At 37.6% G+C, this 144179-nt stretch overlaps 2 protein-coding genes across 14 annotated transcripts; one reads left to right on the top strand and one right to left on the bottom strand.

Annotated features, from left to right (window-relative positions):
* Nucleotides 1-25395: 25395 nt before the first annotated feature.
* FBXO8 (F-box protein 8) lies at nt 25396-82414 on the bottom strand. Of its 2 annotated transcripts, XM_049863994.1 has the most exons (6): nt 82325-82414; nt 58124-58460; nt 54824-54950; nt 34755-34873; nt 30316-30512; nt 25398-28845 (listed from the first exon to the last, which is right to left on the bottom strand). In XM_049863994.1, the coding sequence occupies exons 2-6, from the start codon at nt 58450-58452 to the stop codon at nt 28658-28660; spliced, it is 960 nt and encodes a 319-aa protein (XP_049719951.1). In that variant the 5' UTR covers nt 58453-58460; nt 82325-82414; the 3' UTR covers nt 25398-28657. The 2 variants fall into 2 exon arrangements, with proteins under 2 accessions (XP_049719952.1, XP_049719951.1); XM_049863995.1 differs by lacking the exon at nt 82325-82414 and having other exon boundaries at nt 25396-28845; nt 58124-58459.
* A 131-nt stretch (nt 82415-82545) lies between these two features.
* On the top strand, nt 82546-115553 carry CEP44 (centrosomal protein 44). 12 transcript variants are annotated; one of them, XM_049863982.1, is made up of 14 exons: nt 82546-82601; nt 82681-83191; nt 85669-85700; nt 87128-87285; nt 88780-88918; nt 96446-96593; nt 97969-98115; nt 98467-98586; nt 100428-100598; nt 101691-101897; nt 102636-102711; nt 113574-113698; nt 113955-113992; nt 114759-115551. In XM_049863982.1, exons 5-14 carry the CDS (start codon nt 88830-88832, stop codon nt 114799-114801), a joined length of 1164 nt encoding a protein of 387 aa, XP_049719939.1. In that variant the 5' UTR covers nt 82546-82601; nt 82681-83191; nt 85669-85700; nt 87128-87285; nt 88780-88829; the 3' UTR covers nt 114802-115551. The 12 variants fall into 12 exon arrangements, with proteins under 12 accessions (XP_049719939.1, XP_049719937.1, XP_049719949.1 ...); XM_049863980.1 differs by adding an exon at nt 84625-84733 and having other exon boundaries at nt 82574-83191; XM_049863989.1 differs by lacking the exons at nt 82546-82601; nt 82681-83191 and adding exons at nt 83194-83218; nt 84625-84733.
* The last annotated feature ends 28626 nt before the right edge of the window (nt 115554-144179 follow it).

Genomic DNA, 144179 nt, shown 5'->3' on the forward strand with positions numbered 1-144179 from the left:
TGTTTATTATCCATAAACATTCTAACCACAGCAACCAATCATAAAACCGCGGAAGGGCCTATAAAGTAAAGCAGCAAGGAAGCCTCCTTGGGAAGGGAGGTCTTAGCAATTGTTCCCGGGTGATAAAGGCTCCAGCAGAGCAGAGGCAGAGAAGCGGGGAGCAGTAATAAAGAGATACGTCGGGAAATCATTTCCTAGGTGGGGATCACGATGTCTCTAACTTGGACTGGGAAGAGAAAGTTGGGGGTGATTTGGAAGGGGGCGAGGAGAGAAAGGAGGAAATAAGGACTAAGGGGTGGAGGGTAACAGTGGGGTCACTAGCTAGGTTGATGCCAGCAATAAAAGCTCTTGATTAAATGAGGAAAACAATTTTGCCCTTGGATTTTTGGCAGAATACTTAGTAACTTACCATGAAAGCAGCCTAATATTTTATTGAGGAGAAGAAAAGTCCAAAACTGGCATCATTCGAGTAGCAAAAAAAAAAAAAAGACTTTACCTTATGGCTAAGGTGCTTTTTAAAATTCTCATTTGAAAGAAACCATTGGGAGTTAGTCTCAAACAATTTTTTTTAAGGTACAAAATCTGGGGTTTTTGGGGGGATGTTTCTTAAAACAAGCTTTAAATGGTCATTGCTTATTTGATATTTTAATATATTAAAAATGATTCAGTATTTATGCTCACTTCTGAAAAACTAATTCAAGTATATTGTTTTCAATTCGCTTCAGAATCTATCACCCAGAAATCAAGTTATTGGTAAATCTCTTAAATGGAATTTAATAAATACATTGGTTTGGAAATTTATTAGGAATAGTACATTTATAAGATAGTGGTATGTATATTAATGTCTATCTCAGAGGTTTCCTATTTCTCAGATTTTTAAAACCTTTTTATTGAAGTTTAACAATTTAAAAAGGGACACAACTCATAAGTGAAAAATCTTGATAAATTATCAAAAGTAAAACTATGCATAACTACCTGCAAGAAAGAGAGCATTACTAGCACCTCAGAAGTCTGCCTTCACGAGACAGATGTTTTTAAAATCCATTTATTGGATTTTTGTTTTTTGGAGGAGTTACTTAAATTTTTTTTTTTTTTTGAGTACTGAGATTTCTTTCCAGTATTGGTATTGTGTGTGTTTCCCCCCCTTTGGGATTATCTTCTCAAAAATAAAAATAAAATGTTTTGAGCTTTCCTGTGCTAAGAAAGGAACAAAAACAGCCTGGAAACCAATTTTTTTCTTCCTCTGACAACCCAGCACCCCTTCCCCCAGCTTTCCTTATGCCATTCCGGGAGACATAACAAACAAACGATTACATGTTGGAAAACACATCTGAAAACAGAAAGGGTCACGTTACCACCGAGTCCTGGGGAACATTAATCTGGTGTTTGGAAAACAGTTGACAGTTGAAGGTTGGAGTTTCTCTCTTTTCTACTCTTGGACTAAGACACACACACACACAGAATGAGAGAGAGAGATCATTCCAGTAAGAATACAAGGATGAGACCACTTGGTGGCCTTTTTGCTTCAGAAATACACTTCGGAGGCTACCAATTTTCTAATCCTGATTTTAAAACAAACAAAGAAAACTACAAGGACTACCAGAGACCCTTCAATGGCTTGAGTTCGCTTTGACCTAAGTATGGAGAGGTGTGTGTGGTGTTCGAAAATAATTAATATGAATAGTGTGAAATGACCACCATAACGCCATGCTCCTACCGCCTGAGGGGAGAGTTTGCTGGACGAAAACCAGTCCCTTTTTTAAAAGCTAGGAGAAGGTGAAAGTTGATCGCCTGACCATTTGCTTCACTACAACATTATCCTAACAGCCCCCCCCATCTCTCCCAGTACCCCGGGTTTGCGCGATACTCCTTTCCCTGACTAGGTTAGGTGCCAGGAACCCACGGAAGTAGCTGTGAGGTGAGCTGGGTGTCTAGCACCCCGATATTTGCCAGGTAGGATGAACGCGAAACGAGACCTGAAGCGCATACCTAGGACCGCCAGCTGGAAATGCCACACTGAAAACGATGATGATAAATTACAATGGTAAACTGCAATAGCGAACATTTCTAAAGAAACTCCCAGATCCTGGTGTCTCTAAAACAGAATGAAGTTGTGAGGCTGGAGGGTGGAGGAGGGAGAAGGCTGGGAGGCGGGGGGGGGGGGGGGGTGCGGCTAAAGACGTTTAGAATCAAGCAACAGTTTTCCAGAGTTGTAAAAGGCCTGGCTAGCTACTTCCGAAAATCAGACAACAAACCCTCCGACTCACAATGGGCCTGGGCCTGCGGGCAGCCGATTATGGGGATGTCGTAGCCCCGGGCAGCGTTTAGTTGTGCGTCGCCTCGCCGTGAGCCTGGGGCAGACTCGATGGCAGCTAACAAGGACACCTGACCTTGAGCGTGCCACTGTAACCTGGGTGGGATTCAGTTTCCCCAACCACAGAATGAGACCGGATGCGCTGCTCCGGCTTTCTCTGATCCGTGTGCCACAATTAAATCATCGCTGGATGACGCGATCGTTCTTCTCCCCCGGCGCCCCTTGCTTGTCTGTTAAAAGTGCAAGCGTGGATTTGCATCTCGCGAGGGGACTCGGGTGGCAAGTACTCCTGGCTGGGAGATTTCGCGCCAGGCGCCCGCAGTTAGCCTGCCTGGGGCCTGCGTGGCAAGGGCGAGCGGGCGAGCTCTGCGCCCCGCTGTCTGGGCTGACGGTGATTGACGCGCTGGTGTAGGAGTCGGCTGCAAATCCCGGTTGTTAAATTATGCCGGGAGCTGCGGCAGGGTTAACGCGGGACTGCCCAGTCCAGAGGATCGGTCTTGCCCCAGCCGTTCTACTCGGTGCTCTACAGCTCCAGGGCACTGGGATTGCCTCGTTGGATTCAATTTCAAACCCCTTGGTTAACTGAAAAGCGTATCCTCTCTGTTCAGGCTGCAGGCCCCTAGGGGCTCTAGACCGCCTTCTGCTGCGGGTCCTGGCGCCCCCGTACCCAGCAGAGCTCAGGCCTTCCCGGGCGCACGGGGTGCCAATTCTCGGCCTCGCCCGGTCCCGCGCAAGGACAGTGGCGACCACCTGCCTTAGAGTTCAACAGCAATTGCTTTGATTGTAGGGGGTGGGGGAAAGGGTGTTTGCCTCGGGGAATTATCCCTGATCACGTATATTAAAACGTGAACTTCTCCAGGACCCGGCAACGGCTGCGGTCAAAGCCCCCAGCGCCAGGCAAGCGGCCAAACTGGGCTTCCTATGAAGGAGTGGGACTGGCTTCATCCGGTTACAATATGCTTTTTTCTTTTAAGCAATGAGATCCTTGAAGCGCTTCTCTTGCCATTCACTGTTTTCACCAGGCTGCTGCACCAAAACCTGCGAAGGCCTCACTGAGCCGAGCCGACGCCTCCACCAGGCAGGCCTCCGAGCGAGTTCCTGCCGTGGGACCTCTAATGTGCTGGGTGGATGCAGAGTGGTCCTTGTAGGTACCTTCCCGGTTCATTTCTCAACCCAGCAGTTCGAAAGTTCCTTTTATAACTCTCTCCAAAGAAAAACACACGACTAAGAAAGATTGCAAAGCATTAAACTTGAAATCAGGCACCAAAGTTTGGAAAAAATTTCCCTTGAGACTAGGGGAGGGTGAAACACCCCCCTATAATTTCTTACAACTTTGTCATTGAGTCATCGTGTATGCTTCCCCTAGCCGGAATTCCTGGCTGACTTGGATCTGTAAAGGGACTTGAACATGGCCTTGAAACTGAATGGGACAAAATGGGCCGTCCTTCCCCTCCCTCCAGCGTTAAATCCTCCCCTCCCCCACGCCATTCAGCACAGACGCTGGAAAAGCTGCCAAGCTCTAGGCACCAGGCAGGCAGTAGGAACGGCGAGATAAAGGATGTGGTGGTAAGGTCTTAAGTGTTAGGCAGAGATAAAGTCCCGGAATCTTGGGGGGATTTAGCTCGGCTCCACTGCTACACCAAGTTGCTTCTTGTTTCTATCATCCCCGCTTCCCACCCACACACGTACCTGCAGGGAGAGGAAGTGGGCGGGAGGGGGAGTTGGAGAAAAAAGTGAACCCCACCCCTTGCGGTTAAAACCTCCTGAGGCCCGGCGATTTGCTCGGTTCTTTTTTTTTTTCCCTGAAGAAAGAGTGGTGAAAGCCACCAAAAATCAAAAAACCAAACCCAGTGCCGTCGAGTCAATTCCAACTCATAGCTACCCTATAGGACAGAGTAGAACTGCCCCCATAGAGTCCCCAAAGAGCGCCTGGCGGATTTGAACTGCCAACCCTTTGGTTAGCAGCCGTAGCATTTAACCACTGCGCCACCAGGGTTTCCTGAAAGCAACAGAAGATGCTAATGAGAAGGTCCGGGGCTACAAAGCTGCCTTTTTCAATCCTCCCTTACTGGTATATTTTTACTCCCAAAGTGGTAACGACTTCAAATGATTTTTCTGTAGTTTGCTCTCTTCAGAACTACATATAAGATCATTAAAGGAATCAGGTATGGTTTGTGCTAACCACTTCCCAGAACACTGTTAAAGGAAAAAAACCCAGAAAACCCAGTAAAGGAAAAAGGGAACTAAAAATTTTCTTAGCGGACACATAAAATTTGAGATAACCATCTACAAAACTCTCAGGTTCTTTTTATTAGAGCAATTACAGTGAAGATTAAATTGCCAGTTAAAAAAAGATTTATCTTTGTGTTTTGCAACAGTTTTTCTAAACTGATGGTGCTTGATCATGAATTTTGCAGAAAAATATTGCTCTATCAAATAATAGCTGATATGATCTGGCTTTTACCCAAACACAATGTTGTTTTGAAACAAAGCGTTTTTAACGACTTAGTAGCATATGCAAAGCAGCAAATAACACAGCTATATTTTGAAATAATCTGAACACATTCCCTTCTGTGAAATGAGAATTCACCCCCATTTAAGCCAAGAAAGAACAGTCAACTCTTTGGGTTAAACAACTTTTTCTTCCGAATTCCCAGATGTGAATTGAAAAGTAATAAATGTACATTTGCAAGACATCATTAAAAATTGAGATTAAAAAATGGTGTATAATCTTCCTGGTAAAACACAATTTATGTACATTTCATATCTGACCATATGAAACTGTCATTTATAAATTACACACTTTTATAAAAGAACATCACTTACAGGATACGTATTTTGTAGCAAATTGGAAGCATTATGCTTAGTTTAAGCACATATTGTAATATCACTTACCTTGATTATTTTTTTCTTTTAAAACCTTCTAAAAAAAATTAGGGATCTTTTTGTTTAAACAACAGATTGGATCAAAATATAAAATCTGAAGGAGTGAGCTATTTGAAAATCTCTTGGAAACTTTGGAGGTTATATTCGTTGGCATTTTTTTCTCGCTCTTATTTTGGTATTTAAAAAAAAATTACGTGTGAATATTTGGGTGACCCTCACTATGGATTTTTCATGCAAGCAATATACATTAAAATAAAAAAGAAAACCCAACCCGCTGCTGTCGAGTCAATTCTGACTTACAGCGACCTTTTATACATTAACCGCCCCCCCCCAAAAAGAAACCCCAGTGCCCTAGAGTTCCGACTCATAGTGACCCTACAGGACAGAGTAGCGCATGGAGGATTTGAACTTCCGACCCTTTGGTTAGCAGCTATAGCACTTAACCACTACGCCACCAGGGTTCCCCAATCTATGCATTATTTATACATTAAAACATTAGGCAGAGAAAAATTAATTTCAAAACTTAATTATTTTAAAAATGTTATAAATTGGTACTGTGAGGTGATTAAGCTAAATGTAGATTTATTTTTGTCAGAAGGATAGAACAAGTGTGATTAGTACTATATTGTTGATGCTAAAAGGCAAAAGCCTCTTACCTGTGAAAATCACCTATTTATCTTCTCTCAATTTTGTTAAAAAATATTTTGAACATAAGACTGTGTGGTAAATATTAATATTGAGATCTTCTGAACAAGACAATCTTACAAGGGAAGAGACACCCCCCTACATATTCACACCCCAAACATCCAATTCCCAGGACACTAGGAATAATCTTTTTATTCCATTAAAATGGCCACTAACCTTATTAAAAAAAAAAAAAAAAAAGTTTTAATCTCTTACCTGAAGGAGGCTTGACAAGGTATCAGGAATGGAAATTGTGACTGTTCCCTGTTGTCTATTACAGTACAAGGTTCTGTGCTGTGTCGCCTTGGTGAAGGCTGAGGTAACCATGTATGACTATTGCCTCGGGGGACCTTTACGAAAATGAGACATATAGCTGGTTCAAGGAAATGCTGTAGACCTTAACTCGGGAGATATAGTTGAGAAAAAAAAATTCTTTTACAAATGCTAAAAATAATTACAATGGCACTCTATAGTTTTTGTGTGTTTGTTGTATGTCCATATTAATGTTACACTCAGTCATACACATACGGAAGAAATTATTGTATTTGTACAAATGTTACCTAACCTTCTTTTTTGAAAAGGGACAAAAATCACCTTAGGAAACAATTACATTGCAACTTCCACTTTCAAAATCTGTGAAACTTGAATATTTTAATTCATAACTTAGACCTTTCTCAGCCTGAGAAATTTTAGGCTTCTTCAAAGCTGGCATTTTAATGTTTTCTGTTGTTCTGTGGGCCGTGTATATAAGGCTGCATTTCCATTGATTCTGTCAAAGTCAAGTCATTATTTGTTTGGATTTAATTTTTATTTGGGTGTGTGTGTGTTTTGTTTAAAAGTATGAGCTCTGGAGAAGTTTCGATTCTATGCAACAGAAATGAGTTTTATGCAGTGGATATATATAGTTTCAACTAATAAAAAACAAGATCTGTGTCTCAGCAATATATTGTTAAAACATGTTAGGTATTGTCACCCTAAGATCAGCTTGATTTGAAAACTAAGTTCTTTCATCAAAATGCTGGCCTACTGTTTATATGTGTATTTATTTTGCTGATTTTAGAATGGAAAATAACCATCCTGAGAGAGAAATTTGAAGCAGATTACCTAGTGATTTTTTTTTTCCAGCCTAACCTTTGAGGTGCTAAAACATAGTAATGTGTTTGGCTTTTTAAAATGTAATTTTCAAAAGAAAGTCTCAAGAATCAAAAAGACATTGGAATACTCTCCTTTAAAAATGTGATATAATCATTTTTTCATCACCACCCTTAACATCCAGAGAAATGTTTGAGTCATCAACATTCGAGGCTCCCTGAAGCAGAAACATGAAATATAATTTTGGAAAAGCAAGCAAGAAAAAAAAAAATGTATTCATGCCAACGCATACGCATATTCTTTTTAAAAAGAGGGTTAATACAGATTCATAATTTGGGCTGCAGAGAAAGAGAATAGCAAGCATCACAGCCCAAAGCAAGAGGAAAGCTAGTAATGAGTTTTTAGACAAAGTGGAGAAGGTATTTTCCAGGGTAGATTTAGTTTTGTGTGGGGTAGTTGGGCTGAAGGAGGCAGGCTCTCAATTATCTAAATTAAATCACCTGGATTATCTGTCTACAAAGAGCAATAATGACGTTTCCTCTTAATTAGCTACGTAGATACGTCTCTAAATGAGAAAATACACCCACCACGTACTTTTGAAATAATTCACAACCTTCATTTTAGTTAAGAAAAATGTTTTGTTAACACTGTATTATGACTGCATTTTCCATTACATTCTCTCTAATAACAGCCTTTAAAAGGAATGTATCCAGGCTCAGTTCATTGTTCACTTAACAACTATCTATTGACCACTCACTAAGTGCCAGCCACTGTTCTAGGTGCATCAATGAACAAAACAAAGTACCAGCAGTCGCTGGGTGGCTGGGTGGGACAAACAGTTAAGCGCTTAATTACTAGCCAAAGGCTTGGCATCTTGGAAGACAGGCCTGGCAATTGGCTTCTGAAAGCTCACAGCCTTGAAAACCCTACGGAGCAGTTCTACTCTGCTCACATGAGGTTGCCATGAGTTGGAGGCAACTAACAGCAAGGTGGAGTTAGGGCAATTCTTTCAGAAGAGTATGGAAATTAATCATTAAAAAAAAAAAAAAATCATTAGGGGGGAAAAAAATCTTGTACTTTTCAAGTTGTCCACAAGGTGGCAAAGTGTGCAAAAGTGGCAGCTTAGTGTGGAGCAAAATTTGGTGCGAAAAAGACTATTTCTATGAACTTTTCTGCCATATTTTGTTGTAAGTGTCTCTTTCTGGGTGCTACAGCTAATAGCTAATAGTCAGAAGGCACCCTGGCCCCAGTTTTACAAACCGTTCTCCCTTGCCAGAGGCCCAGCTCTTCAAGGAAAAGAGAGAGCCAGCTGCATTTCACAGGGGCCTGTCTACCAGATCCCAAGTTTATCTCATGAAAATTCCCTCTTTTCCTCCCCATACTTCTCTGGGACCCCAGTTGTGTGAACTATAGAGATCTCTCTAAGGGCCTGAACATCTGGGTCTGCACAGGCCCCCACAAAGCCTTGGGTGGATTTTATTCAATTTGCCTACTTAAGTGTAGGTGTCACACTACAATTTGCTTTATCGTTACTGTTTTTTGTTGTTCAAAACACTAACATCTTAGAATAACATCCATGTACCAACATACGCATACATGCAATCATGCATATGTTTTGTTTTCAGGGACCCCTGAAGTGAGGCCTAACACATTCAAAAATAAAATTACTTAATTTAACCAGATCTCTTCTTTGGAATAGAATTGCTCTATTATTCCCACTTGAAACTGGAATATTATTCAATTGTTTTATATACCAAAGAGATACAAAAAGTCTTTCCTTCTTCGAAAAGTGGTTTGTACAGGAGGTAGTATTTTTTGCTGGACAATTTAGAGTTTAAGAATTTGGTGTGTGCTTTTTGAGGTTCGAACCTACCCAGTGAATCCATGTGAGAAAGACCTGGCGACCTGTTCCCGTAAAGGGTACAGCCAAGAAAACCCTATAGGGCAGTTCTATTTGGTCACATGTGGGCACCACGAGTCAAAATCAACTTGATGGCATCCAAAAACAACATCTACCATATGGAGTCAGGATCTTTGTTTCCAGATGGGTGTTCTTTAATGTAAAAGTGAATGTTAGAGGTAAATATTTCTCTATGTGAAAATGCTCTCTCCAACAGGACTGTGTGTTCTTTTCCAATGTTAATAGGACATTAACATTTTAATATGTGTAAGATATAGTGGAAAATTGTCCCCTTACAAGTTCCTTTTGGTCATTGTAAAAAAAAAAAAATAGTTCCCAGTATATTTGAAATGAATGGATCACAGAAGAGTTGCTCTTTTTGGCCTCCGAGCTGGGTATCAGTTATGAATAAACAAAGAAAAGATTACTTTATACATAACTTGGAAATCTCGGTATGTCTTCTGGTAGGCGCAGTTCTTTTAGTTATCAGAATTCTAGGGTAACTGTTGTTTGCTGGAAAGAGAAGATTTAAGTGGAGCTCCTCAAAATAGAATCGGGAACCTGTTCATATCTGCTGTGCTTAGCTCAGGGCCCCCTACACGTAGTTGAATTGTAGTAACTGTAATGATGAGTAACAGTGATTTATTTCATGGAGAAATCATTTATACAAAAATTAATTTTAGATCTTATGTAATTGAGTCAAGGTTGTGGTATGGTTTTACTCATGAAATATCCATTGTTAATATGCTTTTAATTGTAAACAATTCTCCCTGTAGTTAATTCGAACAGAAAGGGACAACTTAAAGACGTCCAAGAATATAAAGAGCTCTTCAAGTGAAGACGGCAGTTGGCTGGTATTCATCCGCAGTGAGGGCAAAACAAGAAGAAGCCTCAGAATGAAGCACAGGGAGACTTGGGGACTTTGTGTTAGAGAAAGAGAAAAGAATTTTAAAGGAATAAAATGTGTGAACTGATGGAATAGATTATAATGGGAGCTCATGGAATCTCCTACTCTTGTCTTTAATAATAGAATGGAAAATCAACAGTCTGGGTTTGAGATCTTTACTCTTCCTTTCTTTCCTTCCTCTTCTTTCCTCCCCCTCCCTCCGCTCCCAATTAACTGTGCTCTGGATTTCATAACCTAGGAATGTAGCTTTGTTGTTGTTAGGTGCCCTTGAGCTGGTTCGGACTCATAGTGACCCTGTGCACAACAGAACGAAATACTGCCTGGTTCTGTGCCATCCTCACAATTGTTACTATGCTTGAGCCCGTTGTTGCAGCCACCGTATCAATCCATCTTGTTGAGGGTCTTCCTCTCTTTCGCTGACCCTGTGCTCTACCAAGCATGATGTCCTTCTCCAGGGACTGGTCCCTCCTGATAACATGTCCAAAGTATGTGAGATGTAGCCTCGCCATCCTTGCTTCTAAGGAGCATTCTGGTTGTACTTTTTCCAAGACGGATTTGTTTGTTCTTCTGGCAGTCCATGGTATATTAAATATTCTTTTCCAGCACCACAATTCAAAGGTGTCAATTCTTCAATTTTCCTCATTCATTGCCCAGCTCTCGCATGCATATGAGGCGATTGAGAACACAATGGCTTGGGTCAGGAGCACCTTAGCCTCAAGGTAACATCTTTGCTTTTCAGTACATTAAAGAGGTCTTTTGCAGCAGATTTGCCCAGTGCAACGCATCTTTTGATTTCTTGACTGCTGCTTCCACGCGTATTGATTGCGGGTTCAAAAAACGTGAAATCCTTGACGACCTCAATCTTTTCTCCATTTATGATGATGTGGCTTATTGGTCCGGTTGTAAGGATTTTTGTTTTCTTTACGTTGAGGTGTTATCCACACTGAAGGCTGTGGTCTTTGTTTGCTGAAAGTGAAGAGGACTTGCAGGAATATAGCTTTAGTGGTTTTAAGGTAATTCCATGACAAAATAATGTCAATTCTCTAATGAATGTATTATAATGAAATTCTATTCTAGACTGCAATCATTTTTTGTCACTAACTTATTTCCTTTTATTAAAATTTTACTTTTTATCTCACAAACATTATAACCACAAGAGCAGAACTCATTAAATTTTTTTAAGACTCACAAAATCTCAAATTCTCAGTGAACCCAGGTTTTCATCGTATTTTCTACTCATCCTACTCAATATACAAACATACTTTCTTCGTAATTATAATTATTCTATACATCCTATTTAGGTTTTTTTCCCTCAATATTTTATGATAAATAGCTCCCTCTATTCTTGAATAGTTTTTGTATTTATCTATTTTAATGGCTAAACTCCCTTAGATTCTGTCCTTAAACATATTCCTGCCCAGTGTTTCTCATCTCAGTAAGCAGGACCACCGTCTGCCTAGTTCTTAAAGAAAAAATCTAGGAGCATTCAATTTTCTGTATCTCTACTGCCACCACCCTTTTCTAAGCCTTCATGATCTTTTACTTGAATAACCCCCTAAATCTTGCTAACTGGTCTCCCTACTTTTCACTCTCACCCCAGCTTACCAACCTGTTCTTCACACAGCAGTCAGAATGATTGCTTTTAAAACACAAACCACATCACATCATTCCTCTTTTAAAAACCCTGCTATGACGTCTCATCTCACTAGAACTAACATCCAAACACCTTATTACCACCTTCTAGGTCCTACAAGATATGGCCTATGCCTTCTTCTCTAAAGCCTTTCCCATCTATGGTTTCTCTCATTCATTCATTCATCAAATATTTACTGAAATTTTCTTATGTTTTAGTGAGTCTTCCTTCATGGAGCTGGCATTCTATTGTATATGGGCCAACCTTGTTTAGGCCTCACAGTCTTTGCATTTGATGTTCCCTCTGGGTTAAAATGGAGTCCCTGGGGGGTGCAAACCATTAACACACTTGGCTGCTAATTGAAAGGTTCAAGTCCACCCAGAGGCACCTCGGAAAAAAGGCCTGGCAATCTACTTTAAAAAAAAATCAACCATCGAATATCTTATGGAGCACAGTTCTACTCTGACACACACGGAGTCACCAGGGAGTTGGAACTGACTGACAGCAACAGGCCTGGTTTTCTTGTTTCTTCATTAAAACACTCTTGTCCAGATCCTCCCATTGACTGAAGCTCCGTCTTGTCCTTCAAACCTCAGTACAAATGTCACCTCCAGTTTATCCTCTGAGGGAAATTGTTAGGTCACTCTAAAAAAGTTAACCTGAGAACTTTATTTGATTCTTACATTTTCTTTACATAAGACAAGGAATTTGAATGCCTGTCAAAGAAATATAATTTCATAATTTCAGAGAAATTAGTCATATATTGACAGTATCCTTAATAATATTCTTGTCATCAGCAGCATGCCTAAACTGAGTCCTAAGCCAGGAAAGATACTGAGTGGAGAACCTTTGGATTGTTTATATTTTTCATTGCTCTTTATGCTCTAAAATCATACAAAGGTCCTTTTTTTTTTTTAATAAGAGGTGTTAAGAAGCAAAGCATTTCTGATGTCACCATATTTTTCCTGAACTGCAAATCCCTATTTCCAAACCCCTTGCCTGCAGCTCATGACTGGGCTGTTTGTCCCTCAGATTCAACGTGTCCAAAGCAGAGCTCTGTGCCCCAGCCTCCTCAGCATGTTCTTCCTTCCGCAGCCTGCCGGGCGTCCACCTCCCTCTTCATTTCCTCTCTCCTCTTCATTCCACTTACCAGCTGAGAACTTCTGAAGCTTATATCCACGGCATTTACTAAGTCTTTTGGCTTTTGGATAGACCTGGGTCCAGTGCTTTTTTTTTTTTTTTTCCAAAAACTAACATTCCTATAAAATAAGGTACAATCGAAATGATTGTGCTATCCATACTGACATTTTTTTAAAAAGGAGATTAGTCTGGGATTTACTCATTTTTAAATGTAAGATTAATATCCTTTACCTCTTCTTTGCTTGAAGCAAGATTCAGCCAGACCACCAGCACTGAAATAATAGTAGACTATATTTTTGGTTTTGTTTTTTGTATGTCAACAGAGCTGTTCTAGTCTGAGGGCTTTTAAGATAACAAGTAACTTGACAGCACCTAACAACAAAAAGCTATTATTTAAATGAATATTCTTATTCCCACTGTTCCCCCTCTCCACACGTACTTACCCACACCCACACTTATGTATCTATCTGTATCTGGAGACCTGGCGGCCTAGTGGTTAAGAGCTTGGCTGTTAGCGAAAAAGGTCTGCAGTTGAAATCTACCAGTTGCTCCTTGGAAACCGTATGGGGCAGTTCTACTCTGTTCTATTAGGGTTGCTATGAGTCGAAACTGACTTGACGGCCCCTAACAACAACAACATCCATATCTATCTGTAAACAGGTATACATATACATATGCATACATTACTGACAGAATATCCAGGTGTCTCTAGCCTGTGACCCTTGAAGAAATCACGTCTGCTTCCTCACAGGATAATTGTGAAGATTAAGTGAATGAAGGAAGATAAAGCTCTTAGCAGAGTAAAGGCAATAGACGAGTAAGAGAAATGGTAATTTTGATTTTATTATCTTTACTGTCCATCGGGAAACCCTGGGGGTGCAGTGGCTAAGTGCTATGGCTGCTAACCAAAAAGATCAGCAGTTCAAATCTACCAGGAGCTACTTGGAAACTCTATGGGGCAGTTCTACTCTGCCCTATAGGGTCGCTATGAATAGGAATCAACTGGATGGCAGTGGGCTTGGTTTTTTGGTTTTATTGTCCATCAAATATCACCCAAATCTTCCATTGATTTCTGAGACTCAGTTCCCTATGGTGTTGACCAAACTGCAATACGAGTTCTCCTACAAGCATCCTGAGTCACCAAATACACTTTTAAGCTGCAGAAAGATTGTTTCCTCCTGGAGCCAGGGCTCTGCTGTGCAGCAGGGTGCAAATATCCTCAGTCTCGCAGAATGGTTTTCATCACAGATACCAACTGGAAAATAATTTAGAGATGTTTTTGATTGGAAACAAATTTTGACCCTTGGTGCATTACATGCAAAATGTTTCCACTGCAAAGTGTTTAAACTTTTACTACAGCGTTTATCACGTTGTATTACAGTCACCAATAGGGTGACCACACATTCTGGTTTACGCCTGTTGTCCTGAAGTACCATCTGGTTTAACATTTTAGCACTCTCTGAAGTGTCCTGGTTTAAACAATAAACTCTATAGTCACCCAAGTTATGAGGCAGGTGCTTGGCTGCAGAGACTGAGGAGCACTGGGTGGTCCTCAGCTGACTGTGGGCCTGTTTGAGCAGTCGTGAGGTGGTCGTGAGGTGGTTGACCCAGTGGCCTCTGGCTTATCTGCATGCAGATATGGGGCCCTGGTGGCACAGTGGTTAAGAGCCACAGCTGCTCACCAAAAGGTTGGCAGTTCGAATCCACCAGCCGCTCCTTGGAAACCTTATGGAGCAGGTCTACTCTGTCCTTTAGGGTCACTAAAAGTTGGCATTGACTCGACAGCAACAGGTTTGGGTTGGTTTGTGGTTTAAGGGCTGTGAGGGGAAACTTAGGTGCTGAGGGCCGAGGGCGGAATCAGTAGAGGAAAGTAAGGAGGACCTCGGAGACTATGGCTCAGCCCTGTGAGGAGAGATTTCCTCTTCTCAACTCTGTGAAGAGTACAAAATATTCTAAGACAGTGAGGACTGAGGAGAATTAGCACCATTTTTGCTCTTTCAGGGCTTGTGGTTATAAGCATATTAAGAGACGGTGCCCTGGGGAAGGAAGCGAGGGCAACGAGACACAACTGAAAAGAGGCTTTGCAAACCTAAACCTCAGAGAAGTGAGGAAGCAGCTAAACCTGAGTTTCTGAGAACTCCAAGAAATATTCAGCTGGGGAATTCGCCTGGGTCTTAATCAGCAATGCAAAATGTAATTTGGTTTAGCAAAATTCTAGTTTTGAGTATTCCATTTACAGGGCCAATTACAAGCCATCCATTAAATTGGAATTTTTGGTAAGCAGAACACCTCCTGTCCTGGCAACAACAGGAACTGGCAAGAGGAAAGTTTTCTGAACAGACAGTACCTTGATTTTTAGCTGAAAATTTTTATTGTGAAAGATTCTTTCAATTTAAATGGGATGGTATCTTCTTACAGCCAAGGTGTGTTACTTTGACATTTTTTGAATATTTGGTTTGAGAACACTTGCCAATGTCAGTTTATTCATTCCACAAATGTTTATTTGACCTTACTATTTTCCATGCAAGGGGCCCTGGAGGCGCAGTGTTAAGAGCTGGGCAGCCATCCGAAAGGTCAGTGGTTTGAACCCACCAGCAGCTTAGTGGGAGAAAGATGTGGCAGCCTGCTTCTATAAAGATTTACAGCCTTGGAAACCCTATGGGGAAGTTCTACTCTGACCTATATGGGGTTGCTATGAGTCGGAATCTAGTGGCAGACAATGGGCAACAGGGCTATTTGTCATGCGTTGTGCTGAGTGTTCACTGCAATGTCAATACACACATCTGCTCCCGTGGTTTCTTCTATCATTTCTACGCTGAGGACTTTCCCACAATATTATCTCTAACCCTTGTCTCCCATCTCAGTATTGTATTACATTTCTAAAGTGACTGCAGAATGCCTTCCCATATTTATCCTATCTGTACATTAAATTTAACCGGACTGAAAGGAAATCCGTTATCTTCTGCCCATAACTTCCCTTTCACCACCGCGTTCCTACCAACCTAACCAAACTTGTCCTTCGCCTGGATGCCCTTTATCTATAGCGGCAACACCTTTTTCAGACTCTTCGGAGTAATTTTTAACTACCCCTCACTGCCCCACAGGCAGTGGTGTATCAAGATGATTTACTTCCAAAATGTCTGTCAAACATTTCTTCTGTAACTTCCATTACGAATGACAATGCAGAGTTCAGATTTCTGTCATGTTTTACTTACAGAATCACAGTAGCCTCCTCACTAATTCCCTTCAAGTACTTTCAGGTGCATCTCTATATTTTAGTTTGGCATTAGAAAGATATTACCAAAACACAGATCAGAAACTACAGTTTTCTCCTCAAAGATCTCCAATTGCCTATAAAATGAAGTACGAACTCTCTCTTTTAGTGTGCTCTGTCTCCAACCTACATTTCTCAGTCTTTCGTTCCACTACATCCTTGCTCCCACTTTACCCTCCAACTCTACCCAGACCCACCCAGCGCTGTCGAGTTGATTCCGACTCTAGTAGGTTTTTTCCTATCCCATGGCCCCATGCACTTTATTTCCATGGCTTTGATCATGCATTTTCCTTACCCAGTAATGCATCTATTGACAAAAAATTCATCTTTCCACACTCAGTTAGTCTTAATAGCTTGCTCTTTCCTACAAGGAAAACCTGGTGGGGTAGTGGTTTAGAGTTCAGCTGCTAACAAAATGTTTGGCAGTTTGAATCCACCAACTGCTCTTTGGGAACCGTATGGGGCAGTTCTACTCTGTCGTATAGGGTCACTATGAGTCGAAACTGACTTCATGGCAATGGGTTTTTGTTTTTTCCTACTAGGCTTTTTTTTTTTTTTTAAAGTTCTTTCAACACATTTTCTTCTGTTATTCATTAAGGTTAGTAATTGTTATGGATTGACTTGTGTCTCCCAAAAAGATACACTTAAGTTCTAGCCCCTGTGTTTGTGACTGTGACCTTGTTTGGGGGCATAGGGTTGTCCTTTGGAGATCTTAGGCTCCTTCTTGTAGTGTCTTATAAAAGGGGAGGACACGGAAACAAAGTCACGCACAGGGGAAAGACATCATATCTACGAGCCAGGGGAGCTAAGAAATGCCTGGGACCACAAGGAAGGACCTTCCACTACAGAAGATAGAGAGTACAGCCCTGCTGAGGTCCTAAATTTGGGATTCCAGCCTCCAGAACTGTGAGAAGATAAATTTCTGTTCTTTAAAGTCACCCATGTTGTGGTTTCTGTTACTGTGGTCCTAGGAAACTAAGACAGTAATATACAAAAATACTTGGTAATCGTTGTCTCTTTTGGTTCCCACTAATGGTCTTGTGATCCTCCAAAAGCCACGTACCTTCTCTAGGCCTCTGTAAAATTGTGGTGATATATAAAAAGCATACTTTGTCTCACACACTTTGAACATGTTATCGGGAAGGACCAGTCTCTGGAGAAGGATGTCATGCTTGGTAGAGTAGAGGGTCAGTGAAAAAGAAGGCCCTCAACCAGATGGATTGATACAGTGCCTGCAACAATGGGCTCCAGCATAACGATTGTGAGGATGGTACAGGTCTGGGCAGTGTTTTGTGCCGTTGAATGTTGGGTTGCGATGAGTTGGAACCGCCTTGACGCAATCTAACATCAACAACAATATAAAGCATTATAGAGTTGTATGTGACTACGGCTGAATTTCTCCCACCAAACCCTTGAGGACAGGAGGCAGTTTTCATCATTTTTGTCTCTTTCACTGTACCTAGTAAATTTCTTCCTTGTACAAACTGGGCCCTCTTTAAGTGCTTGCTGATGTGAATACTTCAGGAATTAAAACTTCACTGTGATGCAAAATCATGCCCTAATTTCAGGTCATGTTTTAGGTACTTGGGGGCTATACTAAAGCCTGTTGCCACTGAGCGACCCTATAGGACAGAGTAGAGCTGCCCCACAGGGTTTCCAAGGAGCAGCTGGTAGATTCAAATTGCTGACCTTTTGGTGTGCAGCTGAGCTCTCAAGCATTGTGCCACTAGGGCTCCTTGGGGGCTATAGTGAACTCGAATATGTATAGGAAAATATGCATGGCAGAACTTGAATGTGTGAGGAATGAGATTTCCCTTAAAGTTCAATGGTGCGGAAGCACAAAATGGATCAGAATGGCTTTAGGAGAGCAGATCTCCACTGTGATGTGATTGTCTATATTAAGGCTTTAATAAGTTGATATAATTACAATAGAAAGTATTACAGACATTCTGAGTCAACGAAAAAGGAAAACAGTAAGGAGGGGTAAAAGTTTTTCCATTTAACAGTACAGGATAGCAAATGTTGGCAATATGTAGGGGAGAGTGATCTTAGCTATCAGAACTTAAATGTGCAAAGGCGCCTCTAGCGTGAGATGGATGCATTTGGCTATTTCAGTCTGATACAAAACATCAAGCATTTGATTCAGGCAACTTCCCTTGCTCTGATTCCATAATCATCAAACAACTTTCTGTAGGCTGGTGAAGAGGAAAATGTAATGATCACATCCATAAAGTTATCACTGAAACATTTCCTTTGGCTCTGGATTTAAAAATCAATCTCATGGAAAGTGCATTTCCTTGAGGTGTGTTGACAAAACCAGATTTCTGAGTCTTCATGGCTGTGAACCAGACCCAAGACCAACAGAAATCTGTCATGGTAATAAACGTCACCCTGTGAGTGCTGTTACAAGGCTTTTTCACCTGATCCAATATGACCTTGGCCTCATTTCTCCGCGTTATTATTGAAATGACCATAATCTTTTTTGGATGGCGTTTTGGAAAATACTACGAATTATTTTCTTTGTTCCAACATTAATTAAGGAACTTAATTATGCGGTAGGAACGGGAAACTCTAAAATGAGATAAAATGAATAACCAAATTCCTTCCTAAACATGATGGCCCCGAATGCATTTTGCAATATAAAAATATTTTAAAATTATATATATATATATATTTTTTGGAAAAATGGTGTAATGAAGCAACTAAATTGCGGTAATACTAAAATTTGCACACATTGAAAATAGAGACAACGACATGGAAATTATTTAACATGAAAGCACTCGCACATTTTTTTGTTTTGATAAACATAGGCAAATCTATTGTTCGATTTTTACAAATGTCATCTTTGGTTGTTTATTATACCTTCAAGAACATTTCTGTGATGCTTTTGTTGGAAGAAATTCCTTTTTTCCTGAACTCTTCTGGACAGGTTTTTTAATAAGATGATAAGCATTGGTACTGCTGTCTGAGGTGGTTAATTAAACACAGAAGCAAAATACGTACTGTATTCACCACCTAGTAGCTAGTGATATTCAGTAATTTGGTTTTAGCTAAACATGCCATTGATTATTTTAAAATATAAGTACACGATTAAGTTTTAAAAAGGTATATTAAGTTGGACTGCAAACTTGTAGTTTAATTTAAAAACTCAATTGCAAATTAGGTCATGCTAAAGATTTAAGAAGTGTTTTTTCAAAATCAAAAAATGGTTTTACTTTTTAAAAGAGCTTCATCTTAATTTTTTAAGTTAAAAACAGAAAAACAAAAAGTAACCTGAGATCCCAGAATTCTTTTTTTCATTATTGCAATTTTTGAAATACATTAGGGAGAGGAGACATTAGTAAAACAATTTCTTCCAATAGCTTCCTTTGGAAAATGTCAACAATTTAAATATTTAAAAAGTGATTAACTACTTGCAAAGAGACTGAAAACAATATCTTAGGTAAGTGTGTCCGCAAAACATACATATTTCTGATTCAGACTTTTAAGCTGTCAATACCCGAGAGACAATGCCATTGACGTGTACCTGGCCCTAGTCCTGCCGGTTAATTTTGTCCCTGGAGAGTGGTCTTAGGCGACAGAGTGGCGTCCGGGCTTCCCAGGTTGTTGTACTGACAAACTGCAGTGGTGGTAAAGTCAAGGATCCTGACAAAATCTCATTAATCATTTTAAATTAAACCCAACCTTCCTGTCCAACCATGCCAAGAAGAAAGCCATTTTTTAAAAAAAACAAATGGAAATTTTCCCAGTAAGGATTTGGTATCTCTCTCTCATTGGTCTTTAATTCAATTAAAAACAAAAAAAATTAGACAGAGATAAAATAAAACAACCCACTTCTGTAAGCTTGAAAACAAAACATTTGTCCAGTTTTGAGTTAACTGACTGACCAAGTATCTTTTAAAAAAACAAAACAATTTCGAAATAACATACATGGAAACATTCTGGGAGGAAATTTTACTAGTTAAAGTAGGGACACAATTCTTCTGAATAGGTTCTTGAATTCATTTTGTTATATCTAAAATATACAGCCCTTAATAATATTTTAAAGAAGAAAAAAAATTCATTATCCATAATATTTAGTATATTTTGTTCCAGCCTTTTCCTTCCATGCATAGGCTTTTCCTTTGTTTTATATAGTGATGATTGTAATCTACTCACACACACACGCACACGCACGTATGTGTATGTATATATATGTACAAAATACATATATATATATATATATATATATACACCTAAATATGCACACTTGGATATCCTTTTTAATATTTATTACTAGTATGAGTGTTTTCCCATTTTATTCACAAACATCATGGCTTCATAGTAGCATATCTTGAGGACGTAGCCTTGTCTACTTGAGCAATGCCTAGCTTAGTGTCTGGTGCGTGGTGTGCAGTCAAATATTTATTGATTATTTCTTAGAACAGTTGTAAGATTGGGGCATTTCAGTTGTTTCCACGTTTTCTTTTTAACTAAAAACAATGACCTGATTAAGGATGTAATATGATCTATTCCTTATTTTGGGCAATTTTTTTAGGATGGGTTCTCAGAAGTGGACACATTCACTTAAGAACGCTTAAAAAGAGACTGTAGGCAGTTGTGTTGTTAATAGTGGCATTTAAGAAAAAGTTCACTGGAAACATAGGGTAACAAACTTTGATTAGAATAAATATGTTGCTACTTTCAATATTAAAACTTCTGAATAGGGGTGCTTTCATTGAGCACCATAAAAATAACATTGTAACAAATTTAAAAGGCTAATTCAGAGAATAACAAAATCAATGACAAACTCTTGAAGAAAAACAAACTTAGACAATCTTAAAGTAGCAGTGATTCATCCAGCTATGTAAAATTGGAAATGCTGGAGAGATGAATTTATATCTAGAATACTGCATAAGTTGAATCTGTCTTAATGTATACTTTGGTCTGGACACATTTTCTTAAAGATGGAAATAGTAAAGGTGTCTTTCTATATGCTTGTACAGAAAATGAACCAGAACTTAAATAACTCCATCAGATTTATTGAGAAAAGTTGTGGGCCAAGATCTCAGAGGAACTGAGAAGGGTTAAAAAAAAAGGGATAATATTTCCACCTGCAAGAACTGAGAAAGTGGCCCTGAAGGAAAAAGAACCTGAGAGGACTTTGAAGGATGAATACACATATTTCAACAGGTAAATACAGGGGAGGGGTTAAGAACATTCCAGAAGAAAAAAAAAGAGCAAACGAATGGAAAGGCGAAAATACAGGGTGCGTCTAGTAAATATCGAGATTAACCTGTTGCCATCGATCAACCTGTTGCCATCCAGTCAAATCCGGCTCATTTTGAAAGTGTTAATTTTCACAGCATGTACTCAAGAAAAACCCTGTAGTGATAAATTTAGAGGGCTCTAAAAGTTTTAAGCAATTTTCTCCTTTCCTTCCTTCATTTTTAAATACAACCTATAAAATTTTTTTTTTTTTTTTTTTTATACCTTAGAAAACTAACTGGTGACTGTGTATAGGAAGGACTTACTAGCAGTACCCAGCTGGTACGTTTTTTTCTGGGCTTGAAACAGCACAGCCCTTAGTGGGGAAAGAAGGTGCAAGCAGGTCTGAGTTGCAAGGAACCATAAGTACTCTCGTGAGTTGCAGTAGAGCTCAGATTTCACATTGGGCATGAAAGTATTTAGCTAGAGACAATGTCAAAACCATTAGCATTACTGTAATTTTATAGCCTCCAAGGAACTCAGTCCTAAGTAGAAAAGTTAGACTCAGAAAGGCTTGAATATAGATAAGAAAAAGTGTTTACATAAAAAAAAAAATGGGCTGCAGTAAATACAAGCTCAGCATTCTCTTGAAACTCTCCTTTAGCTCTTGGGATTCCTTTCTTCTCTGATCTTAGAATTTTGATGAATCCTCTTTTTAAGTCTTATCTTTCTCTACCAAAACCTAAAATGTTATGCTTCCCAGCTATTTCTTTTATTTTACTTACTCCCTAGGGGAGTTTACTTTTCCCATGCTTCAAAAAAAAAAAAATCTTTTTTTTTTCACTCTGCATAATAAACTCCAGCTACTAATATGATCCCTGTTACCTGATTAGGGTCCGTGCCCTGGAGCAGTTGAGCCAATGAAACATACTCCAAGTCAGAAAGAGTGAGCAAGTTTATTAAGGGGATGGATACATCACCAGGGACTCAGCAGCAACACAGGCTGTCTCTGTGGAGTCCCAAAGAGCAGTTCTACATTAGAGCTTATATAGACTCTTACAAGGGTTACAAGTGTCTTTGTAGTCCCCTGCCAGACATTTCTTTGTTATGCTAAAGATATACATATCTGATACCTGGGCTCCAACTTTCCTGTGGGAGGGCGTATGCCACAGGTAGTCCCGCCAGAACAAAAGGTTATTCACATCAGTTTAAAACAAAGAACAAAGTCATTAACATTTTGTCAAAACAAAGTCATTAACAGAGGTATGTGAGGAGGCAGGCAGAGCAAGAACAATTTATAGGTTTATCATGGCCTTAGTTAAGCTCTCAGTTGCCCATTTTGAAAAAGGAGAAAACATGCTGGGTGGTATTGGGGTCACATCCCCAAACGTACATATCCAGGCTTCACCTTTTTTTTTTTTTTTTGAACTCTATACTTACTCTCCAGCTGCTCTCAATGAATGTTCTATTGCCACTTTAAAATTGAAAATGTGCAAAATTGGGATTATTATCATTCCCATTTCATTCCACTGGTTGCTTCTCCTACTAGGTATCTTTGATAACAAGATCACCATCCTCTCAGGTCCTTGTATTATTCATTAAACCCTGCCAATTTCCAGTGTTTTTTTTTAAAAATTCATTCCTCTTCTAAAACTTCAGCCTCTTCCCTAGTGTAGGCTTTCCAATAGACCTAGCAGGCTGGGAGCAGTCCTTGGCCTTAATAAGATCACATTCTGATGAAAGTGATGGGCATGTAGAAAATTATAGTAGAGTTATTATAATAAAGATACAAAAAAGTGCTGTGGTTCACAGAAGCAACAGCAATTAACACTCATGGTATGTATGATAGAAATTACATTTGAGGCAGATCTTAGATGATGAGTAGGAGAACTTTAGATACAGAAGTGAGAGAAGGATATTCCAGAAAGAAAGAACAGCTGTGCAAAGACAAAGACAGACTGGATCGCACTGAGAAATGTTGTTACGGATGAGGCTTTAAAGATAAGACGAGGCCAGGCTGTGAAGATTCTTGTACACCATGCTAAGGAGGCTATATCTCATTTTGTAGGCAGAAAAGAGACATCAAAAGACTTTAAAGAGATAAGTGTCAACAGAAGATGTGTGTTTTAAAAGAGAAATCTGATGTACCTGAAAGAAGATCCAGTAGTTCCCAACCTCAGGTGTGTCTTAGGCTGGGTTTTTAGAGAAGCAAAACCAGTGAAGCATATACATATATATGTATGCATGTGTGTGTGTGTGTTGAGAGAGAGAGATTTTTATCAAGGAAATGGCTCATGCGGTTGTAGAGGTGGGAAAATCTCAAGTCTGTAGGTCAGGCTGGAGGTTTCTCCTGACTCACATAGCTGCAGAGGATGACAAATTGCAAGATTGGAAGGTAAGACAACAGGCCACTGGCTCACAGGCTGCTAAGGGTGATGAATCTGAAGATTGGCAGGTAAGCTGCTAGCTCAATTCCCAAAAACCAGAGGTCAGATGGTGAGCCAGATACAGCCAGTGAGCTTTGCCAGAAAGCCCACATATATTGGATGCAGGCCACACCCTCAAGGAAACGCCCTTTGAATTGATTGGCTACTTATAGCAGATCACATCATTGCATAGCTGCCAAACTACATTGTAACTGCCAAACCACTGAGAATCAGGGCCCAGCCAAGTTAATATACAACCTTGACCATCATAAGGTGATAACTGCCTCCCCAGCAGGCACTTGGAAATATGTGGGAACATCATTTGTACATCATGATGACTTGGGAGTGGTACTGGCATCTAGTAGGCAGAATCCAGGCGTGCTTATGTCCTACCTTGCATGGGCAGTCTCCTGTAATGAAGAACATACTTCCCAAAATGTCAGTAGCATCCTCACTGAGAAACACTGAATTGCCAATTTACTATATAAATATTTACTATTAAGTCTTTTCGGAGACAGAATATTAAAAAATTTCTACTTAGCTAGTTTTACAAATAACCAGGACTAAATCTCTATTCATTAGGCATAAGAAATAGTAAAAAGAATACTGCTCAATCAGGGGGTGGTGTTTCTACTTCAAGTCATGACCAGGTAGATCTTTCAGACCGACCCTCCAACAGATAAAACCATAAGCTCTGGATGAAATATAAAAATCAACTACCTGAAAATAAGGGAAAGCAATCAAAGGAAGGCTGATTCTGTAAGGGAGAGAACACTTGGAAGAAAGGAGAGCATCAGTTGAGTTTCCCACTTTTATAGCTTTTAGCCAGAGGGTAGTGCCAAGTCTGCACCACGTAGAGACCTATAGTTTTGTTGGCTTAAAGAACCATAGAACAGAGTTTGGGGCAATGACAGCTGCTAGAAAATGCAAGGGGGAAACCCTGGCAAGGAGAGAACCAGAGAAGAGTACATGCACAAGACAGACTCCAAGTAGAGGAGCCAGGTTATAGAACTGAACTGAAATTTCAGTGGCCACCAGATACAGGGGAGCCAGAGCTTGCAGCCAAAGTTCAGCCAAACTAACTACCTGTTTTTTTCTTTCTTTTTTTAAGTGTTTGGAGGAACATATCAGAATTTAGGGCTTCTACATTTCATTCACTAGGTTCAAGACACAATATAAGTTACTCAGCATACAAAGGAACAGGAAAATGTGACCAAATCTCAAAAGACAATCAAAGAAGACTGACACTGAGATGGTCCAGATATTGGAATTAGAAGATAAGGATTTTTAAGCAGTTATTTTAACTATGACCAAGGATATAAAGGAAAATGTGCTTCTAATGGATGTAAAGGTAGAAACCTTAGCATAAAAAGAAATATAAAAATCAACTAAGTGGAACTTCTAGAACTAAAAAACAGAATAATTGAAATAAAAAATTAACTGAATGGGCTTAAAAGAGAGTTATAAAATTGTCAGTGAACTTGAATATGGATCAAGAGAAATAATTCAATCCAAAGATAAAAAAAGATTCAAAAAAAGAAATCAACAGGGCCTCACAGACCTGTAGAACAGTATCAAGAGGTCTAGTATATGTGTAATTGGAGTCCCAGAAGGAGAAAAAGGAGAAAATGGGGCTGAAAAAAATATCTGAAGAAACAAAGCAGCCAGAGAAAAATTACATTATTATATACATGGGAGAACAATTTGAATAACTACTGACTTTTCATTGGAAACAATGGAGTGAGAAGACCCTGGAACATCTTTAAAGTGTCAAAAGAAAAAAAGAAACAAAAACAGTCAATGAAAATCCTCAAAATATTCAAGAAGGAAAACTAAATATTTTCAGATAAAAGAGAACTAATTACTTAATTTCCAGCAGACTGGAACTGTAATAATTTTTTTTTTTTTAAGTTCTTCAGGTTGAAAGGATCGATACTAGAAAGAAACCTGAATTTTTAGGAAGGCATAAGGGCATTATAAATGATAATGTGAATAAAAATAAAATAGTACTTTTTCCTTAATCTACTTAAAAATGCATATGACTGTTTAAAGCAAATTATAACATTATATTTTGGAGTTTAGAAAATATATGTAATAAGAATTGTAAGATAAAGGATGAGGGGAGAAGGTAAATAGGACTATACAGTTACAACATCTCTGTATTTTATGTGAAGTGGTGCAACAGTAACTGCAAAAAGGCTGCATAAAGTTATATAATAGTGGCTTGGTTTACATAACTATGCATTTGTGAGGATTTGTTATACTACTTAAGCATACTAAAGATTTATATTTACTGTATGCAAATTTTACCCCCCCCCCCAAATCTCTAGTTAATGCTTTGCAAATTGAAGTCTTTAGGAAAGCCATGTACTGATGTTGACCTATATCAACGTAACGTGGGGTTGATGGATGGGTAGATACATGATGAAGCAAATACAGTAAAATTTTAATTATAGAATCTAGGTGGTGAGTATATAGGTACTATTTGTAAAATCTCAATTTTTCTATGTGTTTGAAATTTTTCATAAGAAAATATGGGAAAAAAGAATATTACCAATATATTTGTAATGAGATCAGGGTGGGGGGAAGAAAGGAAAATAAATTAGGGAATAAGGGATACAAAAAACAAGAGAGATAGTCAAACTAAAACAGAAAGGCAGAGAGACAAGGATGGAAAAAAACGCAGAAAAGATAGGAGAGAGTAAGCAAAGGGAGAGGGCAAGTTCCCATTCACAGGACAACAGGAGCCACAATAAATAATATCACTACTCTTTGTCTTTGAAATTTAATCAGTTTTTAAGTTAAAAATTAGATTTTGTCATAGAATTCAAATTTATGCACATATGAAAATTATTTAAATATATGCTTTAGAATATTAGAAACTCTATTGTCAGCCTAAAAGTCCCTTTTAGACTTTGTCAGTCTAAAAGAAGGATGTCATGCTTGGTAACGTAGAGGGTCAGTGAAAAAGAGGAAGACCCTCAACAAAATGGACTGACACAGCGGCTGCAACAATGGGCTCAAGCACAGCGATCATTGTGAGGATGGGTGTTTTGTTCTGTTGTACAAGGCGTCACTATGAGTCAGAACTGACTCGATGGCACTTAACAAAAACAAAAAGCCTGTTTAACATTAAAAAATTGTTTGGTTACCTTACGTTTTATCCCTGAAAAATCTGTACTGCATCATTCCATCGTAATATTACCAACCACTACTGACTTAGGGCCAAATCTTAAAGGAAGCCTGAGAAAGAGAGGGTTAACTGTGCTGGCAGCTGAACAAAAGATGTGTTAAAAGATTACTATCTAGAAGTTGACATGAGGAAAGACTGAAACAACCCATGAATTACAATCTCCTTCTTGGTGTTTTTCTAGTCCCCTGCTCCTTTGCAGTCACAGCATGTACAGAGGAGCAGAGCGTTAACTGCTGTTTGACCTTCCTTAGCCCTCCAAAGACGGCGATGTAGTGCTGAAGATCAAGTGCTCTTGTGCTATATCCCATAATAAGTGATGCCAAGGGCTGCCGAGAGGACTCCATCTTGAATATCAGCAGGTTCCATCTTAGGTTCCAGATGCCCGTGCAATCTAATTAACATACACTGCCATTCTGAGAAGTACCCTCCCCTTGAACGAAGCCCACCAAATATTCATTACTCTACTGTCTCCACTGAATCCATATAAGCCCTAGCCTTGCTTCCCTTTTGGAGAGGCTTAGATCCCCGCTGACTCCTTTTGCTTGACTCAAGCAAAATAAAGCTTGCTGAAGTTTGTCTTTCGCGTGTATTCTTACTCGGGAAAAGACAAGAACCCTTTGTGTCAGACTGGCAACTGGTAACAAGCCTCTGGTAAAGAGTTTCTATATTCCTCAGTCCCCTCCCCCCCATAAATAGCAGCTATGCCCATAACATAGTGTTTAATTCTAAAGCTGATGTTTTTTACTTAGAGGTATTTCCAGGGAATTTCTGAATTATGATATAAACTCATTGCTACCTATTGTTCTAACGCTTTGTATTTTAATTATTAAATAATTGCTAGTTAAGATATGGAAACCCTGGTGGTGTAGTAGTTACGTGCTACGGCTGCTAACCAAGAGGTCTGCAGTTCGAATCCACCAGGTGCTCCTTGGAGACTCTATGAGGCAGTTCTACTCTGTCCTCTAGGGTTGCTATGAGTCGGAATCGACTCGACGGCAGTGGGTTTTAGTGGGTTAGTTAAGATATACTTGATACATTTGCTCTTCATTAAGCAGTACTCTTCCTCTCATTACCAATCACATGACACCTGTGAAGGCAGAGCCCATGTCTAGGCATCCCTGGTACCTAGCACAGTGCTTAACACATGGTAGGTCCTTCACAGATACTTAATGAATGAATGCAGAATGCTTTCACAATAGCCCTTTCTCAACTGATTCTGTACAGAGATCATCAGGATTGGGAGAATGGTAAAGTCTGACTCATTACTTGGATACAAGTAAGAAAAGATTTACTAAAGCTCTGATAACGTTTTGTTCTTGTTATGAAAATTCTAGATTTTAACATATTTTGCTATCCTAAATGGTTTAAGGACTAATCAAGACCTGACTAAAGCAGAAGTTTTAAGAATAAAAAATCAAATGATATAAAAATAAGTGCTAATTTGCAAAGTCATATAGTAACAAATAAATACCCTTTTCAAAGTTCAAAGAAAAAGGAAGTTGGTATTGGAGTCTATCTGAAGTCAGATCCAACTTTTACACAGACAATAACCTCAGATCAGAATCAAATAAATACGGAAGTCAGTTTGAGAGAAAAGGAAAAACTTTAGTTAAAATCTTTACAATAAAATAATTATGATTATAAATCTCTTCAGTTAAATATGTACACGTTACATGGTATTTTAAAAAAGAATGGAACTGGGCATAGTTTTTCAGGCAAATCTAATGCACAAATACACCGTCTTCTAAACTAGTGTCAGTTTTACATTCTTAAATAGTTATGTCAGACAATGGCTCTGCTTTGTGCAAAACATGATAAGCAAAATTAAGAAAAATTCTGCACTTTCCCAAGGAAATTACTAAAAAAGAAAGTAGTAAAAGAAAAACAAAAAGGTTGTACACTCAAGCTTGATTGTACAGAGGCTAGAATGACCAGCACTCCCCTAACTCCCGTACCTGCCAGATAAGTCCTGCAGCAGTTTTAGTTTGAAGTTAAAGGTCGAAGTCCTAGCAATTGTGCTTTTATGCGGCCACGTGGCCAATTAGGTAGATGTTGTCATAAAGGTGCCCTACAAAATCTTCACTGATGTTTTGAGCAGCACGACGGGTGTTTCGGATAAATTCTCTTTTTGACATTTTATTCTTCACATGAGGGCTAGTGAGGTCAATGGAAAGGAGAATCAGAGAGTAGCACAGCACATAGACTGCATCTAGAAGGAAAAAGAAACACTTCAAATTATCAGCTGGTTTAAAAAATACAGTCCCAATGGGGTTATATAAAGCAAAAATGTTCAAAATTCCAAGTGATCAAGACCAGAGCATAACCGAGCAGAGGGTAACCACCCCATCCAGTCTGCCTGGGAGTTTCCCGGCACTGGCACTGAAAGCCCTGTGTCCTGAGACAGCTCTGGGCGCACTGGGATGGATGGCCATCCTAACTAAACACACATTCAGTTATATCCAGAATTATGAAATTCAGCAAACATGTTCTTCAATTAAAAAAAAAAAATCTAAAAAAACTTGAGGAGTTTATAGTGAAAAGTCATTCTATATTTAAAAATTTCAGAATTGGCTTTATTCGTATTTTTGATTTCAAATGTGATATTCCATTCAACTATCCATAAAATACATCTGCACTGTCACTATATTTATCTTCCCATTTTAAAAAATAGTCACAGATTTGTTTACATAGAATGTTTTTACAGAAAACTAATTTAATTTGAAAGTATTTTTGATAATTTAAGAAGAGACTAACTTGGAACTAGAAAATTAAATATAAACAACTTATAAGATTATTGAATATTCTCATTTGAGAAAAGCATTTTAATGGCCTACAGGATTTACATATTCATTTCAAAAGTAAATATTTGGTGAAAAGATTGCTATATCTGGGTACCATGCATCAAAACAATTTTCTTCTTTACATAGTCTCAGGGTAATATTGGATGTTTAATACCAAAACAGTATCAAACATCACGATGTTCGCTACTACTTCTGATAATTACCTGATACTTGGCTACCACTATGGTGTTTACATCCGGAATCCTATAGTCTTAAGAAAACTAAGTTAAACATTATGTCTTGTAAAACATGTTGAACATATTTTGTAATCTCTGCTTAATAAGATGAAAAAAAAACCCAGTGCCGTTGAGTCGATTCCGACTCATAGCGACCCTAATAGGATAAGCACAATAAAATTTTTCAGATGAAGAGATGTGAACTTGTATCAAATGAAAAATATGTAGGAGACTCAGGCTACACGCACATACACAAACACACACACATACATAATGAAAACTATTGGCATTAAAAAAAAAACTTAGTAGAGAAATTCCAGGTGTTACTAAAAGCTTTAAAATTTTTTTTCAAGTTTTCAATTAGACTAGTATAAATATCCAAATTTCAAACACGAATCATTTTAGAGAATTTACATAGCTAAGTCTACCTTTCTTCCTAAAACAGCATACTTACTATATAAAAAACAACAGCTAGGCATACTAACGTACTCCTTCTACACTCCCATACATGATGTATTCTGCAGAGTCACTGCTACAACCAGGAAAACAAGTATCAGGAATTATCACAAGTACTCTTCTCTATGGTGAGAAAAATGTCTCATACTCTACTGTTGTTACCTGGAGACAGGGCAGAAAGGAAGTATTTCACTCTGATATTCTTACCAGGACTAAGGCCAAGTTCTCGCATTAAATCAGGGTTACAAGCACAGAACCTATGTGAGAACTTTGTTATAAGAGTTTCAAGATACTCCCCACGCTCTTCAGGGGCATGGATATGACGAAAGAATTCTCTCAGTGCATTTGGCAAGAATTGGTTTCTAAAATTATGCAGTGTCACAAGGTCATCCAAGACATCTCTCCTGGTAGAAAGAAAAGAAGACATGGCTTCAGTTAACATTTTTCTACTAAAAAAAAGAAAGTGTTGAAAAATCATAAATTATCATTTTTAAATGAATACACTTTATTATTGATTACCAGATCAGCTAATCCTGTAATACAGATGTAAGTCTTAAAACTAAAAAAAAAGAATTTAAGTATGATCATTTAAGAAATTAAAAATTTTTTAAATCTTTTAGGGATAGATTATAACAAAACAAGGTAAAGCTAGTGATTTAATTATAAAGTGAACAAAGGAATTTTCCAGTATTAAAAAGGCATCTTCAAGTGCTTTCTTGGCTAAATCCATATAGCAACAGAATTCTTTAATTAAGAAAATAATGAGATTCTCCATCTTCCATACCAATCCATATCATCCAAGGTATCTTTTATGTTAACATATATGCAGTGTCTACCACTTGTCTGCCAGTTTGTTGTACTGTGGTGGCTTGTGTGTTGCTGTGATGATGGAAACTATGCTGCTGGGATTTCAAATGCCTGCAGGGTCACCCAGCGTGGACAGGTTTCAGCAGAGCTTCCAGACTAAGACAGACTAGAAAGAAAAAATTGGCCAGTGAAAATCTTAAGAATAGCAGCAGAACATTGTCTGATACAGAGCTGGAAGATGAGCCCCTCAGGTTGGAAGGCACTCAAAATGTTACTGGGGAAGAGCTGCTTCCTTAGAGTTCATCTTAATGATGGGGATGGAGTAAAGCTTTTGATTCATTTGCTGATGTGGCATGACTCAAAATGAGAAGAAACAACTGCAAATATCCATGAACAATCAGAACGTGGAGTGTATGAAGTATGAATCTAGAAAAACTGGACGTCATTAAAAATGAAACGAAATGCTTGAAGACCGACACCCTAGACCCGGGTGAGCTGAAATGGACTGGTACTGGCCATTCTGAATCAGACAATCACATGGTCTACTATGCAGGGAATGACAAATTGAAGAGGAATGGCATCGTGTTCATTCTCAAAAAGAACGTTTCAAGATCCGTCCTGAAGTACAACACTGTCAGTGATAGGATAATATCCATACGCCTACCAGGAAGACCAGTTAACACGACTACTATTCAAATTTACTCAACAACCACTAATACCAAAGATGAAGAAATTGAAGATTTCTATCAACTTCTGCAGCCTGAAACTGATCAAACATGCAATCAAGATGCACTGATAATTACTGGTAATTGGAACGTGAAAGTTGGAAACACATAAGGACTGGTAGTTAGAACATATGGCATCGGTGACAAAAATGACACTGGAGACTGCATGATAGAATTGTGCAGGACCCATGACTTCTTCATTGCAAATACCTTTTTTCAACAACATAAAATGGTAACTATACATGTGGACCTCACCAGGTGGAATCAAATCAGCTCCATTTGTGCAAAGAGACAATGCAGAAGCTCAATGTCATCAGTCAGAACAAGGCCAGGGGTTGACTACAGAATAAACCATCAATTGCTCATATGCAAGTTCAAGTTGAAGCTGAAGAAAATTAAAACTTGTCCATGAAAGCCAAAGTATGACCTTGAGTATGTCCTACCTGAATTTAGAGAATATGTCAAGAATGGATTTGATGCATTGAACACTAATGACCGAAGACCATACGAGTTATGGAATGACATCAAAGACATCATAAATGAATAAAGCAAAAGGTCTTTCAGGAGGGTAGCATATGATCAAGAACTGATGGTATTGAAGGAAGAAGTCCAAGCTGCACTCAAGGCATTGGGGAAAAACAAGGCTCCAGAATTGATGGAATACCAATTGAGGTATTTCAACAAACAGATGCAACTCTGGAGGTGCTCACTCATTGTCATGGATTGAACTGTGTCTCCCCAAAACATGTATCAATTTGGTTAGGCCATGATTCCCAGCATGTGTGGTTGTCCTCCATTTTGTGATTTTCCTACATGTTATAAATCATAATCTCTGCTTGTGGTTAAAGGGGATTAGGGTGGGATATAACACCCTTGTTCAGGTCACATCCCTGATCCAATGTAAAGGAAGTTTCCCTGGGGTGTGGCCTGTACCACCTTTTATCTTACAAGAGATAAAAGGAAAGGGAAGCAAACAGAGAGTTAGGCAGAGAGTTGGGGGACCTCATACCACCAAGAAAGCAGTGCCAGAAGCAGAGTGTGTCCTTTGGAGTTGGGGTCCCTGCGCGGAGAAGCTCCTAGTCCTGGGGAAGACTGAGAAGGCCAACAGACAGAGAAAGGCTTCCCCTGGAGCTGATGCCCTGAGTTCGGACTTCTAGCCTACTGAACTGTGAGAGAATAAACTTCTCTTTGTTAAAGCCATCCACTTGTGGTATTTCTGTTATAGCAGCACTAGATGACTAAGACAATCTTCTATGCCAAGAAATTTGGAAAATAGTCAACCAAGTGGAAGAGATCCATGTTTGTGCCCATTTCAAAGAAAGGTGATCCAACAGAATGTGGAAATTATCAAACAATATCATTAATATCACATGTAAGTAAAATTTTGCTGAAGATAATTAAAAAATGGTTGCAGTAGTATATCGACAGGCAACTGTCAGAAATTCAAACTGGATTCAGAAGAGGATGTGGAATGAGGGATAGCACTGCTGATGTCAGATGGATCTTGGCTGAAAGCAAAGAATACCAGAAAGATATTTACCTGTGTTTTATTGACTACGCAAAGGCATTCGACTGTGTGATCATAACAAATTATGCATAACATTGTAAAGAATGAGAATTCCAGAACACTTAAGCTCATGGAGAACCTGTACATAGAACAAGAAGCAGTCATTTGAACAGAACAAGGAGATTTGCACGGTTTAAAGTCAGGAAAGGTGTGCATCAGGGTTGTATCCTTTCACAATACTTATTCAATCTGTATGCTAAATATATAATCCGAGAAACTGAACTATGTGAAGAAGAATGCGGGATGTAGATGACATAACCTTGCTTGCTGAAAGTGAAGAGGATTTAAAGCACTTACTGATGAAGATTAAAGACTGCAGCCTTCAGAGTGAATTATACCTCAGCATAAAGAAAACAAACATCCTCACAACTGGACCAATAAGCAACATCATGATAAGTGGACAAAAGATTAAAGTCGTCAAGGATTTCATTTCATTTGGATCCACAATCAATGCCACTGGAAACAGCAGTCAAGAAATCAAACGATGTACTGCATCAAGAAAATCCTTTGCAGAAGATCACTTTAAAGTATTAAAAAGCAAAAATGTCACTTTGAGGACTACGGTGGCCTGATCCAAGCGGCTGTATTTTCATTCACCTCATATGCATGTGAAACCCAGACACGGAATAAGGAAGATGGAAAAAGAATTGATGCATTTGAATTATGGTGTTGGCGAAGAATATGGACCATGCCACGGACTACCAGGAGAATGAACAAATCTGTCTTGGAAGAAGTATAGCCAGAATGCTCTTTAGAAGCAAGGATGGAAAGATTCTATCTCACATACTTTGGACATGTTATCAGGAGGGACCTGTCCCTGGAGAAGGACATCATGCTTGGTAAAGTAGAGGGTCAGTGATAAAAAGGAAGACCCTCAATGAGACAGACTGACACAGTGGCTGCAACAACGGGCTCAAGTGTAATGATTGTGAGGATGGCGTAGGGCTAGGCAGTGTTTCATTCAGTTGCACATAGGATCGCTATGAGTTGGTACTGACTGGGTGGCATCTAACAACAACAACAAAAAGCCCAAACTAGTTGCCGCCGAGTCGATTCTGACTCATAGCAATCCTATAGGACAGGGTAGAACTGCCCCAGAGAGCTTCCAAGGAGCAGCCGGTGGATTCAAACTGCTGACTTTTTGGTTAGCAGTGTAGCTCTTAACCACTACGCTACCACAGTTTCCAAATAGCTATCTAAATACTTGCACCTTATGGTTCACAATAATGAAAAAGTGAAGGCTACAGCTTCCAGAAAAAATATTTGGCTTTGGTTTGCTATTACTAAGATGTTGGCTTTCCATTTTTTTTTGTATGTGTGCAGGTTTAGATTTTCTTTTTCCAACTTTTACAATAGCAACTTTCTCATTAGCAAGTTAAAGCTCATAACAGAAATGATGTGGAAAATATAGAAATCTTTTCATTTATTCAATTTTGCAACTAGACGATTGCTATGTAGTATAGTTTTTAAAGTAAAACTTAATTATTAAAAGCATTACTTAATTCATTTCTAATGGATACTTAAACTTTTTTTCTTTTTTATTTTACCTTTCATCAAGATAAATTCTCAGTTTTTTCCAATTTAATGTTCTTGTACAGAAGATAAACTTTGCTATTTCTTTTGGCGAATCATCTAGGATACCCTTGGACATAAAGTAGTTCACTCCCTAAGGCAGAAAGACAAACATATATAAACAAAATTAGTCTTTATTTATCAACTTCAACTATTAGGCAACAGTGGAACAATAACCATAAATTCTTTCCAGCATAAATAGACTTTTTATAGCTTTTACATGCAAAATACAAGCTAGGACTTGAACTGAAATTATTATTTATGGTTGATATTTTACATGCCATGAAAAGTAGGAAATTCAAAGTTAAGACTCCTAAAGAAATCTTAGTTCAATTTTCTGGCTCATGTCAGTTAAAACTAACTATACAGAAATATGGCGAGGGGGGTGGGGAAGAAGCCACTATACATACTTTAAAATAAGCCTTTCAACAAACACTTCCTCTGTCTAATAGAAAACATGACTTCTTAAAGCTCAGATACATATCCTAGTACACTTTTTAAGGAAATAGCTTCTTCAGAAAAAAACAAAAACCCATTGCTGTTGAGTTGATTCCGACTCATAGTGACCCTATAGGACAGAGGAGAACTGCCCCATAGGGCTTCCAAGGAGCGGCTGGTGGATTGGAACTGTCAACCTTTTGGTTAGCAGCCAAGCTCTTAACCACTGTTCCTCCAGGGGTCTTTGAGAAAAGAGAGATTCTCCAAATGAAAGGCTAATGTAATTTTATTCTAGAAAGAAAAATAATTAAACTATTTAACTTTAAGTAGGCACATCCCCAGGCTAGTTTATGGGTTATACATACTTTGACTTAAAGCACTGCTACATTCTGTAAGTATTTAGCTACAACAAACATTGAGGCAAAACTTAAGACAAAATGATTTTAATGTTTTTCATAGAATTTATCTTTGAATTTCCTTTTCTCTGCATGCAAAGTTTTCCAGAGAAGCATCACCCAGAAGTTTATACCTACATTAGATTTAAACCGACAACAACAAAACATCAACAACAAAATCAAACGCTGAAACCACTGTTCTCTCCTGTATGTGGAGGTCACATTAAAAGAAATGCCTTCTGTGGATCTGAATGTGCAGTGACTAAAATAAAAGGCAGGTGTGTTTATTTCAACTAGCAGCTCTCCAGATACACGCACTCCCATGAATGCTTATGTCTGGATAATAGCACATTGTGTGCGGTTAATTGGTAGAGAAAATGACGTATTATATACATGCGACGTACTGTTTTCACACATAAATTCCTTCAGCATTTCTTCACTTAACAAACACTTACATAATTCCCATAAGTATTGCACACATTAAGAATTCAGAGTTGGGAGAATTTTTTTATAAAAGACTCTTCAAGATAGCAACTTTCTCATAAAAATTTTATATTAAAAAACTTAAAAAGCAATTTGGTACAATGAGGTAATAGGGCTTTTGAAAAGTTTTAATTATCTGTAAACTGTAATTTAAAGATAAGACTTTTTATATACAACTAATTTTAAGATCCATCAGGATAATTTCCTAATAGCAATCCTATCAAATTCTCACGTGAATTTTATCAGTACAAAAGCAATGCTAAGGCACTAAAAAAAAAAAAAAAAAAAAAGTGTATATATAGAAGAGCAGAGTACGAAACTTTCTTGTCAACTCAATCTTAAGTCATATTTCAGACTGAATCCTGGATACAAGGGCTAGAAAATGTAACATGATCAAGGTGGAAAGCCAAAAAATTTGTTTGGAATGAGGTTCTCAGCAGTTGTCTGAGGGGGCAGGAACTAGAGAAATATTAATGCCTGTTTCCATCCTCTCCTCCATTAGTTTGAATACCCGAGAGTTGACTGTATATTTGCTTGATCTGCCTGTTCAAAAAAATAACAATATTTCAGAAGTATTTCCAATGCTTAATTTTAATCTAAATGATTCAAAGGAATGCCAATGAAGTATTATTATTTGATAGATCTTTTATTCACACCTACTTATACATAAATATGAAAGAGGTGTAAAACTCATTCTAATGTGCTTCAAACATGTTTTAAATAAACTCACTAATATGATCCATTATTATAGAATTCTCTATTATATGTGTCACTTTAATATCATTTGATGCTACTTTTTTGTAAAGTAACAGTATTTATCTCATGTAAATATCATAAAAATACACCGTTGGCTATTTCCTTTTTAATGGAATATGTGCTTTAAGAATATCTGACTTCAGTTCTCCAAAATCAATCACATATAGAGGAGTAAATGCATACACGGTCAAACAGTTTTAAGCCCAAGGTTGGTAACTGGGAACACAACTTGAAATAAGCCTCCTCTGTTTTATGGGGGAAGGTGGGCATCACTGTCAAGCCCAGGGTTCCTCTCCAGAGGAAGATTACATTAGACGGGATATTAAAATGAATAGTAAAGGACGATAAATAGAAAATGGCATGGAACCAGATTATAAATGTCTTCAATAAGCAAGCTGGCAAACATCCCAATACTTATCTTTTTATGTAAGCAACGAAATACAAAAATTACTAGAACGTGAATAACTGCATATTTCTTTAATAACTAGTGTATTTTTGTCTTTTAATAAAGCTTTGAAAGGGAACAGAAAGGTCGCTAGACCACATAGCATATTACTAATTAGTCAGGATTAGAACTCTCAGCAGTGTGTGTCTATGTGCGTGTGTGTCTCCATGTGTGTGTGTCTCATAGGCAAAGGAAATCATGAGCATTAAGATTAGTCTAAATTAATATAAATAAAGTTTCCAGGAAAAGGAAAGTTGTAGTTCACTGTAGTCTACATAAGTCACTATGTTGTTAGTGTCGTGTACCACTGAGTCAATTTTTGATTTATAGTGACCCCGTGTCACAGAGTGGAACTGCCCCATAGGATTATTTTAGGCTGTAATCTTTATGGGAGCATATTGCCAGGTCTTTCTTCTATGGAGCTACTGGGTGGGTTCAAACTGCCAGCTTTTGGATAGCAGCCGAGTACGTAACCAGTGCATCACCAGGGCTCCTTCATAATTCACTATGAAAGTGCCCAATTCTGGATGTCACATTTTACGAGGCATATTGATAAAGCAGAAATGTGGCTTTACGGCATCTGAAAGGCTGTGTTACGAGGAAAAAGGAATAGACTTATTGTGTGTAATTCAAGTGAAGATCTTACACTATTTTTAGGGTCACAGCCCCCTTTAAGTATGATCAAAACTAGAGAACTTCCTCCTGGAATAACGCAGATACACATTTAAAAAATATAAATTAAATGGTTAAAGCCCGTCTACAGACTGCAGGACAGGAATCCCCTCCAGATGAGGGCAGGCTGTCAGCGGCTGTCAGTTACAGGTGGGCAGGTTAGTGCTCCACACAGAAGGGCATGCTTGCAACTACAGCCAGATGAGTTGTTCAAAAGCCAACAGATTATCAAGGGCTTGACTTTTTTTTTTTTTTTTGGTTACATTTCTAAAACAAGCTTAAGCTTAAAATTTATTACTATGCACTTTAATTTCATTGCTTAATCTATATAAATTGTAACCCCATTATACAGATGCTATTGTGTTTAACTTTTAGAATTATCTAAACTGTTACATAGTGTGGTTCCTCAGGGACTATCTTGATGTGGAGAGAATTCTAAGACTTTTTTGTCCAATAACTCTGAGAAAATCATGATGGTGTTGGTCCTATAACAGGCTGCTCTATTGCATAAAGGTGGGCTCTTGTCAGCTGAAAGGAAATTAGTAGCCAACACTGATTTCATTAAAAAAAAAAAAAAGTTTTAGAGGAGCATAGCAGAGGGATAAATTTATATTTTGACAATAGACTATTCACATGTATTGTTGCTATTGTTGTTAGCTGCCAAGTCAGCCCCCCACTCATGCTAAACGCATGTGTTACAGAGTAGAACTGCTCCATAAGATTTTCTAGACTGTAATCTTTTTTTTTTTTTTTTTTAAATCTTTAGGGCAGCAGATTGCCAGGCCTATGCCCTGTGGATGGGTTTGAACCACCAACCTTTGGGTTAGCAGCCAACTGCAAACCTCTTGTACCACTCAAGCTCCTGCTTATATACAGTATTAGGCTTTATGTACCTCTGCAAAATGATAAACTGGTAAATCATACTTAAAAACTAACAAATCTTCAATTAGTAATTTGGTATTTTAAACAGTACCCATTTAACTTAAGATTTAGATATAAAGACCAACAAAGACTACTTTGCAAAATAGATATACTTTTATCTGTATATACACACACACATATACACATACCAGTTTTAAAACACACATATTAAAAATGTCTACATCTTCACTTAAAAATGTGTTAAGGACAAAGTACTATATGTAAGGTACTCAATGAGAGACACTAAGAAGTATAAAACAATTTTGCCCTAAGGAAATCCATAGTCTATTTGGGCAGATCGGATGCGTACACAAATAACAAACACACACATGTGACAAATCAATGATATAAGGATCTTGACCACTATGCCACCAGCTTTTCCTACAGAAGTCTAATAAGGCCTAAATGAAGGGGTATGAAAATATAGGCGTTTTAGTAGTTCAAATGAAAGGAAAAAAATCACCTAGGAGAAATCAGATTTGAGTAGATGTTTTAGATAGCTCAGAAGTAGGGGAAATAGTGGAGAAGAATAGTTCAGTCAATATGGTATTAGACAAGCAATAAGCATTATAAGACAAAAACTCAGGCTATTTTTAGGAAAGAAGGGAGAACTATCTAGGATTTAAGAACAAGTCTGGAACCACACTGTAGGAATAGTGCTGAATTTTGGGGTAAGAAGTTTCTTCTCTACCCCATATGCAACTGGAAGCCTCAGAAAGGTTGTTAACATGACAAAGCAATATGAATTTGACAGTGACATAAAGAGACGTAATGGGAGGAAAATTACACAGGAGGCTACTGTAACTGTCCAGGCTCGAACATGTGGAAAAGCAGTAGAGATGGAAAGAAAAAAAACATCCTAAAAATGAATGTAAAAAATAAATAACCAATCAAACAACAACAAAAAAACCATATGCTACATATATGAAAATAAGAAGCAAGAGCATCTGAAAAACATGCTGGCTCAGGCCAAGGGAGAATGAAAAGAAAAAAAGAAAAGGATACTATGTTTCTGGCTTAGCTGAAGAGGAAAATGACTGACAGTAAAAAAATGGAGTGACAGGAAATGGAGATCAGTTTGGTCTTGGAAATGTTGAATTTCAGGTGATGACAGATAAAACCAGAAAGGCGTGGTAGGTAGTTGGCAATGGAATAGAGTAAAAATAAAACTAAAGTCTGGATTGGAGACACTGATTAGGGATCTCGAATAAGAATCGGTAAGGGAGCAGGTAACGGAGAGGACAAGGATAGAATAAAGTTCCAGAGGCCGAGAGCCTTTGCAACTTAAAGAATAAAAGCGTGTGTAATGCAATCACACAGAATAGCTGAAAGAGCGTATTTTTTCAGAAGAGGGACCGAATCACGGCTCTGCCACTTAATGGCTATGTGAATGTAAACAATTTCCTCAACCTTTCTGAGCCTCAGTTTCCTCATCAGTAAAAATCTCAGATGGCTATTGTGATTGTGAAGATATGAAAGTGTCTATCATAGAACAGAGGTTTCCAGTTGGGGCAAACAGTTTGCCTTCAACTACTAAACCGAAGGTTCGTAGTTTGAATACACCTGGTAGTGCTGCGCAAGAAGGGCCTGGCCTTCTGCTTCCATAAAAAAACCCTATGGAGCAGTTCTACTCTGTAACGTGTGGTGTTGCCATGAGTTGGAACTGACTTGACAGCAATGAATTAAAAAAAATTTTTTTTAGTGTGGAACATGGCTGGTTTCCTTTTTCTTTTAGGCAGCTCAAAACAAAACACAAAAACCTGTTGCCACCGAGTCGACTCGGACTCACAGTGACCCTACAGGAGAGAGCAGAACTGCCCCATAGGGTTTCCAAGGCTGCAAGGAGACTAAAATGGGAAAAGAAGCCACTGGATTTGGTGACTGGAAAACAAGTAGTAACTTTCAAGGTATCTGTTCCCAAAGAGTAGTGGGGGTTTAAGTATAGAAGGCTACGGAATAAGCCCAAGGTAAGGGAAGTGAATATGGTATAAAGCAGGAAAAAAGATAAATGGCAAAGTTAAAGGGCAAACAAATTTTTTCAAGATAATTTAGACCTATGAATGTCAGAAGACAAAGGAGAGAGTCAACTGAGAGAGAAAAAGGTTGAAATGCAGGAGAAAGAGGAGATAAGCAGCCAGGCAAGGAAAAGGAAGCAGGGACTAGGTGGGATTTATAATGCTTTCTACGCCTAAAACATCCACTGCTGTAGAGTCAATTTCCACTCACAGTGACTCTAGAGGTCAGAGTAGAACTGCCCCACAAGGTTTCCAATCTTTATGGAAGCAGGCTGCCACATTTTTCCCCCACGGATCTGCAGGTGGGTTCAAACCGCTAACCCTTCAGTTAGCAGCTGAGAGCTTAACCACTGTACCACCAGGATCTCTTTTTCTAAGCCTAGAGGCCAAGCTAGTTTAAAGGCAGTTGTATTAAGAAAGTGAGAAAATCAGAAAGCATGGCCCACGTTGCTCTCTTTCTCAGGAAGGAGGAACGATTTGGGAAGAGCTAGAAAAGAGAGCTGATTTGTATCCTAGAGGAAAGTGGTGAACATCTCTACAAGCAATTGCGTGGGTTACAGCTGAGAACCCACCAGGAGTAAAAAAAAAAGAGTGCCAAGGTGCAATGAGAGCTTGGTGAAGTTAACGAGAACTCATCCCATCTCCTGGTCAGGTTTTCTTTAATAGAACAGTTGTTTCCAGCGATTTAAGGAGGGAAAAAAATGAAGAACATTTGTAAAGCAGTTTCCACAGGACATGTCACTAAGATTTGTTAGCAAATGCTGCACCACATGAAATTGGCCTGATGACTGGATTTGTTTCGGTAGTAAACACAAGCAATTCAACAGAACATAGACAAATTGCTTAAACCACTATTAACGAGAAATTCAGATCAAAGAAAAAGATTACTGGAGCTTAATTACCCACATAATGCACATCTTAGTCTCATTTCTGTAAGAATGCATCTTTTCACATTATAACTCATGTTTTCAGATATCTGTACTCGGTAGCTTTTCTCCTATTACATAAATATCTGTATTTTCTCTCTTTTGAAGAAAGCCTTATTTTTTAAATCAAATCATTATTACCCACAGTGAGCTCCAAAAGCAAAATCTGCCATATTTGTTCAGCACCAGAAAAACTATATTTGGGAATAGAGTGAATGCCAGAAAATTGGGCACATAAAGCCAAATGAAAAAGTACTGACAACTGTACTGAAAGTACTGTCAGCATAGACAGAAATCTGGCAAAACATCGTGTAACCGTTGGTTTGCAGCAAAGAAATCCCTAATGAAACGAAGCTGCAGCATCTTAGGGAGTACCTTCCTCTGTTTTCCTGAGGAACGGCTCTAGTAAAGAAATTTAGAAAAAACTGGAATTTAGCAAGATTTGTTCAAATGTGCCCTTGTATGCAATGTAAAATCCAGTACCATGGCTACTAATAAACCTTGTCCACAGCATTATAAAATGGAAAACAAACAGGAGACTGTGCGTCACTGTTTTAAAGGGACATTTTGAAGACTTAAAAAAAAAAAATCCTTAAATTTTAGAAATAAAATTTGTTCAAAAAAATTTAGTAATAAAATACTTCAAGCCTGATTTCTAATTTTGTTTTCAAGAGAACTGATATGTTCATTTTCAAGTATACATTTTCAAGCCTTCTGAAACAAAGAATTGAAATTTAAAAGGAAATGCAGCACTGTCACACTAAAAGCAATATAAATATTAGGAGATACAAATATATATTATGAAAAATATACTTTCTGGATGAAAAAAATAAACAAAAAAACCCCAAACCTGTCGACATGGAGTTGATTTCGACTCATAGTGACCCTGCAGGACAGCGTAGAACTGCCTCACAGGGTTTCCAAGGAGTGGCTGGTGGATTAGAACTGCTGGCCTTTTGGTTAGCAGCCTGAGCCCTTAACCACTGCTAAGCACATCAGAGGCAGCCCTCTACAGGCCAAACGGGAGTATTCTCATTGTCTTGTTTGAAAAATGCAGTAATGGTTAAGACTACTGCTTTCATGCTGCAGTGTTTTCAAAACTGCTAAGAAAAATGTAAAATCCACTAATTTTTCTTCAGCCTAGCAATCCTCACTCTCCCTATTTAATAAGAAAACATGTCCTCTGCAGTTAAGGAAAATCACAACATAGGCTTGAATAGGGAATAATTTATATAGGGATATTTATTCCGCAAAGAAATTGACACCTTGCTTTTTAGTTGAAGTAAAATAAATCCAGCAGATTACTTAATGGGCAAAGTTTATGAATAGATATCCATGTTTCTACCCTGTCATTTAATTTCACTCTACCCACTAAGTGTTGCAATAAATGTTCTCTTGCCTTCTGTACACTTTTCTATGTGTAATACTTCAGAAATGTTGCACCTTGATTTTATTCATGGTAGTTTCAACTACTCAAACATATTATAATTGTTCTTCCTATCTAGTCACTAGATTCAAAGACAAAAGTAAAACCTATGTTCAGTTTTTAAAGCTGTCTTATGTAGAAAGATTACGTAAAGGAGTAACAAGCAATGCTCTCCTCTTATTGAGGTACTCATGATCATCCTATTCACCAGAAGGCTCTGCGTTACTCACAATAAGAGCAAAGACAGTAATTAAAATAGAGAAGGAAATATGAAGATAGTTTTGATGTCAGTTTGCAATCTGGACTGTGATTTCAATCTCTTCCCTTCCCTAGGAAGAAGAGAGAGTACATACTGTCCGTACTCATGTGGGAGAAGCGACAGTTGTGAGGAGAGAGTGTGAATATCCTGCAGCCAGTTCCCTCTGATACGTACAGCCACTGAAATAAATGGTGAGAACATCACATTTGTATGGAGGATAACGGAAGAGTCACACTGTTCTGTTCTGAGTATGAGATGGGGGATGAAATCAGTTTATTTACAGATCTTGTTTGAAATGGCAAGGATTGGCTTCCAAGCAAAATTTATGGAGACTTTCCAATATACTGAAGTACAGGATACTGAGGAATTGCTAAGGACAGTCGCACACACACCTTAAATTATTTGTAGCCACCCACTTGCCATGAGTTGATTCCAACTCACGGTGACCCGATGGGTGTCAGAGTAGAATTTTCAGTGCGTGATTCTTCAGAAGTAGACCACCAGGCCTGTCTTCCAAGATGTCTCTGGGTGGACCTGAACTGCCAACCTATCAGTTAGCAGCCAAATGCATTAACTGTCTGTACCACCCAGGGATCCCATTTGTACACAGAAGCTGTTAATAGTGAAGTTCACATGTTAAAAGAAAATCAAAGGAAAAACAGAAAATTCCCTCTAATGGGGACCCAGTAAAATGGAGGGGAGGTATAGAACAGATCTTTCTTCTTCGTTTTCATGGGAAAGCAACGACATCAGACTAAATTACATGAAACCTCGTTATCTAAGATTTTAAATAAATAACAATTTTATTTACTTAAATAAATGACTCAGTTAGTTTTTCAGCTCCAAATAGTAAAATAACACATCGGTGACTAGGATGGCTCAATAAAATGATGCATACAAAGGCATTTTTTAAATGATAAATTGCTACTGACAAGTTAGTTATAAACATCATTACTGTAATTATAGCAAACGTTGGTAGCTACGGCAAACTTCCTAGAAAAGCCCCTTTTATCTCTAACCTGTCTCTACACTGGAAAAAGAAAGCATTCTAATCAAATATGGAGATAAAACTCTGTCAGGTTAAGGGATGAGAAAATGACACATTTGATCTTTGATGTTTGCTTATTTAGAATTCCTGTTTTATAAAAATCACAAATATTGCCTTTGTAACATGCAACTATTTAAATAATTCTACTTTTGTAAATAAGTAAAAACTCTAGTTTTATAATGTAGCTTTTAAGATGTATGTTTATAAATGTTTTAACAATTCTGAAACAATTTGAAATAAATAAAAAAAAAACTCAATAGCAGACAAGCAGAGAAGTGAGTTGGGATTAGCACCTGTGTATACTTAGTTATTCAAATAATGAAAATATCTGTTCATTCTACCAGCATTTCAGCTCAGGTATTTAAATAGCACCAAGGTACTTGTTTTAATCGCAAAGTTATTTTGGACCCCTAGTTACTGTTTGGAGTCCCTGGGTGGCACAAACGGTTAAGCGCTCGACTACTAGTGGAAAGGCTGATGGTTCGAATCTGAGGCACCTCAGAAAACAGACCTGGCGATCTGCTTCGAAAAGGTGACAGCCTTGAAAACCCTATGGGGTAGTTGTATTCTGCACACATGGGGTCACTATGAGTCAGAATCAACCTGACAGCAATCAACAACAGTATTAGTTGTTGCTGAAAATGTCTTCAAAAAAGATTAAACTAAGCAGTACCATTGAAACAAAAAGTCACTATATATGCAAAAGACTGCTTATCACACGTCAAAAAAAAAAAAAAAAAGGTTGCCATCAAGTCGATTCTGACTCATAGCGACCCTACAGGAGAGAGTAGAACTGCCCACAGAGTTTCCAAGGAGCGACTGGTGGATTCAAACTGCTGACTTTTGGTTAGGAGCCGTAGCTCTTAACCACTGAGCCACCGGGGCTCCTCATCACATGCCAGGAAATGCAACTAAAGGCAAAGAGTAGCACTAAAACTAGAAGATGCTGGTGTGGCTGATAGACACTTCAAGGACTATTACTCAACTGTCAAACACAGCTACCTACTAAAATCTGAAAGTTCCAGGAGAGGAAGAACCACAAGGCCTACTAGCTCTTCTATGTTGTTATAGTTGTACCTGTAGTACAAACACAGGCAGTGAGTGTTTAACATATGTTATTTCGTTTAATCTTCACAACACCATCATTAGATAGGTACTATTATTATCCCCATTTTACAGATGGGGAGGAAGCACAGAGAGTTAAGTAATTTGCCCAAGACCAAAATCACATAATTAGTAAGTGCCAGAGATACTTAATGAATATCTGAGTCTATCTGTACAAAGCTTTCAGTTGACTTTCAAGAGAAGCTGTTAACATTTAAGGATAATTCAACTAAGGGAAAAAGTAAAAACCAAACCAAACCAAACTATGAGTTGAACCAAATAAGAAGTGCAGATAAAACCTCAGTATAGTTTGAAATGCCTCAAATTATAAACTCTCAAAGGCTGAAGTCACCAGTCCACATGATGAAAAGCACCATGTCACTGTGATGCTGTATTTAACTGACAATGGCCAAAAGTGTTTCACAAAAACCTTTAGGCTTTGATTATGATGAAGTCATTGTCTAAAAACTTTATTTATGATACAAAAGAAGAAAGTGTTACATAATCTTATGGATAAAGGTACACTACAGTTAGTTGGTTAAAAAAAATTCTATTTCATGCAGTGTTTCCTTCATGCTCCCATGCTTTAAAAGCAGCAGTTAAACAGATGGATGCCTTAATTGATGACACCCAAAAATGGAGGAGATGTCTTTCGGATTTCAGATGGACAGCTCATATTTTGAAGTGACATCTACTGTGACTCTGGTAGCAACAATTGCTAAATTCAGGAAAGACATGTAGGAGAGACAACTACCTTGGACATTAAAGCTGAAAATGTAAACCTAAAAAGTGGCATCAAGTTCCAATGAAACCCTGGACACATAAGATAAGGAAAAACGCTTTGGAGGTATCACGGTGGTCAGGCAGAGTATAATAAGGAAATAAAAAGCAAACAGATTTTCCTTTGAAATTAAAACAATACAACATTGCAAAGACTCTAGGTACATTTTTCTAAACTGGTAACAAAAATAAAATTCAAACAAAGAAGAAAAAATCTTGCTCATTTTAGCATTTCACTTTTTTATTACTTGGGATTGGTGGTACAAGTGGTGTGGGTGGAGGTGCTGAAATATTCTAATTTTATTATTTCCTCTAGTTTAAAATTCTAAACGAGTACATTGCCCATTAATTCCAGTTTACTCTTACCCAAATGAGATAACAAATTAGTACCTCAATAATGAGATAACAAATCAGTGTCTCCCATAGCACAGTCCACCACTTGTCTGTCAGTTTGTCATGCTTTGGTGGCCTGCATGTTGCTGTGATTCTGGAAGCTATACCACTGATATTTCAAATACCAGCAGGGTCACCCATGGTAGACAGGTTTCAGTGGAGCTTCCAGGCTAGGAAGAAAGACTTGGTGATCTACTTCCTAAATTAACCAAAGAAAACCTTATGGATCACAACAGGACACCATCTGACTCTTGCTTTGGACACATCATCAGAAGGGATCAATTGCTGGAGGACGACACCAAGTCTGGTGAAGTAGAGGGCCAGTGACGGTCAGGGAGACCCATGGTGAGACAGGCTAGCACAACAGCCACAATGATGGACTCGAATACGCTGGAGATCATGAGGATAACTCAGGACCAGACAACTTTTTGTTCTGTTGTACATAATGTCACCATGAGTCGGAGTTGACTCAATGGTAGCCATCTATCTATCACAGCATATAAAGGAAAATAGGAGCACAATGTGTCAGGTGGTTTGCTGTATGAACGAACGAAGGAATAATTTAGACTTGATCTCTTTTCTAATAGATTCAGGCTAGAAGAGGGTTCTGGCAATTTGTTTCTCTTTGAAGCTTCTAAAAGCCTTACCCTGAGTCTACAAACCTCCTTCTGTGCAATGATTCTTAACTACATGCTAGAATGACTCTTGGAAAAAATGGGGGTCAGCATGCAGCATGGTTAAGTCAGGTATAAAATGAAGCTGACCCAGGATAAAGTTGCCTTCTTAAACTATGAAATCTACATATGATGGATGATTAAAAATAAGTATCTATTTATATATATAAATATAAATACACACACACACCAGGTTGCCCTTGAGAAAAGTGAATGGCCTCCTGTTTAGTAGGTCTTGACTGGCTATAACCAGAATTGAAGGTATTAACTTGTCTAGACAGAGAATGCAATTCAGTGTCTGAGAGCCATAATTTTGCACTTTGACTCCAATGCTGATCAAGAGAAGGAGACTTTGACAATGAACTTCAGCATTCCAGCTCCTTCGGGAAAACAATCTTTACAGAGAGGATAGCGGTTTAAGCTACATTCCATGAGGGACTCCTCTCACTGTGAACCAGCTCCTTTTGCTCTAACTACATTCTCATCAACAAATTTGGGAACAACACTTAATTGCTCTACTAAAGAGAATTAGTTACATTTATTTTTATAAAAAGTAATTGTGTTCAGGATTACATACCAAACTCATATGAGTTTGGTAATAGCACTAATAATAACAATAAGAAGAATACATCAAGATGAGTAAAGAATGTCTGCCTTGAGCATTATGTTCTTTAAAAATCTATCTATATGGGATCAAACTGACAGCAGCAACTTGAAAGATAAGACAGGAAACTTTGGGGATGGGCAGTTTATATTAATGGGGGAACAACAACTCAGAAGAGAAGGATGAGAACAGTTAACACAACTTGAAGACTAATCAATGCCATGGAACTGTACACGTAGAAACAGTTGAATTGGTATATGTTCGCTGTGTATATTCTCAATAACAATGAAAATAAAATTGATCATTAAAAAAGACAATAAATCAGGATGTTTTGGGTGGCAAAGAATAGAAACTCCAATTCAAAATAACCTAAAGGGATTTATTAACTTATATAACAGGAAGTTCCAAACTAATATGGCTCCAAGGTTGTTAGCCTCACAGATGGCATAATACGCCCAATTCTTTCTTTCTTTCCAATTTGCGATTCTCAGTGTGTGGCTAAAACCCTTCATAACGGCAAGATGGTTGCAGGTGGCCGTCATTACATCCTCATACGCCAATGTCCAGAGAGAAACACAAACACACACAAAGCATTACTTCCTTTTGCCTCTTTCTAAAACCTAAAAAAAAAAAATCTTTTCCCACACATGTCTCCTCCCATCTTCTAGTCAGAACTGGATTACATCAAAGCCGTGGAAGCAAAGAGGCATATTAACATGATTTAGCTTGGACGAATCTACATTCAATTCTTGGGGCTGGGAATGGAGCCAGCCTCTCAGATGGTTAAGGTTTTTTAGTGAGAAGTCTGAGTAATGGGATCTAAGCCCTGCCCATACAGGGCTACTGTGATCTTTTCAGTACTCTTATCATAGGATATTGTGGTGTTAGAAGGAACTCTAAGACATCCTGTGAGTTCTACCTATGGCCTCCTCTTTTTCTCAATGGTGCAGTAATAACTACTTCCCTCTTTTAATTAGGCTTACTCACCCCAACCACAACATAACTACCTCCTCTTGTTTTTTGGTCTGTTGGCTTAGTGGGAAAAAAAAAAAATATATGTTTTTTGGTCTGTTGGCTTAGTGGAAAGAGGACCTAAAATGGGAAGAAAGTAGTCTCAGTTTTCAATTCAAATTGTTGTGTCTCTGGTGTCAATATTCTTCCTTTGGGTACTAAGGGCTCTAAACTAGCAGAGACAAGAAACGAGAAGCCAAATTACAAATTTTGCAAGTGGTTCACTAGTTAAGATAGTAGGGCAGACACTGGAGTACCTGCCCAAAGGCTATTCCCTTCTCTCTGTTGCTTTTAGCATCTCAGCTACAGTTGTGAATCATGGTACATCGAAGCCAACCATGCAATCCTTCCAGTTTTGTTCTACTGGTCAAGGGGTGCTCGTGTAATACAGTTCTGACCAATAAGAAATTAGCAGATGTATACTGAAGGCTTCTGATAATGATTTTTTTTCACCTAATAAGGGTAAGGAATATGAGGAGTGAGTTTTTTCTGCCCTCTCACCTTTCTTTGCACAGGGGGCACTATCATGTGAGAATGTAATACTCTGAGCTATGAGAAGTATCTTGTAATTGAGAGGACAAAAGCCAATACCCTGAGGGCCAATGATAAGATCACTGAATCACTGAAATAATTCTGGGAGACCTATCTTTAGGATTCTTTTTAAATAAGTAAGTGTATATAGTTTAAGTCACTATTAGTTAGGCTCTCTGTTTCTTGCAGCCAAAAAACATCCTAGCTGATACATCCAGGGCATTACAAGTAGCAGATGATAAAATGTAGAATTAGCTGAGTGGATCAGCATAGTGAAGGGCAGTGAGGACCCCATTATTTTCAGGTAGATTTTAGTTTATACCATGAGCCAAGAACCTAGTAATTTGAGTTTATCTTTCTCTTTCCTTATGCTATCAGCCATTGTTCAAAGCATACATGTCTTATTGTCAGCTCAGCTTAGGTTCTTATTCACTGCCCTATAAAGTAAGTTTATTCAAGAGAAACTGATGCACTTTCATTAGAAAGATAAAGTCAAATTTTTAGGCCTATAGAACTAAAGATAAGATAAAACCTCAGAAGGCAAAACTAAAAGCACCTTAGTGGCCTGCCAGCCTTCAATGAGAGTATCTGTGTGTTTCAAGAGAAACCAAGATGTAATAGAGTTAGTGTAGAGAAGCAGACACCAAGAATATAACGACTATAATGTTAATTTAGCAAATTATTTGGCATGGATACTTACATCAATGTAAATTCAATAGTACTCTCAGGTTAGTGCTCTTACCCTTATTTTCCAAATTGGTACTGTCCTTAACATATTAGATGAAAATCAACATACATAACATGGAAAAACCTTCCAGTCTATGAAGACTGAACTCTCAGTATTTTTGTGATAAAAACTATAAAACCAAAGGAAACAAAAAAATAATTATAAATCTGTAATTTTTAATAAAAGCAAAGACTAGACTATAGGTAAAATAAGCGTTAGATAACTGTTAGGGAACAACCTTTCAATCTAGATGTCTATTCTTTAAGAATACATATTTATTTATACATAGTACGATTACAGAAATCTTATACTAGTGTATCTCAAAATGTGCCCCCTGCAATATTTTTTTACCAAAAAAAAAAAGATACCATGGTCAAAAGAAGTTGGAAAACACTGCATAAAACATCCTCCTCTTAGATATTCACAATGTATATTAATGTACAAAAGTGTCTGAAAAGTTGTAAAATAAGTTGACTCCTCATAACCTATCACTGCCCAAACTTGTAAGACTTGGGAACCCCTTTAACCATGTCTATTTATCCTGTGGAAAAATTGATCTAAAGAATATATCTCATAATAGATTTGATTCAAGACAAATTTAGTAAAATACATAAAATTGTATGCATGTGAGTCTTTCTGTATGAACACAGGAAAAAAGTGCTTACATAGTTTTAAAAAATTTCTTTTATCCAACTCCATTAGTTTTTATTGAGGCTACTATAAAACACACACACACACACACACACACACACACACACACACAAAACCTCCTTTTAAAAATATATTTTACACAAACAAAAATAAGCCTATAATAGATTAATGTTAAACTATGTTCACTACCAATTTTTCAGGGTCTGAATTAAAAAAAAATTATGTCATAAAGTGTTTTACACACTAAATGCAACACAAGGAATATAGCTTATGGGTTGGCAAGTAAAATTACTTTATTATAAAACTGCTAATGGAATAAAGATGACACACACGACTTGTACATGCAGAAGAAATACAGCCTAATACACATTGACAGCTTTCAGCACATTCCTTTATTAGAATGTGGGCACCTGCCACCAAGTGAGCAAGCTCATGCAGAAGATCAGGACGTTACACACAGCTGAGATCACAACGCCATGCATAGAACAAGAGCGTGCCAGATAATCGTACCACAAACTGTGCAGGTGTTCTCCCCCACCCCATGAGCCACTGCCAGCAGGTGCTGTGGAGTTTGGTTACCCACATCCATGACATGAACGGTGTCCTTTGGAGAATCTTGTTCCCTGTGGCTGTAAGTATTCTTATTTTTATAATATTTTAATGATGCTTGCTATCAAAATCTTAAGTACAGAACTAGAAATTATGAAAAAGACTTTTTATAATACTGAACAATTGTATACATCTCATCTCAGGCACTTGTAATGAACACCACTTATATTTAAATATACTGTTAAAACTAATTTACTTCTCAGGCTTAGATGAACCCAAAATAATACGTCCCAATGACTGTGCTCCAGTAGGAGGAAGTAAATCAATCTCCAACAAGTACTCCCTTATTTCTACTACTCAACACTTGGCAAGAGCCACTCTACTGATGGCTAAAGTGTGACTCATACAGACAAGTTGTTTATAATAACATCTATCAGGATAACTATTTTACTTACATGATTTCAATTTGGAAGACTTGGCTTGGTTAACAATTAACCAAATTGACAGTAATTATTTATATTAGTCAATGAAAGAAAGTACAGAATTTAGACAATTAAAGTGATTTCCCTCACTTCTCCGCACCTATCAAGTGTATTCCAATGTCTTTCTCTGCCTATTTATGGTCTAAGTGCATTCTGACAAAGAATTCTATTCTGGTATTAGGTGACACCTGCTAAATTACTGGTGTTTGAAAAAGTACAGAATCAGAATTCTGGAGCTACTTGACACTTTGAGTGGTTCAGCTCTGTGCCTCTCAGCTCTATGCCCTTCCTTTCAGACTGGCGAATTCAATACTTCTGGAATGCCCCAGGACAGCTTTAAATCAATCCAGGAAGTAAAGAAAAAGAAAATACAGCCAACTCTCAATGATAATGGCAGGTAGGATGGATAAGTAAAATTGGAAGATCAAAAAAATCTTATTTTTTAACTAGTAACTTCAATCCTCTCTTTTAGCAATCACTGGGTTAAATATAAAAAAGAAAAATTTGTCAGATAAAAAAAGGAATTAAATTTCTCTCTTTTCTCTGTCTACCTCCAAACACTCTAGAGGAGGTACTAGCAACAACTCTAGAGTCTGGTATATGTAGCTACAAAGGTGGAAACATATTTTTACATCTCATTTTTTCAATTCATATATTTAAAACTACTCATCTAGTATATGAGGCCCAATATATATTTTCATCTTTGCATAAGAAGGATGGCTTTATAATTTCTTTAAACTGGTATTCCTTTAGCGAGCAAGAAATGACTACTTACCATAATCAGTATCAGCAGTTATACCTATATTTTCTGACTTTGTAAATCAACATTTGTAAATACTTACCAAGTTATGTTTTCTAAGAATATAAGATTTCCAAGTGATATGAATAGAAGACAGCAGTTTTACTAAAATCAGTATAATTCATGACGGGAGCCAGTATGTTGATTAAAAAAAAAAAAAAAAGACTGGGCAAAAGACTGGGGCTTGTAATAGTTGCCTTTCCTGATTCTTACATGTCTAGAATAAAACATCGTACTATTCTGCCTCAGTTCTTTTCCAGTAATCATCTTATTTCATAAGACTATGGTAAAATATAGATTTTATTATAAAGCTCTTCATATAAATTGTTTTAGTTAGCAACAACTAACATCTAATTCTAACAAAGAATTAAGAATAACAGAGGCCCTGAAACCATGCCACTCTTCAAATACATAAGTGCAGTAGGATCTGTTGTAGAGAGCTAGCTTGCCACAGTGCAAGATCGGAAAGCTGACATGCTCACTGTTGCTATGTATTTATAAGGAAGATACCTGGGATTTAACTGAGAACAAATTAAAAACAAGCGTATAGTATAATAAAAGACATCAGAAAAAATCTGCGATAAAGAAATAAGTAACAAAACCTAAGCTTATGATAAATAGCTTGTCTTCTAAGGACAGACCATGAGATTCTAATACTGGTTTCCAATATATAATTTGAACTTTAACTTCCTATAAATCATTCTATTTTCATTTAGAGCATCAGTCTTCTATTCATTGAAAGTAAAACCCATTTAAACAGTGGAGAAGAGAAAGGGAACATATACCTAAACTGAAACATTCTACAAGGCTTTATTTTATACACATATACAGTTTGTTATATTTCTGAGGCTAAGGCAACTGATAATGAGCATGTGTATCCGTGAACTTTCGCAAAGGAGTTTATTTTATTTCTTATTTATGTACATAAAAATTTTAGCACAGGAAGAAGTCATATATAACAAGTGAAAATCAATTCACTTTTTGAAATATGATGTTATTTGTATTATATACACATATTTACAAAATGAGTACTTCTGTTTGATATTCAAGTATTTTACATGGTAGATACACTTCCTTAATTATAACATGGCAAAAGATACTTTTAGAAAATATTTGACCACATGATTTATGTAGTGCTTACTATCTCTACAACAAATGAAAAAAAAAAAAAAAGCTTTTGAAAATTAAGTAAATTAAAGCAACTGTCAGTTAAATTTTTCCATAGGAAAATAATGCATCAAAAAAGTAGTTGCTCTGAGTGTTGTATATTACCCATTAGATCTGTAAGAATAAGTCTAGGAGATATTTAAACATTTCTGAAAATCTGAAATTTTCCAGAATATATTGTAATAAAAATCGGAACACAAAAAATCAGTGAAAGAATGGTCTTCACATTTTGATCATTTCTACGCATTAGTTTGAGAAAGAATAATTAATACAAAGTAGTTCAATTTTATAACAGAATCTTGAGTTTCTATGTCCACATGGAATTATATTGGTAAAGGTATTATTTAAAAACAGCATTTTGATGTCAGAAACTAGAACCATGTCGTCTGTGATTATCTCTGATAAAAGGAACATTTTTACTAAGTAGAAACAATAAAACAGGAAGGAAATACTGCAGACAGAATGTAATGAACACAGTCTACGTTCTGATTATCAGAATTCTGTGCTGTCCAATTATACTGTCCTAACACCTCAGTCAGGTCCAGAAGGGGACTCCATAAATGTCATGGAAGCTGCCACACAGAGTGTGCGCCCCGAAAGGGTAGAACATGACACTCCAGTGAAAATTACTGTGTCATGTTGCAATAACTTCAGGTACTGGGCTTCTGAGTGATGGAACAGGTATGTTCAATGGCTTGTTACTCTACTTGTAATTTTTTTATACCGGAAAGCTGCAGCAAAACAGTAAAAGGCTTCAACTATTACAAATGTTTAAGTACTTCACCTACCTCCTCTGGGCTGGCATTAAACGTGAGACTGCCTTCATCCAGCTGCATATACAATTTTCTAAAAGAAAACCCTAGAGGTGGGCTCTTATTGTATATGGAACAGTGACCCCAAGTGGATTTGCACAACCTGTAAAAATAAGAGTAAATGAGGCAAGAAAACATTACTGTATTTAACTTCCTAGGTTAAACATGAATACACATGACAAAATAGTACCGTGAAATGACAGACTATTAGCTCTTATAGCTCTAAGGTTTAAAATGCTTAATTTTTTACTTATTTTTTATTTGTTTTCTAGAGTATGACAGGTAGACGACGGAAATTTAGCAATTTTGATAGCACTTAATTGAAAGTAATGAAGATTAAGGATACTCATGAGTACTACCTAAAGTTAAATATAAACTATTGATAATAATAGTAATAACGGCTAACATTTACTGTTTACTAAATGCCAGGCCCTATTTTAAGCATTTTAATTGTACTAACTTGCTTAATCCTTATAACAATCCTATGATGTTGGTGCTACAAAGAAGGAAACAAACACAGAGGTGTTAAATAAGTTGCCCAAGGTTACACACCTAATATGTGTACAGGCAGAATTTGAACCCACGAAGTCTTACTCCAGAGCTTGCAATCTTAATAAGCGAATAAGCTGAACTTTCATTAATAAGCTAAATTGGGTCTATTAAGTCAGCTATGTATTCCACTGTGATTTACTCTCTAAATTAGATGCAGGAAAAGATTGCTGGGTGGGGGTGGGGTGGGAAGAACTTTCTACTTTCTAACAATACACATATTAACAAACATATTAAGCATAGAAATTATTTTTAATGCCACAACTTCAACATATACATCAAAAGCTATGATGTCAAGCAGAGCTGTTTTTAAGATATTGCTTCAAGACACTCATTTTTTTCCATCACATTGATACATTACTGTGTAAAAATTCTATAAAACCTAAAATGCTACGAGTTTGTAAATCAAAACACTATTTTCTAAATATTGGAAGAATTGTTTCCAGATTTGTTCTGAGGCATTAGTTACTGGCTATTAGTGGAAAGTTAAAATTTATCTTATTATAATGCCTGGAGCCCTGGTGGTGCAGTGGTAAAGAGCTACGGCTGCCAACCAAAAGGTCGGCAGTTCGAATCCACCAGCAGCTCCTTGGAAACCCTGTGAGGCAGTTCTATTCTGTCCTATATGGTCGCTATGAGTCGGAACTGACTCGAAGGCAACAGGTTTGGTTCTGGTTCATTATAATGCCTGGAAATTCTTATAACTTAGATGCTTAAGCCAATAAGCGCATTCTCTAAGACATACTGAACACTGAAACTATATTTTGATACACCTTTAATGAGTCTTTGCCGCAAAATTCTCTGATTTCTTTTGTGTGTTTTCAAAAACAGCTGCTACTTGTAGAGATAAACATATTCAAATAGTTTCTCTTCCTCGCATTCATTATTGACTTTCGCCTGAAAATTCCTTCTTTTCCCCCTCCACAAAGTACAGGAAAATAAGAGAAAGTTATTCTCTCAACCTGTAACACCAAAAATTGTGAGGATTTAATATGAGAACATCCTTTTCTTGGTTAATTTAGACCTTTGTATTATTTTTACCAACCAATGAGATCATTAATTCTAAAACTAAGTATAATAGCTTGCTTAGAAAATTATCAATATTTCAGCAGTGTCTCCAATCCAGTCCTATAACTTTTAGCTTTATTACTAAACTATGTGAAAGCAACAGAACCTCCCAACATTAGTAAGTATCCAACACATGCAAAGTTAAAAGCTAAAAAAAAAAAAGCTAAGCCAGCCTTTTATTTCAAGCACAAGCAATTTACCCTCAAGGAAAAAAAAAATCTGAGTATCACAAGAACAGGCATCATTACATGATAAACAATAAAGGAAACATTTCTTTCAGAAGTGAATAAATCCAGGTTTAAATACCAAATGAAGAATACATTCTGATTTAGTTCAGGTAAGCCTGGAAATAAACTTTTTTTTTTTTTTTTAGTAAATTCAGCTGTAAGAACACAAATTATGTTTGTTGGGAATACTAAAATGTAGGACAGAGATTACAAACAAAGAATGAGCCAGTTTTAAAGTACTTTCATTTTCTCTTATGCTCACATAATAATTAAAAAATTAATAATGGCAATTCACTGTAAGCACGATTAGTTAACAGGATTCCCTCTCACTTCTGCAGTATCTTCACTATGACAAAGCAATGAAGGAATAAGGTGATAATGATACTTTCACCTGTTCAGAGGTTAAGAAATGAACTTATATTTAATACTGTAATTCTGTGGCATTGGAAAGCCTAAAATGTGGATGTCATTAATGACAAAACATTTTTAATAAAGCTTGTCAATTTATTAATTCTCTTAAGTTTTATTATTTAAGTCTAAAAAGACTTTTTTTTTTAGGTATGGTGTATATCTTGGTGAAATCCCATTTTGAAATAATAAAACTTAAATATACTTTGGTCACGAATGCTAGAAAATCCCTGCTCCGGTAATCCTTCAGGACTCAAAAAGACAAAAAAAGAAAAGAAATCATGTGCCCATAATTACATGATGCAATTTAAGGAGTAGCTTAGATTCAATACAACAGATTCTATTCTGCCAAACTTTCTCAGATTTAGAGTTTAAATTTAAACTGGTACAAGAGCTGCTAAATTTTGATGCTATACTTCTAGTTCAGCAGGTAGACTGATTATTCTACCTAATGTTACCACAGTAGATAAAGTTTTCACTAGTTAATGTTCTGGCATCTTTGACAGAAAGAAGTACCTGGTAAATTAAAACAAAAAACACGTATCTACTCCATTCGTAACCAATGAAAACAATAAGACTTGGGAAATGTTTATGGATTTTTAAGTATGGTTATCTGTCAGACAGGACGCATACACGGGAGACACAAACGATACCAGCCGAGTGAACAGTCTAAGTTTCGGATTATAAATTCTCATTTCACGATTCTGCTGTATTTTTAGAATAAACTGACAATTTCTGATTTACAATAAACTAATACATTTTGATTGGTAACCTGACTGTAAAGCGATTAGAATACTCATAATCAGAATATATTCCTTTATACTGTCTTTCTGTTCCCAGTATCACCTTTGAATGTAATAACTGTAATCCTTATTTTTCCAGGTTTTAATGACAAACAACTCAAAGTACAAACACAAGTTAAAAATAAATATTTCATTATACATATATACCTATTCTAAAAGGAACACTTAAACATGATTCTTCTTAAAGCTATCTGAATCAAATCTCGGTGGGTTTGACTTACCCTTGCCAGAGAAGCTCATCATTAGCGAGGTCCTGCCAAACACACGAAGCCAAGCAAAGGTCAGTTGCATTCAGGTAGGACAAGATGGTAAAGCTTAGCTCGGGAGGCAACATTTCCAAGTTAATGAATCCTTCCTGTTCTTTAGACTTCCTTGTCTTCAGAAGATGATATATGTCAATGCCTCCTTGGACTTGTTTACGAGGATTGGCATTAGAGATGTTGCTCACAGCCATTCTCCTGCTCTGCTCTCTGGTGAGGTAGCCTTGCTCACTATAGCCTTCCTGTTGTAGCTGCTGGTTTCTGGCCACTCTCCACAGCCCCTGACCCATCTGCAAGACTGGGAGAAAGCCAGAGTGTAACAAGAGGCTTACATTAAAAAAGTAACCCATCTTTCTCAGTGATATAACAAATCTGACATGAAGCATTCATTAATCGGAATTAAAATTCCTCATTAAGGCATGTTAAAAGTAGTAGTATGTTACAATGAATAGTTGGAACACTGTAAGTTCAAAACTGAGACAGAAAATTTCAAAAATATTTGGTTTGATTGTCATCTTTATCTCAGTTGGCTAGCTACTTTTAAAGTCCACAGGTGACATAATCATTTTTCACCTGGTAAGACTTAAAAGTTACTGATGTCCTAAAGACTCTTACAAATTATAATTATGTAGACTTATGGGCCAGTATTAAATATAGCTCTGATCAGAGCACTGGACTTGAGTTAAAAGGTCTCTAGACCCTGCTTTTTATCACAACTCAGGCTAAGCTTAGCAAGACCCTTTTAACCAAACTCCCAGATGCATAACAGCTGTGAAACAGGCTTTTAGTTTAATTCTTGCCAGTGTACACTTACGCTGTAGACTATAATAAAATGTAACATGGGCCCTGAAGTCTAATTCAGAAACTTTATAAATTAGACACCTAGAACTCCATGAAAAATAGCTCAGTAATAACTGACTGGTTTTGTTGTTGCTTTAAATTAAAAAGCATACTGTTGACTAATTTTTGAATTATTCTCCATACAGCCCTATGGATTTCTCAGAGGTGCCAGGGAGGGTGTATTCAGTCTCTCCCACCTCTACGTGACCTTTAACCACAGCAGCTATATTCGTTTATCTGTTACACTGACCTTCAACTAGATGAGCTATACTCTTATCTATTATGTATACTGGACTTTAAGTATAAAAATATTTAGAAAACAACTGGCCAAGACTTCCTATTTGGTGTTGGCTTTAAAATATGCAGCCTTTTTCTGGACAAATTCACCGGGAAAAACTAAACCAGAAAAAATTCTTAACTAATACAAATAATTATTTTCATGATCTGTCCTCCAAATAAATTCTTATTTTATAAACCCAAGTTGACTACTGACATGTATTTTTCAAAAATTTAGAAAAATACTGATTCCCACATAAAAATCATATATATATATATATCAAATAACTTCCATGACCATAAGCATGACCTGAACTTAAAACATGGTTTTAATTAGCTGTTTACAATAAGGACTCACAAAACTGTGACCAGGAATTCTGAAATTTGGAATAATTTGAAATTTGAGTAGAACTTAAAAGAATGTCAAAGATTGTTTTTTAAGGCTGAAAAAAAGGCATGAGCCTCTTATATATTTACTGAGTTACTGGCTCTTGTTTGGATAATGGCCACTATAATGGGTCACTTGGTCAAAAAAGAAAAAACAGTCCAGTATAATTTCTAACTCGTCCTTTACAAAGAACTGCATGGAATTCCAAAAGCTTAAGCTATAAAAGGATAGGAGCAGAAAAAGAAGGAATAGAATCAATACTTAAATAATTTAAAGATGTGGGGAAATTTAGTAAAAAAGCCCCAAAAGATGCCTCCCTCACCTATGACACATACCACAATAATAGTATCAGTTCCTAAATGTATGGCTAAACTATAAAAATTAAATTCTTAAAAATACAGATTATCAACAAAATTTATAAGGAGCTTTTTTTTTTTTTTTATGTTTGCTTAATGTTTGAATGTGCCATGTCATATTACAACATAAGTAAAACTTAATTTTGAGTTTAAGACTCCCAGTCAAAAAGAAAGGTATTTTATTTTCATCAGGGCTATTCATATTTAACTTTGCAAGAAAATGCCTAGAAACTGCATTAATTGTCAAGCTCATCTAGCCTATATGCTGTCATTTTAACCACAAAATTTATTCTTCTCTTTTGCCTTTGCACAACGAAAGGTAAATAATCAAACATGGTAACTATCATGTTTGAATTTTAAGATTTCAGGCATTTAACATAAATTTCTGTATAGTTCCACTACAACATCTTTCTAGTGACATATGGTTAAGCAGCTGTTGTTACTCTCAGGGTTGTTGCTAGGGAACAGAGAATCCTGGTGATTTCCCTAGGCTCTGGACTTTAATGGGGACCACTTAAATTGAGCACTGAATACTGTGATTCAGAAAGCATCCGGCAGGTAGAAAGAGGTAAAGCTAGCAGCTGGTTCTTTAAAAAAAAAAAAAGAAAAATGCTGGAGAGGTTGGAGGGTTGAGGCTCATGTACACATAATTCAAAGAAAACTGGGCAAGGTTATATTTCATTTTCACATGTTCAGACAACGAAAACTGCAAGCTTATACCTCACAGTCTATTCTGCTGCTAAGCAATACTGCAAGCTGCCGTTTCGGGACTTCTTTTTCCCTTTACAGCAGTCCTTGATACTGGCTAAGAACACTGGATGATTTCGTCTGGGCCATAAATCACCCTGAGGAAGATTAATGTCATAAGTCTAGCATTTGGAGAAAGGAAAGGGTATCAACAGTGTTTCATTCCCAACCTCAATTCTTCTTTAGGGTGGTAGGTATGTGGAATGTAGGTTGTGACTGTCAGAAATGTGACACAATTCTCAAAAAGGGCATGCCGTCCATTGCATAAGTTGTAAAGCAACTCACGGAAGCAGCACAGTTTTGTGGGCTCTGAATTCAGACAGACCTGAGTTTGAATCCTGGCTCTACCAGTCATTAACTATAGGAACTTGGGTGAGTGACTTTACCACTCTAAGCTTTAATTTCTTCACCTGTAATGTGGAAAAATAATAATGATAATGCCTAATACCTATAGCTTGAAAGGCCATTGTGAGTATTAAACACGATAATGTAAATATAGTTCATTCCATGGCTAACGATCAATATGTGTTAGCTATCACTTTGTTTGGACAAAACCATATTTTCATTAAGAGAAATATATATGAAGATGATGAGCACTTTGGTAAAACTTATTTACTGGTATTTCAACTATCCTGATTTCTAAGTGCCACGAGAACCTAGTTCCTCAGATTGTTATTTGCACAACTGTGTAGGCTTTGGTACACAATTCTTTGTCTCCTTTAAAAAAAACCTGTTATTTCAAACATGGTTCTTTTCCTGTAAATGCAATTCTTTTATATCCATGACCAAATCAAGAAAAACCAAAAGACAAAACAACAACAAAACCTGGATTATCTTAAAAAAAAATTTTAATACGTTCACTCAGCATGCTCAACAATAGTGCCAATAACAGTGGCATGAAAGAGGCTATTCTGTTATCATGAACAATCTGGCTCTAATAAAGACATAAAATATGATACAGTTTCTTGCTGGCTTCTTGCATGATTTCAAGTTCCTTATAGTTCAAGTGAATTTGAGTAAAGATTTTAGCTAAAGACATCCTTGCTGAAGTCCCTGTATTCAACGATGTTGCAGATTGAGACTATTTTACATAACATTAAAAAAAATACCTGATATTTAAATAAAGCATGCGATTGAGTTTACCATGCTGCCATTGACTTGAGAAAGACAAATTTTGACTTGAGAAAAGCCAACAACTTAATGTAAATCTTTTGAATTCAGTATCAATGAAGTTTTATGAAAACTAAAATAACTCAAATGCTTTCAGTACTGTGGATGTCTACTATATGTATATGTAAAAAGATTGGTAATTACTTTAAAAATTAATATGTAAGAAGCTATACAATTTACACAAAAATACTAAATATATGCCAATTATAACTGAAGCACCTCCTGAGATTATTGTCACATAAGGAGGTGCTTGAAACAATTCTTCAAATGCATCGTAGGGTTGTATAGGTCTACTTTGTTGCATAATCAAAACCAAAAAACCAGTTGCCATCTAATTAATTCTGACTCACAGTGACCTCCTATGTATCAGAGTAGAACTGTGCTCCTCACGGTTTTTCAACGCCTGATCTTTTGGAGGAGCCCTGGTGGTGCAGTGGTTAAGAGCTATGGCTGTGTCATGGACTGAATTATGTGTGTATCAATTTGACTGGGCCATGATTTCCAGCATTGTGTGGTTTTCCATTTTGTGATTGTAATTTTATGTTAAAAGGGTTAGGGTGGGATTGTAACACCACTCTTACCCAGGTCGCATCCCTGATCCAATGTAAAGGGAGCTTCCCTGAGATGTGGCCTGTACCACCTTTTATCTCGCAAGAGATAAAAAGGAAAGGGAAGCAAGGAGAGTTGGGGACCTCATACCACTAAGAAAGAAGCACCGGGATCAGAGTGCATCCTTTGGACTTGGGGTCCCAGCATGAAGAAGCTCCTAGTCTGGGGGGAACACTGATGAGAAGGCCAATACAGAGAGAATGTCTTCCCCTGGAGCTGATGCTCTGAATTTGGACTTTTCACCTACTTTACTGTGAGGAAATAAATTTATCTTTGTTAAAGCCATCCACTTGTGGTACTTCTGTTACAGCAGCACTAGATGACTAAGACAGGCTGCTAACCAAAAGGCGGGCAGTTTGAATCCACCAGCTGCTCCTTGGAAACCCTATGGGGGCAGTTTTGCTTTGTCCTATAGGGTTGCTATGAGTTGGAAATAACATGATAGCAAAAGATTTGGTTTTTGGTTTGATGTTTTGGAAGCAGACGGCTATGCTTTTCTTCTGAGAGCGTCTGGGCAGACTTGAACCGACAACCTTTTGGTTAGCAGCTAAGCATGTTAACCTTTGTACCACCCTAGGACTGCAGCTTCAAAAATCTAAGTGGTTTCGAATATGTCTACTGCCATAGGTTATCCGTGTGTATGCTTCACTTTGTTTTAGTGTCTTCTTATCCAGGACCCAGGTTGATGAAACGGCCCTTACATGGGACATTCCCAGTCTCATAATAGAGGGGAAGGAAAGACAAAGTTCAAGCTAAAACCTACACAATCTCATTTAAAACTTCTGCTTGAAAAAGGTTTATGTTGTTTACTAATATATCACTGGTCAAAGACTATTACATGATCAAGCCCAGAGTCAATAAGACTCAACAAGTTGTATCAGAATATCAACAGATACATAATCCTCTTACAGGAAGGAGTGAATAATTGTGAAAAGTAATATAACTTTACAATGTGATTGGTAAATTAACTCATTTATTCACCTTAATTTGAATTTATTTTGTTTAAAGTTTCTTTATCCTGTGCAGAGGATTTTTAAACTTCTTTCTAAGGAGCCTCAGAATGAAACCAAATGTATTTTCTCTTGATCTCCAAAAGTAGAAACATTACTTCATTATTTACCATCTGACAGGAATAAACAAAAACTTCTAAATTACTTAGGTTACAGAGGAGAAATTATGCTAACAAAAAAAATCTGTAGAAGATTTCAAAGTTGAAAATCTTCCTTTCAGAGAAGAAAAAAAAAATTATTGGGAAAAAATTCAAGGCAATAAGAATATTATATTTTCTCCTTATTTGTCAGAATGGTAATAAAATTAATATCTGTTTGGAGGATGGTCTGTTGTATGGCCTTGCAACAGTCACCCGAGCCACCTTATCAGAAGCCTTGGGGCCAGAACATTCCCTGATAATGGACGCTGGGAACTGTGTCTCCCTCTGTGCTGGTTTCTTCTTCCTTATTAGGGGAAGTCCTTCCCTGTTACAGGCCTAATGAGTACATCTTTGTTCTGCTTATAAATGTGGTGTCACATGGCACCTGGTCAACCCCACTGCTCCTGGCAGGGAAGGAATGGTGTTTCTCAACTGCAGCACAAGGGGGATGCATGCAGTCCACTAGACCTGTGTCAGCTGCGGGGAGTGACCTGCTAGCTATGGGAACCAGGGCCCACTACTGAAGCTGACCTTGCTCTGCCCCTTCTCTGTGTGAGTAAATGTTGTTCTATCCACTGCCTGTGTTTAAGTTATGTCTTTCTTTGTAACCTTGGACATCGGCTGGATAATATTTATAAACAAAGATATCGATACCAAAAAAACAAACCCATTGCCGTCGACTTGATTCAGACTCACAGAGACCCTATACGAGAGAGTAGAACTGCCCCATAGGATAAGGTTTCCAAGCAGTGGCTGGTGGATTCGAAATTCCCATCTTTTGGTTAACAGTCATAGCTCTTAACCACTGTACCATCAGTGCTCCTAAAGATACTGATACTGTTTACTAAATTTAAATTTACACTTTACAGACAATGATTAGCACAAAATAAATCCCAGAACTACTTTTTAAATTTTATGACAAACGAAATGAAACAAGGATCAAACAGGCAAATGAATACGATTTAAATATTTTTATTTTCCTGGAGTTACACAAACATAGCTATCAATTTAATTAATCTTGACTGTTTATTAAATCACTGTCAGTGAAATGTTTAATTTAATAAAAGTGAATCTTGACTGTTTACTAAGCTACTGCTTATTATTACAGTAGTCAAGTAATACTCCTGTGTCTCAGAGCTATTATATTCTTCTTTGGTTTAAGGCCAAAATACTCAGTTTCAATTCCCAATTGCTCTCAAATGCACTCACGTAGCATGGCAGTGACCAGGAGACTCAGAAGACTGGCACTGATGGCTATTGAATAGGGATTGGTAACCAAACTGGGAAACCTTGAAGGCTCAGGGGTACTGTGGATAAACCTGTCACATCAGCTGAGAGACAGCTATCTTACTTATTTAATTTTACATATAAGAATTTCATATTTTGGTTTATATATTATCATATCTTGGAGTCCCTGGGTGGTACAAATGGGTAAACATGTGGATACTAACTAAGAGTTTGGCAGTCCAAACTCACCCAGAGGCATGACAATCTGCCCCTGAAAAGTCACAGCCACAAAAATGCTCTGATGCGGACTAAGAAAGTCTTGGCAATCTACTACCAAAAATTAGCTAATGGAAACCTCATGAATCCCAATAGATCACGGCCATACTCGCTTGCTTTGGACCAAGCATACCTTCCTTCAGCGACTGATGCTTGGTGAAGCAGAAGGCCAACAAGGGTGAGGGAGACGCTAGGTGAGACAGATGTGCATAATACCCACAATGATGGATGTGAGGATGACACAGGATTGGGCAATGTTGTTTTTGTCATACATAGGGTTACCCTGAGTCAGTCTACTCAACGGCTGCTATCTATCTAATTGATTTTAGGAAGATTCCAGCATTGCTCAGAAATACAAAAAGCCTTTGAAAAATATCTACTTAAAAGTGTGCACACAGCTTCTTGCTTAAAGGTCCATTTACAGAGCAAATAGCCACTACCACTTCTAAATAATCTACTGTACCCCCATCTGACAACATTCTAACCAAGTTACAGCAAGGGTTATCACACATATATATAGAGAGAGCGTTTTCTCTTCCAAAAAACTTTTCTGGTATTACACACAGCTTAGTTTTAATGTTCTAAACTCTAATGTTATTTCTATTCATGGTAACATGGTTTTAAGAGTAGGTTTTAAACCAGGACCAGGAAAAATATAAATGGGGTAGGGTATCATCTCATCAATAATTTGTGGTTTATAAAAAGTAGCAGTTGAAAAGAAGAAACAATGTTCTGATACCCTTTTGAAAATAACTTTTACACTTAATTCTTAGATTCTTGTTAAAGATGTAAGATTGAGTACATGTATTTATCACCTTTCCCTCCCACTAAAACAGTAGAAAAGGAATAAAAAGATAGAAACAACCTAGAAGAGAATGAAAACAGGACATTCAGTGGACTTGAGATTTGAACAGATTTTTATAACATGAAAAGTGGAAAGAGGAGTGGTTAACGATGAGGCTGTGTAGGGAAAGAAGGAAAATAGTCTGGAATAGTGCAGAGAGGAAACCAGAAGCTTATATACCTGCAGAACCTACTTAAAGAAGATACCTAGAGTAAAATGAGCAACAAAATTCAGGAGACTAATATCTCTGGGTCACTGCGTCCTTGCCTAGGTGATAAAGATAATTTCCTCCTCTTACAATTTTTGTGAGAATTAAATGAGATGATGTGTGTATACAGGACAGCAGACCGCTACCTCTCCCCTGTGCTCATAAACTCACCTGTGCAAGATGAAAACGTGATTTCTCTTAAATAGAGAAAGGTGTGGCCAAGATGGTAGAGTAGTTAGGCACTCCCTGTAGTCCCTCTTACAGCGAAGACCCAAAAAAACAAGTGAATTGATTATATATGACAATCTAGGAGCCCTGAATATCAAAGGCAAAGTTGAGGAGTCAGACTGAGTGGTGGGTGGGGGAAAGACAGTTCAGAAGCAGCAAGGATTTGCCACACCTGACCTGGTCAGCACCCTGTAGGTTGGATTGGCTGATGTGCTCAGGCTGAGGCAAGCAGTAGTGCTTAGGATGCGTCTTCTATACTGAGAGAAACTGAGCGGCAGAGATTCTGCACAAGCTCCTGGACTGGAAGTGGGACCCATCACACACCCCGAGCCATTCTCCCAACTTTGGAAAGGGGGCAAATTAACATATAAGTAACAAACAGAAAAAATAATCTGTCTGCTCCCCTAAAGCTCAGGGCAGGCACAGTCCCTTTGCCTACGCACAGGCATAAGGGGTCCACGGACTCTGAACGCCTTTCGCTCCTGTCTAGACCTGTGTGGGCCCATTTCAACAGCATAGGCCCTCATTAGTATAGTACAAAAGCATACATATCTGAAGCCTATTTTCAACTGCAACAGCTAAGGGGGAGTGACAGATTTGTGACATCAGACACAGTCCTACCCATTAAGCAGGGCCCTTGCCTACCCACATCAGGGGCCTGAGGAGTGGTGGCTCCACCTAGCACCTGAGACAGGGGTCCAAGAATAAGTGGTACCTCCCAGTCCTTGCAGCCATCATCACTGGGTGCCCAAAGTCCAGCTGCAAAACCCACCCACCTACGTGCTCTAGGGAACAGGGACACGCCTTCCACCCAGGCACTCAGGGGTGGCCATCAGCCCCCTACCTTGCTCAGCATATAACCCCTTACTGCAGCCAGGTACCTGTGCCTGTTCTAATCGCCCTTATGTACCTTGCCCATCTAGGACTGTAGGAGACAGGCTGTACCACACACATGGTGATTGACAACCTGGACACCTGAGCTGAATCCACACAAAAGTAAATGGACTACTGGACTCACATACCTAGTAGCAGCTCTAACCACCTAGTGACAAGACGAGAGAACTTCAAAGATGCCAATAATCAAAGTAGCTCAAACGACCAGCCTATTTGGGCATATCAAAGCAAAACAAAACAAGAAGTGAGGACGCAGTATGCAAACATAAAATAAATAACCATAATAACTTATTGATGGCTCAGAGACAACAGTCAATAACAAATTACATAAAGAGGCAGACCATGATGGCTTCAGCAAGTGACCAAAACAAAGAACCAGGAAACCTCCTGGAGGAAGAGAAGGTCTTACAATTATTACTGGAAGCAGATTTCAAAAGATTAATATACAGAGTTAGTCAAGGGATCAGGAAGGAGATCAGGCCAAACACAGACTAAGCCAGGAACACATGGACAAAGCAATGGAGGAACATAAGAAGGTTATACAAGAGCATAATGACAAATTTAACAGGCTGCAAGAATCCACAGAGAAACAACAAATAGAAATTCAAAAGGTTAACAATAAAATTTCAGAATTAGACAACTCAGTAGAAAGAGGAACAGAATTGAGGTAACAGAAGTCAGAATTAGTGAGATTGAGGATAAAGCACTTAACACCAATTTATTTGAGGAAAAATCAGATAAGAGAATTTTAAAAAATGATAAAACCCCTAAGAATTATGTGGGACTCAATCAAGAGGAATAACCCGTGAGTGACTGGAGTACCAAAAGAGGGGAGGATAACAGTAAACACAGAGGGAGTTGTTGAAGATTTGTTTGGCAGAAAACTTCCCTGATATCATGAAAGATGAGAAGGTATCGGTCGAAACTCACACAGGGTAAATCCCAAAAGAAAGTAACCAAGACATAATCAAACTTGCCAAAACCAAACATAAAGAGAGAATTTTAAGAGCAGCTAGGGATAAATGAAGTCACCTACAAAGGAGAGTTGATAAGACTAAGCTCAGACTACTCAGCAGAAACTATGCAGGCAAGAAGGCAATGGGATGACATATATATAGTCTTGAAGGAAAAAAAATTGCCAGCCAACAATTATATTTCCAGCAAAACTGTCTCTCAAATATCATGGCGAAATTAGGGCATTTCCAGATAAACAGAAATTTAGGGAACTTAAAAAAGTCAAACTAAAATTATAAGAAATACTAAAGAGAGTCCTCCAGTTAGAGAATCAATATCAGATAACAACCCAAGACTAGAACACAGGGCAGAACAACCAGACATCAACATAGATAGGGAAGTAACAAAAATAAATCAAAGCTAGAACACTGAAAGTAGGGAAACAGAGACATCACTACGTAAAAGATGACAACATTAAAACAAAAAAAAGAGGGACTAAATGATGTAGTCATAAAACTTTCACATGCAGAAGTAGTCAAGGTGATATCAAAAAATAAAACATTGGTTTAAACTCAGAAAAATTGAGGTAAATTTTAACGTAACCACAAAGGAAACTAACAATCCTCCACATCAAAATAAAAAAGAAAAACATAAAGACTCAGCAAATACAAAATCAACAACAATGAAAAAGATGAAAAGAAAATACATGAAGGAAAATAACTCAGCACAGGTAATTAAGTGGAACAAAGAAACTGTCAATAACACACACACAAATACATCAAAATGACAGCAATAAACTCATACTAATTACGCTGAACGTAAATGGACTAAATGCACCAATAAAGAGACAGAAAGTGGCAGGATGGATTAAAAAGCACCATCATCTATACGCTGCCCACAAGAGACACACCTTAAACTCAAAGACACAAACAAATTAACACCCAAAGGATGGAAAAAAATATATAGCAAACAACAAACAAAAAAGAGGAGTGGCAATATTAATCTCTCACAAAACAGACTTTAAAGCAAAATTAACCACAAAGGATAAGGAGGGACACTATATAATGATTAAAGGGCCAACACACTAGGAAGACATAACCATAATAAATATTTACACACCCAATGACAGAGCTCCAAAACACATAAAACAAACTCTAAAAGCATTGATAAGTGAAATAGACAGCTTCGCAATAATAGTAGGAGCCTTCAACACAACAATTTTGGTGAAGAACAGAACATTCAGAAAGAAGCTCAATAAAGACACAGAAGATCTAAATGCTACGTATCAACCAACTTGATCTCATAAACATTTACAGAACACTCCACCCAACTGCAGCCAAGTATACTTTCTTTTCCAACGCACATGGAACATTCTCCAGAACAGACCACATATTAGGCCACAAAGCAAGCCTTAACAGAATCCAAAACATCGAAACATTACAAAGCATCTTTTCTGACCATAAAGCCATAAAAGTAGAAATCAATAACAGAAAAAGGAAAAAAAAAACAAACAAAAAACCTGAAATACATGGAAACTGAATAACACCTTGTTCAAAACTACTGGGTTATAGAAGAAATCAAGGACAGAATAAACAACTTCACAGAATCAAGTGAGAATGAAAGCACATCCTATCAGAACCTTTGGGACACAGCAAAAGCAGTGCTCAGAGGTCAATTTATAGCACTAAATGCAAACATCCAGAAAGAAAAAGGGGCCACAATCAAAACATTAACCCTACAACTCGAACACATAGAAGAGAGCAGCAAAAGAAGCTCACAGGCACCAGAAGGAAATAATAAAAATTAGAGCAGAAATAAATGAATCAGAGGATAGAAAAATAATTTAAAGAGTTAATAAAACCAAAAGTTGGTTTTTTGAAAAGATCAACAAAATTGATAAACCATTGGCCAAACTGACAAAAGAAAAACAGAAAAGGCAGCAAATAACCCAAATAAGAAATGAGTTGGGCGGTATTACAACAGACCCAACTGAAATTAAAAGAATCATAACAGAAAAATTGTACTCAAACCAATTTGAAAACTTAGAAGAAATGACAAATTTCTAGGAACACACTACCTACCCAAACTAACATAAACAAAGGTAGAAAAACTAAACTAACTTATAACAAGAAGAGACTGAAGAGGTAATTAAAAAACTCCCCCAAACAACAAAACAACAAAAAAACCCTGGCCCCAACAGCTTCACTGGAGAATTCCACCAAACTCTCAGGGAAGAGTTAACACCACTACTATTAAAGGTATTTCAGAGCACAGAAAAGGATGGCATACTCCCAAACTCGTTCTATGAAGCCAGAATAACCCTGATACCAAAACCAGGTAAAGAAAAAAAAGACACCACAAAAAAAGAAAAATTACAGACCAGTATCCCTCATGAACATGGACACAAAAATGTTCAACAAAATTCTAGCCAATGGAATTCAACAACATATCAAAAAAATAATTCACCATGACCAAATGGGATTCACACCAGGTATGCAGGGGTAGCTCAACATTAGAAAAACAATTAAAGTAATTGTTTTAAAGTATAAATAAAACAAAAGAAAAGAATCACATGATTTTATCAATTGATGCAGAAAAGGCATTTGACAATGTTCAACATTCATTCATGATAAAAACTCTCAGCAAAATAGAAGGGAAATTCCTGAACATAACAAAGGGCATTTATACAAAGCCAACAGTCAACATCATTCTAAATGGAGAGAGCCTGAAAGTATTCCTCTTAAGAACTAGAACCAGACAAGGATGCCCATTATTACCACTCTTATTCAACATTGCTCTGGAGGTCCAAGCCAGAGCAATTAGGCTAGAAAAACAAAGGGCATTTGAAATTGGCAAGGAAGAAGTAAAAGTATCCCTATTTGCAGATGACATGATCTTATACACAGAAAACCTCAAAGAATCCACAAGAAAACTACTGGAACTACAGAAGATTTCAGCAAAGTATCAGGATACAAGATAAGCATACAAAAATCAGTTGGATTCCTCTACGCCAACAAAAAGAACTTTGAAGAAGAAATCACCAAATCAATACCATTTAGAAGAGCCCCCCAGAAGATAAAATACTTTGGAATAAATCTAACCAGAGACGTAAAAGACCTATACAAAGAAAACTATAAGACGCTACTGCAAGAAACTAAAAGAGACCTACCTAAGTGGAAAAACATACCTTGCTCATGGATAGGAAGACTGAACATTGTGAAAATATCAATTCTACCCAAAGTGATCTACAGATGCAATGCAATCCTGATCCAAATTCCAATGACATTTTTTAACGAGATGGAGAAACAAATCACCAACTTCATACGGAAAGGGAAGAGGCCTTGGACAAGCAAAGCATTACTGAAGAAGAAGAACGAAGTGGGAGGCCTCGCACTCCCTGATTTTAGAACCTATTATACTACCACTATAGTCAAAACAACAGATGCATAGATCATTGGAACAGAATTGAGAATCCAGACATAAATTCATCCACCTAGGAGCAGCTGATATTTGACAAAGGCCCAAAATCCATTAAATGGGGGAAAAGACAGTCTTCTTTAACAAATGGTACTGGCAGAACTGGATATCCATCTGCAAAAAAATGAAACAAGATCCATACCTCACACCATGTACAAAAACTAACTCAAAATGGATCAAAGACCTAAATATAAAATTTAAACGATACAGATCATGGAAGAAAAACATAGGGACAATGCTAGGAGCCCTAATACATGGCATAAACAGAATACAAAACATTACTAACAATGCACAAACACAAGAAGAGAAACTAGATAACTGGGAGCTTCTAAAAATCAATCACTTATGCTCATCAAAAGACTTCACCAAAAGAGTTAAGAGACAACCTACAGACTGGGAAAAAAATTTTGACTACAACATATCCAATCAGGGTCTAATCTCTAAAATCTATGACACTACAAATCCTAAACAACAAAAAGACGAACAACCCAATTAAAAAATGGGCAAAGGATATGAATAGAGGCTTCACCAAAGTAGATATTCAGGCAGCTAACAGATACATGAGGAAATGCTCATGATCATTAGCCATTAGAGAAATGCAAATCAAAACTACAATAAGATACCATCTCACCCCAACAAGGCTAGTATTATTAAAAAAAAACACAAAATAATAAATGTTAGAGAGGTTGTGTAGAGACTGGAACACTTACACACTGCTGGTGGTAATGGAAAATGGTATAATCACTTTGGAAATCAATTTGGCACTTCCTTAAAAAGCTAGAAATAGAACTACCATACAATCCAGCAATTGCACTCCTTGGAATATATCCTAGAGAAATAAGAGCTATCACACGAACAGATACATGCATGCCCATGTTCACTGCAGCAGTGTTCACAATAGCAAAAAGATGGAAACAACCTAGGTGCCCACCAATGGATGAATGGATAAACAAATTATGGTATATTCACACAATGGAGTACTACACAGTGATAATGAACAATGATGAATCTGCAAAACATCTCACAACGTGGATGAATCTAGAAATTATCATGCTGAGTGAAATCAGTCAGTTGCAAAAGGGCACATATTGTATGAGACCGCTATCATAAGTACTCAAGAAAAGGTTTAAATACAGGAGAAAACATTCTTTGATGATTGCAAGGGTGGTGAGGGAGGGAAAGAGTAATTCACGGACTAGACAGCCGACAAGAATTATTTTAGGTGAAGGGAAGGACAACACACAATACAGAGGAAGTCAGCATAACTGGACTAAATCAAAAGCTAAGAAGTTTCCTGAACACAACCAAGCACTTCGATGGACAGAGTAGCAGAGACTCGAGTCTGGGGACCATGGTTTCAGGGGACATCTAGGTCAACTGGCATAACAAAGTTTATTAGGAAAATGTTCTGGATCCCACTTTGGTGAATGGTGTCTGGGGTCTTAAAAGCTTGTGAGTGTCCATCTAAGATGTATTAACTGGTCCCAATCCACCTGGAGCAAAGGAGAATGAAGATCACCGAAAATACTGGCCCGAGAGACAAAAGGGTCACATAAACCAGGGACTCCATCAGGCTGAGACCAGAAGAACTAGATGGTGCCTGGCTACTACCAATGAGCACCCTGTCTGGGAACACAACAGAGAGTCCCTGGGGGAGCAGGAGACAAGTATGGTGCAGAACTCAAGTTCACGTAAAAAGGTCAGAAATAATGGACTCACTGAGACTAGAAGAACCCTAGAAGACATGGCCCCAGGCTCTCTGTTAACCCAGAACTAAAATCATTCCTAAAGTCAATTCGTCAAAGATTAGAGTGTACTATAAAACATAAAGTAATACTTGTGAAAAGTATGCTTCTTAGTTCAAGTAGGTACATGAGACTAAATGGGCAGCTCCTGTCCGGAGGCTGGATGAGAAGGCAGAGAGGGACAGGAGCTGGTTAAATGCACAAGGGAAACCCAGGGTGGAAAGGGGGAGTGTACGGTCACATTATAGGGACTGCAACCAGGATCACATAACAATATGTGTATAAATTTTTGTATGAGAAATTAACGTGAGCTGTAAACTTCCACCTAAAGCACAATAAATAAAAAGAAATCGAATGCTCCTAGAGAAAAGGTCACCCTCTCCAGCTTCATCCCAGCACTTGCAAATAGCCCAGTATAATGGCCATTCTCACACCAATCATCCCAAAGCAAGAGTCACAAGCTCGATATATGTGTATATATCTGTAAATAAATCAATTTTTTCTTGCCTCATAGATCCAATGTTCAGTCATTAAAGCATGGCTGAAACATGCCACAATCATTTTTTCCTGATTTCAACCAGTGACTCTTCAGTAAAAGTTAATTTTAATCTTAACATAAATAGACATAATTATGAAATCATGTAATTTACACACTACATACTTCGAGAGTTTGTCTATATAGTACATATCCATCAAAGCTCTGCTATATACAGTTATCGTGAAACGGTAATCTTTCTCTTTCACCTTTCCAGTCCACTTTGGACCTCCTTAAAGTCTACCAAGAAACTCCTAAGGTGGTGTTTCTTAAACAGATTATGAGCAGCCACTAAGTAAAAAAAAAAAAAAAAAATCAAAAACAATGAGATAAGGTTGAAAGGGACACTAGGACAAGTTTGGAGTTTCTATTGCCCAAACCTAGGACAATTTGGGAATCAAAATAAAAATAAGGAGTTTTATACAATGGGTTACAATTTATTTTATAAAATAAGAATCCATGAGTCCATAAAGATGGTCAAATAAATATGTAAATAAAAGCTCTGATGTGAAAAAGACCTTGGTTCAAACCCTTAACACAGAATCTGATTAGTTATAAGCTCTGTTCCTCAATTTTCTTATCAATGAAATAATGGATAATAATTTTTCCTCTAAATTTTATTTTGTTGTTGTTGAGAATATACACAGCAAAACATACACTAATTCAACAGTTTCTACAATGTACAATTTAGTGACACTGATTACATTGCTCGAGTTGCGCAACCATTCTCACCCACCCCTTCTGAGTGTTTTCTCCCTCGTCAACAAACACTCAGTGCCCCCTGAGGTTCCTATGCAATCATTTGAGCTGGTGCTGTCAACTTGATCCTGTATAGATAGTTCTAAAAAGAGCAAAATGCGCAAGACAGACATTTTTTATTAGTTAAGCTAAATGACTGTTCAATTTCAAGGTGACTTCAGGGAATATTTTTGGTTTAAGGTTTAAGGGTTACCTCAGGGCAATAATTACAGGGGTTCATCCACCCTCCATGGCTGCAGAAAGTCTACTGTCCATGAGAATCTGAGATTCTGTTTTACAGGATCCTTTTTTGAATAAAAGTACAATATGGAAGGTTGTTTCCAAAGTTATCACTGTCTCAAGGAACATACGTTTGAGTGAACACATCTTGAAACTGAATGGTCGCACAGCTCAAGGCTGTAAACTAAAACTGGGAAAATCTGAATAAGCAAGGCAATTTTAGTAGTCTGCTTGTGATATTATAGTTTTCCAAAATGTTACCATCTGGGGAAACTGGGCAAAGCGTACAAGGGATTTCTCTGTATATTTCCTGAAACTGCATGTGCATCTACAATTATCTCAAAGAAGAAAAAAAAAGATACGGAATTGGGCACTTAATGGGTGAATTTTCTGCTATGTAAATGATAACTCAAAGCTGTTGAAAAAAATTCAGAAGAACTATATAATGAGTGCCTTGAGGGTGACCAACCACACACCAAATTTAGTGTTACTTGATAAAGAGTAACCATTTTAGATTTTAGGAAACCCAACTAATGATCAAAAACCTGTGACCTATGAATCATTTCTGACTTCACGGAATTTATTATAGGTCAAAAGAAGGTACAATCAAGGAATACCCTTAAAAAATTTAACAGTGTTTTCACTATTTACATAGGATGTACCAATGACTGGGTTAAGGTATAGAAACAAAAGGGCTGATACTTATGTGACTTATATTTAGTCTAACAAAAAAGGGAATATAAACGCAAAATATCGTAAAGAGAAATTTGTCATAATTATTCAGGAAAACAAAGTACATAATTTAGTGTGAATTAACACGGATTTGCTTCTAATAATATTGTTTTATTTCTAAATTTACAGAAATAATGAGGATTTTATTTATTTAAAATATTATAAAAATCAGAGTAAGTTTTGTCTAAATCTCCTAAATTCTTATATTTCCTTGTTTCTATTAAAATGATAACCACAATATTAATACTTTTATTATGAATTTACTCAATGACTATCTGGAAGAGCCTACTTTTTAAGAAAATATAAATGTTTAGGGTTTTTATATTAAATTTCAGTTTTATTATACTGTGATTAGAGAATGGAAGCAATATAATGACTGCTTTAGAGAAATGTACTGATGTTTTGCTGACACTGTTTATTTAGAGGATGAATTTAAAATTGGAGCTCCAGTTATGCTATACTTACTGTGTGACCTTAGGTGCTATAAACAAAGTTTCTGAGCCTCTGTTTCCTGTAAATGGGGAAAGTCACTCTTATCTGTATTACAGGGTTGCTCTGAGCTTCAACTGAGACAACATCTATGAAACCCAAAAAACCCCCTGCTGTTCAGTTGATTCCTACTCAAAGGAACCCTGTAGGACAGAGTAGAACTGCCCCATAGGGTTTCCAAGGCTGTAATCTTTATGGAAGCAGAATTCCACATTCTTCTCCTGTCGAACAGCTGGTGGGTTCGAACCACTGACCTTTCAGTTTGCAGTGAGGCCACCACTGTGCCACCGGGGCTCCTCAACGTATTTGAAAGCATCTATTAACTGGTAAGGCAATATGTAGTTCCTGGCTCAATTTCTTTTTTTACCAGTGCAAAAATCTGAGAAACAAGCTATACTTTTCTGACATGATTTTGGATGAAGTTTTCTCACTAAAAAAAAAATTAAAGTTTAGCCTAAAATTTCTTGTAACAGGGCATAAAGAAACTTCTACCTAGAAGGCAGTACCAATTAAAAGATTAATTACCAATAACTATGAACTCTTTGTCGTCGAGTCTATTCCAACTCATAGTGACCCTACGGACAGAGCAGAACTACCTTATAGGGTTTACAAGTCTGTAATCTTTACAGCAGCAGACTGCCACACCTTTTTCATGCAGAGCGGCTGGTGGACTCAAACTGCCCACCTTTTGGTTGGCGGTCGAGCACTTAACCACTCCACCAACAGGGCTTCTTCACTATAAAAAACAAAACCAAACTCATTGCCACTGAGTCGATTCTGACTCATAGCGAACCTATAGGACAGAGTGGAGCTGCCCTCTAGGATTTCCAAGGAGTGGCTGGTGCATTTGAACTGCCAACCTTTTGTTTAGCAGCTGAGCTCTTAACCACTGTGCAACAGGGCTCCTCCTTCACTACATCAGTTACTAATTTATTAAAGTTTATAAGAACAATAAGTTTTCTATACTGTTTGAGTAGATGGCTACATTTATAAAAGAGATGGTATTTTTGACTAACTGTATTTATAAAGTTCTTGTTCTCTTTTCAAAAGAGTAGAGTATTTCCACAAAAGAAATACAAACTATTTTATTAATAGCTGTTGGTATATCTGATATAAAGCCTATTTGTAAAACATCAAGTAACTCTAATCAAAATATCCCTATGCACATCAAATAAAGTAATATTAGTATACAAAAAAGGTAACTCTGCTAATGCTTTTACTAATTCATGGCACTAAGTATTCAGACAGCACATGCTGCGTAAACCACCACACACAGCAAAGAGTAGTTTATACACCACTTAGCTAGACAGTGCAGAGTGGAGGACAGGGAAAATAAAAAGGAGTCTGGGGGGTCTCCAAGAAGTCGCTGGTTTTAACACTTTTATTTGAAGCAAACCAATTCCATAAATCTCTTCCTGAGCAAACAGTGTTAAATCGTTGGTTTGGGATGACTGACATATGAGCAGTCTCATTTAAATACTCAATATACATGGTTAGTTTTCTTCCATATTTTTTATGCACCAAAATAGTGGAATTTATAAACAATAAAAGTCCTAATTCAGATAAGGTTCTAAAAGGCATACTAAAAGAGTTACTATTAATATCAAAATTCTATTAAGACTTAAAGATGAGGAAGTTCACTTTTTTGTATCTTTTTAGAAATTTTTAATTTTTTTTTCAAGTAGACAGTAACAACTAGATTGTTGGTTATTTTAAGTTTCAGAAATATTTAAATTATATCATGTTGTATTATTCAACGGCATAAGAACATGGGAGATTCTATGAGAAAATATTTTATATGAGCCATTAAGAAACAAATTGGCAGCCCGGCATTTTACTTCTCTACTTCCAAAAGGACAGACCACCAAAGTAGTTTAGAACAGACTGGGCAGAAATTAAAAAAAAGAAAAAAACCTGATCATCAATCCTACCCCTAAGACTTTAGGCAACAATTGTAGAGAAATGAAAGAAAGGTAAGTCCACAAGGAGGTCTTTCTAAGGAGAAAAGGGAAATAGCTAAGTACTTAGAGGTCACAAGGTACATTAAACACATAAAAAGAAAAAAAAATCCATTAAATCTAAAGATCTGGTTCTGCAAGAGCAGTTTTTGTTACTAAAAGGCATACCATTTGTAGTTTTTTTTTTTTAATTCAAAAAGATTTACAATATTACTTTTTTTTTTCTGAAGGTTTTTTTCTTGTTCTTTAATTTTACTCTATATAAGCCCTACCAAAATGAATCTAAAGTAAAAATAAAAATTAATATGTATCATTTAAATATAAGCAAAAAACCTGGGGATTTTAGGCTTATTTCATTTCTTCAGTTTGTTTTGTGAGAAATGTTCCATGGTCTGTTTTAACTTTTCAGTGAAATAAATTTATCATATTTATCATCAGCATTACTGTATTGTATATCAGCAGTTAATTGCACTGGTTCTTATTTAACCTCACTATTAATTACGCTACATGACTGTAATCGGCAGCAACCATGCCAACACACCCCAACCCACCTCCTTGGTGCGTATCACACTCCATGCCCACTAACCACACGGCCGTTCCTATGAGTGCTGTGGAATTTAAAAAAAAAAAAAAGCAAAAACTATAATTCTCACTGAACTGCCTACTGCCTTTATACAAATGAAGCAAGATACTAAAATAAATATTGAGGGCAACACGGAACGAGACAAAGTCAGAAATGAGAGGAGAAAACATCCAATAATGAAAAGAGACTGGAAGAAAACATGGATTTGATTAAGCTTTCTTCTTTGGCTAGTTGTGAGCAATGGGAAATTCACTTAAATTTTGAAGTCTGTTCCCTCCCCTGTAAACAAGGGGTTTGAACTTGACCTCTAAGGTTGCCTTTACCTATAAAATTCTATGACTCTAGAAAAATAAAAGGAGAGGTGATAGAGATGGATGTGTATGTATTTAGCATCTGTCCTATCCATTCCTTCTTTCCCCCATACTCATGACTTCTACAAACCACTACATGGAAGAGCAGATAGGGGTTCTCCAAGCTTGACTCTCTTGTTAAAATCTGGTTCTTTCATTCAAACACCTTATGAAATCCTATGCAATCTATTCTTGAAGAATAAACAAACTGCTGATCACAAAGCTAAGCTCCCTAAGCCTGATGCCTAAACTTGAAATCGTAAATATCTTTCCTCATCTATATATCGCTAAAGTACTTGCCCCAAATAGGATGTAAACTTACTCAAGTAAGCTAAGGATCTTTCAGTTTACTTTAGAGTGTATGTCAAGAAATTTGTCAGAAAAATAAATTAATAAGAAAAGAAACATGAACATAAAGGTACAGAACTAGATGTATTTCATTAAATTGTTTAAAATTACTAAGTAAAATAATAAAGCAACATGAGCTAGATGTATATTTCACAGACTTCAGTTTTAATGATTTCAATGCATTATCATGGGCCAGCCAATGGAATAGCTTCAGTTTCCAAATACGAATGGAGACACAGAAAAAAATAAAATAGTTGTACACTAGTAGTTTTCTAAGCAGTAGACTAGAAAACCATAAACTTGAATGACTAATTTCATAGCACTGAGAGCAAAGAACAGCTCAATCTCTTGGTAATTCATGTTTGTATACTGTGAAATGGAAAAAATAATATTTTTAACCTACACAAAAGCCCAGTGAACACATAAAATAGCCCCCACTAATCTGATCATATATAATAAATTATGATGTATGTTTTGGCTTATCTAGTAGTTATTACCATAACATATTTTGTGATTGAAAGTATTTAACTATGTTATTTTTCTTGATTATCTGTTTAAAATTTTGCAGACACTGAAGGGCCCAGAACAATATCAATAAATTGGCTGCAATTTACTATAAATGAAGTGTGTTTACCTGAAAGGGAGCCCAATATTTAAAAGCCAAATTTACATTTTGAGAACTGTTAGTGTTTAGCACCTCAGGTATCAGAGACAAACCTGAATAGTACTTTACTGTTAACGATTTACAACATCTTTCAAACGGGGAAGACATGTAAGCAATCTTACATTGGGTGACAGCCAAAATGGTGACACTCCAACAAACCCTTGAAACCACTGTACTTTTTATCTCCAGTAAGTTTACAGTTCATTGACAAAAGCTGTGCTGGAGATACACAGACAAGTAATGAGGAAAGAAGGTGCTATGTACCAACTAATAACGTTTAAAAAGGAGGCATCCAAGATACCTTTCTATTCTAAGACACTCCTCCTCCACCCCTTCTTTGATCTCACACCAACACAAAGGCTGCCGCTGACAGGCATTCTTTCAACACTTACCTCAAAATCTTTCCTAACTTCTGTCCCTCTTAAAGCTATCTTGGCTCATATTAACTTAGACTCAATTTCAACCATATAAAATGGCAGTCGGTAAGGAGCATATATTTTCCAGCTGTCATATACCCTCCAGTGTGTGATTCCTCTATCATATATCATTCCTCAAGCAAAGATTCCCAAAGAAAATAAGGAGTAAGACCCTCTTCAAATAATTAATAATAATCAAAAAGGCAAAACATGTTTTTTTCAAGAGAGGTAATGCTTGTACAAATCTATTTCTTAAAAGTCTCACATTTCTCCTTGTCTGATTGCATTTCTCTTGAACATTTTTGTTAAATTATTCCTACCTACTACCTCCTAATTTTTTTTTTTATTACCTCCTAAAAGTCATCAGCCGGGGTACCTGGTAGGCAGCCTCTAAGATAGTCCCAATGATCTCTGCCTTCTGGGACTCATGCCCTTGTGTCAGATTTTACCCTTCTGTTTGCGTTGGACTTACTGACTCACTTGAAACACATACAGCATGGCAGTAGTGATGGGATGTCACTTCTGAGAACAGGTTATACAAGACTGTGGGATCCGTTTTAGGTGCTCTCTCTTAGATCACTCTCCCTAGGGAAACCCTATTGCCACATTGTAAGGCAACCCTATAGAGAGGCCCATGTGATGAGGGACCTATGCCCTCACAAAAACTGAAATAATAAATGTTTGTTACTTTAAGCTGCTAAATTTGGGGGTACTTCGTTACTCAGCAGTAGATAACTAACATAGTACCTTATCAGACAAACTGTCAGGTTAACTGGATAAAAACGGTAATCTTCCTATTCAACCTTGAAAACATAATAAAATTTATTCCTTATCTTGAGACCTGCTCTATCTTGTAAGTCATTTTCTTAGGAAAAACGAAGACAAAATCCCTCCTATCTCAGAAATATGGTTATCAAACTCCAAAGATGAAAAGAAGGGGAAGGAAGGCTAAAATGAAAAGTCATGATATAATGATTTGGGAAGAAACACTTAGGATCCTTAAAATAAAAATTTCACTTTTAAAACAAGTAGACGCAATTGTTAAATTGCTACATAAAAAAAAAAAAACATACAGAACCTAAAATATAAACACAATCTTACATAACTGAGGATCACGATTCATTTACGCTGTTTTACCTAATGAGTAATGTTTACTGAGTACCCACTATGAAAGGGCGATTAGATTCCAGTCGCAGAGAAACAAATAAGAAAAAATTAATAATAGTTTCCCAGATTTTAACCAAAAAATTTGACGGATGAAGCAACTGCAATCCACCGTAACCCTAACTTTTTAAATATTTTTTAGACCTTAACTTTTTGTGTTTACATTAATATATAATGGAAAGTAAGGAACCAAAACATATGCATAGGCATCAAAATAAAACTCTAATTTCCTGAAAAGCAACAATCGGCCCAGAAGAAAGTAACTCTTGTCATATCTCGGCTTTATTTAAGAATGATGTTGGGTCACACTACCTGGGGACCCACGCTGACCTATACCCCAATGGCCTAGAAACACGGACCACACCCCGCTCCCGCCTCCTGACTCCGATTCCTTACTTTAACAAGCTATCACAGCTGTCACTCAACATGCTTTGCGTTGTCATTGGTCCCAAACTCTTGTTGGTCGGCAAGTTTCTGCCAACTGACAAGTACCGGCTGTCTATTTCCGAGAAGAAAAGTGGAGGTTGTGAGGGAAAAAGAGACAAGACCTTTGTACCTGAGCGACCTGCGATCTCCACCGCCGCCGCGACGAATCGGCCTCTGGGCGGGGGCTGTTAGCCAAAAGGAAAATGCCTCAGCCGGGAACTGGCACCCAGGCCATGGAGAAGCCGGTTCAAACTTAACTTGCTCGCGTCGGTGGAGGTGACGGTGCCAAGAGTACCAGCAGCAGCGCCAGGCTCCTCTGAACTCAGCCTACTTCAACCTGCAGCGGCCAGAGGCGCAGACGGCCCGAGTTTTGACGTTTCCTATTGTTGCCGGAAGTGACGTTGCAGGTTCTGGTCCTTAAAGAAAAAGTATTTTTATCCCCGTTGTTTACGATTCGCTATAGATTCCTTGCTTTTCACTTCGCAGCTCGAGACGCTCTGACCATCTAAACTATGAAAATTTCTTACTTGCAATTTGGGATCGGACTGCTCACTGAGAAGGCTCTCAGCAGAGTCAGTCTTCTCAGGGTCTAGATGAACGAGGTGTGGAATCTGCAGGGAGGAATCCCGGAGCGCTGACGAGCCGGCAGCTTTGAAGCTCTTGCCGCGGAGAGTGGCGCGCTTCAACCCGCGGTTCCAAATACAAACGGTCGGCGCGAGAAGCAGCCGAAGCGCAGGTGCCGGAGCGCAGGTGCCCGGTCTCAGGTGCCGGGTCTCAGGAAGTCGTTGCGGGAAGCTGGGCGTCGGTGTCTCTCTGGTTCCATACGCTCCCGCCCCCTTCCCTTGTCCTGCTGGTCCAGGGGCCTTCGAAGCCCCCTTCCCCGCCCAGCGGCCGCTAGGAACACCCGGGGGAGGCGGAGAGGCTGCGCCCTAGGTTGGACAGAGGTCGCCTCTTTCCGCTACCCTTACCCAGGCCCTGGAGGGTGGCTGAGGACCAGGTCTGCCTTTTCATCCTTTTAAATCAGGTGAAGGGAGGGAAGCCCTAGGTAATGCCCCAACTGGTATATCTCTTGATAGCAGAGAAGTAGGAAGAGTGGTGCCAGCGAATCCTTTCAGACTAGGTTGCGATTTAGGGTTGGGAAGTTATAGCCGGATTGATTGCTTCTATGGGGTCATCTGAGCTGAGGAGCGATTCGACTCTTCGGAAATACTGCCCAGAAGGAAGAGATGAGAGTAGTCTTTTTTTTTTTTTTTTCTTTGCTTGCACTTCACTAGAGGACGACAGGTTTTTCCTTCATTCTGAAGAATCTAGGCGCCCTGGTGGCGCAGTGGTTAAGGCTCTTTTGCTATCCGAAAGGTTAGCGATTCAAACCCACCAGCTGCGCTAAGAGAGGAAGATGTGGTAGTCTGCTTCCGTAAAGATTTACAGCCTTGGAAACCCCATGAGGCAGTTTTATTCTGTCTTATAGGGTCGCTATTAGTCGGAATTGACTCGTAGGCAATGGGTTTTTTAATTAAAAATCCATCTTGAGATTTTTATTATCCTTTTTTTATCCTGGAATTATGTCAATAGTAGACTTTTTCTTAAATTATCCACAAAATGTTTAACAGTTTTGTATGTGAAAACAGCAGTCCCACAGAGCTCTATACTTGTTCCTTACTCCCTTTGTTTCTTTTCAGTTTTTTCAGCCTTTCTCAGACTTGTCTTCCTATTCCTTAGAGCAGTATTTCCCGAATATCTTTTGCGAAAATCTTCATAAACTACAATTTCTCTCATCTTTACTCCTTTCTTAATTTCTTGTGCACGGTTTTTAGGGATTCTTGAGTGTCATGGGCTATGTCATAAACCCTTAGTCATAGACTATAATAGCTTCAGGGCAGTTGGCTTCACTCTGAAAAAATCACTTTGAATCCAATGGCATTCCATGGGGAGCATCATTTAATCACCTCTAAAGAGCAGATTAAAAAATCTTAACGTGCAGTGGTATCCATTTTCACCACCTCTCCCTAATAAATTAAGTTGGGCAGATCTGACTTGTAGGCAGAACCCTTGGGAGGAAGTTAGAAAGCAATATGGTGAGACCTTGTTGTTGGTTTAATCTGTAATATAAGCTGAGTAATATCTTCTTTCTGCTTGTAATTTTATTGCTAAGTGTTATAAAGTGGAAATGTCATTTTAAAAGTAAGTTATTTTTCGTCTTCTCTGAAAGTACTGTGTTAAGATGTGCATAAGCAGAAGATTGGCTTTTTGAATATTTTAATTTTTAAAAAAATTTTATAAGAGACTTACTCAAGCCTTTCATGATAACGTAGGCCAGTAGCTGTAATTTTTTCCCCTTATATTTGGGGGATTTTTTTTTCTCTATAGTACACATTTTTGATTGCTTTATTTTTTCTATCCTGTTTTATCACTTATCTCCTTCACCTACAGATCCAAGCTGTACTTGTATCTCACTCTTCTTCAAAATATTTATTCTGCTGTTAATGAAGAGGATGTGTTCCAGGGACATACTTTATTGTCAGAAATTCCATTACCAGAGGTAGACACAACATAAGTGATTGTAATGTGTTCCAGGAAATCAGAAAAAGGAAAAATGGAAAGATACTATGAAGTATTAAACAAAATTACATATACTGGAAAGATGGAATACACATCTGGAAAATTAAAGGAAGTCTTTGGGGGAGAGATACAGTTTGTATAAAGTTTTAGAATGCCATAGGGGAAGAAAACACCTTTAGAAAATTGTGTTAAGATAGATGGATCTGGAAACTAGAAAAAGCTGGCCAATGACAACAGCCAAGAAGGTTTCTTGTAGCTAAGGCCAGATTAGCTAATTCTTTGTCTTTCCCAGGAAAGTAAAGACCAGTTTTGGGAAGTCATCTCTGTTATCCTTTGTGTACATCTGTCCCCAGTCATCCTAGAAGATGTTAAATATAGTTTACCTTCTTTGCCAGTGTTTTGTATAATGTGATTTCTGGATCATTTCTCTTTATTTGGTTATCTCCCATTTGACTGTACCTGCAATTCCTATGCCTAAAGTTATGAAATTAAACTGATAAAATGTAAAGTTGAGATAACTGATTGTAAAATAGTGACCAAAACTTATGCACAAATATATAAAAGTATACTCAATAACTTATTTTTTACTGCATTGATAAAGCAGAGGAGGCTAGCAACAGGAAGTTACTGTGTCCCTAAATAGAGGGAACAGTCACTCTTCCCTGGGGAAAACAATACGGAAACAGGACACTAGACACTTAAAATAGAAAGCTTACTAAATTTAGGCTTTTGCAAATTACTAGCGTTATTATCTATTAGTTATGAGTAGACACAGAGAAGGTGTGTCAGGAAATGATTTGTGTTCTGGGCAACTACTTGAATGCTGTTTTGGGAGAAAACATCATACTAACTTTACTTAACCTGATTTCTGAATTTTTCTCTTTTGTTTTTAATATCAATGACTTCATTTTAAAGGAGCTTCATTTCCAGAGGATTCAATAATCAAGGTATTGTTATATATTATTTTCCTTCTATGGCATGTCCATGTACAGTTAAAATAGATATTTTTGAGTGTGTCATTGAGCCTCGCCTTACTGGTTTGAGTTGACTAGACTTGTAGTTCAGAAACTTTTCATCGTCTCTTCCAGCAAAGGTTCTTTTTATTATTTTAAATTGTAAAAATATAGATAACACAACATTTGTCGATTTAACATTTTTCGAGTGTACAATTCAGTGAGACCAATTACGTCAATTATATGTACAAACATCACCAATATCCATTGTCAAGTTTCCCGTCACCATAAACAGAAACTCAGCGCTTCCTAAACAATGATTTGATCTTTTCTCACGCTCTCCTTCCACTGGCAACTACGATTAAACTCTGATCTCTATACCTTTGCGTACTCTAGGTTTTTCATATTAGTGAGATCATACAATATTTGTCCTTTTGTGATTGACATATTCCACTGAGCGGAATGTTTTTAAGGTTCATTCCTGTTGTGGCATGTATCAGGACTTCGTTTCTCTTGATGGCAGGGTAGTATTGTATGTATATACTACATTTTGTTTATCCATTCATTTGTTGATGAACATTTGGATTATTTCCACCCTTTGGCTATTGTGCGTAGTGCTGCAGTGAACATTGGTGTACATGTGTCTGTTTGCGTGGCAGCTTTCAAGCCCCTTGGGTATATGTGCATGAGAGTGGAATTGCCAGCTCATGTGGCTGCTCTGTGTTTCACTTTTTGAGAAAGCACCAAACTTTTCTGCAGCAGCTGTACCATTTTGCATTCCCACTGACAGTGGATGAGGGTTACAATTTTTCCACATCCTTGCCAACATTTGTTATTTTCCTTTTTTTTAAGTCTTAGCATTACTAAAGGGAGGAGAAGTGGTATCTCACTGTGGTTGTGATTTGCATCTCCCTGATGGCTAATGGGGGCCCTGGTGGTGCAGTGTTTAAGCGTTTGGCTGCTAACAAAAGGTCAGCAGTTTGAATCCACCAGCTGCTCCTCGGAAACCTTATGGGGCAGCTCTCACTATGATTTGGAATTGACAGCAGTGGGTTTGGGTTTTTTTTTTTTTGGAATGGTTAACAACTATGACTATCTTTTCATGTGCTTATTGGCCATTTGTATATCCTCTTTGGTGAAACGTCTGTTCAGGTCCTTCGCCTATTTTTTGAGTGGGCTGTTTGTCGTTTTGCAAAGTTTTACTTCTTTATATATTCTGGATATCCGTCTCTTATTTGATATATGGTTCCCCCCAAATTTTCTCCCAGCAAAGTTTCTTAATGACTGATTGATTTCACATCTCTTTTGAGAATAACTTCTTTGAGAGTCCATTGAAAGTCCAGTCCTATTGCTGTTAGTTACCATTGAGTCAATTCTGACTCATGGTGACATCATGTGTTCACAGCGTAATTGCTCCCTAGGGTTGTCAAGACTGACCTTTTGGGAGCAACTCTCCAGGACTGTCTCCCAAGGCACCTCTGGGTGGGTTCGAACTGCCAGCCTTTCAGTTCGTAGTCAAGCCCTTAACCATCTGCATCACCCGAAGACTCCATATAAAAGCCCTACTCCATACAGTAAAGTGAGTCATTTAAATATAACTACATGGCATAATTTATCTGGGGGTTTAAAAAGGCTGTTTTATTTAAAAATCCCAAATATTGTACATGTGTTTTGGTGTACATGTATATGTATTTTTGCTGTGCATTGTCTTGGTTATCTATTGTTGCTGTAGCAGAAATACCATAAGTGGGTAGCTTTAACAAACAGAAGTTTATTTTCTCATAGTTTAGGAGGCTAGAAGTCCAAATTCAGGGCACCATCTCTAAGGGAAAGCTTTTTTTCTCTCTCTGCTGGGAAGGAAAGTCCTGATCTCTTTTCAACTTCTATTCCCTGGCTCCTTGGTGATCTTCATGTGGCATGGCATCTATCTTCACCCATCTCTGCTTCCTTACCTGTTTAATCTGCTCTTTTATATCTCAAAAGACATTGACTTATTCTCTACACTAATGCTATCTCATTAGTATAACAAAGAAAACCCATTCCCAACTGAGATTTTAACCACAGGTTTAGGGGTTAAGATTTATAACACATTTGAGGGGACTTAATTCGGTCTATAACGTGTATTTATAGGCATTGTGTTCTTTTTTACAGGCTTTATGTATATCACGTTTAGTAAATATTGCCAGTTTTCTAAAGTAATCGTACCAGTTTACCCTTTCACAGCTTTGTGTGAGAGTTTCAGATGCTCTGCAGCCTTGCATTTTGAATTTACTTTGTAATTTCCTAATGACTAATAAAATGAGTATCTTTTTAAATGTTTACTCTTTTGTAAAGTTCCCATTCAAGTCTCTTGCCCATTTTTCTATTGAGTTGTCTTTCTTTTTCTTATTGCTTAGTAAAATGTTGTTTACATATTCTAGTTCTGAGTCCTTTATTGATTGTGTATGTTGCCAACATCATCTTTCATTCAATGGCTTATCTTTTCACTCTCTTGTTTTACCATTCACACTAAGGTCTTCAGTAAGTATGGAATTAATTTTGTGACTGGTGTGATGTAGGGGGTCAAGTGTCATCCCATAAACGAGGTTTTTTCAGGTTGATATGTTTTCCGAAGTGATACATTTCTGTTCAAGATGAAGTTTTGGGGAGAGCTTTAAAATATGAGACACATTGTAATAACATGAATATAAAGAAAAAAACTTGGGAGAAAAAATTTTACCTTATATTCAGGCATATATAGTAGATACAAGGCAGTACTAGACCAATACCAAAAAAAAACCAAACCAAACCCAATGCCATTGAGTCGATTCTGACTCATAGCGACCCTATAGGACAGAGTAGAACTGCCCCACAGAGTTTCCAAGGAGCACCTGGTGGATTCGAACTGCTGATCTTTTGGTTAGCAGCCCTAGCACTTAAGCTCTACACCACCAGGGTTTCCACAAGACCAAAGTGGAAGATAAATTAGGTAAAAATAGTATAACTATGATAAGTGTCAGCAGAGATATAAACAGAATAGAGAAACTTGGAAAAATAAACACTTAAAATCAGTGTTATGGATTTTTATTTTTAGGTAAAATACTAAGTTTTTTCAAGAGCTGGAGGTGAATCTAGCGTTAAATAATGGCAACAGGTGACTTAAAAAGAAGCTTACGGAACCTGGAACAAGTACTTCGCTCACTAAATTATCCTAAGGAGGTGGATTGTATAGGGTAAGGTATACTTTCAAACTTATTTGTGTTCTTTTTGGTAATGATTTGAGATGATATTGGACATGGGGGGCAATATCTGCAAAGATACCAATTTATCAGCATGCTGTTTAAATTTATCTTGAAATGATGAAAGCATTTATTTAGTAAGCAGGGAATTATAGGACTTTGTTTTTAGGTACATAGGAATTAATGAAAAATTAAACCCAAGAGATTTAAAACACCTTTCAGAGGCACAGCCCAGTGGGTGTGGTTGCTGTACAACTTTTAAACTCATAGAAGTATAGTGGATTTCATTAGTTATGTATTCTACCCCCCTCTCACGTTCAGTTAGATGATAGAGCAGAATTTGCAGTCATTTCTTGCCAGCCTAATTCTTTGTTTATTCCTTTTTATGGAAAACAGGTTTTATACAAGACTGTTTTCTTTTGGATAGAAAAAATTACTGTCAATAGATTTCTTATGGCAACCTATACCATGCTTGAAGATTATTATTATCACTAAGCTATCCCATTTAACAGGTCCCACTTTTTAAAATATATTTTTTGTATTTCTGGCGAAAGTATACACAGCAAAACAGGTTCCCATTCAATTTCTACGCATACAGTTCAGTGACATTGGTTACATCCTTCACGTTGTATCAGCCCTCTCATTGTTTCCATTCTGATTGTTCCATTCCCATTAGCTTAGTCTTACTATCTCCCGGCCTTCTCATCTATGCTTTAGGGTAGTGGTTGTCCATTTGGTCTCATCTAGATAATTTTTTAATAGAGTGCAGCACTTAAGGGAGATATCCTTTACTTTTTGAGCTAACCTGCTATTTAGTTAAAAGGTGACTTCAGGAGATAGTTTTGGTTCAAAGTTTAAAGAGTATCTCAGGGCAATGGTCTCAGGGATTCTTCCAGTCTTGGTGAGTCTGGTAAGTCCGGATTCTTTGCGCATTTGAAGTTCCTTTTTTTTTTTTTCATTTCTGCCAGGATCCATCTGTTGTAACCCTAATGAGAACATTCTGTAGTGGTAACTGGGTACCATCTAGTTCTGTTCTCAAGGTAGAGGAGGTTCATGGAGACAGTTAGTCCTGTATTCCAGTTCCTTCTCTGATTCTTAGATTTTCTTCATTCTTTCTTGCTCGAGACCAATAGTTGTATCTTAGATGGCCGTTTGCAAGCTTTTAAGACTGTAGATGCTACTTACCAAACTAGGATATAGGACATGTACCTTATGAACTGTGTTATGCCAATTGACTGAGTTGACCCATGAGACTATGACCCTAAGTCTTCAAGAAAACTAATCCTGTGAGGTGACTGGTTATGTCTAAAAAGTGTCAGCTTCTGTAGCTCCTATTTGATTTTTGATATGTATCTATCTATATAGGTTGCTGTTGCAAAACTATGTATAACACTATGTCACCAGGGTTTCCATGTATAACATAGCATTTACCAATTCATCTTTTTTCTTACCGACAACTTAATGATACCAGTTATACTGTGCAAACTTCACTCACATTCAGTGCTACCTTTCCCTATACCATAAACAAAAAGTGACTGCTCTCTGGAAATGGTTCCCCATCCTCCCCACTTCTGCTAACCGCCAATGGACATCAGTCTCTGTATATCCACCTATCCTTGTCATTTCATAAAAGTGAGATCATTCAGTGTTCGTCCTTATTTCACGCAGTGTAATGTCCTCCAGGTTCCTACACATTTCAAGACTATCCGGGTACTCATTTTTCTTTATGGCTGCATGGTATTCCATCATATGTATGTACCACATTTTATTTATCTGTTCATCCATTGATGGTCACTTAGGTTGTTTCCGTCTTTTTGCTATTGTGAATCATGCTGCAGTGAACATAGGTGTACACAGTCTGTATCTCTTCTGTTAGATCTCTACGGTATATATCTAGGAGTGGAATTGCTGCAGCCCTCACATTTTTTAAAGGTTTTTAAACCCTTTAGTTTTCTTTTTCCAAATATGAATTACTCGCTTTTGTAGAAAGCAATACATTTCTTCTGTATTCATGTCCATCCAAAATCCTACATACTCTTGTCATTCTCTATCCCTTAATCCTCCCGTTTTCTTCCTAGCAATCTTATCCTTACCTGATATGATCGACTGATCGTTTGAATATTTTTTCATCCTAGAATGTAAGCTGATGTCTGGGACTTTGTTTTTTTCACTGCAGTATCTTCGTATCGAGAATTGTGCCTGGTGCATACTAAGAGTTAATTAGACGTTTATTGAATAAATGAGTGTCAAGGGACAGGTCAGGCATATGTTCAAGTTCTGTAGTAAAACTTGATTAAACCAACTACTGAGTAAAATCCTTAATAATGAGCTTTGTATTGTACATTAGGGAAAGCTAACCCCCCCCTTTTTTTTTTTTTTACCCCGTTGAGAAAATGGAAAATTTAAGAGAATGAAACAATAATGAGGAACGTAAGGAAAACATGTAGCAGGAAATATGAAACAAATCCCACAGTATGTACCAATCATAATTTAGAGTTCCTCAAAACACATGACAATCTGAACTATACAGAATTTGCAGAGACTTAGCCAGTTTGAGTAGTTGAATTTTCTGCTTATCACTTTAAGTTTCAACATTTTTATAAAAGATATTTTATTAAAGATAATTTAAAATATAGTGATTATTCTTGTGTCTTCTGAGTAGAACATGTGAACATTAAATTTTCTTATTGACCAAGTGCATCATTAAGAATGATAACTTTTAGATTATTCTGTAACATAGTACACCCACTCCTTATCCACACGGTGAGGTTGCGAAGACCAGGTTGTGGTGGAAAATCAATTACGCAAAAATGGAGGATTTTTTTTTTTTTCTGTTTTCAGACCATCCGTTTGTCTGATTTTTTTTATTTAGAAAAGATGGTCATAGAAATAATAACAGCTAAGATTTACTGATGTGCTCCTTACTTTGATGAGTTCAGTTATAGAGTATTCCTCCACAGAGAGGGAAGTTTGGAGGAGAGAAAGCTGGATAAAGCTGGGCTGTGTAACTGGACAGCCTATGGCTTGACCACTTTACCTTCCTCCTGTGCTGGGTCACAGCTTCCCTCATGGAGCAGCCTCTAGAACTTCACTCCCATCCCTGCAAGCCCCGTGTTCGTGATCCTGGAGCCTGTTCTGCAGTCTGTCTTGGCGAGCCACTGAGGCTTGGGGCTTCCTGCAGGGGTGCTGAGAGCCAGGCCGAGCACTGGGCCCCATCACGGTAGAGGTGTCAGGCACAGTTCGACTCACTTTGGGATGTCATTAAACTTCCACACATTTCTTCCGGACATCCTTTCCGATGCCTGTTTCTTTACTCCCTTCCCGCCAACAGCGATTTTGAGCTGCAGGGCCTTGGGCTGCACAGGAGCTGAGAACCCAGAACAGGTGCCAGCTGGCTCACAGCCGCCTCTGTGTCTACCCAGAGGCTGTGGCCACGGAGGAGGCTGGCCCGCAAGGCAGCTGGACTCAGTGCCCCACCGGCAGGAGGGAACAGAAGGCATAGGCAGTGCAGCCCAGCTTCCCAGAGGCTACCTGGAGACCCTCATCGAGGAAGGGGGTGTTCCGCACCCTTTGTCAATATGCCCACCGCCTCATTAAAGCGCAAAATAGTCGGATAGTAGGTTTTTTTACTACTGTCATAAATACTAAATGTCGGGTGAGGAGATAGTAAGTGAGGAGTAGGTGTAATTTCTTCAGAGTCTGTTGAGGTGTAGGTAAGGCTTCTTTCACAGAGAGGCTTGAATTGCTACCCACACACATACACACAGCATATTTTGATTGTTTTATCACTTTTTTTTTCTTTTTTCTTGCCATCTTTTTTCTTTTGCTGTCCACATGCCAGTTTATAATACCAGTTTTTCTTAGTGTTTTTAATCTGGCAAGTCTTTAGAAGCCAGATAACCATGCTTTTTGAGGTGATTTAACAAAAGAGATGTTAAAAGTAGCCTGGCTGTCTTCTATTTGTAATGTGCATAAAATGGACTATTTTGCCTCTCAACGGCATTTTTTTTATTTCCTGTTTTTGGTTTATATCCAGATAACAAGGTTGCCAGAGCTGTTTTCTCATTGGGTGAAATATTACTGCACTCACAGAAAAAAAAAAAAATTTTTTTTTTCACAGACAAACTTAAAAGGGAAACAATTCATATTTGTCCCGAAAAACAAAATGTAATGTTGTCATCATAGTGTTGTTCTCTGTCTTATAAAAAAAAAAAATGTGGGGGGATGAGGAAATTTATATACGTGTCTTCAACATGTTTTATGTAAGTACAATATTACGTGCATTGAACAAATGTGATTGATTAATTGAACAGATGTCTCCTGTGTGGTGTTGTGGGAGAATCCGAGGATACTTCATATGGAGAAAATGAGATCCGTATGTGTAGAAATTAGAAAATAGTGCAAGACAGAATGAGTTAACAGATCCTGAGTACCTGGGAGTCATTCTGGGAAACCTCATTGAGGGTGGCTTCATGGAAGGCTTGAGGGTTTTTTGTTTTTTTTTTTTAATTGTGCTTTAGGTGAAAGTTTACAGCACAAATTAGTTTCTCATTCAAAAATGTATACACAAATTGTTTTGTGACATTGGTTGCAATCCCATAATGTGTCAGCGCTCTCTCGGTTTCTGCCCCGGGTTCCCCATGTCCATTTTCCAGTTTTCCTGTACCTTCTGCCTTCTCATCTGCATTTGGGCAGGTGTTGCCCATTTGGTCTCCTATACTTGATTAAACTAAGAAGCAGGTTCCTCACATGTGTTCTTGATTGTTTCATAGGCCTGTCTAATCTTTGGCTGAAAGGTGGACTTTGGAAGTGGCTTCAGTTCTGAGTCAGTAGGGTGTCCGAGGGCCATAGTCTTGGAGGTTCCTCCAGTCTCTGTCAGACCAATAAGTCTGGTCTTTTTTCAGTGCATTAAAAAATTTTTTTTTCTACATTTTTTTCCTACTCTGTGCAGTACCTTCTATTATGATCCCTGTCAGAGCAGTTGGTGGTGGTAGCTAGAAACCATCTAGTTCTTCTGGGCTCTGGCTGGTGGAGGCTGTGGTTCGTGTGGTCATATGTTATTTGGACTAATATTTTCCTTGTGTCTTTGGTTTTCTTTATTCTCCTTTGCTCCAGATGGGATGGGACCAATAGATATATCTTAAATGGCCGCTTTCAAGCTTTTAATGTCCTAGACGCTACTCACCAAAGTAGGATGTAGAACATTTTCTTTATGAACTTACACAGTTGACCTAGATGTTCCCTGAGGCCTTGCTCTCCAGGTCTCAGTCCCAGTAACTCAGTCCTTCAAGGTGTTTGGCTATGTCTGGAAGCTTGTATGACTTTGCCTCGGTCAAGTTGTACTGACTTCACCTATATTGTGTTTTGTATTTCTCTTCACCTAAATTAACACTTGTCTACTATCTAGTTAGTGATTTCCCTTACCTACTCCTTTCTTCCCTTGTAACCATCAAAGATTTTTTTTTCTGTATATAGACCTTTTCTTGAGTTTTTGTAATAGTGATGTCATACGGTATTTGTACTTTTGTGATTGATTTATTTCACTCAGCATAATGCCATCCAGATTCATCCATGTGGAGAGGTGTTTCATGGATTCATCGTTGTTTTTTATCATTGTATTCTATTGTATGCATGTACCATAATTTGTTTATGTATTCGTATGTTGATGGGCACTTAGGTTGTTTCCATCTTTTTGCTATTGTGAATAATGCTGCAATGAACATGAATGTGCATATGTGTATTGGTGCAATGACTCTTATTTCTTTAGGATATATTCCTAGGAGTGGGATTGCTGGAACATATGGTATTTCTATTTCTAGCTTTTTAAGGAAGCACCATATCGTTTTCCGTAGTGGTTTTACCATTTTACATTCCCTCCAGCAGTGCATAAGAGTTCCAGTCTTCTCATAACCTCTCCAGTGTTTGTTATTTTCTATTTTTTTCATTAGTGACCGTATAGGACAGAGTAGAACTGCCCCATAGGGTTTCCAAGGAGTGGCTGGTGGATTTGAACTGCTCACCTTTTGGTTAGCAGCCAAGCTCTTAACAACTGCACCACCAGGGCTCCATTTTTTTGGTTAGTGCCAGTAATGTTGGGGTGAAATGGTATCTCATTGTAGTTTTGATTTGCATTTCTCTAATGGCTAATGACTGCGAGCATTTCCTCATGTGCCTGTTAGTCACCTGACTGTCTTCTTTCATAGAAAGGCTTGAGATTTCACAAATGATTCGTAATGAATAGCAGTCAGATAGGCAGAGAAGAAGGAGATGACTTTCAAGACTAGAGGAATTAATGTAAGCAAAGATTTAGAATGAGCCTAATGTAAATAGAAGATAGTGAACTGGCGAGCCTAGTCACAGTAGGTGCTTTTTCCAGCCGTGCTTTCCTCATTTGTAACTTAGAAGTCATCATATTTACCTTTGTAGATTTTTGTGAAGAGTAAGTGAGGTAATGTAACAAGTGTTCGCAAAGCCATCAAATGCGCTTGACCACTGTAACACCGTCCATTTGTTTTCTTAATAGAAAATGGACTAGATCAAGTAAGGCTAAATTTGAGAAAATACGTACTATGGTAGACTGTTGGTGCAGGAGAGCTAAGGTAAAAACAGTTTTTTTTACTGGCTTTTTTTATTTTTGTGTGGTATTTGTCTGTTAAAAAAAAACTGTAATTAGTTGATACTTTTTCTTATCCTAGATAAATATTCACTTTCACAACTACTTTTGTATTCTTTCTTTATTTTTTAGTAATATTTTGTTGTGTTTTCAGTGAACGTTTATACAGCAAATTAGGTTCCCATTTGACAATTTCTACACAAATTGTTCAGTGGTATTAGTTCTTAAGGTAAAAAAAAAATTTTTTTTTACTCTATTTTAGATCACAGTTTATGGAGCAAATTAGTTTCTCGTTAAGCAATTAACACACATACTGTTTTGTGACATTGGTTGCCAACCTTAGAATGGGTCAACGCCCTGGGTTTCCCCATTACCAGCTTTCCTGTCCCCTCCTGCCTTCTTGTCTTTGCCCTTGGGTTGGTGTGCCCATTTAGTCTCATTTTATTTTATGAGCCTGTCTTATCTTCGGGTGAAGGGTGAACCTCAGGAGTGACTTCAGCACTGAGTTAAAAGGGTGTCCAGAGGCCGTACTCTTGGAGTTTCTCCAGTCCGTGTCAGGCCAGTAAGTCTGGTCATTTGACACTTAGGGTTCTAGGATTGACGTTTGTACCTGTTTTATTTAGTTTTCCAGGGGTTTGCTGTAGAGGGATGGCGTGGTGCTTCTGTCTGTAGCGCCATGTTGGCTCCACCCTTCCACTAGGGTAAATTTATGAGCTGATGAGAAATATTCTACAGTAATCTAATAATAGACCAGTTTAGAGTAGGAGATGGAATCTAGAAAATCCTACACATCAGCTAATAGTTATGGTTTTCGTTATAAATTATTGACAACATTTCTCATATTTACCTGCTTGTCCAACTTTGTGGAATTATGCTCATTAAAATCTTTTCTTTTTTTCCCCTTACAGTTTGATAAAGGGAGACACAGCAGCCAGTTTGCCAATCATCAGCTATTCTCTTACTTCATATTCGCCTTATGTAGCAGAACTTCTGATGGAATCCAACGTAGAACTCATAGCAAAGAATGACTTGCGCTTTATAGATGCTGTCTATAAGGTATTAGTTTATGAAATGTAATTATTTTAGAAGTTATTGGTTGGCTTGTGAAAATTAAGTGTATGTAGCACACACATTTCATAGTATTTGTGTATATATTTATCTCATTTAAATGTAGCCCCTTTTGAAATCAAGATGCAATTCAAGTTTGCTTTGTAAATGTTTTATAGTCTAATAAATGTGGCAATTGATAAGCATTTGTCATTGGCTATCATTTGCTCTTTTTGTATCAAATTTTAGTAAATCAGTAAAATTTGGTACACTGGCAGAAATTAGAAAGAAGTGTGATTTTATTGAATAATATTTGCAGTTCATAGGATTATGAGTTAATTTAATTGTTTGTAAAAAGTAATTAAAACTTACTTATATGTAAAGTTTGCATCTTCTTTGAGGTCTGAGTCCCTGTCTTATATTGTTTCTACCCTAGTATCTATACTTGTCTATACGTTTGGTGAATACATTTAGTCTCATACTGATTAAAAAAGAATCGTATTTTTATTAATTTTTGCTCAAGTACTATGGCTTTCTAAAACTTTTTTTTTTTTTTTTAGTGATAAAGCCCATTTATCGAATCCAATCTTTTTTAAAAAAAAAGTAGAGTTGCACTGGATGAAATGGGAATTTTTATATGTAGGGTCTTTGCTTAATCTTCCCTTTCTTTGCCTCTAATCCCCGGAAACCTCCCATGGAAGCCTAAGATGTACTTGCGAAAAATCCCAGGATTCCACAGAGTATATTTTAAAAACTATGGGTCTAAATCTCATTTTCTTATTTCACAAATGAGGAGCTGAGACTCAGAGGCCAACTGACTTTTCTTAAAAAATTACATAGTGGATGAATTACCAACAGATAGAATTATAGTTTTCTGATATATCTGGTATAGCATTCTTTCTTCATTAGTGAGTTAAGGAGTTTTTCTAGTACCTATGAGGATATTTGGGCTTTTTAATGATGATCTGCAGTGAAACCTGTGAGAGCTGGAACTTGACAGGACTGCCTTGGATTTCTGGGTCTCACATTTTCCACCTTCGACAGGGTGCAGTCTTAACGCTTTTCCATTGCTCGTTTTCTTTTTCTGACTGGTTTCTGCCTCATACAGGTTCTGGCTTTTGTAGGTTTTACTGTATAACTTTCCATGTCTCTTGGTAGCCATCTATCCTCTGGTAGACCCCTAGCTACCTGTTTTTTTCCCGGCTATCTCTTCTTCCTGGTCGTGGCTCACACCATCCCTGTGAACGTCTTCAGTATCCTTTAGTTAATAGCTCAGTGCTCCTTTTCCTTTCAAAGATGGCATTTGCCAGGTGGCTGTTTATCATTTTGGATTTTAGAAAGAAATTGTACCTAGTTATTACATCAGTCTGTTCCCTCTTTACAGCTTCTTCGTGATCAATTTAATTACAAGCCAATTTTGACAAAAAAGCAATTTCTTCAGTGTGGGTTTGCAGAATGGAAAATACAAATTATTTGTGATATTTTGAATTTTGTGATGAAAAAGCACAAGGAGTTGAGTAGTCTTGAGAAGGTAATTCTGTGAATAGATTTTAATAGTAACTTAAGCTAAGTGGCCCACTATCTTAATGTATAAAACCAGTACCCTACACAGAAAATTCACAGATTTGGGTAACCTGACAAAGCTTGATGTTTGCTTTAAACACTAGTGGCTTGTTTTTACACATCTGTGACTTGGAGCTGCTAGTCCTTAAATAACAGTTCAAACATAATACATTTTCAGCACTTCTTAGTTTTTAGAAGCCATACAGTGTCATTATTGTCTCATTACTTGATAGTCATGAGCATGTAAATGGTAGTAGAATTTAATGTCCCTCATGTCTTCACACAAGAGTTGTTATTCTAATACATTTTTTTTTTTTAGACTCCATCACAACAGAGAAAGAAGATTAGTTTTGGTAAGTCAGAGCCTTTGGATAGTGAAAAAACAGCTACAGAACCTGTCGGCATTGATGTCACTGGAAGGTTTATGACTTCAGGAAAGGTATGGGAAAAAGAAAACGTGTCATGCAGTTTGAGGAAGAGTTATCTATCAATTAGTCCAGTATACAAGCTTCACGTTGCTGTCTGGCACCTGGCAGAACAGTCTAGTCAGACATTAGAGTGTAGAGACTTTTTAAAGATGTAGGCCATATATTTTTCTGGAGAACGTTCCTGAAGTTATAAGAAGAGGGTAGAGATGCAAAATTGATCCGGCTTTCTCTTTGTATTTCTAATTCCTAATTCTGCCTCATTTCTCAGAACGACAGTGACTTAGGAAGGTTATGCTGTGTGGTCATTTACATTTGCTGTTAATGACATATCTGGTCTTCGTAATAGGTAGGAACGTAGGAAGAACCTACCGTTAATAATGGTAATAGGTTATGATGATTCATTTACATACATTCATATTTCTATAACCAGGAATATGAATTATGCGATAACTGATAGTGCCTAAACCTGTAATCTGGTTTTAGATTAATGTTTTAGGTATTTTCTCTCATGCTGATAGATAGATATGCTTTGATCATCTGTAGCCAAATGCATCCAGTGCGTTTAGAGATACAATTTGTCTATCTCCAAAGGAGACTGAAGTCAAAAATATTATTTTATAATCATAAATGGACTTTCAGCTGCCTTCCATCTGGAGTAAACCCTTTCTGGAACTGAAAGATGGGACCAGATGAATAATCAGTGTGTAATTAGAGAAAAAATGTGAATAGTTTCTGGCTGAAGTAAAATATAGAGAATTATTTCTGCTTTAATTCAAAATACATGAGTTACGTTCTTACAATTATGAGTTGATATAACTAAATGTACTTTTCAATCTTTATTTCATATTGGGGCTGGAGGGTTATCTTTATTATCTTAACAAAGGGAGATTCAAAATTTGAAGATATTATACTTTATTATTTTAAAACTGGGTTTTTATTTTAAAACTGGGTTTTTATTTTAAAACTGGGTTTTTATTTTAAAACTGGGTTTTTATTTTAAAACAAAGAATTTTTTTGTTACCTATCAAAATGTAATGTTACGTCATGTTTGAACTATCAAAAATTTGAAAAACTGTTACAAGTTCTCAGATTTAGAAACGTTTGAGTCAGTAAGTATATTTCTTTGCTTACAGGCAAAAGTTGAGATAATACTAAAGCAAATTGTCTGCCTTCCCAGTGCCTTCTGTGGAATACTGTCTATGACTTCTGTATCACGTATATTTTGATAGTGCATATGTGGGCTGTTTGTGGAACGGGAAGTAGGCAGTAGAGTCCTGCATAAATGCATAGTTTGACCTAATGCCTTATTGTAAAGACTTCCCCTTTGTCATTGTTAAGTATTTTTTCTAAATAGAAAAAATAAAATAAATGGGTCTTAAAGAGCGACTTGATTATTTCTATGTGGATATTATTTCAGAAGCTTTTTTCCTAACTTTTTTATTATGGAAAAATTTCAGATACCACAAAAGTACCCCTCACCCAGTTTCAACAGCTTCTCAACTTGTCGCTCATCGTGTTTCATCTTTGTTCTAACCACCTCCTGTGATATTACCGCCCGGCACAAAACGGGAACATTTTGAAACAAATCCCACATATCACTGAATAAATATTTCAGTATTTTTTCTAAACTATAAGAATGCTTTTTAAAATTATATTATAATTTTATCACTGCATGTAAAACATAGTATTAATAACTTACCTATTAATATGTATATATATCATATGTGCTAATTTAAACATTTGTGAATCATAAAAGGCAGATGTTTCTTTTATGGAATTTACTACTTGTGTGTTTAAAATAATTGTGTGCAAAAAACATTGAAGCAGCTCTTACATATTTTTCTCCATGCAGAAAAAAGCTGTGGTGATTCGTCACCTGTATAACGAAGATAGTGCTGACATTCCTGAAGGTACATTAAGTACCGTGACAGATGCCAACGAAGCCTTTGATGTGTCTGACATAAAGCCTCCTGAAATAAAGATACCTGAAATGAAGGCCCCTGAAATCAAGTCCGAGCAACAAGTAAGAATTTTGGACTTCTTTAACAGATGGCCAGTATTTCTTACTTTGATGTGATTATTTTAGTATCTAAACTTTGGAATATTTCTAGCTCTCTCAATTATTTATCCTGACATATTACTTATGTTTCTGTTACTTCACAATCTGTGAATCTTCTTGAGTATAATTCAACAGAGCTTCTTTGCCTCTTAGGTTACAATACTGGGCTAGGTGCTGTGGGTAATGCAAAGGCGAGTAGGACATGATGCTTGCCTTCAAGGAATTTAGTCTAGTAGGAAGTAGTACCTGGCACAGTGGTTAAGAACTCGATTGCTAACCCAAAGATTGGCAGAGCTGTTGCCGTAGAGTCGATTTCAACCCATAGCGATTCTATAGGACGGAGTAGAACTGCCTCATAGGATTTCTAAGGAGTGGCTGGAGGATTTGAACTGCTGACCTTTTGGTTAGCAGCTGTAGCTCTTAACCAGTACGCCACCAGGGCTTCAACGTTCCGTATATTAATAAATGGAAAAATATGCACACCGCTGCTTTTTTTTTTTTCCTTTTTGGGTCCTTCTTTTCTGTCTCTTTTAAAATACTGTTTCTATTAATCTTTATTGTTACAGACCCCGTTATAGTGTTTACTCTCTAGTGCTTCTCTTACACCTGCTGCTTCTGTCTTTCTCCTATGTCTGACTTCTCTATATCTCTTTATACAGTCGGCATTTATCAAAACTACTGCATGGCCATTGGGCTTATTTCCTGTGAGAAGGCCAAATGAGAAATCTCAGTGCATTTTTTGGTCATTTCCTCTTAGCTTTGTGCTAGGTGTCATCACAAGAAGGCAGCTAGTGCCAGTTTTATCGTACCACCTGCTGTTGTTCCAAGGGCGTTTGCAGATTAACTCACTCACTCCTCAGAAGGAGTGCACAAAGGCCCAGAGCTTAGATGAGCTGGTTTACGCAGCCAGCAGTCTGCCTCCAGAGGCAGCACCCCCAGCTTCCGTACAGTACTGCCTCTTTTCACTATTGAAATAACACGATGGCAATGGGAATCCCTGGGTTTTAAGGATTTCAGTTTGTGTGTTATTGTCTTTAACCCTTCTGATCATTGTAGGATGTGAAACTCGATTCTGAGATTGCTGGACTACAGACTGTGCTTGCTGAATGTCAAGAAAAGCTGAAGCAGCTTAGTGGGCTAGAGAGTAGGATAGAGTGTTTAGAAGAAAAAATGAAAGGAAAAGTGACAGTAAATGAAAAGGCCTGGACCAATCTTCTAAGTCGTGTCACTCTTCTTGAAACAGAAATGCTTTTGTCTAAAAAGGTATTTTCCTGACAGTTATAGAATATCTTAGATACAATAAAGTATTTCCTTTATTCATTGTTATGTGTATATTCTTTTGGAAGTGCTAAATAAAAGAACATTCAGGAATGGGAGAGTTTCGTTAAAGTAACGTCCTGCTTACCTACAGCCTGTTTTGTTGTTGTTGATGTGGCTGCTGTTTTTACTTTATGAAGGAAGACAACCTGCCACACCTGTAAATTGAGCATTTAGAGCTGTTAATACTACTTGAAAGTACTTAAAATGTTATAAGACAATGTTTGACTTTCTGTATGAAAATCTCGAAACTATTATTATTTTATATCCTTTATTAGTACAAATGGTATGTTTTACAGGGTAAGGGAAGACAAATATTGGCAGGAGAGGAAAAATTAAGATTATAACTCTTATCTCCTCTTCTCACTTGCCTCAGTTATATTGTGAATTACATAGAAACAGTTACTGAATTTGCTGTTGCGTTGTCAAATTTCTTTATTTACTTAGGATCGCAACATCTGGTTTACGTTTCCTTTCTAGAAAACAAAGTAGATTAAAAGAAAAACTTACTATCTGATTTCACATTTAAAAGATTGTTTCTTGTACATAGGAATATTTATGTATTGTTTAATAAATAAATTAATTAAACGTTATGCCATCTTTATACTTTATGCTTGGCAGTAATAATATTAAATGATATTTTTCTTATTTTATTCTAAATATTAATAAACTATATCATTCCAGAATGATGAATATATAGAGTTGAATGAAATGAGTGAGGACTCTGCTTCTAGTAGGCACATGGATCATCTGAGTTGTGGTAAGTTCTTAACAATATTGGTACTGGTGGTATAAGGAGTTTGCAGAGAAATGACTTTTATGGCTATGTAGTAATTTTAATATTCTCCATCCTGACTTTTTGGGGAAATTGCAAAACTCCAAGGAACAAAGAAGACATGAACCTACAGACTACTGAAGCCAAGGAAAGCTTAAGAAGCCAGCTCACATAGAGTGGTTGAATAAGTTAGGAACTTTTAGAGATGTTCTACTCTTTTAATTGCTCAATGGTCTACCGTAATACAAATAAACCTCCAAAATTTCTAATTTAAACTTAAGTAGTAACTTTTTCCAATATAAATATTAGAAGAAAGAGAAGAAAACACATTCGTCACTAAACAATAAAGTCTTATAAACCCCTTACATTTAAACAATTCATTGATCATGATAAAGTGAGCAAATCTGAAATTAGGCCGGACTTCTCCGTATCACTTGACTTCACTAGGGTATGGACCTTTTCAGTGTGACTGAGCAACAAGGATAAGAATTTCTGGTCTGTTTTCCAGTGGCAGCTTTTTTTTTTTTTCCTCTCTTAAATAATTTATTCACTGTTTTTTTTTTTCCCCTCCCTATTAAAAAAAAAAAAAAATTTTTTTTTAAGTGTTCATTCCCAGAGATGAAATGAGTTTTAGGAATATAAGGTATCAGATACTGGCTTTTTGTTGTTGCTGTTGTGTTGAAATCTCTAAATTCATGACCCCTCTGGGTATTCTAGGCATGGATAATATATAATTTACAGAGAGACCTGCAGCTTTCATCTTCTCTTCCCTCTAAGTTTCAGACCTTTTTGCCCTGAGGGGTGATTTGTTTGCTATGGTTTTATCACTCGTCTAGTCCAGAAGCCTAAGCAGACTTCTCCCTGTCTGGGTTACATGCTTCTGGGAGCCAGGCACGTGGGCTCTTCTTGTCTTGGGGTGTTTTCTGCTGTTGCCCTGTACTAGAAGAAAGGGGAGAAGAGGGACCAAGACAGACCCAGCTGGTTATCTTAAGGCCAGAGGTTGAAGGCAAAGGCTTATAGACCAGGTGGGAAACTAAAAATTCTCATGTGCTAGTAAAAGTGGTGGTTGGATGAATGGGAATAAGGAAGTGGTGCAGTGAGAGGAGTTATACGTGTTAACCTCTCAAAGCTTCAAGGACAAAGGCACGGTTAGCCCAGGGATTGTTCACGAAAGACTGGATCAACAGTTAACCGAGCTATAACCATCCAACAGTAAATCAGCCATTGAAAACCCTACGGTTCTATTTTGACACCCAAGGGGTTGCCCCTGAAATTGACTTGATGGCAGCTGGTTTTTTCATTTTATGCAATACTCTACTGTGGTTTGTCTTTGAGTGTCTTTGGGTGGGTATGTCCTCTGAGATGGAACCAATTCACAGGGTCTCTGTGACTCCCCTATCTCTGTCTTTGTCTCTGTTTCTCTTTCTGAGGAAGGTGAGTCGAACTGTGAGTGGCCTAAGGAGAACTGGGGCTGTGGTTAGTTCTTTTTTGTGTGTGTGCTTTAGGTGAAAGTTCACAGCTCAAGTTAATTTCTCATACAAAAATTAATACACATATTGTTTTGTGACATTAGTTGCAATCCCGACAATGTGACAGGACATCTCCCCTTTCCACCCCAGATTTCCTCTGTTCATTCATCCAGTTTCGTCTGTTCCTGCTTTCTCATTCTGCCTCTGGACAGGAGCCACCCATTTGGTCTTGAGTACCTGATTGAACTAAGAAGCCCATTCCTCACATATATTATTTTTTGTTCTATAGTCCTGACTAATCTTTGTCTGCATGGTTTCAGTTCTGGGTTAACAGAGCATTCGGGGAGCCATAGTTTTGGGGGTTCCTCCAGTCTCTGTCAGACTAGTAAGTCTGGTCTTTTTATGTGAATTTGAGTTCTGCTCCACACTTTTCCCCTGCTCTGTTCAGGACTCTCTGTTGTGTTCCCTGTCAGGGCAGTCACTGGTGGTAGCTGGGCACCATCTTGTTCTTCTGGTCTTAGGTTGATGGAGTCTCTGGTTTATGTGGTCTTTTAGTCTCTTGGGCTAATATTTTCCTTGTATCTTTGGTTTTCTTCACTCTCCTTTGCTCCAGGTGGGATGGGACCAATTGATGCATCTTAGATGGCCGCTTGCAAGGTTTTAAGAACCCAGATGCCACTCATCAAAGTGAGATGCAGCACATTTTCTTGATAAATTTATTAGGCCACATGACTTAGATGCCCCCCAAACCGTGGTCCCCAGGCCCCAGCTACTCTGTCCTTCAAAGTATTTGGATGTGTCCAGGAAACTGCATAGCTTTTGCTTTGGTCCAGTTGTATTGACTTCCCCTGTATTGTGTCCTTCTCTTCACTGAAGTTGATCCTTGTATACTGTCTAGTTAGTGAATTTTCTTCCTTCTCCCTCCCCACCCGTATAACTATCAAAGAATGCTTTTTTCTGTGTTTAAACTTTTTCTTGAGTTCTTATAATAGTGTTCTCATACAATATTTGTCCTTTCGTGACTGACTGATTTCACTCAGCATAATGCCCTCGAGATTCATCCATGTCATGAGATGTTTCGCGGATTCATCATTATTCTTTATCATTGCACAGTATTCCATTGTGTGTATGCACCATAATTTGTTTAGCCATTTGTCTCTTGATGGGCACCTAAGTTGTTTCCATCTTTTTGCTATTGTGAACGATGCTGCAATGAACATTGGTATGCATACTTTCTGAATCTTGTATTTTTTTTATAAACAAAGCTCTGAATGAATTCTGCCTTGTATCTGTGCTTAAATCATATTTGTCCAGTTGAGAACTAATTAAAGTTTTAAATCTCTAGATGTTTAACGTCATTAAATCTTTCATCCCTAATGTATGTAACAATTTAATGATAACAGTAACGACAGTACATTATAGTACTAACTGTATGCCTGGCACTTTTCTAAATGCTGTATTAACCGATTAATTCTCATAGCAACCCTGCAAGATAAGTATATCCGTACTTTACAAATGAGGAAATTGAAGTACAAAGAGTAACTATGACAAAGACCACACAGCTGTTGAATGGCGGAGCAGGTTGGAATCCAGGCAACTTGGCTCTGAAGTATTCTCTCAGCCACTGCAGATTTAGTGCACATGCTGATTTCATCGTACGGAGAACAATTTCGGTGATTAGGTTATAAGATACAACCAGTGTTTCAGGCACTAAATTTAATGTAGACAGCAAAACTCAAATTTGGTAAAAGGTTGACTTCCCCCCCCCATTTATTATTCATTTATTCCACAAATAGAAACTAGACTCTAAGATCCTGGAGAGCAAGAGCTTTATTTTGTGGACTTATTTGTCAAGTACATCTGTATTTCACTGTGTCTTCACTACCTGCCTATAGTTGAGTTCAAATTTTTATACACTGAAAGAATGTTGAATGCTTATTATTTGCATAATATTGCCTTTTTCAGGCTTACTTTTGCATGTTTCAAGCCTAATATATTCCTTTTTTTTTTTTTTATAATTGTGCTTTAGATAAAAGTTTACAGGGAATATTAGTTTCCCATTTGGTAGTTCGTAGATAAAGTGTTCCATGACATTCTTTGCATTCCCCACAATGTGTCAGCACTCTCCCTGTTTCTGCCCTGGGTTTCCCATTTCCTTTTGTCCGGTTCTTATACCCCTTCCTGCATTCTCATCTTTGCTGTTGGGCAAATGTTGTCGTTTTGATCTTGTATAATTGATTGTTCGGAGGAGCACATTCCTCTCAGGTGTTACTGCTTATTTTATGGGCCTGTCTATTGTTTGGCTGAAAAGTGGTCACTGAGAATGATGTCGGTTCCAAGTCAGAAGGGAGTCTTAGGCCATAGTCTTGGGATTCCCCCGGTTTTGTGAATTTGATTTTTTGTGTTACATTTTTCTCCTGCTCAGTCCAGGACCCTCTGTTGTGATCCCAGTCAGAGCAGACAGTAGTGGCAGCCGGGCACCATCTAGTTCTTCTGTCTCAGGTTGTGTAGGCTGTGGCTCATGTGGCCCGCTAGTCCTTTGGCCTAATTGTTTGCTTAAGCCTTTCATTTTTTTCACTCTCCTTTACTCTGGGTGGGAAGAGACCAATAGTTGTATCATAGATTGCTCATCCCAAGCTTTTAAGATCTCAGATGCTACTCACCAAAGTAGGATGCAGAACATTGTCTTTATGAACTATGTTGTGCCAATTGATGTAGCTGTCCCCCGAGTCTATGGTCCTTTGATGGCACAATGGTTAAGCTTTTGGCTGCTAACCAAAAGGTTGGCAGTTCAAATCTACTAGGTGTTCCTTGGCAACCCTATGGGGTCACTGTGAGTTAGAATCAACTTGATGGCAGTGGGTTTGGTTTGTTGTGTTTTTTTTTCATCGGTGATAATACATATCTTCTATCTAGTTATTGATTTTCCTTCTCTTTTCCTCCCATTCCTGATAACCATCAAAGAATTTTTTTGTGTGTGTGTAAACATTTTCTTGTTTTTTTAAAAAAAGAGTGGTTTCATACAGTGTTTGTCCTATTGTGGTTGACTTATTTCCCTCAGCATAATGTCCTCCAAATTCATCTATGTTGTGAAATGCTTAGTGGATTCATTGTTATTCTTTATGGTTGCATAGCATTCCATTGTATGTATGTGCCACAATTTGTTTATCCATTCATCTGTTGATGGCCACTTAAGTTGTTTCCATCTTTTTGTTATTATGAATAATGCTGCAATGAACATGGGGGTGCCTATGTCTATTTGTGTCAAAGCTCTTATTTCTTTACGGTATGTATCTAGGAATGGAATTGCTGAATTATATGGTATTTCTATTTCTAGCTTTTTAAGGAAGCACCAGACAGTTTTCCATAGTGGATGAACCATTTTACATTCCTTCCAGCATTGTATCAAAGTTCCAATCTCCCTACAACCTTGCCAACATTTGTTATTTATTTATTTATTTTTGATTAGTGCTAGTAATGTCGGGTGAGATGGTATCATGGATTGAATTGTGTCCCCCCAAAATACATGTCAACTTGGTTAGGCCATGTTTCCCAGTATTTTGTGGTTGTCCCCCATTTTGTGATGATAATTTTATGTTTAAGAGGATTAGGGTAGGGATTATAACACCCTTACTAAGGTCATATCCTTGATCCAGTGTAGACTGTGAGAGAATAAATTTCTCTTTGTTAAAGCCATCCACTTATGGTATTTCTGTTACAGCAGCACTAGATGACTAAGAGAGGTGGTATCTCATTGTAGTTTTGATTTGCATTTCTCTAGTGGCTAATGAATGTGAGCATTTCTTCATGTGTTTGTTAACAATTTGAATGTGTTCTTTGATGAAATGTCTGTTCATATCCTTTGCCTGTTTTTTAATTGGATTGTTTGTCTTTCTGTTGTTGAGATATCGAAGTTTTCTATATATTTTAAAGATTAGACTTGTCTGATATGACGTGGCCTGAATTTTTGTTCCCAGTCTAGGTTCTCGTTTTACTCTTTTGGAGCCTTTTGATGAGCATAAGTATTTAAATTTTAGGAGCTCCCATTTCTAGTTCATCTTCTGCTTTTTTGTGCTTTTTTAGTTTCATGTTTGGTATTCTGTTTATGCTGTATATTAGGGCTCATAGTATTGTCTCTATTTTTTCTTCCACAATCTTCATAGTTTTAGGTTTTATACTTAGGTCTTGATCCATTTTGAGTTAGTTTTTGTGTATGGTATGAGGTATGAGTCCTGTTTCATTTTTCTACAGATAAACGTCCAGTTTTGCCAACACCGTTTATTAGACTGTCTCTTCCTCATTTAATGGACTTTCGCTCTTTGTTGAAGATCAGCTGTATATAGATGGATGGGTTTACATCTGGATTCTCAATTCTGTTCCATTGGTTATGTGTCATTGTACAAGCACCAAGCTGTTTTGACTACTATGACTGAATGGTAAGTTCTGAGATCAGATAGTAGGAGGCCTCTTCGTTCTTCTTCTTCAATAATGCTATATTTGTCTGGGGCCACTTTCCTTTCTGTATAAAGTTGGTCTTTAATTTTTCCATCTCATTAAAGAATGCTGTTGGAATTTGGATCAAGATTGCATTATATCTACAGATCAGTTTGGGTAGTACTGACTTTTTCATGATGTTAATTCTTCCTATCTGTGAGCATGGAGTATTTTGCCATTTATGTAGATCTCTTTTGGTTTCTTGCAGTAATGTTTTGTAGTTTTCTTTATATAGGTCTTTTACAACCCTGGTTGGATTTATTCCTAAGTATTTTATCTTTTGGGGGGCCATTGTAAGTGGTATTGTTTTCCTGATTTCTTTTTCAATGTTCTTTTTGTTAGTGTAGAGGAATCCAACTGATTTTTATATGTTGGTCTTGTATCCTGCTCCTTTGCCGAATCCTATTAGTTCCAGTAGCTTTCTTTTGAAATCTTTGGGGTTTTCTATGTATTTGATCATATCATCTGCAAATAGGGATAGTTTTACTTCTTCCTTACCAATTTGATTGTCCTTTATTTCCTTTTCTTGCCTTATTGCTCTAGCTAGGACTTTCAGTACAGTTTTGAATAAGAGTGGTGATAAAGGGCATCCTTGTCTGGTTTGCATTCTCCATGGGAATGCTTTCAGTCCTCTGTTTAGAATGGTGTTGGCAGTTGTTTTTGTGTAAATGCCCTTTTTTATGTTGAGGAATTTCCTTTGTATTCTTATTTTGCTGAGTTTTTTAATAAGGAATCGGTTTTGGACTTTATCAAAGCCTCTTCTGCATTGTTTGAGATGGTCATGTGATTCTTTTGTTTATGTGGTGGACTACCTTGATTTTCTAATGTTGAACCATCCTTGCATACTGATATGAACCCCACTTGGTCATGATTTTTTTTTTTTTTGATATTCTGTTGAACTCTATTGGCTAGAATTTTGTTGAGAATTTCGGCGTCTGTATTCATGGTGCAGTGGTTAAGAGCTTGGCTGCTAACCAAAAGGTGGGCAGTTCAAATCCACCAGCCACTCCTTAGGAACCCTGTGGGGCATTTCTACTCTGTCCTATAGGGTTGCTATGAGTCAGAATCGACTCAACGGCACCTAACAGCAACAATATTGGTCTATAATTTTTGTGTGTGGGTGTCGTGTTTTTGCCTGGCTTTGGTATCAGGGTAATGTTGGTTTCATAGAATGAATTCGGGAGTATTCCTTTTCTGCGCTCTGAAATAGCTTGACTAGTGCTGGTATGAGCTCTTCTCTGAATATTTGGTAGAATTCTCCAGTGAAGCTATTTGTGCGAGATCTCTTTCTTTTTTTTTGTTTGGAGTTTTTTTTAATTACTCTTCAATCTTTTCTTTTGTTATGGGCCTGTTCAGTTTTTATACCTCAGTTTGTGTTAGTTTAGGTAGATATTATATTTCTAGAAAAATACCCATTTCCTCTAGGTTTTCAGATTTGTTGGAGTAGTTTTTCATAATACTCTGTTATAATCCTTTTTAGTTCAGTTGGTTCTGTTGTGATGTCACCCATCTTATTTCTTATTTGGGTTATTTGCTTCTTCTTCTGCTTTTCTTTTGTTAATTTAGTCAGTGGTTTGTCGATTTTATTGATCCTTTCTAAGAACCAACTTCTCGTTGATTCTTTCTGTTGTTTTTCTGTTCCATTTATTTCTGTTCTAATCTTTATTATTTCATTTCTTCTCGTGGCTGTGGGCTTCTTTTGCTGCTCTCTTTCTGTTTGTTTGAGTTGTAGGGTTAATGTTTTGATTTTATCCCTTTTTTGGTGTGTGTGTTTATTGCTATAAATTGGGTCTGAGCACTGCTTTTGTTGTGTCCCAGAGGTTTTGGTATGTTGAGTTTTCCTTCTCATTTGATTCTAGGATTTTTTTAAATTTCATTTTTTATTTCTTCTGTTATCCAGTGGTTTTTAAGCAAGGTGTCATTCAGTTTCCATGTGTTTGATTCCCCCCCCCGCCCCGCCCTTTCTCTTCCTGTTAATGATTTCTGGTTTTACAGTGTTGTGATCAGAGAAAATGCTTTGTATTATTTCAATGTTTTGGATTTTATTGAAGCTGGCTTTGTGGCCTGTAACATGGTCTATTCTGGAGAATGATCCATGTGGAGTGGTTGCTGCTGTTGATTGGCGTGTTCTCTATGTGTCTGTGAGGTCAAGTTGGTTGATTGTGCCATGTAGATCTCCTTTATCTTAGTGAAGTTTGTTTCTAGTCATTCTGTCCTTCACCGAAAAATGGTGCATTAAGTTTCCTACTATTACTGTGGAACCGTCTATTTTTCTTTTCAGTGCTGTTAGAGTTTATTTTATGTATTTTGGAGATTTGTCGCTGGATGGGTGTATATTTATTATGGTTATGTTCTCTTGGTGGATTCACCCTTTAATCATTATATAATGTCCTTTCTTACCTTCTATTGTAGATTTTGCCTTAAAGTGTATTTTATCAGAGATTAATATTGGCACTCCTGCTTTTTTTGGTTATTGTTTGTTTGATATGTTTTGTCCATCCTTTGAGTTTTAGTTTATTTATGTCTTAGTGTCTGAAGTGTATCTCTTGTAGACAGCGTTATAGATGGATCCTTTTTTTTTTTTTTTAATCCATTCTGCCACTGTCCGTCTCTTTGCTGGTGCATTTAAGCCAATTACATTCAGTATAATTAACTGTAGATATGAGTTTACTGCTTTCATTTTTTTGTAGTTTGTTCCACTTAATTTCCTGTGCTCTTGGCATGGGTGGCTGGATGGAGAATTGGGCACTGCCATTCCACAGGTCCCCAGCATCAGTGGCTGAGTGGAGAGGTGGGTGCCATTAGTCCACAGGTTTCCAATGTGAGTGGCTGAGTGAAGGGGCAGGCATCACTGGTCCATGGGCCCCTAGCTCAGGGGGCAGGGTGGTGGTGGGTGTCGCTGGACCACGGTGGCATGGGATTGGGGATGGATTAGGGGGTTAGGGGGGCACTGCAGATTCATGGGCCTTCAGCATGGGGGGCGGCTGGAGGAGGCGTAGTGGGTGAGGTGAGCACGCTTAACTTTGGCAGGGTAGGGAGCACTGCTGCCTGGCCCTGGATGTGGGTGCAGAGTTTCTCCTGCTTGGCTGCACCAGGTTATGGAGGCTTCGGCTGGGAACGCTGCCTGCCTTGTCTCAATAGGGCCACGTAGTTTCAGCTGTTATGGTGCGAGCAGTCTATAATCCTCTGTGTCCACTGTTTTTATACAGTCTCTCCTTCTACTTGGCACTTGGTCCCATTCTTCAGCTTTGCCTTTGATACTTAGGGTTCTAAAGTTGTCATTTATATCCAATTCACTTGTTTTCTCGGGTCTTTGTTATAAGAGGGATGTTATGAGGCATCTGACTATGCTGTCATCTTGGACCACCCCTCTTAATATATTCTTATGTTATTGTAGGACATGCTTTTAACCCACTTGTGTAAACATATAAATCAGCCACTCTGCTGGGACTTAGAGCGATGAGCAGATAGGGCATTACCGAAATGGAGTATAGATGACGAATAAGGTGAATGTCTTATAATCTGAACTGCATAAATTAAGAGTCAAATTTATAAAGCATTACATATGCATGCTACTTGGAGCCAGAGTTTGATTTCACTTGAATGCAGAGAGCATTACTTCACCACTTTAATTTTAGAAGGAGCCCTGGTGACACAACACTTAAGCCCTCAGTGGTTCTGTGGGAAGAAGAGCTGGCATTCTGCTTCTGTAAAGTTTATAGCCAAGAGTACCCTATGGGGCAGTTCTGCTCTGTCACATGGGCAGCTATGAGTCAAAAGTGACTCAACAGCACCTAAGAACAACACCTCCACCCCTATTTGACAGATGAGAATGCTGAGTTTGTTATTTTCCGAAGTCACATGTTTTTGTTCTGAAATAATGTAAGATCATATAGGTTAGTAGCAAAAATCTTTCACAATGTTGAGTACCTACAAAGGAGATATTCAGCAATTTAGGAAAGAGAACACTGTTTTTAGCCAGTTGTTACCAGTTTCTCAGTAGGAAATTGTCAAAGTAGAATACGTATTTGAAAACCTGAGTTTAAAAGCAATGTTTTGACGTTAAATGCTACTCTTTACAGTTCCTTTGTAATAAGTATAATTGATCAACTACTCTGTGTACTTTTTGCAAGACTCTTAATTACATGATACAGTAGAGTTGTCTGATGGTGAATGTGACAGAATTTGAAGCTTTAGAATCATTATAGATATATGAATAGCTAGTGATGTTACTAGGTTTTGAAGTGAAGTGTTGTGTTCTGTAATTTAGCTGTAGAGGAAGATTTGCCATCATTTCGCTGAATGTGTAAAATCTGGATGGTAGAAATGGAAAGCTGCTCAATTCTTTGGAAGTAGAAAACTGGATCCTAAATTCTAGGCATGAATTTTTACATATGTATCAACTCAGAATATTAAATGTTTCTTGATTTATAAGAAGTTTCCATAGTCAGTTTTAGGAAAAATTGCCAACTGACACAGAACAGTCTTGAAAAAGTTGTGAAATGCTTAGGCATTGCTGGATGAAAACATCTTGACAGATTTTTTGATATTCAGTGTTTAATATAAATGCTACCACTTTAAGAAAACAATATACATGCACCAGTAACTTATTTTTAAAATAAGCATATTATTGTTAACTTATCTCTTTTTTCAAACTGATTGCTGTCATGATAAAAATAATAATTGCCTTCAGTCATTTTTATTGGCCAATTTTTAACATCCAGGCCAGCATCTTAAAAGAATATTAAAAACTCAGCTTGGATCTCTACCAGTAGCTATTGTATACTAAAATAGTACATTTTTCTTCCATGTATAAATAAAATTTTAAAATATTTGACTGCATCATGAAGGGAAAAGGTAAGCTAAAAGTTATTTTCTCCACAGGTAGGAAAAGCACAGAGGAGAGGCCAGCAAGCCTTCCCCTGTCCTCTGGGTACAGTACATCATCATCAGATTCAACTCCCAGAACCCTGACTATCAATAACTGCGATCTGAAAGGTAATTCAGAGGTAAGGAAAGCTGGCAAGTGCTTAGATAGTTTCCTTTCTAAGGTCAGGAGAACAAGCAAGTATTAGTTTTAGTTGTATATACTACTGGCAAGAAAAATAGTGAAACTGTACATCTTAATCTCTCATAAAAATGCTTTCTGATGAGCAAACAGTACTTACTGTAATGTTTTAGACTGTGTTTTGTGTGTTCAGGGTCCATCTTTGATAATGGTTGACTTTGAGAAATCGCCTAAATTTGTTGCTTTTTAAATTAAAGGAAACAACAATCCAGAAAATGGAAAGGATGAAAAAAATGTAAGTAACAGAAAGGGGCAACAGAAATTTATTTCTCCATAGGGAGTTGTATTGGATTGCAGTAAATATAGCATGTGCATATGTGTTTCAAACCTCAAAGGCCTCTCAATCAGGTGTGGAATTTCCCTCATGACCCCAGTGGATAATAAATCCACCTACAGTTCTGTGTTTGTGAGATGAGTCACTGTTTTTCTTTCTAACAAGTGATGTAAAACATTGTTAATGCAATTAACTGGGGATTAAAGAGTGCAGAGGTTTTTTTTTTTTTGGTTGATAATCCAAGAGTATTATCTATCTTTCATAACTTATTTATCAAAATATTAGTAATATATACTTAGAAATTTTAAATATCATTGATGTATTGCTAGTCTTTTTCGGCAAGTTACTGGTAATACTAAAAATGCTACTCCTATCTAATACAAATATGAAGTTACATATGATTTTTTTAAGGAGCAATTCAGAAGAAATACAAAATGAAAATTGTGTCAGGTTATTATGCAGCATAGTACTTAAAAAAACTAATATTCTTTTGAAATTTTAAAAGTACTGAAATAATTTATGCTTTAAAAACTAAAGGCTCATAATTAACTCTAGTTGTTTTCCCCCTTGGCCCATGGTATATTTAGTTTATTAGTAATAACTATACCTGTAAGTAAGAACAATATTCAAATTTGTTTTAGGCTCAAAAGCATAATTTCAGGAACTTAACTCAAATGTTTAATTATGAATTTCTTTTTACTTAACATGAGTTTTTACTATATTTCAGGTTTGAAGAAACTGCGGAGTTATTGAAATGTCCAACTAACTAAATGGAGAATTATCTGCAGGACCTTCTCTAGGACGTTGACTGTTGTACATGTTATGTATTTTAAGAATTATATCTACAATTTTAATATACTGCAACATTTTGATTAAGAATTTGAATTCCATCTGGTTCATGAGTTTTGTCATTCAATAATGAATAAATAATTTTTTTTTTATGACTATACTACTTTACTGTATTTTACTTTTCTTAGGAAAAACTTCTGTTCCAGTACATTTCTTTTACAGAGTGAAGTCATTACAGCACTGTATTTTTGTGTTGACATTTGTTGGCAGTGTGCTAAGTAATATGTTTTTTAAAGTACAGACTTGAGGACCATGGTTTACATCCTGTTGGAAATACTCCAACTGGGACTTGCATATTGTACCCAGGAGGCTCTCATACATACCATCTTGCCATCTGTACTTTTGAATGCATTGTAATGAAAAGTTAAATATGCTCATTGAAAATTAAATAAAACAAAAACACAGTTATTTCATGCTTTGTCAACAAGGAGCAACACATTTTCAGTTAACACTGAGAAAGTAAGGGTGTGATTCTCCTTTTGTGTTGGGAAGTACGTCTGAAAGTTCACAGTGAGAAACGTGTTGAGTATTTTAGTGCTCTATTCTGTGACACATTTTAAGACCAGCAGCACAGACACAGATGGTTGCCGTCCAGTATTACTAGATACACAGGAAGATTTTTTTTTTTTTAATGATGGGAAGTTTTAAATTTTGGTGGGGGAGAAAAGAGATGCTTATGAAAGTCTTACATGAATTTAAATCAAAAGACAAAAGAAAACATTAAAAAAAATTACTGGATAAATTATCTTTTTAATTTTATAAATAAAAAATAATAATGTTGATATGTTGGGTAATCATCAAGAAAAATTATTCCACTACTTGGAAGGAAAAAGAAGAGGTTTTTAAAATTCTGATACAGATCATCTGATTACATTTTATTTATTCATCTGTTTATATTATATTTATGATTATACATACATGTGTATAGTTGGGTAAGTGTGACTTTTAAATTCTGAACTTTTGGAAAGTTAGCATATAGAAGCATACAACCTTGAATTTTGTAGAATTTCAGTAAATATTTCTAGAGTGAGTGAATCTTGTCAGCATTATCTTTTCGTTTGCAAAAGAGGTACATTTATATAAATCGAGAGATTACAGTTAGAAAAATCATCAGTTAATGTCTAAGATGTCAGTACCAGCATGGAATTATAGCACCACCTTGTGGTTCACACGCCAGCATTTTACCTTTTATTAAAACAAGTGCTTTCTCGTAAAACACAGGAACATAGTTTTCATTTTGAAAAATTCAATTCTGATTTTAAAAAAATAGAAGTGGGAGAAAAAAGAAAAAGTAAGTCTCCTTTTCTTTTCCTTTATATAATGTGCATATACACACAATAAGAATTTTGAATATTGCTAATCTATATTTAGTGTGCAAAATGTAGATTTTATTGAAAATATAGTAAAATATATCTTATATATGTTATCAGGAAATTTGGAGTCCAGATTTTCTTAAACTTTTCTAAAAACAATCTTTTATCTAACAACCAGGAACTAAATAAAAACAGCTCATAATAACATCTTACATTTACACTTACAAAGATTCTCACTGTTTTGACAACATAAACTTTGGAAAGATAAAGCAAATTTTGATTTTGTTGAAGTTATTGAAGGGCTAGCCAAATCATTTATTATTATCTTTTGTAAATAGTAGAAAAAATTATTTTATCTCTTACACAATGTGGTAAATGATTTATAACCATAAACTAGCCCTTTTTGATTAACTTGAAGGTCCTGAGAATGTGAGGCAGAGGTTTCATGGATAGAGTATCTGGAATTATATAATAAATCCTTAGTTAACTGCAATTTTCACTAGCTGCATCACCTTAATTCTCTTATAAACTGGATGAAAAAGTGTTTATCATATGACTAACAAAGGCATCAGCAGCTTATGTGGCCCTATTTGTATTATACGCTGTATAAGTCTTGATAGAAATCATATAGGAACACCGTGGATAAAAGCTTAACCTTAAAATACTAATCCAACAAGGCTAAAAAGAAGTAATGTCAACTATATAAAACATTCTAGGCAAAGCTAAGGACTATTAAAAAAAAATTCTGTTGTGTTGTCTGGTTTACTCTATCATTTTTAATGAAATGTTTTAATATATAAAATGTTCCCTAAAAAGAAAAAGACTTTGGAACTGTTTAATGCTATTTATTACATACAGCTTTATATCGTTGACAGGCACTTGGGGATGCATTAAGAAGTAAAAGAGCCTTGTCAATTTTACAAACTACAAGACTTTTGAGCTCAAATAACATTATAGCTTTCATTTTGCTTTTTAACAATCCCCAGGTTTGTCTCTCTCCTTTCTTTGAAGCTAAAGAGTTGGAGGTGGTATGAAACTTTAAAGCTACACTAAAAAATTAAAACTTTAATTGTTGTGTCACTGAGCTTTAGTAATGTTTCTAGAGAAAATGGCAGGTTTTTTATATTACCCAAAGAGTAAAGACAACAGGAAAACAAGTACTGATAGCAGAACAACACTGAAAACATGCAAATTTATTTGGAAAAGTCTTAAAAATATGTATTTTATTATAATTTATGTTTATTTTTAATACTTGTAGCAGGAATAGCAGGAATAAAAACCCATGCCAAACCATCAAGTTGATTCCGAATCATAGCGACCCTATAAGACAGTAGAACTACGCCATAGGGTTTCCAGGGAGCATCTGGTAGATTCGAACTGCTGATCTTTTGGTTAGCAGCTGTAGTTTTAACCACTATGCCACCAGGGTTTCCTATAGCAGGAATGTTGTTGTTGTTAGGTGCCGTCAAGTTGGTTCCGACTCATAGCGACCCTATGCACAACAGAGCGAAACACTGCCAGGTCCTGCGCCATCCTTACAATCGTAGTTATGCTTACTAGCAGGAATAGGTATATATATTTGTGTGTGTGTTTATCTTTTTTCTCAGAAGTCCACTAAGTCACTAATAAAAACTTTTAATTTGTTTCTTTTAATGTAAAATATTCAACTCAACATATTTAAGTTAATAAAAGAGGACTTAATAATTATCCAAAATACACAAATTATTTGAAGTTTATATTATTGATAGGTATTAAAAAGAACGGAGGAGGAGAGAATCACAATATTAATTACCCAGGAAAGCTGAACAGTCTGGAAATTAGAGTGATGAGAAGAATGAATATTTTAGAATGAGTCCTAATTTGTAGATGAATCCTTCAGTTCACTTAAATTGGTATGTACTTAAAGTGTATGTATCAATTTGTTAAATTATTGGGTGGTGGTGTGTATCATCAAGTTGATTCCAACTCGTAGTGACCCCATAGGACAGGATAGAACTGCCCCATAGGATTTAATGCTTACGGAAGCAGACTGTCACATCTTTCTCCCACTGAGCAGCTGGTGGGTTCAAACCCCTGACCTTTTGGTTAGCAGCCTAGTGCTTAATCATTGTGCCACTAGGATCCTTCACTGGGTGTAGCGCTTCAGTGTATTTGATGTTTAAATCTTGGGAGATACCTGTGGCAATACACCTGAATTGCACTATACCTGTTTCCTTATGTGTTTTTTGGCTGATTGGCCAACAAGCTCCCTCTACCACCACTTTTCACTTCTGTGGTCCACCAGTAGAATCTACCCAAAGGTGTTACTTTCTTTCTGGGTCCTCAGCAGACGGTGTTTCCACTTTTGTTGTTACCTTGCTGTCTCTGAAACCTCTGAGATTTTATAGTAATGTATCTCTAAAGAATTTCTCGGAAAAAAAAGTTTAAAGATAAGTTATGAAGTAATTACAGGTAATTGTAAATGTCAAACTCCATCAATGAGAATGGAGCCAGGATTGATTATTTTTACACCCGTTCCTGGGTTTTTCTCTTTTCATTTTCCCCTTCATCCACTTGAATGAGGAAGCATTACCTCTCTAAATCCTAATCCAGGTGGTTTTGTTTAAGTGTCCTTTGCTATAAAGAACATGACACAGTATTCCACTCAGCCGGAGAAAACTCCTACTACTACTAACGCCTCTCCCCACAACCTAAGTCCTATTCTTTACGCTATCATACACTGCCCTTTAAGACCCCTGGTGGTGCAGTTCCAACCCACAAGCGCTCTGCAGGAGTAAGATGTGGCCGTCTGCTTCCGTACAGCCTTGGAAACCCTGGTGGCACGGGTCTCTGTTCTATAGGGTCACAATGAGTGGAAATCATTTTGACAGCAATGGGTTTATACTATCCTTTATCCTATTCCAGCCTTTTATCTCCTTACCCATTTTCACTGCATTGCATCACTTCTCATTCTTTGCTTACGCTATTCACTGGTCTCTCTACTTAGTACAGTCTTGCCTCCTTCAGTCTATCCACACTGCTACCAAAGTGCTTTCTGAAATGTTTCTTTGAATATTGCCATGTCACTGCTTAAAATGTATCTTTGAGTTTCTCTTATCCCTACTGAGCAGAGTCCAGATTTCTTACCCTGGAGAACAAAGGCCTTTTTCTTTGAAGCCCTTGTCTACCTTTCCTGCATCATCTCCTACAATTTATGCAGAGTCTACACACAGTGCTCTTCTAAATCTTTGTGCCTTTGTACAATATCTCTCTTGTCTAGAATGACTTTGCCTTACATCTGGCAAATTCCTACTTATGCTCAAAGACGCCGTACCTTCCTTGAAAAGGTTTTTCCCAACTACAGAGGCCAAATCAAATGCTTCTGTCTCTTTGCTGTCTTAATGCTTTGTTTATACTTTTGCTTTTTACACTTAAAGCTTTTAAAACTTTGATCTTTGTTAGATTAAACACCGAAGGACAGGACTTCCTCCTTAAAAGTAAATGCTGAGTGCCTACTATTCCTTTATTTACTCATTTACTTATTTTTTCATTACCACCTAAGTGGTGCTTAATGATTGTTCATTGAATGAATATTGAATAAATTATAATCAAATTTCTGAGATAAGTGAGATCTTATCAAGTTAAATGCTAAGGCTTAGTCATGTTCTATTTCTACAGAAGAAATGTATTGACAGAATAAGGATAAAATCAGCATGAATTTTAGAAAAGGGTCACGCAAAGAAGAGTCCTGATCAAAAAGGGGGGAAATGCAGAACAGAATTTCAAGTTCTCAAAGGAATCCAGAATTTCTGGAGCCATTGGGGCTAGATGAACCCCCAGAACTATTGCCACGAGATAAACTTTAAGCCAAAACTATTCCCTGAAGTCTTTGAACCACAAAATAAAAATTAATTAGTAAAGTACATCTACCTTGAGCATTGTGCCCTTTTAGACAATTATCTATGTGAGATCAAATTGACAATAGCAACTCAAAAAGTTGGATGGGAAGTTTAGGGGGCCGTGAGTTTAAGATAATGGTGGTGGAATAATTTGGAAAAGGATAGCAAGAACAATTTGAAGAATGTAATCAATGCCACAGAATTGTACATGTAGAAATTGTTGAAACGGTGTACCTTTAGCTATGTATACGTTCACCAAAAAAAAAAAAAAAATGACGAATACCTTGTGTCTTGGTTATCTAGCGCTGCTATAACAGAAATACCACAAGTGGATTGCTTTAACGAAGAGAAATTTATTCTCTGACAGTCTAGTAGACTACAAATCCAAATTCAGGGCATCAACTCCAGGTGAAGGCTTTCTGTTTTCTGTCGGCTCTTGAGGAAGGTCCTTGCAACCAATCTTCCCCATTTGAGGTGCTTCGCAGTGCAGGGACCCTGGGTCCAAAGGGCACGCTTCTTTGGAGCTTCTTCCTTGGTGGTATGAGTTCCCAACTTTCTGCTTGCTTTCCTTTCCTTTTTATCTCTTTTAAGTTTAAAGCTGATGCAGGCCACACCCCAAGGAAACTCCCTTTACATTGGATTAGGGATGTGACCTAAGTAAGGGTGTTACATCTGACTCTAATCCTTTTTAACATAATCTAAACTTGCCTCATTAACCACACAGGCAGAGATTAGGATTCACAACACACAGGAAAATCAAATCAGATGACAAAATGGTGGACAATCACACAGTACTGGAAATCATGGCCCAGGCAAGTTAACAGATATTTTGGTGGGACATAATTGAATCCATGATACCTTGTCAATATGTCAATGAAGGCATTTGGAATGAAAGTTAATTAAAGTGTTTACTATGTCAGTGTGCCAAGCACTAGATATAGGCAGAGAAAAAAATAGACAGGGTTGGGACTATGGCTTAAGGGGACTTCTAAATCAATTGGCAAAATAATTCTATTATGAAAACATTCTGCATCCCACTTTGAAATGAGGCATCTGAGGTCTTAAATGCTAACAAGCGGCCATCTAAGATGCATCAATTGGTCTCAACCCACCTGGATCAAAGGAGAATGAAGAACACCAAGGTCACACAATAACTATGGGCCCAAGAGACAGAAGGGGCCACATGAACCAGAGACTACATCATCCTGAGACCAGAAGAACTAGTTGGTGCCCGGCCACAACCGATGACTGCCCTGACAGGGAGCACAACAGAGAACCCCTGAGGGAGCAGGAGAACAATGAGATGCAGACCCCAAATCCTCATAAAAAGACCAGACTTAACAGTCTGACTGAGACTAGAGGAAACCCGGTGGTCATGGTCCCCAAACCTTCTGTTGGCCCAGGACAGGAACCATTCCCGAAGACAACTCATCAGACATGGAAGGGACTGGACAATGGGTTGGAGAGAGATGCTGATGAAGAGTGAGCTACTTGTATCAGGTGGACACTTGAGACTGTGTTGGCATCTCCCATCTGGAGGGGAGATAGGAGGGTAGAGAGGGTTAGGAACTGGCAAAATTGTCACGAAAGGAGAGACTGGAAGGGCTGACTCATTAGGGGGAGATTAAGCAGGAGTATGGAGTAAGGTGTGTATAAGCTTGTATGTGCCAGACTGACTTGATTTGTAAAAGTTCACTTAAAGCTCAATAAAAATTATTAAAAAAAAGAAAAAATAGGGTTACTTTAGTCACCAAGCCAATGGCTGAGCAGAAAAGTCAAATAAGCAATAACAATGTGGAGTAAGTACTATGATAATGGAAGTGCAGTGCATGTAACTAGTCTGGGGATGAATGGGGGCTAGCCAGGGCCTGGGAAGATGGTTTATGCAAAAGGACCACAATGAACAAAGGTTTGAGAGGAAGGACATTTGAAAGTAATTCACTTGGGCTGGCATACTGAAGGAGTCCCTGGTGGTGCAAATTGTTAACACAGCTGCTAACCAAAGGTTGGAGGTTTGAGTCCACCCAGAGGCACATTGGAGGAAAGGCCTGGCAATCTATTTCTGAAAAAACAACCATTGAAAACCTTTGGAGAATAGTCCTACTTTGATACACATAGGGTCGCAACGAGTCAGAATCAACTTGGTGGCAACTGATTTGAGTATGTGTAGGAAGGTGAGGTGGGCGTTGGCATAGTGGTATAAAATGGCTTGGGGGAAGTGTCTGACCTCTTCTAACTCCATAAGGGGGAAGGAGAATGAAGATCAACATACAGTTTAGTTGCCCTCAAGTTGCCTCCATCTCATGGCAACCCCATGTACAACAAAATGAAATGCCCAGAGACAGGGCCCAAGATGGTGGCTTAGTCTCACATACACCATGCTGTTCACCTAAAGCAAAGAACCAAGAAACCAAGTGAAACAGACACAGATGACAATCTGGAAACCCAGGACAGCAAACAGAAGGATGAAGAATTAGAATGAACCCAGAAGGGAAGGAGAAACTGAATGAAAACAAAGAATGAGGAGACTTATAGACCGCAGGTGCCCTGCCAGTTGGCCTGGAGCAGCATGGCCATCTTGAGAAAAAGTGAACAGCATTACCTGGCGAGGAGCACAGAAAGGTAACTTCACAGAATCCTTAATAGGAGACAGAGATACTGTGTAGACAAACTTGGAGTGAAGCAAAGTGAGCAGAACATGTGCAAGGGAATGTGCAAGAAGGTGGGCAAGAGCCCTGGGGATCCAGGTGACCATAGAGCAGGGAGGAATCCAGGAAATAGGGACAGAATTACTTACCAGCAGCTGTTCCTGATCATTTGAGTCAGTGGTGCTTGTAGAGGATCTTCGGAGTGGTGGCTAGAGGTACCCACCCAACTAAACTCTGGACAGCTCCCCCTCCCCTCCCCCCGCCTTCGCATTTCTTCTAGGCTAGGTCCTGATCACTGGCTGTATTCTGTGGGGAGTGCTCTGCCTCTCATGCCATAGGCTGGGGGAACACGCTCCTCTCCTTCTCTTCCCTTGCCCTCCCGATGACCAGTGGTGTGCCCTCCTTCCCCACCCAAGCCCAGTGATCTGTGGCATGCACTCCTGCACCACTGGACCTGACTGAAGGTTCACATCTGCCCTCCTCAACCCTACACTGCCCTGCCTGCCCAGTGATCTGTGGCACATGCTCCCATGCTGTCAGACCTGCCACTGAAGGCTCGTGCCTGTTCCGTTCACCCCCCCCGCCACCCTACCCACCTGGCAATCAGTGGTGTGTGCTCCCATTGCCAGAGTTGTGACTGGAGTCACAAGACCCCCTTCTCCTCCACCCCTGCTGCCCTACCCACCTGGCAACCAACCCAGAATACATTCTGTGAAATAGGACGTTACGTGATTTAGATGTGCCAACACTGCATTATGGATGAAGATTCTTTCAGGCATTTGCTTCCAGAATAAGAGGGTTTTATCTGTATGAAAATTTTGTTGGGGTAAATAACCTCCCTCTGCAATTAGTTTATCTAAGATTTCAACAAATCCTTCACATCAGCACTCACAGACTCACCACTCACTTTCACAATATACAGTGAAAAGTGTTGTTTTAAGTGCTTGAACCCTCCAGTGGTGGCACTATATTCAGTATTATAGTCTGATCCTTCTTTAAACATCTTGAATGAGCTTTGTACCTTAGCAGTGATCATCAATGTGCTGAGAAGAATTCACTTTTATGTTCGGTCCTCAGTCCACATCATTAGCAATTTCTCTATATCTGTTATCGATCCCTCTCATATTTTCATTAACCTTGTAGCTTTCAGTGGAGCCAATCCTTTAACAGTCTTGAGATTTTTTCTTTGTTTTTAAGGATCGTTGTTATTGTTGAGCGTGACATGTCTAATTCCACTACATTCCATTCTCTGATCAGGATCTCCGAACTCTACCATAACTTCATGGGACCATGGATGTATATGTGGTCAGACGTTGCTCAAATGAATGTTATGTGGTACATGACTGTAAAATCAATGAATAAATATATAAATAAATAAATTAACACAGTATTGCCTCAGAGACAGCAGACAATAACAAAACATATGAAGGATAAGATGGCTGAAACAAGTGAGCAAAATAAAAGGGCAGAAAACCTTCCTGAGGAAGAAAAGGTAGTAGAACTACCTGATAAGGAATTCAAAACACTTATATGTAGGCTACTCAAAGAGATCAAGGAAAACACAGGCAAAACCCTAGAAGAATTCAGGAAAACAATACAAGAACAAAATGACAAAACAGATAGACAATTAGAAATCATACAAAAACAGCAGCTAGAAATCCAAAAGATTAACAATAAAATAGCAGGAACAGATAACTTGGTGGAAGGATGTAGAAGTAGGATTAAATCAATGGAAGAATCAGTGAAATAGAGGACAAATCCCTTGATGCTAATTTATTTCAGGAAGAATAAGAAAAAAAAAATGAAGAAAAATAAAAAAAGCCTAAGAGTTATGTGGGATGATATCAAGAAGAAAAATTTAGGCATAATAGGATTTCCAGAAGAGGAGGAGGAAAAAAAGTACAGAGAGAATTTTTGAAGATTTACTGGCAGAAAGCTCATCTAATATCATGAAAGACAGGAGAGTTTCCATCCAAGAAGCTCAATGAACCTCATACAGGATAGACCCCAAAAGGAAGTCACCAAGACATATCATAACCAAAATTTCCAAAACCAAAGACAAAGAATTCTGAGAGCAGCTTGTAAAACAGGAAATATTGCCTACAAAAGGGGACCAATAAGACTAAATGCTGATGTCTTGGCAAAAATCATGCAGGCAAGAAGCCAATGGAATGAAAAATATAAAATCCTGTAAGAAAAGATTTGCCAACCAAGACTCATATATCCAGCAAAATTGTCTTTCAAGTACGATGGCAAAACTAGCACATTTCTAGATAAACAGAAATTAAGGGAAATTGCAAAAACCAGGCCAATCTTACAAGAAATAGTAAAGGGAGTCCTTTGGACAGAGAACCAACAACATCAGACAACAGCCTGAGATGAAGCACATGACAGCATCACCCAGATAAAGACTTCTCAAAAGTAAAATAAACCTGTAAAACTAAAACAGGGAACCTGAGATGTCAATCTGCAAATGACAATAACTTCAAACCAAAAAGGGGAAATAAATAGTGTAGTTATAGAAATTCCATATGTAGAGGAACTCAAAGTGATATCAAGAGCCTATAAACTGGAAAATAAAGGTACATTTCAGAGTAACCACAAGGAAAATTAATAAATCTATTCATCAAAATAAAAAAGAAGAAAATAAAAAAGGCTCAGTAAACCCAAAATCAACAACAAAGGATACAAAAAACTAAAATCCATAAACAAAAAGAACTCAGCTCAGAAAATTAAGCAAATCAAAGAAATCAAAAAAACATAAGAAAAAGGCAGAAGTAAATTCATGCCTACAAATAATTACAAATATAAATGGTATAAATGCACCAAAGACAGAGAGTGGCACAATGGATCAAAAAACTTGATTCATCAATATGTTGTCTATGAGAGACACACCTTAGAAACAAAGACATTAAAAAAAAAAAAAAAAAAAAAAACAAGCAAACAAACCCTTTACTGTCGAGTAGATTCTGACTAACAACAACCCTGCAGGACAGAGTAGAACTGCTTCGTAGGGTTTCTAATGGGTGGCTGGTGGACCTTTTGGTTAGCAGCTGAGCTCTTAACCATTGCACCACCAGGGCTTCACAAAGACATAAGTAGGTTAAAAATCAAAGGATGGAAAAAATATATCAAGCAAACAGTAACCAAAAGAGAGCAGGAGTGGCAATAATAATCTCTGATAAAATAGACTTTAAATCAAAATCCATTATAAGAGATAAACAAGGGCATTTTATAATGATTAAAGGGTGAATCCACCAAGAGGACATAGCTATGATATATATTCATGCACCCAATGACAGAGCTCCAAAATACATAAATCCAACTCTAATAGAATTGAAAAGAAAAATAGACATTTCTACAATAATAGTAAAAAAACAAAAAAATTTTTTTTTTTTTTGTAGGAGACTTTAAAACACCACTTTTGATGATGGACAGAACAACTAGAAAGAAGCTCAACAAAGATACTGAAGATCTAAACAACAATCAACCAACTCGACCTCACGGACACATACAGAACATGCCACCCAACAGAGGCGCAGTACACATTCTCTCCAATGCATACGGATCATTCATCAAAAAAGACCCTATCTTAGGCCATGAAGAAAGCCTCCATAAATTAAAAAAAAAATTGGAGTAGTACAAAACATCTTCTTTGATCATAATGCTGTAAAACTAGAAATCAATAACAGAAAGAACAAGGAAAAAAAAATAAACGCATGGAAATTGAATAACACCTTACTTAAAACTATTTGGATAATAGAAGAAATTAATCATGAAGTTAAAAAATTCTTTGAATCAAATGAGAGTGGAAACACAACATACCAAAACTTTTAGGACACAGCAAAAGCAATGCTCAGAGGAGAATTTATAGCAATCAATGCACACATCAAAAAAAGAAGAAAGGGCCCAAATCAATAGCTTAACCCTACAACTTAAAAAAATAGAAAAGGAGCAGCAAAGTGAGTCCACAGTCACCAGAAGAAAGGAAATAATAAAGATCAGAGCAGAAATAAATGAAATAGAAAACCAAAAAGCAATAGAAAGAATCAACAAGAAGTTGGTTGTTTGAGAGAATCAATAAAATTGACAAAGCACTGCCCAAACTAACAATGAAAAAAAAAAGGGGGGGGGGGAGATGCAAATAAACAAAATAAGAAATGAAATGGGTGACATTACAACAGAACCAATTGAAATAAAAAAGATCATAACAGAATATTATGAAAAATTGTATTCCAACAAATTGGAAAACCTAGAAGAAATGGACAAATTTCTAGAAACACACTACCTACGTAAACTAACACAAATAGAGGTAGAAAATTTGAACAGACCCGTAAGAAAAAAGTAAATTGAAGATGTCATAAGCCCCTTCCCCCTCCCCCCCAAAAATCCACGCCCAAATGGCTTCACTGGAGAATTCTACCAAACATTCAGAGAAGAGTTGACACCAATTTTACTCAAACTATTCCAGAACATAGAAAAGGAAGGAATACTCTCTAATTCATTCTATGAAGCCAGCATAACCCTGATACCAAACCCAGGCAAAGACACTGCTAAAAAGAATATTACAGACCAATATCCTTCATGAATATAGAAGCAAAAATTCTCAACAAAATTCTAGTGAATAGAATTCAACAGATTATCAAAAAAATAATACATCATGATCAAGTGGGATTCATACCAGGAATGCAAGGATAGTTCAGCATTAGAAAATTATCAACATAATCACCACATAAATGAAAGAAAGGAAAAGAATCACATGATCATCTAAATCGATGCAGAAAAGGCATTTGATAAAATCCAACACTCTTTCCTGATAAAAACTCTCAGCAAAATAGAAATAGAAGGGAAATTCCTCAACATAATTAAGGGCATATATGCAAAATCAAAAACAGCCAACATTCTTCACAACAGAGAAAGATTGAGAGCATTCCCCTTGCGAATGGGAATGAGACAAGGATGCCCTTTGTCCAACTCTTATTCAATACTGTACTAAAAGTCCTAGTTGGGGCAAAAAGGCAAGTAAGGGAAATTCAGAATATCCAAATTAGAAAGGAAAAAGTAAAGCTATTCTTATTTGCAGATGACATGATCCCATACATAGAAAAACCCAGAGATTTCACTAGAAAGTTTCCGGAACTGATAGCAGGATTCAGCAAAGTGGCAGGGTGTAAGATCAACATAAAAAATCAGTTGGGTTCTTCTACACTAACAAGAAGGACTCTGAAAAAGAAATCAAGAAAACAATACCATTTATAATAGCCCCCCAAAGGATAAAATAACTAGGAATAAACCTAACCAGGGACGTAAAAGACTTATACGAGGAAAACTATAAAATACTACTGAAGAAACTAAAGCGGATCTATGTACGTGGAAAAACATTCCACGCTCAAGGATTGGAACATTTAACATTGTGTAAATGTCAATACTACCAAAAGCAATACATAAAGCAAGACATAATGCAATATGATCCAAATCCCAACAATATTTAATGAAATGGAAAAACTAATCTCCAACTTTTTTGGAAAGGAAGGAGGCCTCAGATAGCTAATTCAACATTGATGAAGAAGAATGAAATACGACGCCTCACAGTTCCTGATCTCAAAACTTATTGTACAACCACAGTAATCAAAACAGCCTCTCACTGGTTCAAGGACAGACACATAGACCAATGGAATAGAACTGAGAACCCAATAGTAAACCCATCTATCTACAGGCAACTGATCTTCAAGAAAGGGTCAAAGTCCATTTAATGGGGGAAGAAACAATCTCTTTAACATATGGTGCTGGCAAAACTGGATATCCATATGCAGAAAAGTGAATCAGGATTCATATCTCACACCATGCACAAAAACTAACTCAAAATGGATAAAAGACCTAATGGAAAATTGAATACTATAAAATTCCTGAAAGATAACATAGTGTCAAAACTAAGGGACTTAATTTTTGGCATATATCAAACACAACTAAAAATGCATGAACAACAGAAGATAAATTAGATAACCTCCTAAAAATTAAATACTGTAAAGACTTTATCAAAAGGCTAAAAAGAGAACCTACAAATTGGGAAAAAATCTTTGACAAGGACATATCTGATAGGGATCTAATCTCTAAAATGTACAGAAAACTTCAACAACAAAAAAACAAGCAGTCAAAACAAAAAATGGGCAAAGGATATGAACAGACATTTTACCAAAGAAGACATTCAGCTGGCCAAACAGATACATGAAAAGATGCTTGTGATCATAAGAGAGATGCAAATCTAAGCTACAATAAGATACCACCTCTGTCACTCCTGCAAAAATGTCAATGATCAAACAAACAGAAAACAACAAAAGCTGGAGAGGATGTGAGTGGATTGGAACTCTTATGCACTGGCAGTGAGATTGTAAAATGGTACAGTCACTATGGAAAACAGTATGGCGCTTCCTCAAAAAGCTAGAAATAGAAATACCTTATGATCCAGCAGTCTTGTTCATAGGTATATATCCTAGACATACAAGAGCAATGGCATGAATAGACACATGCACATCTATGTTCACTGCAGCATTATTCACAATAGCAAAAAGGTGGAGACAACCTAAGGGCCCATCAGCAGATGAACAGATAAGCAAATTGTGGTAATACATAAAAAGGAATACTACACAATTATAAAGAATAATGAGGAGCCTGCAAAACATAATGCAGATTAATTTGTAGGACATTATGCTGAGTAAAATAAGTCAATCACAAAAAGACAAATATTGTGTGGTCCCACTATTATAAAAGTAAAAAAAAATACACTCAGAAAGCAAAGTTGATGGTTACCAGGAATAGGAAGGAGAGAGAGGGGAAACTTTTTCTAGGTAGTAAACACTTGTTACTGTTGTTGATAGGAAAGGCAATCTCAAATATGGGTGAAGTCAGCACAACTTCATCAATGTGAATAAAGACACTGAGAAGTACACGCGAAAAATGGACAATTTCAGTAAATGCTATAACATACAAAATTTTACAAGAGTAAAAACAATGAAAAATATGTGTGTGGTTAAGTAGATATAAATGCATATACATGTATAGGAAAGTATATGCGAGTAAATGCATGTGCAGATATAGGTGTACCTGTAGGCATATATATATACAAGTTTGTGTGTACTGTGTATTGTTGTTGTTAGGTGCTGTTGAGTCGGTTCCAACTCATAGCGACCCTATGCACAACACAGTGAAACACTGCCCGGTCCTGTGCCATCCTCACAATCGTTGTTATGGTTGAGCCCATTGTTGTAGCCACGGTGTCAATCCACCTCATTGAGGGTCTTCCTCTTTTCCGATGACCCTGCATTTTGCCTAGCATGGTGTCCTTCTCCAGAGACTGATCCCTCCTGAGAACATGTCCAAAATATGTAAGACGCAGTCTCGCCATCCTTGCTTCTAAGGAGCATTCTGGTTGTACTTCTTAAAAGACAGATTTGTTCATTCTTCTGGCAGTCCATTGTATATTCAATATTCTTTGCCAACACCACCATTCAAAGGCACCAATTCTTCTTCAGTCTTCCTCATTCATTGTCCAGCTTTCACATGCATATGATGTGATTGAAAATACCATGGCTTGGGTCAGGTGCACCTTAGTCTTCAAGGTGACATCTTTGCTCTTCAACACTTTAAAGAGTTCCTTTGCAGAAGATTTACCCAATGCAATGTGTCTTTTGATTTCTTGACTGCTGCTTCATGGCTGTTGATTGTGGATCCAAGTAAAATGAAATCCTTGATGACTTCAATCTTTTCTCTGTTTATCATGATGTTGCTCATTGGTCCAGTTGTGAGGATTTTTGTTTTCTTTATGTTGAGGTGCAATCCATACTGAAGGCTGTGGTCTTTGATATTCATTAGTAAGTGCTTCAAGTCCTCTTCACTTTCAGCAAGCAAGATTGTGTCATCTGCATAATACAGGTTGTTAATGAGTCTTCCTCCAGTCCTGACGCCCCGTTCTTCTTCATATAGTCCAGCTTCTCAGATTATTTGCTCAGCATACAGATTGAATAGGTATGGTGAAAGAACACAACTCTGGCACACACCTTTCCTAACTCTAAACCAACCAGTATTCCCTTGCTCTATCCGAACAACTGCCTTTCGATCTATGTAAAGGCTCCTCATGACCACAATGAAGTGTTCTGGAATTCCCATTCTTCACAATGTTATCCATAATTTGTTATGATCCACACAGTCGAATGCCTTTGCATAGTCAATAAAACACAGGAAGACATCCTTCTGGTATTCTCTGCTTTCACCCAGGATCCATTTGACATTAGCAATGATATCCCTGGTTCCACAGTATGGCACTTAATGGGGGAAAAGCTGTCTTCCATATTTCTTGGCATAGACAAGTGAGCACCTCCAGTGCTGCATCCTTTTGTTGATACATCTCAATTGATATTCCATCAATTCCTTGAGCCTTGTTTTTTACCAATGCCTTCAGAGCAGCTTGGACTTCTTCCTTCAGTACCATCAGTTCCTGTTCATATGCTACCTCTTGAAATGGTTGAACATTGACTAATTCTTTTTGGTATAATGACTCTGTGTAGTCCTTCCATCTTCTTTTGATGCTGCTTGTGTCATTGAATATTTTCCCCATAGAATCCATCACTACTGCAACTCGAGGCTTGAATTTTTTCTTCGGTTCTTTCAGCTTGAGAAACATTGAGCAGATTCTTCCCTTTTGGTTTTCCATTTCCAGCTCTTTGCTCGTGTCATTATAATACTTTACTTTGTCTTCTCGAGCTGCCCTTTGAAATCTTCTATTCGGTTCTTTCGCTTCATCAATTCTTCCTTTTGCTTTAACCGCTCGACTTTCAAGAGCAAGTTTCAGAGTCTCCTCTGACATCCATCTTGGTCTTTTTTTCTTTCCTGTCTTCTCAGTGACCTCTTGCTTTCTTCATGGATGATGTCCTTGATGTCATTCCACAACTCGTCTGGTCTTTGGTCACTAGTATTCAATGTATCAAATATATTCTTGAGCTAGTCTCTAAATGCAGGTGGGATATACTCAAGGTCATATTTTGGCTCTCCTGGACTTGTTCTGATTTTCTTCAGTTTCAGCTTGAACTTGCATATGAGCAATTGATGATCTGTTCCACAGTTGGCCGCTGGCCTTGTTCTGACTGATGGTATTGAGCTTTTCCATCGTGTATTTCCACAGATGTAGTCAATTTCATTTCTGTGTGTTCCAATCTGGCGAGGTCCATGTGTATAGTCACCGTTTATGTTGGTGAAAGAAGGCATTTGCAATGAAGAAGTCATCGATCTTGCAAAATTCTATCATTCGATCTCTGGCATTGTTTCTATCACCAAGGCCATATTTTCCAACTACTGATCCTTCTTCTTTGTTTCCAACTTTTGCATTAAAATCACCAGTAATTATCAATGCATCTTGATTGCATGTTCGATCAATTTCAGACTGCAGCAGCTGATAAAATCTTCTATTTCTTCACCTTTGGCCTTAGTGGTTGGTGCGTATATTTGAATAATAGTAGTATTAACTGGTCTTCCTTGTAGGTGTGTGGATATTATCCTATCACTGACAGCATTGTACTTCAGGATAGATCTTGCAATGTTCTTTTGGACGGTGAATGCAACACCATTCCTCTTCAAGTTGTCATTCTCAGCATAGTAGACTATATGATTGTCTGGTACTGCATGTACATCCACATATATAACAAACCACATACGAAGCTCAGTTATGGAGGCTTGCTAGACATATCCAAACAACTCGTGGAATAGGTTGATTGGATTAAAGGGCTTGAGACCATAGTCTTGGGGGACAATTTAGTCAATTGGCATAACATAGTTCACAAAGATAATATTTTACACCCTAGTTTGGTGAGTAATGTCTGGGGTCTTAAAAGCTTGTGAGTGGCAAACTATTGGTCTCTACTCACGTGGAACAAAAGAGGATGAAGGAAATCAGAGGCTCAAAGAAGAAACTAGTTCCAGGACTAATAGCTCACACAAACCGCAGCCTCTTCTAATGTGAGATCAGAAGAACTAGATGGTGCCTTGCTACCACTACTGACTGTTCTGAGGGGGAACACAATAGAAGGTCCTGGATACAACGGGAGAAAAATGTAGAATAAAACTCAAGTTCCTGAAAAAGGCCAGGCCTATTGGACCATTAGACTGGAACCCCAGAGACTATCATCATAAGATACCTTTTAAACTTGGAATTGAAGCTGTTTCTATAGGTCACCTTTCAGCCAAATAATAGACTGGCTTATAAAACAGACAGTATCACCTGTGAGTAATGTGCTTCCTCAAACAACTATATGAGGCCAAACGGTGACCATTTACTTAAAAGCAAAGATGAGAACACAGGAGGAGAAGGGAAGCTAAATTAAACAGAATGGAAATAATGAGAATGCTTGACACATTGTAAAAACTGTAACCAATGGCACCGACAAATTTGTATAAAAATTGTTAAAGAGGAACTTAATTTACTGTATAAATTTTCACCTAAAACACACACACACACGCACAAAAAGAAATGCCCTCTCCTGTGTCATCTTTATGATCATTGGTATGCTCAGGCTCATATTTGTAGCCACTGTGTATTTTGAGTGCTTTCCAAGCTCAGGAGCTCATCTTTCAGCACTATATCTAATAACATTCTGTTGTGACCCATAGAGGTTTCACTGGCTTATTTTCAGAAGAAGATCACCAGACCTTTCTTCCTAGTCTGTCTTAGTCTAGGAGTTCCACTAAAACCTGTCCACCACAGGTGATCATGCTTGCATTTGAAATACTGGTGGCACAGCTGACAGCATTCTGTTGTTGTTGTTGAATCAGTTCCAACTCATAGTGACCCTATGCACAACAGAATGAAACATTGTTTTTGCAGCCACTGTGTCTATAAGGGTCTTCCTCTTTTTTGCTGTCCCGCTACTTTACCAAGCATGATGTCCTTCTCCAGGGACTAGTCCCTCCTGATGACATGTTCAAAGTATGCAAGACAGAGTCTCACCATCCTTGCTTCTAAGAAGCATTCTGGTTGTACTTCTTCCAAGACAGACTTGTTCATTCTTTTGGCAGTCCATGATATATTCAATATTCTTCACCAAGACCATAATTCAAAGTTGTCAATTCTTTGGTCTTCCTTATTCATTTTCCAGCTTTCACATGTATATGATGTGACTGAAAATAGCATGGCTTGGGTCAGGCACACCTTAGTCTTCAAGGCGACTTATTTGCCTTTCAATACTTTAAAGGGTTCTTTGCAGCAGATTTGCCTGATGCAATGCGTCGTTTGATTTCTTGACTGTTGTTTCCAATGGGCATTGATTTCAGACTCAAGTAAAATGAAATCCTTTTCTCCATGTATCGTGATGTAGCTTATTGGTCCAGTCGTTAGGATTTTTATTTTATGATGAGGCGTAATCCATACTGAAGGCTGTAGTCCTTTATCTTCGTCTATAAGGGCTTCAAGCCCTCTTCACTTACAGCAAGCAAAGTTGTATCATCTGCATCATAGGAACACACAAGCCACCACAAAGTACATGGTAGTTAAGATTGTGTGTCAGCTTGGCTGGGCCATGATTCTCAGTGTTTGTATGTGATCACTCCCATGATGGGATCTGCTGTGAGTAGCCAATCAGTTGAAAGGAAGTTTCCTTGGAGGTGTAGCCTGCATCCAAATATAAGCAGACATTCTGGCTGTTTTGCTTGCTTTGGATCCTGTGGCTTCCTCCTGTTTGTCTGACCTCTGGTTTTTGGGACTCCAGCTGTCAGCTTATCTGCTGATCTTCGGATTCATTGATCTTCAAAGCCTGTGTGCAAGAGCCCTGCTCTCTGACCTGTTGACCTTGTGTTCACCAGCCCCTGCAGTTACATGAATTAGGAGAATCCTTGTGGTCTTGTCTGCCAATCTTGGGATTCATCGATCTTCACAGCCTGTAAACAAAAGCCCTGCTCTCTGACCTGCTGATCTTGATTGCACCAGCCCCTGCAGCTACTTGAATCAGGAGAAGACTTGTGGTCTTGCCTGTCAACCTTGGGATTTGTCGATCTTCACAGCTTGTGAGCAAAGGCCCTGCTCTCTGACCTGACAATCCTGAGTTCACCAGTCCCTTCAGCTACATGACTCGGGAGAAGCCTCTATCCTGATCCATGGGCTTGGGGCATTCCGTCCTCTGCAACTGTGTGAGCTGTTTCGTTGATATAAATCTCTCTCTCTGTATATATTTATATGCTTTACTGGTTTTGTTTCTCTAGAGAACCCTGCCTAAGACACAGTACAACAAAATGACAGATGGGTGATGGAAACATACAGAGGTCATATCAATACCCTCTACCTTTGAAAAATATGCTTATGCTGAGAAATATCTTAGTATGTCACTTTTAATTACATTCCCAAAATGTAACAGATAATCTTCTGCTTACATAATAACTTTTCAGTATTATGTCACAGACCTCTGGGAAGACCTGGAAAGTGATTATTAGGAATCTATAGTCCACATTTAAGTTAAAATTCAGTAACACGTGGTCTTATTAAAAAAATTTTTTTTCAAATACAACTCAATTTGAGAAATGTTAAAATAAGGGAGGAAAAAATTCATCTCAGTTTAAAAAAACATATTTAAGTAGCAGTATCAATAAATGGAATGCAGCATCAGGATTAGAGGAAGACTCATAACACCCTTCAATATGCACATGACACAACCTTGCTTGCTGAAAGTGAAGAGGACTTGAAGCTCTTACTGATGGAGATCAAAGACCACAGCTTTCAGTACAGATTACATGTCAACATAAAGAAAACAAAAATCCTCACAACTGGACCAATAAGCAACATCATGATAAACAGAGAAAGGTCGAAGTTGTCAAGGATTTTGTTTTAATTGGATTTACAATCAACGCCCTCCCGTGGAAGCAGCAGTCAAGAAATCAAATGATGTACTGCATTGGGCAAATCTGCTGCAAAAGACCTCTTTAAAGTGTTAAAAAGCAAAGATGTCACCTTGGGGACCCAAGCCATGGCATTTTCAGTCCTCTCATATGCATGCAAATGCTAGACAATGAATAAGGAAGACTGAAGAAGAACTGATGCCTTTGAATTATGGTGTTGGCAAAGAATACTGAGTAAACCCTGGACTGTCAGAAAACCAAACTGATCTGTCTTGGAAGAATTACAGCCAGAATGCTCCTCAGAAGTGAGGATGGTGAGACTTCATCTTACATAGTTCGGACATATTATCAGGAGCGACCACTCCCTGCAGAAGGACATCATGCTTGTAGAGGGCCAGTGAAAAAAGGGGAGACCCTCAACAAGATGAATTGACACAGTGGCTGCAACAGTGGGCTCAAATATAGCAACCATTGTGAGGATGGTGTAGGACTGGGCAGTATTTCATTCTGTCGTATGAGTCGGAACCAACTCAAAGACATCACCAAGAACATCAGTAAATGAATTGGTTATGAGGAGAGGAAAGCAGAAACCACTAAGAGTTCATAAACTTTACCCTATCAACATGTCTTCCCTCAGCCTTGTCACCTTCTGTTTCAGTGAGCCTAGACTTATTAGACTAGAAATGCGTGTCTTCCAATTCTGATCACTGTTAGTCTATTGTTATTTAAGCTAGAGAACTAAAAACAATACTACAGCTGAGGACTTTTTAATGAACACACAAAAATCAAAATGTTTAAACGTAAACATATTTGATATTAAAATTAGATATTTTAATTACTTTTTATAAAGATAGGGGCTTCCTGGAGGATTGGTTGTTCAAATAGAGGGTAGTCCTGAAAATATGTCAGGGCTGGAAATCATGTAGAGATCTTCCCCAGCATTCTGCATCCATTGCACAGAAAGGTGATAGAAAACTAAACTGGCTTAAGCATGAAAAGGTGTTTATTAGCTCATTGATTTGATGAAAGGGGAACCATGGTCTGGGGGAGCCCTGCAATCCCACCAGGAGGAGGAGAAGGAACAAAAAGCTAAATCGTGACCCTGTGAGCATTTTAATTCTGAAGAGCTATGAGAATTGGGCACTGGGGCTAAAATCAGTGTGGGCAGCAGCCATGACGAGGGCAAAGGAGATGCAACTGGGGTTCATGAATGACTCCTTCCCACCCACTGGACATCTGCTTACAAAATCCAGGTATGTATGCTGAGGGTCAACTGCCTAGATCTGTCTGAGAAAATGTTGACAAAACTAGAGTGGTTTAACAGCTTCAGTGCCGACACCCTAGGTGTCTCTAAGAGGATGAATTCAATATTTGTAGGGTCAAAACACAGGCTCAGCAAGAGCCATTTAGTGCTGGTAGTTACAGCCTGGATATCAAGTCTGACCTCTGATTCCGGAGAACTGCTTTAAATGCTGGCATAAATGAACTGGAGATTGTCTCCTGTTCCATGTTTAACCTGGAAAGCTTCAACCGGCAGACTAAACAGCCAGTTATGGAGAACGGTCCAGACCATCTCACCTCATATGCTTCTCACACTGCCTTTATTACACGTGCCTGCCCCCCCCAGCCCTTGTTCTCTCAATAGGGCACATGAAGAAAAGGGTTCCAGTGTTCATGTTTCTTTTTTATGTCACTTACACCTACAGTGGAATCGATGAGAAGGAGACGATCTGGTAGTCTGGATGCCAAGGATGAGGTCAAGTATGAGATGATACTTACTGGGGCCCTCAATCTGCACAGCTGTGGGGACAAACTGCTGGAATGGCCTTGCTGGAAGAGGAGGACAAGGTCTCTGAAACTGAGGCGACCATCTGAGCCACCCCTGACACTGCAGCATATTTTGCCACCTTTTCCTTCCTAATGGCAGTGGTGGAGGGGGCCACTGTCAAAGAGGCTGGGCAGGTTGCTCAAGCTCTCTGAGCCTTGGTTTCTTACTCTGTGTAGGGAAATTTGGCCCAGGGCACTGATCCTCAAATTAAACACCATGAAACTTCTGGAGGTTCTAACAGTTACTGGAAGGCTGTAGTAGGAAATGTGAAAGCTCTAAGAGGAATTCCAGGGACTCTGAGCACTCAGCCTCCATGTTTCTCAGCTGACACCCATGCCGCCTTTTTTCAGTTTCATTTCTGTGACTGTCCCATGTGATTTCATCCCTGAAATAAAAACCGGAAACTCCCTTAAAAAAAAAAAAAGCCTAAGCTCTAGCAAAAGAAAATGTGAGATGACAAACCAAAGATGAAATTTTTTAAATATAAAATCAACAAAAGGTTTGTATCAGAAAACAAAATCTATAAACAAGAAAAGAACAAGCCGAAAAAAAAAAAAGACTGCAAAATTGCTCAGAAAAGGAAGCCCAAATATCCAATATACATATGAAAATATACTCAGATAGATATGCTCCAGATATGAAAAGCTTTAAATATCAAACAATCTTAGGTTTTGTTAAGGTTGTCAACAGGCTGTCTCGTTTATTTGCTGTGAGTACGATCAGTAGAGTTATTGTACAATATAACTTGGCAAAATCTAATAAGAGTGAAGATGTCATACCCTAAGAACAAGCACTACCACTCCTTGGCATACACCTTAGAGAAATTCTCTCACAAGTACTTCAAAAATATACAAAAAAATACTCATAGCCAAAGGTAAGGAGACAGCAGTGAAGATGAAGTTAAGGAGACACAAAACAAATGCTAAGGAGAATCAAAGAATTGCTGACTGGCTGGATAAGGAAAGAAAGGATGTTTCTGTCTTAGGTGGGTGATAGTCAGTGAAGAAAGTTGGCAATGGTCCTCTGTAAAGTCACTTTTGAAAAGCTCTGTCCCCTAGCGAGGGATCCTCTCCAACCTATAACTCCAGGTCATTAAATAAACGCATTGACTTGTTGGATATGAATTTAGTTAGTATAATGTCTGCCCCAAACAGTGATTTGGTTTCTGTACAGTTAATAATTTTCTAGTAGAATTTTCAGAATACTCTTCCAAGCATCTCAAATACAATCTGTTTTGAAAATACTACCTGAGGTGGTCTCTGATATCGCAGGGGGCCATTCCTGCCCTCTTTGCCCTCCCAGTGATATTAAAAGACTGTGGAATCACCAATAATCTGAAGTCTGTCTTCAAGGCAAAAAGCGTTGTTTATTTTCGCCATGGAATTGACAGCCATAGAATTGGTTATTGATTTTGGTTGTTTTCTCAGAAAGGTGAATTAGAGTAACAATTATTACCAAGGAATACTCATTGCCGTCAAGTTGATTCCAACTCATAGTGGGCCTATAGGACAGAGTAGAACTGCCCCATAGGGTTTCCAAGGCAGTAACCGTTATGGAAGCAGAATGCCACATCTTTCTCCCACAGAGTGGCTGGTGGGTTCAAGCTGCCTACCTTTTGGTTGGCAGCTGAGTGCTTAACCACTGTACCACCAGGGCTCCATTTTATTCCTAAGGAATAGTCTTTACAATTGTGATGAGTACAGTAAACATGTGTTTGCTGTCCACGTCTCATTTTCTCTCTTTTGGAGAATTTACACAAATTTCAAATGGCAAGCCATGCCTCTCATTCAGAGCTCCATGGGAAATTTGTAGTAATAATTGATGGCCAGCTTCAGGAGTAGGCCTGCTCTTCTCGTAACTCATTCTATTTATCCTAGACACTGATTGACAAATGAGCAGGTAACCCAATTGTAGACAGGAAAGTTTTGCTGGGTCTTCTGACAAAGAGAAACTTTCTTCCTTTTAAAAGCAGCTAAAAAAATTAAAAAAAAAATTTTTTTTTTTTTTTTAATCAGAAAACTCTCACTTACTTTGTACAGTGTAGTGTGAGAATGAGTCTGGAATTGATACAGCTTTTGTACCTGAGTGGAAAGCTACCCCATGAAACCTGTGGATGAAGCCAATATCTCAGAAGGTACGATGGTAAGTCAGGGAGAAACTGCCCCTGATGACACTGAGCTGCTGGATGAAGTGTCATCCAAAGCCCAGTCTAGGGACTCACTCGCAATTATATTGGCATTGTTATTAGAGACAATAACAGCATTGTATAACGGGGTATCTAGAAAATTTTCGTACTTCAAAGAAAACTCTGAAACATATTTCTTTAGTTATTTTCTCATTGCAAAGAACTATTTAATAAACATGGCTTTTTAACCATAATACTTTGGCACATGGAAAAGACATTATTATGCACCCGAGGCTTATTAAATTCTGCCATCAAAAGTATTAACCCCTTTTTACTTTCGGGTCCCAAACCACCATTTAACCATATAAATTGTCTTTTAAAATCTGAAGTTACATAGAAAAATTTAGGAGAAACCATTAGCATTTAAGATATGGGTATAAAAGAGTAATGACAATTATACTCTCTCATTTTACAAGGAAGGTTAATCAGGATGAGTAGAAAAATATTACAGGAAGGTACTTAGCCTACAAAACATTATATATTTTAACAAGAGTGAATCGCAAGAATTTTCGGAAAAGTTTTTAGCCCTTCTGCTCTTTGTACAGTTTTAGTTGATTTGAAGTTGCAAGAGTGAAGCTTAAAGGACACAGGTGCTTTTAAATTGTTTTGATGTATCGTCAAAGTTCTAAAGTAATCAATAGTAAAATATATATGGTACTTTAGAAATAATATTTTGCTCCCAGGATAATGTTCTCACACTTTATAGCTTTAAGAATGCACTTTACTCATGGGAACAAAAAATGTTATGCTATGAGAAACCAAAAGGAAAAAGTTCAAAAGGTAGTCATGGCTGGTTTTTTTTTTTAGGTTTAGGAAAAGGATAAGAACTGTTTGGATTATGCTGTTCCCTGATTTAGTAAAAAATGCTAATAAATATATGCTAACCTTCAGGTTATCATCATTCTTGCTCAAGAAAAATTTGTGGTAAAAATAGACTACTGAACTATCTCGTTAAACTTGTAAAAATGAGTTTGGATGAGTTAAAGTTGACATCCTCTACCCTTAGGTCAAAAAGAATATGTAAACCCAAATTTTTTAGATAAGAATACTTATTATGGTTTGAGTTTTTATGCTTCCTATTAAAATGATTACATAAGAGTGTATAATCTATCTTCTGATTTTTTGTTAATATTAAAGTAACACATGTTCGTGATAGAAAATTTGAAGATTAAAAAAATGCAAAGAATAAATTGCACCAATAAATAACCTTTATTAGTATTTTGCTGTATCTTATTTTCCTAGCTATGTGTATAATTGTGTTAATACATGTGGTTATTAAAACAATGGAGATTATTTTATAGATGTGATTTTTATTTTTTTTCACATGGAAGTCATGAGTGTTTTCCATGTTATTAAATATTTTTAGTATCCAAATTTTGGATTTTAATAGCTATAAAATATTCTCTCCTAGACGTTCAGGAAACATTTTGACCTTCATTGTGCCAGGCATAGGACTACAATCCTCAAATATATCTCTATTGCATATTTGCTAGTTTATAAACTACCTTATTATAAAAATGTGCCATGATAAACATTTCCATGCATGGATTATTGATGATATGCCTTATTATCTCCTTAAGATATGTTTTCAAGGTGTGCCATGGTTAAGATACTCAGTCTCTATCGCTGACTTTATGTGCATAAAAGTTATACTATTATATGAGTTTTTGTTTAAATGTATACTCACGACAACTGAATATTTTCACTTTTTATGTTTGCACATAAATTGTTATTTTATAATTTCATTTATTATTAATTTTTTATTTATTTTTGTAAAAACAAGACACTTACATAGGTTTCTTATTCCCCTACTTTCTTGTCTGAATCCTACTCCCCAGAGGAAAAAACTTGGAACATTTTAGCTGTTTGTTCTGGTGTCAAACTCCATGTTTCTAAATACTATGACTATAGTGTCTGTTTTTGATCTACTTCAGGCAATATCTTTCGCTTACATATTTGGAAGAGGAGATTTGAACACCCTGACACTGTTCTAATTCTAGCACCCATTGTACCAATCTGTTTGTATTATATTTTATTCTATTATTTTGTGCTTTTTTTTCCCCTAGAATCTTCCCTCATGAAGCACTCCATCCTCTTGCTCCCATCTGGGATGCCTGCTCTGTAGGTTTACTCCAAAAACTTTCATCATGGAGCTTCCCTTGGTGTCTCCTGTGATTAATTTTGGTTTCTTGGATCCCATGCCATTTTTTTCTTTCTGTACTCTGACATCTTAGTAGAGCTCATCATCTAAGTCCAGAGGTTCTCCAGATTCTTCCTGGAAAGCCAGCTTTCTCCTCAGCCTCAGCTCTTTCAGTATATATCCTCACCCATGCCTTTTTCCTTCCTGATTCATAGGCAAAACTTGTCAGTCTGATTTCCATTTTCCAGGAATTTGTTAAAATGTCTGTCCTTTAAGGTTGCTATGAGTCAGAATCGACTTGACGGCACTGGGTTTTTTTTAATAGCCCCTCGCTCATATTCTTCGTTCTTGTGAGTTTATAGCTTTCATATTATTCATTGTCATATTAAAACGGGGTGGGAAAACATGTGCCTTCTTGAAAGAAAAGTTCTATTTCATGAACTTAAGTATTTTTTCTCAAGTTTAGAAAAAAAAATCACACAGTACAAGATTTTTGGAGAAAAAAATCAAACGTTACACAGGTGTCAAAGTAGCTCATCCTTTCTTTCCTTCTACTGCCTGGTAAGTCCACATGTTTCGTTACCATTGGCATAAATGGTATGCCAGCTGCTTTTTACGCCTCTGGACCTCAGAAGTAAGGAGTTGTTCTAGTTCTAATGCATTTAGCATCAAGGTGGATCCCTTTCGAAATGTGTGAAGCTCAGCAGGCCCGAGTTGGAGACTCGTTGTTGTGTAGCTTGAGCATTCTGTTAGGCGATCCTTCCTGGATGTGTTTGTTTTGTAAACTTTTGCCTTTTTCCCCTTTATTTCTGTGAGATAACGCTTGCAAGCATAATTATGGCTTTCCTGTGTGATAGGGAGCCCTGATGAGTGTGTTTTGGTTTTTCTGTGTCATATTTGGAAAACCAGAGATTCTCCAAGTAGCTTCATGGAAAGGTGCCACAATAAATTACCTATCTAGCTCTCATTGGTATATTGCCTTACCACAGATCAGTGGTGCCACAGTGCCACTCACCTCATTGGTGGCTCATTTTGCCAGATCATATTTCTCAAGATTCATGTTACCATCCGAAAATTTAAACACAATGAATTAGTAAGCATGCATTCCTGAAAACACATACCATGAAAAAAAAAAATTATGGAGAAAAAAAATCTAGTAACGAAAGGGGTAAAGTGTTGTAAATCCAGAATGGTGAAAGGGGCAAACATTGGCTGAGGACATAGGTATTAAGATATAGCTGAACAGAGTACGCAGCAGGAAAAAAGCTGGGCAAGGCAAAGAGGACAGTCTCTTGTAGGGTTAGTAGTCTAGAGGCACAGCATTCTATGTAAGTTAGGACAATTAGAAGAAAATCAATCCATTGTACCTAAGATACCTACTCCTGATGAAGTCTTCGTTACCTGTACTAAGCTGAACTGTGTCATTCATTTAAGTGGAGTATAGGAGGCTATGGCAGTGGGAAGAGGAAAAATAATGGGGGTAGTATGTGATCATTCTTTAAACATACGACATTGGCGATACTTTAGATTCATTCTACTAATTGCACTAAACACATAAAACACATTTCTCTAGGCCGTATGGAATAGGACTTGGCCATACCATTGCATTCATTGACTCCCCAGATTGCTAACATGTATTTTTTTTAGTATCCTTTTCCTCAAATAAAATTCACTTTAATTTTAATGACCATATTTATTTATTTTTATGACCTAATCTAAAGCCAAATATATGTCTTCAAATGCCCTGTGTCCTAAAGGGGCAGATGTTTTCTGTGCTCTACATGTGAACTGCCAAAGATCTCAGGCAAAGTATGCATTTATCCTGATCACTTACTGTTCTGGTTCAGATGTTCGCTTAATACACAGGGCTAGAATCAGAGTGTGCTTTTGGCTAAAGAGAAAGTTATTCACGTTGAGCACATCCATGAGTTGTGGCATAAGCTATGTATTTTTGGAATAATAAAAGCAATTTTCTTCCTAATTAGAGAAATAATAATGCCTGGGATTGAGCCTGGTACCTTCCTGGAATTGACATCTAGAACACCTGGAGATAGTCCTCTCTAACACTTTTCCCAGTCAAAACAATCCACGAGGATGTGGAGCCAGTATTTCTGGTGGAGGACAACATTCTTTGGGATTTACTGAAGATGTACAACTCATTATATTGGGCACAGAGGACATTCATATTTATAGAAACAATTTAGATAAGACAAGATTTTTAAAAGTTAGAACTTTTAGAGGGGTATTTTCAGAAAAATGTGGTAATCTTTCTTGTTATTTTTAATAAGCATAAAATGGACAGTTATATTGATATTGACAGAAATTAGGTGGTTAACTGAAGACTCTATCCTAAAAGGATGAATTGCTCTGACATTGGTTTAGAACTTTTCCTTATCATATACAGTTCAATTTTACCACCTGGCAAATGCCCAATAGC

Source organism: Elephas maximus, chromosome 21 (genome assembly GCF_024166365.1).
Source record: "Elephas maximus indicus isolate mEleMax1 chromosome 21, mEleMax1 primary haplotype, whole genome shotgun sequence".
Taxonomy (NCBI): Eukaryota; Metazoa; Chordata; class Mammalia; order Proboscidea; family Elephantidae; genus Elephas; species Elephas maximus.

Coding starts and splice junctions, on each gene's coding strand:
- FBXO8 (XM_049863995.1), bottom strand. CDS start 58,452: ATGGGTCAGGGGCTGTGGAGAGTGGCCAGAAACCAGCAGCTACAACAG. Junction 30,513..34,754: donor AGAATTTATCTTGATGAAAG/GTAAAATAAAAA, acceptor TCTTTCTACCAG/GAGAGATGTCTTGGATGACC. Junction 28,846..30,315: donor AGAACTTGGCCTTAGTCCTG/GTAAGAATATCA, acceptor TTTTCCTTCTAG/ATGCAGTCTATGTGCTGTGC.
- CEP44 (XM_049863982.1), top strand. CDS start 88,830: ATGGCAACAGGTGACTTAAAAAGAAGCTTACGGAACCTGGAACAAGTA. Junction 102,712..113,573: donor CATGGATCATCTGAGTTGTG/GTAAGTTCTTAA, acceptor TTTTCTCCACAG/GTAGGAAAAGCACAGAGGAG. Junction 113,699..113,954: donor ATCTGAAAGGTAATTCAGAG/GTAAGGAAAGCT, acceptor TTTAAATTAAAG/GAAACAACAATCCAGAAAAT.